General features: G+C 41.8%; 1 protein-coding gene across 9 annotated transcripts; it reads right to left on the bottom strand.

Moving 5' to 3' along the window:
* Nucleotides 1-30,664: 30,664 nt before the first annotated feature.
* Nucleotides 30,665-96,784, bottom strand: Smad1 (SMAD family member 1). Of its 9 annotated transcripts, XM_074041218.1 has the most exons (8): nt 92,472-95,457; nt 90,434-90,521; nt 69,041-69,615; nt 45,318-45,575; nt 42,867-42,983; nt 39,493-39,714; nt 34,466-34,722; nt 30,665-32,023 (listed from the first exon to the last, which is right to left on the bottom strand). In XM_074041218.1, exons 3-8 carry the CDS (start codon nt 69,438-69,440, stop codon nt 31,880-31,882), a joined length of 1,398 nt encoding a protein of 465 aa, XP_073897319.1. In that variant the 5' UTR covers nt 69,441-69,615; nt 90,434-90,521; nt 92,472-95,457; the 3' UTR covers nt 30,665-31,879. The 9 variants fall into 9 exon arrangements, with proteins under 9 accessions (XP_073897319.1, XP_073897320.1, XP_073897318.1 ...); XM_074041219.1 differs by lacking the exons at nt 90,434-90,521; nt 92,472-95,457 and adding an exon at nt 96,657-96,784; XM_074041217.1 differs by lacking the exons at nt 90,434-90,521; nt 92,472-95,457 and adding an exon at nt 96,625-96,700.
* Between the last annotated feature and the right edge of the window lie 5,225 nt (nt 96,785-102,009).

The following is a 102,009-nucleotide window of genomic DNA, read 5'->3' as shown; positions in this document are numbered from 1 at the left end:
GCCTCTGGTATATATTGCATTGTCTGCTGTGAAACTTTGTTAAAGAATGGCAAGAAGCCACTGAAGCTTTTGCATTGCTTTAAAGTACCCTGACCTTTCTGATAAACCAATTGAGTTTTTCCTGAACAAGCACAAAATAATGCTTTCAGATATGAAATTGATAAATTGTGTCATTTAAAGGTGGAGAAGAGACCAAAACTAAAGCAAGATTATTCAAAGTTATACACACACACACACACACACACACACACACACAAACCATATAGACCCATATAGAAGTCACACTATCACTAAGTTTATAAAAAACAACTCTAAGACTAATGATAATTACTATGCTCAGAAAGAAACTTTAATTAGATGCTGGGCATTTCTTAATCCAAATGGGCGGTAATACATTATATAATATTGATGGTGTACAGATAGGAAGGCAATGTTCAGAGGAGTGTGTGCTGGTGGATAGTTGCCTCCATTTGGGAAGAGTCCTAAGTGTGTAGATCAGTACACACTGATCAACACAATCAGTACTTGGCAGAATATGGAGAAACATGACCCCAGCCAATGCCAAGGATGCAGCCAAAGTCTCCAGACATCCCCCCACCTCTTTATTCTTTAAGTTCAGTTTCCCGATCTGTGTGAGGATGTTGGCCAAGGGAAACACTTTCTCCTTTCTTTGTGGCATTTCTTGTCCAGTTTTTCTTAGAAAAACTGATTTCTCCCACTCCCCCCTTCCAATAAAAAAAAAGAACAGCAAAGGAAAAGACATACATGAAAGAGAAGTGCCCAATGACTTATTGGCTACTATTGCTCCAACCCTATACACGAGAGGATTTTTCATGCCATTACAATTATTTTGTGAGCCATGATGGAGGCTGGGAGGAAAGACAGCAGTAATGTGTTAGACAAGGAAGTGTTTACTATGTGGATAAAAATGGCTGTCCCTTTATTTGTTACTTCACTCCCAGAAAACAGTGGTGGACATAGTTCATACATTTAAACTGTGGTCATCAAGTATCTACCTTTTAAATAGGCTTTGTGAAGAAATTGGAAACCGGGTATAGGCTGCTTTTCCCACGCAGAAGTAAAAGTGTTTACACATGTTTTTTAAACCAGGGGTGTGTTAGAAGCCTTTCTTTGTGACACCAGTAATGTGATTTGTTTTGAAAGGTAGTTTTTTAAGTGGCACATCTCAGTGACATAAACTGCTTTTCAAAGCTTTGGTCTATCATATCAGTATAAATTTTGTCATTTTAAATATTGTGACTTAGGATTTCTTCAGAAGACTAACCTGTGGTAGAAATATTTTAATCAACAAGTTTGATTTTTTTCCTTCATAAGGAAAAATCAATGACATTATGGAACATATGTATACCCAAAATAAACAAAAAGAAACCAAAATCAAACTTTTCAGTCAAACAAAATCAGAGTGGCATAGACTCTTATTTACTACCATCTCCAAGATAAAAACAGAGAAAATTCCAGGTATTAATTGTGATGTTTTAGTCCTGGTGTCTGACATTACGGAGAAAGAATCGCTGCATAATTTCCAGATACTTTTGAACGACATACTTAGAACTGTTGGACAGAGGCTCTGGACAATTTTGCCAATCCTGATGACTGATAATTGTGAGCAGAACTTTCTATTTTAGTTGAAATGGAATCAGAAAAGAAATGGACCACACCTAGGCTCCAACTCATACCTCAAGTTCATCTTCTGGAGTGTTATAGAAATCTGAGTGAAAGATTACAGACAATATCATGCATTCACTGGTATGAAATATTTGTAATTTATAGTTATGATTATAGTCATAAGTGTTATGAATGATTATTAATTGACAAATGTTATTATGCTAAGTGAAATAAAGACAGATACTGTATAATCCTATTGATCTGAGATTCATATAATAAAGAGTAAATTCATAGAGACAGAAAGTAAAATAGGCTATGAGGGACTGGTGGGATGCCAGACTGAGGAGTAAATGTATAATAAGTATACAATTTCTGCTTGGAGTGACTCAAGTTATAGAAGTGATGCTGGTGATGATAATATGAATCTGTGTTTTGTGGAGGTTTTGTTTTGCTTTTTGTTTTGTTTTGTCTGGTGGTACTGGAGATTGAACTCAGGGCCTACCAGTTGAGCTATGCCCTCAGTCATTTTTGCTTCAGTTTATTTTCTAAATAGGGTCTTGCACTTTTGCCTGGGTGGGCCTTGGGCCTTAATCTCCTACCTCTGCCTTCCATATAGCTGGGATTCAGGCATGTGCTATCATGCTTGGCCCTGGTGAAGACCATTTGAATCTTAATATCACTCAAGTGTTTACTTAAAAATGGTTAAAATGGTAAATTTTGTTATGTGTATTTTACCATAGCAAAAAAGTTGTCTTATTTTTCAAAATTGTAATAAAATGCATTTAAATATACCTCATATTGTTAGTAGTGGGTGTGCCACACACCCAGTGGCTAGTCTCTGGATGCTGAAAGCCAGCTCTGCCAAGGCATTTTGGAGCATTGTTTCTGGAAAGCAGATTGGAAAGGCTCAAGAGGAGGACTAACCTTGAGGTGAAAGTTGAAACTCCTTGCTCCCTGGGGCTGTTATTTTGGTTATGCTAGGAGATTTACCCAATGACGGGTTCCAGAGCCCTGCTTTTGTGCCAAGGTAAAACATCTGAAAGGAGCATTTGTCTTCGCTGAATAGAAGGGTATCTGAGGCTTGGTATGCTGCCTGTGATGACCTATTCCAGGCCTAGTATAGGGACCTCATACTCTTCTTCCTGCACCACCTGAAGAATCAGATGAAATCACTGACCAATTCTTTAAGTTGTTGAAAGTTGGTCATAATTATTATGTAATTACTATATATTCATGTAGTAATGTGGAGAAACATGGTTATTGTAAATATAAAAAGTTAAGATTTTAGGAGACAGGGCAAGATGGCAGATTAGAAGCATCCACCATTTAGATCCATGAATGAGAAGAGTCAGATTACACAGGAGAGACTAAGTTCTGAAGAGAGATAAAGAAGAGCATTGGGAGTCATGAAAGAGGTGGCAGGACAGCAGAAAAGCACAAAGAAACAGAGCCAATAGAGAAAAGCAGCCAAGTTCCAACACTGGGTTCCAAGAGGGAGATGGGATGCTGAAGCTGCCATCACAAGATAAGCCAGTCTGTTGACATACTGGCAATTTTAGCTAGAAGATAAGTACACAGCTCCTGAAAGTCTTAAACCCAGTGTGGGGATTTATGAGACAGTGACGGCTGCAGTATGAAAGGCTAGCCTCGGTGAAGAAAAACATTCTGTTGCTCCACTTATCTCAGAGGGCACCATCTTGAGAGAGGTCCTATTGTTTGAGACTGAGATATGCTACGGGCCTGAAAACAGAAATAATCATGGCTCAGGGAGTCTTGGAACACCTTGAGTATCACAAGTCTCTGAGTGGGAGACAGCCACAAGAGGTGGTTGAGAAGAGGAAGAGTGTCCACATGGTCCTGCAGAGATGTTCAAGCAGCAGGCAGCTTCACCTAGCAGCAAAGGATAAGATGGTGGAGGCTCCATCCTCCCTGGTGAGAAGCAAGTCTCATTGGCTGAGGCTCAGCCAGAAACAAAAACACTGAGCCTGTGACTGGATTAGTATTTGGCCTCCACAGCCTACCTTCCTAGATGCATATGCTGACTGCTAGCTGGGTCACAGTCCTGCATTCATACCCTCTGAGTCACATGATATCCACAGCACATTCCCCCCTTCACACAGAGAGAGGTGAATTGCTGGGCAGGGCCAAAAAACTCTGAGACCCACCCTGGCATCCAGCAGGTGTTTTCTGTCAGTCAGGACTGAGGTCCCAGATACCAGATCCTCTAAATCATGAAACTTCCACAGCATCCTCTTTCCCACAAGGAAGTGAATTGCTGTATGGAGTCTGTGAGCACCAAGACTGGAAGGCAGAATGATGTGGTCTCTCAGTTCTCCCCCAGCCAGTGCATAACTTAGAGCTATGTTTTCTGCCCCAACTCTGATCCAATTGAGGGTTACTCTAAGGCTTGAGTGCTTATTACCCTTGAGGACACAAACTGGGGTATGTGTGGAGCATGTGGGAACCTGTCCATCCCATAGGCTATAAAGCTCCCTGCAGTCGACAGCAGTTCCCAGTATACAAAGAAGGGACACTTATATAGTGAAAGCAGCCCAGAAATGGACATCAGCTAGGTCACCTCAACCTGAGCAGATTAGGTATGGTGCCCAAGCACATGATAAAATGCTTGGCTATTGAGCCATACCCTCTAGTCTGATGGTGAGGAATAACACCTCAACAGGGCCACTACTACTGTCCTGCCTGAACATTAAGACTATTTCAACTGAAAGACTACAGGTGATGAACTTGAACTTGGATCTAAAAATCCCAATGTAGAAACACAAGTAACATGAAAAAACAAGACAACATGTCTCCTACAAAAATCAACAATTCCACAATGAAGGACTTGAATGACAATCAAGAGAATGAAATTTCAAATAATGAACTCAAAACAGCAATCATAAGAATGGGCAATAAAATTGAAGAGGATATGTATACGCACCTGAATATATTCAAAGAGGATACAAATAAACAGCTGAATGAATCAAAGACAATTCAAATAAACAGTGGAATGAACACAAAGAGAATCAAATAAACAGTCAGATGAAATAAGGAAGACAATGCAGGATATGAAAGCAGCATTCAATGAAGATACACAACTCCTGGAAAAAATCAAATTGAAATCCTGAAAATGAAAAGCTCAGTATCCCAAATTTAAAAACTCATTTGAAAGCCTTGTTAGTAGAAAGGAACAAGTTGAGAGCAGAGGGTTGGGAATCAAAGTTAAAGTAGAGGAATTAGATCAACCAGACAAATACAGAATGCTAAATAAGTATGACTGGAACAAGATTTCTGGTACACCATCAAAAGACCAAATGAGGAGGATCCAAGATGGCAACTATGGTACGGAAGCAGATAGCCTGAGCTCTGATTCCAAAACCTTGTTGAGACACTGGAGCCACACTTTGTGTAAATAAAGCACTAACCAGAATCTAACCTTTGATACCCTGAACCCCTAGCCCTGCAAATCTTCCCCATAACATGTTATGCTGAGAAAACTTGAGGGCTGCCACTGCTGCCACCACTGGCTCCAAACCTGCCTGTGAAACATTCTACAGACCAAACAGGTGTGCACCACACATCACACAGAATTCCCCCCGCCACCCCCGGGATAAACCAGCACAGCCCCTGGCAGACTGACACACCCCCAAAAGAAAACTGAACAATAAACAGCAAACTGTAATCTAGTACAACAGCAGAGGGGGCAGGAAAGCTGAAAGTGTACTGGAGAAGTGGGGAGGGGTAAGGAGCTAACCTCGGCCCAAACTATCAGTGAACAAATGCTGGAAAGGCAGGAAGGCCAAGAACAGGTGGGCGATAAGCCGCTCCCTGAAGCTGGGCAAGTAGCAGATCACAGAGATCATCTCCTGAGCCAGTGAGCAGCACCCAAAGTCAAACTGCCCCACAAAATTGAAAAACAAACAGTGAACTGTCATAACACACTGACAGTGGTGGTGGTGGGGAGTGCTGATGGAACACTGACCCTGGCCCAGAGAAAGGGGGTGGGGCAAAGAAATAAGCCCCCAGCCCAGAAATCCCAGTAAACAAGCACAGTGAAAAGCCAGCTCCAAAGCAGGACAACTAGTGGACTACAGAGATGATCTCCTGAGCCTGAGGGAAGATTTCAAACTTAATCAGCTACACCCTGCTGGGGGGAGGAGCTGACTAAGCAGCTGCAGCTGAAAGGTAACACAGCTATCAGCTGAGGAAATCAATATCCTGGACCATCCTGCATGAACTGGCAAAGCTACCTCACCTCACAATTTCAATTCAACTGGTGTACAGAAGAGCAAAACACTACTCACCAATCACCTGGTGAGACCACATCAGAGCTTCTGCTTATATGCCAATACCAGGACTGGATGCTGAAGGACTAACTCCAGAACTTAAACTAAGACTGAAATTCTATTGTTCCTGAACCTGGTGTTTTTCCTTTTTATTTATTTATTTTTGTTTGTTTGTTTGTTCATTTTTGCCCATTGTTTTCTTTGGTTTATGTTTGTTTGTTTTGTTATTGTGGGTTTTCTATTTTTATTTTTACTACTATTATCTTTTTTCTTTCTCTTTCTATACTATCAACTTTACCATCATCATATTCTTATCCCTACTCTCATCCCCTTCACCCTTCCTCCTTCTCCTGTGCTAAAATCCATTGCTCCCCTCCCCAACAACTCGTTCTGCCCCTTCTCACTCACTCTCTTCCCTAGCCCTCACCTTCCCTTCCCATTCTCCCCCAACTTATCACCAGACCACTCCTCCCTCCTGCACACTCATCACCCACTGACCAACCTACTATACCAACTTTACACAACCCCAAACCCCTGCAATCCTACACAACAACCCCAAACCCCTGCAACCCCTAACACAACAACCCCAAACCCCTGCAACCCCTAACACAACAACCCCAAACCCCTGCAATCCTACACAACAACCCCAAACCCCTGCAATCCCTAACACAACAACCCCAAACCCCTGCAACCCTACACAACAACCCCAAACCCCTGCAACCCCTAACACAACAACCCCAAACCCCTGCAACCCCTAACACAACAACCCCAAACCCCTGCAACCCCTAACACAACAACCCCAAACCCCTGCAACCCCTAACATAACAACCCCAAACCGCTGCAACCCTCTACTACAACAACAGAAATACACCCAAACACACACAAGGACCACAAAAACCAGCAGCCCATACACTGCTTCCCCGACTCACCCACCCCACTTCCCACTTCCCCCCTTAGTGCCACCCTATCCAACTCCCCAAATTTCTATAGCTAGCCTTACAAACATTAACCCCCCAAATCCCACAGCTTACAGGTAGTACCACCAAGGGGTCTCCTATATAACATATAAACTACTGGTCACGTATTAAACCTGTGAATTAATTAATACTAAATTATACCCAGACCGGGGTCAGAAATAGCACACCAACCTAGCCAAAAACCCAAGACAGCCACAAAACAAAAATTAAATCAAGGGAAAGAAAACAGGTGACTGGAAAAACCAACCAGCTTATCAAAAACATAGTTGCACAGAAACAAGTGGAGTGATGGGAAGAAGAAAAAGGGATGAAAACCATTCTCCACCCCACCCCAAATAATTTAATACAGGATTCAGAGGGAAATAAAGAAAACAGATACCCAGCTCTGGACTCCAACAAAACAAAGATAAATGAACCCAACAGTGTCCACAAAAACATCCTCAAAGAAGAAATCCTACAAGTGATCACTCAGAATTTCACGGAGATGATACTAGACCTGGTTAATCAAAACATAAAAGATGCACTCAAGAAATTTCAAGACACCAAAAATAAAGAATATGAAAAGACACAGAAACAAATAAATGAACTCATAGGAGCCCTAAATAAATACCAAAGTGAAACAGAGAACACCAAAAATAGATAAATGAATTAAAGATGAAAGTAGACAATATTAAAGAGGAAGTGACCCATGACATGGAAAACCTCAGAAAGAAGAATGAAACAGAAAAACAAACACAGTGGAAGACCACTCCAGCAGAATAGAACACGCAAAAGACAGAATATCAGAACTCAAAGATAAACTCAAAGAAATTAAAGGAAAAACTGAAGAACTATTAGTCAAACAACTCAAGACCTACAAAAGGAATATGCAGGAACTCACCGACCCCATCAAAAGACTAAACCTGAGAATAATGGCATTGAAGAAGGAAAAGAGGTCCAAGCAAAAAGGATTTGTAACATATTCAATGAAATAATAACAGAAAATTTCCCAAATCTAGAGAAAGTTATGCCCATTCAGGAACAGAAAGCTTCCAGGACACCAAACAGACTTGACCAAAATAAAACTTGCACACAACATATTATCATTAAAACAACAAGCACAGCGAACAGAGAAAGAATATTGAAGACAGTAGGAGAGAAAAAACAAGTAACATATACAGGTAAACCCATAAAAATCACAGCAAATTTCTCAATAGAAACCTTAAAACCAAGAAGGGCATGGAGTGAGATATTCCAGACACTGAATGACAATAACTTCAACCCTAAGATACTCTACCCAGCAAAGCTATCATTCAAAATACATGGAGCAATAAAAGTATTCCTCGATAAGCAGAAACTAAAACAATATATGACCACCAAACCACCACTATAAAAGATTCTCCAAGGAATTCTGCACATGGAAAATGAAAGCAAACAAAACCATGAGAGGACAGGCAATATCAAAGCATGGGAGAAGAAAAGACAAGGGATCAGATAGTAATAATGATTCAGCTGCACACACTCAAACCCTTAAACAACAAAAACATCTAAATGACAGGAATCATCACATACCTATCAATATTAACACTGAATGTCAATGGACTCAAATCGTCCATCAAAAGACACCATTTGGCAAAATGCATTAAAAAGGAAAATCCAACAATCTGTTGTTTACAGGTGATCCACCTCATTGACAGAAACAAACAGTGGCTTAGCGTGAAAGGCTGGAAGAAGGTTTACCAAGCAAATGGACCCCCAAAACAGGCAGGAGTAGCAATACTTATCTCAGACAAAGTAGACTTCAAATTTACATTAATCAAATGAGATAAAGAAGGACACTCCATACTAATAAAAGAAGAAACACACCAAAAGTAAATAACAATTATCAACCTATATGCACCCAATCTCAGTGCACCCAATTTCATAAAACATACTTTAAAGGACTTAAAAGCACATATAGATTCCAATACAGTGGTAGTGGGAGACTTTAATACCTCCACATCACCAATAGATAGGTCATCCAAACAAAAAAATCAATAAAGAAATTCTAGAACTAAATCATGCCATAGATCAAATGGACCCAGCTGATGTCTATAGAATATTTCATCCAACATCTGCACAATATATTCTTCTCAGCAGCCCATGGAACTTTCTCCAAAATAGATCCATCTTAGGGAACAAAGCAAGCCTCAGCAAATAAAAATATAAGAAAATAGAAATAATTCCATGCATTCTATATGATCACAATGCATTAAAACTAGAATTCAACAACAAAAACAACATCGGAAAATATGCAAACAATGAGAAGCTGAACAACACATTGCTTAATGATCAATGGATCATCAATGAAATAAAAGAGGAAATTAAAAGCTTCCTGGAAGTTAATGAAAACAAAAACACAAACCAGAACCTATGGGACACAGCAAAGGCAGACCTAAGAGGAAAGTTTAAAGCCATGAGTGCATATATTAAAAGGACAGAAAGATCTCAAATCAATAACCTAACGCTACATCTCAAACTCCTAGAAAAACAAGGACAAGCAAAATCCAAAACAAACAGAAGGGGAGAAATAATAAAAATAAGGACCACCATTAATGAAATAGAGACCAAAAAAAAAAAAAAAACATACAAAGAATCAACAAAAAGCTGGTTCTTTGAAAAAATAAACAAGATTGACAGACCCCTGGCAAATATGACTAAAATAAGGGGAGTAAAAACCCAAATCAATAAAATCAGAAATGCAAAAGGTGAGATTGTAACAACAAACACCACGGAAATCCAGGGAACCATCAGAGACTACTTTGAGAACCTAAATTCCAATAAATTTGAAAATCTTGAAGAAATGGACAAATTTCTAGATACTTATGACCATCAAAAATTCAACCAAGAGGATATTAACCACCTAAATAGATCTATAACACAAAATGAAATTGAAGCAGCAATGAAGAGTCTCCCAAAAAAGAAAAGTCCAGGACCTGATGGATTCTCTGCTGAATTCTATCAGACCTTTAAAGAAGAACTGATACCAACCCTCCTTAAACTGTTCCACAAAATAGAAAGGGAAGGAAAACTGCCAAACACATTTTACGAGGCCAATATTACACTTATCCCAAAACCAGGGAAAGACACCTCCAAAAAGGAGAACTATAGGCCAATCTCCTTAATGAACATTGATGCAAAAATCCTCAACAAAATAATGGCAAACCGAATTCAGCAACACATCAAAAAGATTATTCACCATGACCAAGTAGGCTTCATCCCAGGGATGCAGGGGTGGTTCAACATATGAAAATCAATAAATGTAATAAACCACATTAACAGAAGCAAAGACAAAAACCACTTGATCATCTCAATAGATGCAGAAAAAGCCTTTGATAAGATCCAACACCATTTCATGATAAAAGCTCTAAGAAAACTAGGAATAGAAGGAAAGTTCCTCAACATTATAAAAGCTGTATATGACAAACCTACAGCCAGCATTATACTTAACGGAGAAAAACTGAAACCATTCCCTCTAAAATCAGGAACCAGACAAGGATGCCCACTATCTCCACTCCTATTCAACATAGTACTGGAATACCTAGCCAGAGCAATTAGGCAAGAAGAAGGAATAAAAGGAATACAAATAGGTAAAGAAACTGCAAATATCCCTATTTGCAGACGACATGATCCTATACCTTAAAAACCCAAAAAACTCTACTCAGAAGCTTCTAGACATCATCAATAGCTACAGCAAGGTAGCAGGATATAAAATCAACAAAGAAAAATCATTAGCATTTCTATACACTAACAATGAGCAAACTGAAAAAGAATGTATGAAAACAATTCCATTTACAATAGCCTCAAAAAAATCAAATACCTAGGTGAAAACCTAACAAAAGATGTGAACGACCTCTACAAGGAAAACTATACACTTCTGAAGAAAGAGATTGAGGAAGACTATAGAAAGTGGAGAGATCTCCCATGCTCATGGATTGGTAGAATCAACATAGTAAAAATGTCGATACTCCCAAAAGTAATCTACATGTTTAATGCAATTCCCATCAAAATTCCAATGACATTCATTAAAGAGATTGAAAAATCTACTGTTAAATTTATATGGAAACACAAGAGGCCACGAATAGCCAAGGCAATTCTCAGTCAAAAGAACAATGCTGGAGGTATCACGATACTTGACTTCAAACTATATTACAAAGCAATAACAATAAAAACAGCATGGTACTGGCACAAAAACAGACATGAAGACCAGTGGAACAGAACAGAGGACCCAGATATGAAGCCACACAACTATAACCAACTTGTCTTTGACAAAGGCGCTAAAAATATATGATGGAGAAAAGACAGCCTCTTCAACAAAAACTGCTGGGAAAACTGGTTAGCAGTCTGCAAAAAACTGAAACTAGATCCATGTATATCACCCTACACCAAGATTAACTCAAAATGGATCAAGGATCTTAATATCAGACTACAAACTCTAAAGTTGATACAGGAAAGAGTAGAAAATACTCTGGAGTTAGTAGGTATAGGTAAGAACTTTCTCAATGAAACCCCAGCAGCACAGCAACTAAGAGATAGCATAGATAAATGGGACCTCATAAAGCTAAAAAGCTTCTGTTCATCAAAAGAAATGATCTCTAAACTAAAGAGAACACCCACAGAGTGGGAGAAAATATTTGCCAGCTACACATCAGACAAAGGACTGATAACCAGAATATATAGGGAACTTAAAAAACTAAATTCTCCCAAAATTAATGAACCAATAAAGAAATGGGCAAGTGAACTAAACAGAACTTTCTCAAAACAAGAAATTCAAATGGCCAGAAAACACATGAAAAAATGCTCACCATCTCTAGCAATAAAGGAAATGCAAATTAAAACTACACTAAGATTCCACCTCACCCCTGTTAGAATAGCCATCATCAGCAACACCACCAACAACAGGTGTTGGCGAGGATGCGGGGAAAAAGGAACCCTCTTACACTGTTGGTGGGACTGTAAACTAGTACAACTACTCTGGAAAAAAATTTGGAGGCTACTTAAAAAGCTGGACATCGATCTACCATTTGATCCAGCAATACCACTCTTGGGGATATACCCAAAAGACTGTGACACAGGTTACTCCAGAGGCACCTGCACACCCATGTTTATTGCAGCACTATTCACAATAGCCAAGTTATGGAAACAGCCAAGATGCCCCACCACTGACGAATGGATTAAGAAAATGTGGTATCTATACACGATGGAATTTTATGCAGCTATGAAGAAGAACGAAATGTTATCCACTGGTAAATGGATGGAATTGGAGAACATCATCCTGAGTGAGGTTAGCCTCGCCCAAAAGACCAAAAATCGTATGTTCTCCCTCATATGTGGACATTAGATCAAGGGCAAACACACACAACAAGGGGATTGAACTTTTATCACAAGATAAAAGCGAGAGCACACAAGGGAGATATGAGGATAGGTAAGACATCTAAAAAACTAGATAGCATTTGTTGCCCTCAACACAGAGAAACTAAAGCAGATACCTTAAAAGCAACTGAGGCCAATAGGAGAAGGGGACCAGGAACTAGAAAAAAGGTTAGATCAAAAAGAATTAACCTAGAAGGTAACACCCACACACAGGAAATTAATGTGAGTCAACTCCCTGTATAGCTATCCTTATCTCAACCAGCAAAACCCCTTGTTCCTTCCTATTATTGCTTATACTCTCTCTTCAACAAAATTAGAAATAAGGGCAAATAGTTTCTGCTGGGTATTGAGGGGGGTAGACGGAGGGGGTGGGAGTGGGTGGTAAGGGAGGGGGTGGGCGCATGGGGGAGAAATGAACCAAGCCTTGTATGCACATATGAATAATAAAAGAAAAATGAAAAAAAAAAAGAGAGGATTAAAAAAAATAAATAAATAAATTAACATTTTAGAAATTTTTAGTTTGTAATGAAGCCAGGAACAAAAGTTCCAATGGAATATCTAATGCTCAAAAAATACTTGTTTGAAATTCTCTTCACAACTCCTAGAAATAAGAAAATGTGTATTTGTTAATATGAGATCATTTTAAGTTGAAAGAGAAACATATTTCTATATGTTTTTTGGAGGAGGGGGTGCAAGGGTTTGAACTTAGGGCCTTATGCTTGCTCGGCAGGCACTGTACCACTTCAGCTACTCTGCCAGCCCTTGTTTTGTGACTTTTTTTTTCAAGATAGGGTCTCCCAAACTATTTGCCCTGGGCTGGCTTTGAACTGATTCTCATGATCTTTGCCTCCTGAGTAGCTCCTGAGTAGCTAGGATTACAGGCATGAGTCACTGCTTGTGGCTATTTCTGTATCCTATGTACACATGCCTAGTTGTTTTCTTTTCTCTCTCTCCAAATGTGTATGTACACACAAATGTGTACATACACACACACAAATGGTCAATAATAATTAGTGAAAAATATTTCTCAAATTCCTAATCCTTTTTAGAATTGGAAAGTATACACACCTGATCTGAGCAGAATTCTTTCTTAGGGGAAGGCATTTAATACACACTTGACTTTTATTTTGAACATACATATTTTGAGAGATATTTTTATATCTAGGTATGGCCTCCTCATTTGACAGATGGGAAAAATCCCATCCAGGAAGTTAACTTGAGTGGCTGAAATTAAAAGTCTCCAGGTCTCCTGATACCTCAAATGAACTCCACCTTCTCTTATGTAGTATACATTTGATCAAACCTATCTATACAATAATAATATAGATGTGTGCTTATAAAATACAAAATGGCATTTATTAAAAATCATTCTATTATTAAGTCAATTCCCACAGAAGCCTTCTCTACCCTTTAGTCTTGGTCAGCAACCCCTACTGGCCCTCAGAGACTGATGGGTTGTTCCTGCAAAGCACTGACCACAGATACAACTGTGGCCCTGACAAGACTGTGAACTCCACAAAAGCAGGAATTACATCTGGTTTTCCTCATCATTCCATCTCAAGCACCCAGCACAGTATCTGACACAAATCAGACTATGTATTAAATAAATGGTGATCATTGGTGTCACTGATGGTATTTGTTTCTTTTGGAAAATAACTTTTAGCTTATCACTAACAAAATGAGAAAGTAAACCAATGAAGAGGGTGACATGGAGTCCAGGAAATGTAGGACCACCCCAAAAGAACAATAAAGGGAAGTCCTGGGAAGGCAGCTGTTCAGGCTTACAGAGCAATTTATGTGGGGAGGAGGAGGAGGAAAGAGACAGTGCTTAGAGAGAGGGCTCCAGAGCAAATGGGGTCTGGAAGCCTTGATAGTGTTTTGGACATATTGACAAAACTCCTATATGTACTAAAGGAACAGAGGGGAAAATTATCAGTCAAGGTTCATGGAGAACAGAACCACTAGGAGGCTAGGGAAGACTGACGATGGCAAGACAGATAGATAAAACATAGAAAGATGATGATAGATAGATAGATAGATAGATAGATAGATAGATAGATAGATAGATGATAGATAGATAGATAGATATAGATAGATTTAATACAAGGAATTGGCTACCAAGTCTGAAATCCTTAGACCAATTTGTCAAGAAGGGCAGATCATGTCAGTGTGAAATCACTGGCACAGGCTAAGCCATTGTTCACAGGTGGAATTTCTTTTTCTCTGTCAGACAAACATCAGACCTATTTGTAAAGCTTTGCAAAAGATTAAGTCAGGCTTACTCCTTTTAATTTCTTTAACTTAGAACCAGCTGACTTTACATCTTCAAAATCCTGTCCCCAGCAACACCTAAATTGCGTGGATAACTAAGATTCTAGGTTTGCCAAGTTGACATATCAAAGGAGGCACTGAATGAGGGAATAGAAAAGGAATCAGGATATGGGACAAGGTAGTATATACCTGTGGTGGTGCACATCTGTAATCCCAGCACTTGGGAGGCTGAGGCAGGAGACTGTGAGCTTGAGGCCAGACTGGGCTACATCGTGAGAGCCTATCTCAAAATAACAACAAAACAAACTGGCCAGAAACCATAAGAAAAAAACCTCATTATCTGAAAGTCTACAAAACAAACTGAAATGAAGTATCATTTTAATTACATGGTAGAATATGCAAAGAAAAATGCATTTCAACTTGACTATCAAGATATTTTCTGTTGAGGGGCTGAGCTGTTAGGATATTGAAACAACAGAAGAGGAACGATCACCAGAGCGCACCACCAGACTCTAGATGAACCCTTTACACCACCATGATGGTGTGAAGGCTGTTTATTCACTTGGAACACTTAGACTCAACCTGTGTGGGCAAATCATAGGAGACTCAGACTCAGTTAAGTTAAAGGAACCTGGCGTAAATCCCATCAGCCTTGCCATGATACACAGATGGGGTGAAGAGGTTGGGAGGAGAAGTTGAGGCAAGGTAGAAACCTTGTATCTCAGAGAGTAGACAGTTATGAGGAACTGTGTACAACTGATGGAACAAGAAATGGAGCAGTATTGTTCAAAAACATGAAGAAGGTCAAGGAAGGAATTGAGAATCATAAAATTATTCTCCTGGGAGTAAGCAGGAAGGGGATGTGGGAGCCTTGTAAGTTAGCTAAATCCTTTATCACAGGAGGAAATCAATACGTAAGGTCTAGAGTTAATAAACCAGAAATAGAAACAGAAACTTATTATTTAGAGCCCTGATGATGGAAACCAAAAGAAAAACAAAGCAAATGTTAGTGATGATTTGCCTGAGGGCAACAAAATTAAAGACAAGGGGGAAAGAGCTCATGATTGTTATTTTGTTTCTATACTATCTGATTATTAATGAATCAAATGCATGTTATTTTTGCAAAAATTTAAACAATTGTATTTGTACAAAAAAGAAAGAAAGAAAAAAACTCCCAAACAAAAACAGAGAGTGATATGGAATATGGAAAGGATAAAAGGCCAGAGAACTCTGTAGTGAGCATGTTGCTTATGACTGGAATTCAGGATTACCCCTCAGTAAACTATTGCCCAACTATGTCTGCAATTACCTACATCTACAATTAAACTCCAACACTCATATTTGGGGGCCAATGTGGCAATTCAGCATAGTACTGCACAGCCAGCCTGGACACTGGGAAAGAATACTAGAAGCAATAGTCAATACCAGAGTGTCTGTCTCCAGAGTGCCTTCTCAGGCTGGCTACCTTTGCCCACCATCTCACAGTTGGCACAAAGGAAATGTCACCTGATGGCCATGTGATGGAACTTGAGGGGAAAGGGACCATTTTGCCAGCAGTCCCAGTACTGTTTGAACATAACCACATATTGTAGGTGATTAAGGCTCTCGTTGGAAGCTTCCCAGGCTTTACTTCCTCATTGCGATTTCCTGGCAGCCCTGCTGCAAGGCTAGATGAAATCTGGACTCTTGCCAGAGCAGTCTCAATAACATGCTGAAGAAATGCTTGCATACCTGAGTGAATGACTGGAAATTGAAGGAGTGCTTCTCCTTTTTCCCCCTTTCCCTCATCCTATACCTCTCTTTCTTCCTCTCCTCCTCTTCTTCCTTCTCCCCTCCCTCCTGTCCTCCCCCCCTCCTTTTTCTTCTCCTCTTCCTTCTTTCTCCTCTCTGTCCCTGGCTGGGGTTTTCATTCAGAGCCAGTCCTCCTGCTCTGGTTCTCTGCTCTCTTCTACTCTTACAATTTACATGCATTTATCCCTTCTACGTGCATAAAGCTAATGCTTTATTTTACTATATTTGCATAATGCCCCCGTCTCTTTCCTTCCTCCCTTCTTCCTTCAGAGATATATTATTCTTTTGGTAAGGAGTTCCTAAGGGAGCAAGGACAGATTCCTAGCGTTTTCATAATAGTGAGGTATCTCCTTGAGCTCCTCAGCAGATGGCATTTTTTTTGCTCCCTCACTTACTCCATTGGAACATGGGAGTGAGTGAGATGTTTCAGCAATAAAACCAAGCTTTAAGTGGCATTGGCTGCACAACTGATGCAAAAACAGAGCTACATTACAATCAGACATGTGACCACTCAAGCAGTGAAAAACAAGACCACCCACACTGGTGGGACCAACATGACCCACCAAGTGCTCTTTGTTTCATTTTAATGGCATCTCCATATCACTAGCCTTACTGAATTAGCTGTTCCCATCATGCATCTGACCCAGGACACACCCCAAAACCTCATGTAAAAGACAGAAAAGGGGGGGGAAACTGTGTTCTAGAAAAACCCTGACCCATTTCAAAAGTTCCCTGCATTTTTCCCTAACTTAGCCCCCCTTTCCAAAGTTTACCCATAAGACGAGCTGACTCACCCCTGTGAGTGTAAGTCTCCTGTGAGAATGTCCTCACTCATCCCTATTACCCCTGGTTGTCCTCAGGTCTTGGGTACAATACCTAAGATTAGGAGGATGCCCCAGGTATGGCAAAGGACCCACAAGGAATAGAAAGATAGCAAAGTGATTAGAAAGGCAAACAAAATGGAAGCTGTTGTGGCTGTGGCTTTATCCAACAGGGAGGTGCAACTAAAGAGAAGAAATGGACACCCTCTCTTGTAGCTCCTCCCCAAATAGTCTGACACCACCCAGCAGTTTCCCAGTATGCAAGTTATTCGCCTGCTCATTTGATCCTCTTTGCCCTTCCCATTGCAGTGCTGCCAGTGGAAGGTTCTATCAGTCACTACCCTCTCCAGGGGCAAGCCCGACCTCAAAACGGGTCTGAGCTCCATAAGAAGGAGCTAGGGCTATTATGTCAATCACTGGTCCAGGGTGTGGGCCATCTGGGGTTTTATGGTTCTGCCTCCTGGAAGGGAAACGGAACTCGTACCTGCTCATGTCTACCTATCTGCCTAAGCTAACCTCCCTCAGGTGTGTACTTTCACTCTGTAATAAAACTTTCTCCCAATTCCTTACTTATCTGTCTCTGAATTCTTTCTCTGGTTGGTGACGAGAATCTGATAATGGATAGATGTCTCTATCTGGGCTGTCTCTTCTTTTGAGACCTCCCCAGCTTTCACCGCTGGTAACAAAATTACTGTAGGCAGGATTGCAACCTGGGAAAAACTTCCTGTTCTCCTTCAGTATTCTTTAAAAGCCAAGAAAACAGATATGAGACTGTTCTTCTCACTACTATCAGCAGTTGCACCAAGGCAGTAGCTCTGAAGATGGCCGTATTCCTTGAGCAACAAAAATTCTCAACCTCCTTTTTTTTATGTCAAGCCAAGAAGCAGAGATGCTTTGCTTTCCAAAAGCATAAAAGTGGAATTGGAACAAGAATTTCCCAGAGAATTTCTGATTGTAATTTGCTACAGAGAAAACCAAATAACAAAACAGTTAAATGCTTTGTCTCATATATAAACAAAGCAAGTTATCACTATTTTAGAAACCAAGAGCCTATGAAATTACACTTTTAAAAGCTCAAACACAGCTAGTAATTTTATTATAAAATTTACATTCTGACCTGTGGTGCAAATTTAAAAGGAATTTAGGAGTGTGTCCAAAGTGTTGTGGGGAAAAAATGGAAGTATTGTAGTACAGTTATGTAATCTGATGTAAAACAGAGATCAAATGTAATTAGAATATTATTTACCCCTGGTTTTGAAGTGGTAGCCTTGCCTTTGATATTATATTTAACTTAGGATAAATAAAATGCTACCTTCAATTTATGACGCTTTAGCCACTCAGGCTTAGGTTTTCTGTTTTTTTGGTGGCACTGGTGCGGCCTCACACTTGCTAGGCAGGTGCCTCTTACCACTTGAGCCACTCCACGAGCCCTTTTTTTTGTGATAGATTTTTTTTTCCAGATAGAATCATGCTAACTATTTGCCTGGGGCTGGCTTTGAACTGCGATCCTCCTGAGCAGCTAGGATTACAGATGTGGGCCACCCGGCGTCCAGCTTGGGTTTTCTTTATGGGGGGAGGATATTGGGCTTGCTCTTAGGTTTTAATAGTTACAGATGGGTTTAAGAATTTAATGAGAGCTATTGACCCATCTTCCCCACCCTTTCAGAGAAAGTACACCTTGGTACATACATATTTTATATGCAACGTCAGGGTCTCAACCTCTGACCCTAATACGGACCCAAGGGCCCGTGGGCTTTGAGATCTTCCTGGTCCCTCGAGCTCTCCGATATGCCTGCATGCTGGGCCACCTCGACTTCATCATGAGCCAGGCTGGGCCTTATCTTCTTCCACTCTTTTGGAAACCCCATTACAATGTTATGGCCACAAATAACCTCAGAAAAATCATGTTGCATTTAACGTGCAACCTGCCTTCACATATCATCTGTGTTTTTTTACTAACCAGTACTCTGAAGAGGTAGAACCTAAGAATCTCAATGAAAGAAAGTTCAGAGGGCACATTCAAGCTGCGTGGGCCGTCCCTATGGGAAATAAAGGAGTCATGTTCAACTCTAAATGGATAAAAAGCAGATTTAAAAGAGTGGTTTCTGGGATATCAGCTTACCCCTGCAGAAAAAGTGGCCAAGCATTGGGTGAGTTTATTTGTTCAATCAGACAACATTGTTGAGTGTCTCTGAGTTCTGCTATGGCACTGGGGACCCTAAGAGGAATGAGATACAGTCCTGGAATCAAACAGCAGCTAGAGAGGGAGGGAGTCTGACTAGGACATCACACAAGGAATATATATTGCCAGAGAAGGTGTTATGGCTTGAGTATAAAATGATTCTCACTGGCTCATGTGTGGAAGCCTTGGTCCCCAGCTGGTGGTGCTATTTTGAAAGGTGCTGGAAAGTTTAGGAGGTGGGAGCTAACTGGAGGAAGTAGGTCACTGGGGCACATCATCGGGGGCTATATCTTGCCCAGGCCCCTTCCCATTACTCTTCTCTGCTTCCTGGCTTCTATGAGGTGAGCTGCCTCTGTCACACACTCCCACCGCCATGCTGTTCTGCCTCCCCTCAGGCCTAAAGCAATGACTCCAGCTGACCTCAGACTGTAAACCTCTGAAACTGTGAGCCAAAGTAAAGCTTCCCTCCTTTTAAATTGTTTCTCTTGGGTATTTGTCACAGTGATGAAAAACTGACATAAAAACTGCTGGTGTAATATGCTGTGGGACCAGAGTAGAGCAGCTGCCAACACTGCCCCATATAGGTGGCAGGGAGGTCACAGGAAAGGTCATGCAAAAATAAGCTTTTTGTTGTGTTTTGTGGTGCTGTGGATTGAACCCAGGGCCTTACCCATGCTAAATACATGCTCTACCATTGAGCCACACCCCTACCCCCACACCCTTACCAGTACTTCTTAAGAATGAACTGGAATTTTCTAGGGAGCAGGAGAAAGACCTCTTAGGCTGGTTGTTGGAAAGCCAGTGAGGAAGACAGGTTTTCCAGTGTGTCTGGAGTTTAGTCCTGTGTGGGGATGTGGGGAGAAGACAGGAGGAGCCACACTCTGGGGAAAATGGCCAATGGATTAGAGATGGAGAGGCTGGGGGCCTGTTCATGAACATGGTTTACCCAGCTAGCTTTGTTTGTGTACTCTTTTTTGTTTATTGTCGGTACTGGGGCTTGAACTAAGGGCTTCACCCTTGCTTGGCAGACGTTCTGATGCTTGAGCCACACCTCTAGCCCTTTGGATGCTCTTGATATGTGTCCACTTGCTGAAGCTTTATGTTCTCACATCTTTTTTTTTCTCTGGTGCTGGGGATGGAATCCAGGGGCTCACACATGTGAAGCATGTGTATCACCAAAAAGCTGCACCCACAGGGCTATGACATTGCTGTTCATGGGTAATGGGGTTTTCTGACCTCATGCTGATCCATTATGCCCTTGTTTTTAACCCCCTTGTGAACAAGATTATCACTTATATAAACATCTAGACTCCATAGCCATGTCTGGAATGTTTTAATCTAAGAAATGCCACACCTCACAGTGAGAAAAGAGCTTGCAACCACATTGTGAAGGTTACTTGCAGTGAGCACTAATTTGCCATCTCTGAAACAGTGAAAATGGTGCCAAATATGTCACAAAGTGGCTTCAGATGTCTTAACTTTTTATTTTATAATGCAAAACTTTACAAGCCAGATGCACTGAAATGAGCCCCAGCTGCTTGGGAGGCTGAGACAGGAAGATTGCTTGAGCCTAGGAGTTCAGAGCCAGGCTGAGCAAAAACAAGCAAACAACTCCATCCAAATTCTAAAGTTCTATATTTTATAGAATTGGGAATGTCATTTATATATTACCAGTCAGATGCTTTTCTTGGCCTTACTTTATGCATTCTACAACCAGGCAATGTTGGAGGCACTGAGCACACACTGCTGTGTGAGACAAAAGGTCTTGGATGAGGTGACAAATGCTAGAGAGAGTTCTAGGTGACCTCAGGGTCATGAGAATGCCACAGGGCCACTACTGTTAGGTGGTCAGCTAAGTAGGTGATGCTCAGGAAATCACCAGCTGAGCCCCCAATAGGGAGGAGTATCTTGGGAAGAGAGAATAAGCAGCTGGTTCAAAAGCCTCCAAGTGGGAGCCACAGAGGGAGTTTGTGGGTTTGAGTTGGGGTGGGGTGAAGCAAGGCAAAAGATGTAAGCAGAAAAAACCAGAGCACGCAGCACAGTGGTTCTCAACCCCAGGGGACCCAGTGCCTTTGTAAAACAGTATTTTGTGGTATCTTCCTTCTGCTTTAAAATAAATCCCCACAATTGTTTTTAAATTAGAAAAACATTAAGAAGGTAAAAGCCAATTAATTCGCCTTACAAAACAAGAAGGTGATATTAAAACTGAAATTCTAGCTCCCTATGATAGATTGATGTGCAGTTTTTCTTGTGAAGACCTAAGAGTGGGACTTTTCCTGTGTGACCCACATTACTATTTATTTTGTCCTAAAAATGTTATGACAACTATACTCTTTGCTTTGGGAAATAAGCTGTGTCTTCGTCTCTCAAAGAATGGATATGATTAGTCTAAAATTTATGCTTAAAACCCACCTGAACTGGTATTATGAATCAACAATTTATTCTTGTTAAAGGGGTAATTTTAAAAAGCAGATTACAATAAAGTACCTTGCATTGCCACTTGGAAAGGCTCAGGGGTCAGCAGTTAGGGAGGACCAGCGCACCTGTGAAGGTATATTGTGATAGTGACTTGATGGCTGGTGGCTTCTCTAATGATGAGGTGGTTTCCTGAAATGGTGAACATTTCTAGGTAAAGTCTGGACAAAACAAACTATCTCGCTTTCCATACTGACACAACAGTTACATTCCTGGATGGAGATTCCATGTGAGTTGCCATTTTATATAAAATATTGATCTCAGACAATGATTAACAGACGGGATGAAGAACCATCCCCTAAGTCTGGGACATCCAACTGCCAGAAGCAATCACCCTTCCAAATTATTATGACAATAAAAAACGCCCATAAAATTCCAAGCACCACCCCCCCCCCCCCCCCCCCCCCCCGCCCAGGAAAGAGGACCACTGAGACAGGACTTAGTCACCAGAAAGACCCTAGATTTTAAGTGCCTTGGAAAACCATGGGCAGATTTTATTCTGAGAAGTAACATCGACTGATCTGTATTTCTAAGATTGCCCTAGATGCTGTGTGGAGGATCACCTGGAGCAAGGGCAAGAGTGGTGAATGGAGGTAGCTGGAAGTTGTGGTGGTTCTCTAGGCAAGAGATGGGTGTGCCTTCGGCTAGGGTAGGACAAGAAGAGATGAAAAGAAATGGATAAATCAAAAATGGCTTGAGGGCAGAGGAAATGGGATTTGCTGATGTCACTGATGTGAGATGAGAAAAGATTTTCTACTTTAGCAACTGGTTGAATGGCAACTGGTGGTCACTCGTGATGAAGAAGGGAACGAGCACATGGTGGGTGTGGGAGTCATGAGTTGTTTTTGTTTTGGGCAGTACTAGAGTTTGAACTGAGAGCTTCATGCTTGCTAGTCACACCTTGAGCCACACCTCCAAACCTTTTTGCTCTGGTTATTTTGGAGATAGGATCTTGCTTTTGCCCCAGGCCAGCCTGGACCTATCCTTCTGTTATGCCTTTCGTGGTAGCTGGGAGGACAGGCGTGAGCCACTATGGGGATCTCTTGAACTTTTTTTGCCTGGGCTGGCCTGGAACCATGGTCCTCCTGTTCTTAGCCTGCTGTTTAGCTTGGGATGGCAGGAGTATAACACTGTGTGTTTTCAGGTTGATTTAGATGGGGTTCTCATGAAATATTTTCCCTGGCTGGCCTCGAACCACCATCTTCCCCATCTCAGCCACCAAGTCGCTAGGATTACAGGTGTGAGCCACCAGCATCCAGCATGAGCCTTAACACTCTTAAATGAGGCACTCTTCTCTATTAATTATTTCATTAGGAGAAACACTGAAGTTTTAACCTAAAATTTAATAAGAATATTTAATGATGATGCATAAGTAAAATTTTTGAAACTAATTATACTTATTTATCAAAGCACGAGGAGGACATACTTCTTTATGTATTTCAAATTATTTCCCAATGTAGAGTATGAATATAAAGATAATCTTATGAGACAAAAGTAGCAATTAATGTTTGGATTAAGGGCAGACTACATAAGGGAGGTCTTGAGCTCATGACCTCATGAAAAATGGTGGATGAGGTTCTTTAATCATTATTTCTTGGTTACCTATAGCACAGACACTGAGATTTTTTTAGTTTAAAAGTCATCTTCCTATTATTTGTGGGAACTTGATTCCATTTTCTAAGTCAAATTTTTTTTTGGCAAATTTATTGAAGGATAACTTTCATACCATACAACTTTAAGGCTTTTGAACTTGAAGGTGGTTACAGTGACTTTTCAAGTAGAGATTAAAAAAAATAAACCACTACACTAGCATACCTGGACATGTTAGTAGGAACTGTTCATTAGGGTTCAGCTGAGGTGGCAGCTATGGTGAGTAGCACTTGAGGGCCTGATGTGTCTCATTTTGCAGAGAGAAAATCTGGCCTCTGAGGATCTGGAGAACTTTCCAGAAGCGACCTAGGGAAGATGTTCAGGAGCCAGGATTTGAATGTAGGTCTCTCTACTCAAAAAAAATTTCCTGTCTCTTACTTCATCCTGCTCAGTCTCCTGCATGCTAGAAGCTAGAGTCAGAGATAAAGTCCCACCACAGCCGCCCTCATTTAAAGATGGATTAATGTCACAACTCATTAAAATTGGAAGTGTTGCTAGTTTTAACTAGTTTTAAAGTGTTTCATTGCCCTGTGAGGTTTAGTTTCAAAGAAATGTCTTATTGGTGTTACCTCTAATGTCTTATGCTTAAGTAGAATTACACATCCTAGAAATGTTAAACTGGCTAATCTTGTCTCCTTCCTCTGTAAAGGACCTATGCTAACTTAAGTTTCTAAATATATTTAGGCAAGTGCAGGGGTGGGGTAGGAAAATTGGTAGGGATATGAGTTAATCTTACTAACTACAAGTGAGTTATTAATATACAGTGACCGGGGACAGTAGAATGTGCTGTGTATTTAGGCAGAGGCCCAGGGCACAGTGGCTGCCAGTTCACCCAGTTACCAATCATACGCTTCCAGAAGTAGAACAGAAGACTTCCATGTCCTGACCGGAGGAGATAAAATTACGCTACCAAAATAAATCCTTGCCTACAAAAGGATAAAGAAGAATTTGGGATGTGGAACTCCACAGATAGAGAAATGGCCTGGGGCATGGAGAAGGCTATCCTGGCTGCCAGTTCCTGATGGTATGAAGGATTATTGGGGGGTCCTTCTGGAAAGTGACATCCAATTGAAGAGGAGCCTTAGTGTACAGTCGGAGGCAGACGGTGGGAGTCATGGCTCTGAGATCAGATGTGGCATCTATTCAAGGTGGAATAACCCAGGATCAAAGCAGAAATGAAATTATTTTTGGATTTCCTTGTTTCCCTCCCCTCTCCTCCTTCCTCTCTTCTTTCCCTCCCTTCCTTTCCCCTTACTCCTTCAATTTCTGTCTCCCTCCCACTCTCCCTCCCTCTCTCCCTTCCTTCCTTCCATCCTGTCTGCCTGCTTTTCCTTCCCTGCCTTCCTTCTTCCCTCCCTCCCTTTACGTCCTCCTCCCCTCCTCTCTTCTTTCTTTCCTTGCTCAGAATGGAATCCAGGATCTTGCATATGCTAGGCTGGCACTCTGCCACTGATCTATGCCCATGGCCCAAGAAATTATTCTATCATTGGAAATCACAAGGGTAAGAGATGTCCTAACAAGCAGCTACTCCAAATTAGAGGAGGTTAGGAAATAATGTAAACAAAGCTTAGTAGTTTTAAATACTCCGAAAGCACAATTGTTTAGCAAAGCACTGCCTTTTCTTCCCCTCCCCTCCCCTCTCTATGTAATGCTTAGGACTGATCTTGAAAGAATTAAAGAATTTCTTAAGGACGGGTTTCCAAATCATGTACCATATCCCAAGCGCACTGAGACCCTACCACCTGTGAGTGCTTGCCTGGCCTGTGTTTATGAATCTCTATGTCACTCGCGTTGGCACTTACTTTGGGGTTCTGGGCCAAGTATTGAATGTATCACACCAGCAAAAGGCTTGAGACCTCTGCGCGTGTGACTCGTGCTCTTCCGTTTCATAGGCAACGAAACTGAAGCCCAGGATTCACCTGCCTGGGATGGTGCAGCTAGAAGTGATGGAGCTTCATTAAACAGCAAGTTGCTGTCACTTTAGTGCCTGCTTGTCACCAAAACATGGGCATAATTATAAACTTCCAGGGTGGAAGCCAGGCACCAGCGGCTGTTCAAGACTGAGGGAAAGATGAAAATGTTCTCTCATGCCCTCCCATGTGACAAGCAGTTTCAGTACATTTTCCTTTTTTTTCTTTTTCTTTTTCAAACTCAAGTCTATTTTTAGGGATAAAGAGAGCCGTGTTACTTTGTTTTTTTGGATCAAGGAAGAAAGTTTACAAATTCTCAGCTTTTCACAAACTATTCCTCAGAGAAGTGACTGCCAAGCTTTTAAATAGAACAGTGCCCTGCCTTCTAATGACCATGCTGAGTTGGACTGAGTGGGCTCTGGCTTTCTTTTCTGTTGATACCTTCAAGCTTCCAGATCTCCAAAGAGATTGTTTTTTTCAGTTCCAGTGCTTGGAAACTGAAGGCTGGAGGTTTCCCTACAGTGTCCCCATGGAACCCCATGAGGACTGCTGCCTTTAAAACTGCTTAAGAGGCTGGGATGTGGTGGTATATATCCCAAAGGCCTGTGGGTGTGGCTCAAGTGGTAAAGCCCCTGCCTCTAAAGTGTGAGGTCCTGAGCTCAAACCCCAGTACCACAACACAAAACAAAGTTAAAAAAACCAAACACGTAAGAATTATAAAACTATCTGCTATACAATTATCAGGTTTAGTAAAAAGTAATCTTTTCAATAAACTGCCTTTTTAAAAAAATATAATTCATCAAACCCAATTCTTTTCAAAAGAATAAGAAACGTATATGCAAGAAAGAACCTGATTGACCTTGTGGTCAACAACCTATCTTCTGTGTTGGCTAAAACCTCGTAGTAATGCAGTCTGGATCTGGTACATGTGCAAGGTACTCACAAATGACTTCTTTTTAATAAGTTCTGCTAGTAAAAGAAAATGCAGGCAATAAATAAAACACAGCCTCTTAAGAAATGTACGCTGTTCTAAATGCTATGGTATTCTATCAGCCCAGGAAGTTCCAAATATTCCAAGCCTGTGGTCCCTAGAGCTGGAGATGGGCAATTAGCTTCCCAGAGATTTGCTGTTCCTTGTCTTTCCCCTAGACACCCAGTGAGCTATGGGAAGAAGGGTCTGCCCCATGCCCTGGAGCTGGAGGTGAGGATCTTGACTCTTGCCACCACATTCTTCTCTGTGACCTTGCTGCTTTGCATCCATTCTTCACGCTGGCTGTGTTCTTATTCTGGATATCATTAGGACTGTCATATATAGGGAAGCAATGATTCCCCACCCTGAAAAAGAGAGAGAAAAGGGACTCCAAAGGTCTGGTGATTCTTAATCAGTGAGCTTCACCTGCCTTGTTTCCTCCTCCTCAAGCCTCTTTCCTCTTTCTTGAGTTTCTACTTTATAAAATGTCACAACCTCTGTGAACTGAGCAAGAAGTTCTTCAGAAATCCTTCAGGAACTCAGGTATAGAGAAAGTTACTAAAGGATGCAGTAGGAAAGCAGCGTCCATGAAAATCACTGAGCTCTGGGGAGAACAAAGCTCTTTGTCCTTCACATTGCCCTCTTTTTGATCCTGATGAACTCATGATTGTGGCTCATTCTTCCTGGTTTTCTCCCCCATTTGTCTTCCTTTTCAGATTCACGTTTTTTTTTTTTGAGACACGGGTCTAATGTAGTTCAGGCTGGCCTTGAGCTCGAGATTCTACTGCATCACTCTTCTGAGTGTTAGGATTACAGGTGTGCACCACCATGTCCGGCTATGGATTCATGATTTTTTTTTGTTTTTTTGGCGGTTCTGGGGTTTGAACTCAGGGCCTCACACTTGTTAGGGAAGGCACGCTACCACTTGAGCCACTCCACCAGCTAGTTTTTGTTTCGTCACTACTATGGCTCTGTCCTTCCCTTGCCCTAATTTTACTCTAGCCTTGGCAGCATCCTCTATACTTCCCTAGATGGCTTCAGTGTCAATGGCTCCGCCATGTTACTCATGCATGCATCCGTGGCTTACTGAGTGCCTGCTCTGGGTTAGGCTCTGTCTGGTGATGCAATGATGGACGAAGATGCTTTACTCCTCTCACTCTCCTTCTTGGAGACTTTATAGGAGGAGTTATTGCTCCTCCAGTGAGTTTCCTAAGTCTGCTTCCCGTCAGCAGCCCTCACAAAGGTTTAGTGTTGGATTTACTATCTGTGATTTTGAGATGTAGACGTTCTCAAATGTCTGTGAGAGGAATGGCGGTTGAAGGCTGTGGTCCTTCGCACTGACTGTGCTCTTTGCTTTCGTCTCAGCTTCCCAGCAACGGCCTTTTGCCTTCAAGTCCCTAGATTCTTTTCCTGGCTGCGTAGACCATCACTCTCATCACGGTAATTGGTCTCACAGCATTTCCTTGGACAGCTTTGTCATTACTCAGCTCTCAGAACTTTATCACATTTTTGTTCTCTGATTCCAAACGCCAGGGTCTTTATGCAACCAAGAGGTGGGAGCCCATTTGGGTCTATCACCCAAGCTCAGCTGTGCACGTGGAAGCTTCCTGATGATGCTGGGGACTCCTCGCTTCCCATGGCCACTCTGATCTGCTCACTCTTCGGCAGTCCAGCCTCATCCCCTCTCAGTGGATGACCTTACCATGGAGGCCGACATCATCTTGCAGGTGTGTTTGCAGGTGTGTTCACAGCCCCTTGCTCTAACATAGCCCTTCATATCTACTCATCTCTCCAGCCACCATATTTTATCGTCTTTGTTTCCTTATCCTCACTAGTACTTTTCTAGAACCAAAAGACTCTTTGCTCCCATTCCTTTCAATCTGGACTTTCACATCCTTGCAACTTAGCTTTATGCACCAATCCTCTGAAAACCCTGTCAGGGCCTCAAAGTCTTCCTAATCACTAAGTATAAACCTTTTCCACATTTTTTTTGTTTTCTGTCCTGTACAGTCACATGTACCTGGCCATGATGTGAGTTCTGCACTGCACTCTTGACGTGATGTGCCACCGCTCCCAGTACAGAGGCTCAGTTATGGACTGGAGTCTCCAATACCATAAGGCAAAATAACCGTTTTCTTTTTATAAGTTGATTAGCTCAGGCACTTGTTACAGTGAAGGAGAAGTAACAAAGGATTAAGGATGGAGAAGTATTTCACATGGTGTTTGTGAAGATAAAGACAATGGCAGAAACCCCTGGCACAGTGCCTAGAACACAGAGGACTAGGCACTCGTGAATTGCTAGATTTTTTTTTCCTTCACGGAAAGCTCTGCGAGGACAGGATTTCCCACTGTGTTTAGTACTTTAAAGGCAAGTAGGTCTTCTGCAAATACCGAACAAACCCTTTTCCTTTGTCTTCTCAGCCAGATTTGATTGCATATTAAGGGATTCTAAGCGCTCTGTATGTGTTGAATAAATCTTTGTAATCATCCCACGAGACAGGGTTTATTGCTTCAAGCTTTACAGATGAGGGAGCAGATGCAGCAAAATTAAGAAATTTGCTGGAGGTCAAATTCTGTTAACTGATGGCATGAGGCAGTAGCTCTGGAGCTCTCCACTTCTACTGATTCTTAGTAAAAAAACCCGTTTGCTCTGAAACATTTCATGTTGCTTTTTGCTGTTTTATTTGTAACCCAAACAAATCTTTGCTTTTACTTTCTCAATCGTTTAATTGAAAATTTCCAAAAGATTTAACAGCTTCCTATGGCAGATGACGATGGTCTTCACAAGATTTTACCAAAATTACAAATTGTCTTTATGCACCATGCTGCAAACTCTGGGAGTCCTAAACTGGTAGGTTTCAGTCTTCTGGACAATCTTGTTGTTTCATTTGACAGAATTTGAAGCTGGCTTCCAGCACTGCTACACCCAACCAACAACTCAACTAACTACCCCAGTGGGCAATCACAGAAACTCAAAGCAAAAATCGGCTTTCCACTAGGTAAAAGGTGAGCAATCCTGCCTGAGCTCCTGATTTGTAGACAAATTCTATTATACTCCATCAAGGTCAATAAGATTTAGTACAGTTTTTGTTTACATCTTGCCAAGCCCTATCATCAATTCAGATCACCTGAATGATTTGGGTAACGGGAAAATACACACCATAGGAAAGATTCCAAAAAAATTTTGACCCCTGTACTTGCACAGCAGTTGCATTTCTAAGGTATTTTCATACATATTTTTATTGACATGATTCACAATTTAGTTTTGTGATGAGGACACAAATACACTCTCTGTTCTTAACAAGTAACCAACAGAGGTCCATCCTTGCCCAGCAAAGATGAGCATGAATTTGTGTTATAACACACATCTTCTGGCCTGGGCTTTCTCCACTGGTACCATGATGCTTTTGGAGACAACAGTATATTCTACATTTGCAGAAAGTTTTGCTTGGCCATAGTTTGGGTAATAAACGCATTTTCAGGGGAAAAAAAATTAAGGCATTCTTCTTTAAACTGGGCTAAAGTTGGTGTTAAATTTTAGAGCTTACACACACTTTGGGAAAGACACATGAAATGTGAAGGAGGAAGACATCTATGTGGCCAGGAAAGAAGGGTCCTCAAAATCTGTGCTCCTTATGGGCAGAGTGTTTCTTTCCTTTTTTTTCCCTTTGGGAGGGGGTGGGAGCTCCTAATCCCAAGAAAGATTGCAAAAAGTCATCATTTTCTCTTGTGGCAGTCCTAGTTCTCAGTCCTCTCCCATTCCATCTCCCACAGTCACCTTTGCATCCTCATCTGAAGTTCAGAAATTGGTTCTTTTGTTTGACTGAGTGGTACCCACCGATAATTGTGGCTGCTGTATTCTTCATATGAAAAACTTTAGCTTTTACTGTTTTTTTCCTTAATTTTTCAAGTTGTTCATGTCCTCCCTTTTTCTTCTAGTTTAAGTCACCGTGCTCTTTTCACCATTAGGCTTCACTGTCTCCATGAGTAATTTAGCTTGATAGGCAGCATCTGGGTTTGAACTCAGGCTCTTACACTTGCTAGGCAGGAGCTCTTACCACTTGAGCCAGTCCACCAGCCCTGTCTTGTGTTGGGTATTTTTGAGATAGGATCTTGTGATCTATTTGACTACCTGGCTTGGAACTGTGATCCTGATCTCTGCCTCCTGAGTAGCTAGGATTACGGGCATGAGCCACTGGCGCCCGGCTAGATTGTTATATTTGTCACAGAGTGTTTGAGAAAAAATTCCTGAAAGAGTAACAAATCTTAAAGTCTAATATGTAAAGAAAGGAAATGACAAATTTTTAATCAAAGTAAGCAATAATGACAGGTTTATTTAAAATTTCCAGTAGAGAAAACCCACTAGTTTTGGAATAAAAGTACTCAATGTACGAGAGCATAGGTGAATATAAAAGATTAACAGAAGAAAAATAAAACCAAACATAGTACAAAAAAATTAAAAAAGTCTGAAATGGATTTAAACAGGGATGTTCTTTAAATGCTCCAAATATTGAACAGAGTTATTAAGTTTGGCAAACAATTCACTTGAAAATTAAGCCTATTTATTTCTGTACTGTAAACTCCATAAAAACTGCTTATTAAATTGAAGCGCTCCTTTACACTTGGTATTGAAACATATAGGCAGTCAATTTGAGAACAGCAGGAATTATTCATTTGCTCTCACAGTTATATGAATTAACCAGCTGCAGAACTGCTTTTTGGAGAGGATGGGACAGAAGAATGCCAAGAAAAATAAGTACGATAAAATCTCTAAAAAACTGAAACACAGCAAAATTCAGACACCAGTTTGTTTAAGGCAACAAACTGAATTTTACAGTATATTCTACATTTGCAGTTGTCACTTCCCTTTCCCTCACCCCCTGAATACTTCTAGATTCACTAGTCTATTCAATTTTTAACTTCCAAATATTCTGTACATACATATTTAGCAAAGAGCATATGTCTACCATTATTCTGACAGCAGTATGGTCAGGATACAGTTTTAGAAAGATTACTATGTATCATAAAGATTAACCTTTACTCAAAAAAACAAACAAACAAAAACCATTACTAAACAAATAGTTTTAAAATATTATGAAAACCCATGAAAAAGAAGATTCGACATGGGCTCTAAACCTGATAAAAACACACCTCAGAAAGACTGACTGTTAATGCTAACCTTCTGTAAACGATGGCCTTAAAGTGCCGACACCAAAAGAATCTCTTAGGACTGCTCCTCTAATGGATGAGTTGTCCCTGGCTTGACCATCTTCTTTAGCTATACACAAAGTCCTGCTAAACGTCTGCATTTTAGGTGATTTTACAATACAATGTCACAATGTAAACTAAACAGGTTCTTGATATCAACAGCATGTTACCAAGGCTTTTTAAACTTCTGAATCCAACAGTTGGTCACAGAGGTCAAGTATGATCACGGCTCCGTTGTCAGCGCTCCTTGGGTCTGACTCATCTATCCTTCAAGTACATGCAAGGCTCAATAGTTTTCAAGAGGCAGAAGCCGGGGGCCCTTTAAGACACGGATGAAATAGGATTATGAGGTGAACCCATCTGGGTAAGAACCTTATCCAGCCACTGGAGGGGGCCGTGCAGGTGTATCTCAATCCAGCAGGGAGTACTAGTAACATCCTGGCGGTGGTATTCGGCTCCCCAACCCTAGGAGAAAAAAAAAAAACACAGGAGAGGTCATCTCACTTGTTGAACTCAGTGGTTCAACTTCCTAAGTAAAAAGAGTTCACATGATCAGAGATTCTGCTTAAAGCTCTGGACTTCTCCTATAAGACAAACGCACACATACACAAAGACACACAAAGTGGTGGGGAACTTTCAGGGGATAGCTATTGGCCACCAAAGTCCACCCATGGATTCGGGACTTAAAGTTTTGAAACACGTCGTGGAGTATTTTGATAAAGACACTTTTAAACTTCATACTCATCTCCCATTACATGTTACAGCTATTATTAAATTCCTGCCTATCATCAATGACAGTCTGCATCAGACAAGTTGACATTTTGTTTCTTTCTGAGTCAGCTACTGAAGGGCCTCCTATCAACACAGACCTCTTGAGCCTTCAGCCTTTAAGTGGAACTGGCAGGACTGTGTATGTATCCCCAGAGCTTGAGCCACTGCCTTGAAGAAACAGATTCCATCATTTATCTGGACAACAAAGTAGCTTGCCAGATGGTTTTGGAATTTCTGAATTAGGAAAATAAGGTTTTGAAGTCATCATAAAATTTTGCTACTATGGATCATAAACTTGCTGGCACAAGTGGACAACCAAACATGGAGTTCTGGTCAATTCTTGCTGCATGAGGAATATCAGAGGCTGTGCTCTAGAGGAGCCATAAGCATCTGAACCCAGGGACCGTAGGTCTCTTTTCACCTCTGAATTACTTCTCTGGAACAGTACTAAAATACTTGCTGCAACAATGAAATCTAATACATTTTGAACGCATACCTTTGCATCACAAATACCTTCTGTTAAAGGTTTTTATTTGTGTAAAAGTAAATAACTGAAATTGCACAGAAGTGAAATAGTTAAAATTGACTGAATAATCAATAGGAAATGAACTGAGAAGAAAGTTAACTGGAGCATTAGAGCCATAAATCCTCTCAAAGTGGTTCTTCTTAGAGAGACCACAGGAAACTGCAGCTCCTCCTCATCCACTCCCAGTTTACAGATGATGAGCATGAGGTCTAGAGCAGAGTGCCTGTGTCTAACCACACAGGTAAAAGGGCAGCTGGAACTGGAACCTGCATCTCTTGACTTTCAACAGCTCTTCTTTGCTCCAAACCCCAAACACCAGAAAAGAAGCAAGCAAGCAAACAAACAAAAACTCCAAAAAACCCCAGAATATACTCTGGCAAGTCACTGGCTTCATTTAAAAAAGTCATTGGAGCCAAAATGCTGAGTTGAAAATTAAACAGTGAAAGTTAATAATGACTAAGAAAAGTCTTTTGTAGCCTCATATGTACACAGCATATAGGTCAACCTTTTTAAGGGGTAAAAAAAAAAAAAATCTCCTTTCCTACCAGTTACCAGACTCATCTGCATAGACCTGTTCAATTATATTTCAAAAACAGCAGCAACAAAAGAATATAGTGAAAATTTACTAAGATGATTCAAAGAAGTAGGAAAAAACAGTTAATGTTATTCAGGAAAAGGTATCTTTGATCTAGAAGTTATTAACAAGAGTAAGTTCCAAAATTATCCTCAGTAATAAATACACTGCAAACAGGTTTAACAACAAGCGAGGTGAGCTTCTGAAGAGAGCACATGAAAGGTGACTGCCTTCCCAAGTATATAATTAGTTTTGTTTCTCAAAGTAACACGGGATGAAAAGTTATCTTTGAGAATTCAGAAACAAGTTAGTTAGTAGAGCAAGTCACTGACTCATGAAATCTAATCAGATATTTAATTTCTTAAATGTTTCAATGTCGTCTTTATTAAAAACTTATTTCTCAGAGGTAGAAGAGGAGACAGCTAAGAGCAACTGTTATGAGCATGTCTTTAACCTCCTCGATCTTCACCCCTTACAGTACACTGTAAGAACTAAGGCATCTATTTACTGTCAGGCCAGGGCCTAACTTCTGAATTATAAGAAAAAACATGAAATTTACTAGATACACTAAAAAGCAAACACACACACACACACAATTGTGATCAATCAAAAATAACTTCCAGTGTGATAGAATTCTATTTTTACAAAAAGATCAGCTGCTTATTGTTGACCCCAAAGCAACAAACATTAACATCACAAAAGTACTAGGAACAAAGAACAAGAAGGAAAGGCAACGATGTATATAAATGGAATGTTATATACACAACGTTTCCTAGTAGTCTACAGCAGCTGAGACAGTGGCTCCTAAAGAAGGAGAAGGTTAATAAAGGCTTCTGCTACTGACATGCTACTGACATTTAACACAAGTGCTCCTGTGCTCCAATGATGTTCTCTTAGTAAATGCTAAGTCTTAAAAATCCACAGATGATAAGTATGCTAATATGGACATATATCAAGAGAATACAGACTTACATATTGAGAGAAAGCATAGCAAAATGTGTCAAAACCTGATCTAGAGGACTCAGAGCCCACTCACCTTTACAAAACTCATGCGTATAGTACACATTTTTGTGAGCTCATAGACCGTCTCGAAACCATGGTTCACAGACTGTGCCAATAACTGAGCAAATTCTTGGTTGTTAAAAATTTTCAAACTACATCCACTAGGAATCTTGCAAACAGTAGTGGGATGAAATCCGTGATGATAGTTGCAGTTCCGACTTTGCACAAAGATGCTACTGTCACTGAGGCATTCGGCATATACCTCCCCTCCAACGTAATAAAGATGAACTCCTGTAGGAAGATAACCCATATCATTTAGTCATTACAGCTGAAGGGCAACTGCATCTTCAACATATAAACAGACAGTCACATGGTCTAAACTTAGGCTGATTCCAGACATCCTCCCAGTCCTGCACAACTGATCAAATCTCAGTTAACACAACATCCACTGTTCACTTATCAACAAACACATTCAGGGAGGTTTCTAGGAAATAATAGAACAAGTTTCTTCACAACAGTAACAGAGTACAACAATTTCATCTTGGTAAGCATTTAACACCTTATATGGCCATAGTTGAAAGTATACTCTTATTAAAAATAGAGTACAGTAAAACCTGGACTTAATTGTGGGATCCCTACATGTACCCATCATCTAAGATCTCTTGCCTTTATTCTGGAGCTAAATCATTTGGAAAATTTTAGAGAGAAGAGAGAATCAAGAAAGGTAGAGAAACTAGAAAAACAGAGCTGTAAGAAGTATTTCTGAGAGCTGTAAGATATAAGGTCTAGTTTAAAAAAATAAAAATTAAGCTAGGAAAAACGTCATACTGTGTGAACAACAACAAAAAGAGTTCACCAAAATACTACCTGCTGCGAACTTCTTCTTGGAGACCCTCACCAGCCTTTAGAAGAGGGAGGGGACAAGACCTCTGACACATTAATGCAATTGGTAAGGGGCACCCGGCAAGCAGTCACAAGCCACCTGCTTTTCAAACCCACCTGGCAAGTAACTCTGGCATGGCTCAGTCGATGCTCCGACTGTCTCATAGGGACTATCTTGTGGTGTTTTTATGCACACACTTCTGTAACAGCTACAAGCCAGAAATAGACCACCCCCCCCCCCGCCCTATTGTAGAGAAAACCACTTATGAGAAAGACTTTTTTCCCCTAATTATAAGAATGATGAGTTTTCATTTAGAAAATGAATTTAGGAAATAAATCAAAATATCAAGATATAGAAAATATTATCATGCCTTTAGTGATGTACAGGAAATAAATGTTAATAGTTTGAACACTATATTCAGTTTTATTAAAATTTCTTTGGAAACTTGAAAAATTTCTGTATGACTGGCTAAATAAAATTTATTAAACAGTTCTCCCACTGGTAGACACTGTGCTGGTGCTAATTTCTCCTGTTGTAAGAATGTCATCATAGAATGCCTCTGGACAGTTTTTAATAATATCCTTAGGAGAGATTCCTGGAAGTTAGATCATTGGATCGAAGGCTTCTGATTCACTTTGTCAAACCACTTTCCAGAATGCTCGGATCAATTTACACCCTTATCAGCAGGGCATGAGGGCCTTTCCCATTTGACCTATGCCAATATTGAATCAGAGCTTAAACAAAAGCAAAATTTCCCCAGTTCACAGCTGACAAATATTACTTTCAGCTTGCATGTGAGACTGGATGATAGCTTATTAGCCCCCCATTCTCCTCTTGTGAATTCACTATTCCTATTTCTTAACCTACTTATCCCACTAGGCTTCTAGTATTTTACTCATTTTTTATGAGCTGTGACTACAGGCTAAACATAAGTAAGTTTTGTTGTATTTCCTGGTTACTCTTTGAATTTTATTATATACCTAACCTAGAGAACTTTGAATTCCTTTAGTCAAACATCTTGTGATCTTTTTTGTTGCTTTTTTATGCTTTGAAAATTTCTACCTCAAGTCAAATATATTTTTGTCTAGCCTTTTTGTTTACTTGTTGAAAAATATTAATTTATTCACATATCTGGTATGGGCTTATGGTTTCCCCTGTCACCCTCCCAAAACCTAGCTTTCTTATTGCATTAGAAGACCCTACTGATTTGTTATACCTCACTTACCATTAAATTTTTTACGTAGTACAGTTATTCTCCTGTTTTGTCTACACAGTGATTTGCTTGTAGTGTCACAATGTTTTTATTAACCCTAGTGTCAAAATTTATTTCTTTACTCTTCCATTTAAAAAGTTAGTGTTCTCATTTGTTTGTACTTCCAGATAATATTCAGAATACGTTATCCAACTTTCACAAAACATTATACTGTAGTTTAATTTGTTTTAAAGTACAAATTAAGTCAAAAGGGTTAATATCCATTTAAAATGCTTTCATGATAAGAAGTTACCCCTTTAAGGAATAAAGACTGCCTATTTTTATTCAAATTTTCTTTCTTAGTAAAATTTGATTTTCTTTCTATAATTCTCACATCTTGCAGTTTTCATTGTTTCCAAGAAATTTATGTTTTCTGTTGTTATTGGGAATGGGATTTCACCCTCTATATTTTCTAAGTAGTTATTGCCAGATTAGGAAGAATGATGGAATTAAAAAAAAAAACAAAACTGGAGACTTCTGGATAAACAAAACCTCTTGAGTAAGACCCATGTTCACCGTTATATTGGGATGATAAAGAAGAGGCACATACTTACTTCTGGTACAAGTGTAAATTAATAATATTTTTCTTGAAAAAAAAAGTTTTGGGGAAAGTAATTTGGCAAAATAAATCAAGAGATTTTGGCTTATCAACAATTGTTTCATCTGCAAATAATGACAACCATGGCTTCCTTCCATTGTTTGTAATCTGCACTGGACTCCGCTACTTAGTCATCTGGAACAATTTTAAGTAATAGCATTTCCAGAATTCTTATTGCCCTCCTAATTTTTAAAGAGGAAATTGTACTAATGGCTTTTTATTACTTTGGGGGGGATAGTCACCTTCACAATTTTATGAAAAATATGTTATTCCATCCCAAATGCAAAACTGTGTTTACATATAATTTCATGGGTTTAGAGACCAGAAGACCATAAACACACATCTTTGTGTACTATGAACCTAAGTTCATTTCATGACTGTGTCATTTTTTTCCTTTAATCGTATTAAGGAAATATCTATCAACTCCTTTTTAAGAGGAGCATTAAATGTTAAAACTTTATCTCAAATGCCTTTTAAAAGCCTAATAAAAGAACCTCTTTAGTCTGGTCCACTGCTGTAAACTTTAAACTAGGCCATTTAAAAAAAAACAAAAACCTTTACTCGGGAAAAAAAGTTCAAACTTATTGAACAGTTTGAAACAGAACAAAAAACAAAGAAAAAGAACAAACAATACCTATATAAACCATCAGCCAGATTCTTCTGCTGTGACAACTGACTCCATTTGTTTTATCATCTGCGCCTCCCTCCCGCCCCTACACACACACACACACACACACACACTGTATGATACAGGATTTTAGATAAGAGACAGATGACAATAGACAAGTATCTTTATACATACATAATTTCTTTCTCAACTACTTCATCATAGCCCTTGCCCCAGATACTGAAAGTCTGCAAGTGTGTATTTCCAACGAAATATGCAAGGCGGCTTCGTACACAGCCACAATACAGTTAGCAATGCCAGCAAATTTTACATTGCTAAAACACTTTTATCTCATCTACCACTCACATTCCACTTTGGCCTGCTATCCCCAAAAATGTCTTACATCGTATTTTCCCTGTCCGCTACAGGACATGTCTAGGTCACGTATTGTAGCTAGCTGTCATATTCTTTAACTTCTTTGGATCTGGAATCTTTCTACACCTTTTTTTGTCTTGTGACCGATATTTTGGAAGAACACCGTCACCTCACCGTCACTTCTCATTCTCTCCTCATCTTCGGTTTGTTTGATGTTTCGTCAGGACTGGGCTCAGACTTGCACTCTCTTTGTGTAGGTGAGATTATGGCCTTCTCCATCTGGAAGGCTACATCCTCCTGTCTCTCACTGACGATGACAATTCTGACGCCCCAGTGACAATCACTCACTTATAAATTATACCGTTCCTCCAGTTTGTGAGTACTGCTTCTTATTCTTCCTTCCAGTAATAGTTTGTAGGGGAACACTGTAAGACCATGCAAATACCCTGATTCTCATAAAAATTTCTTCTCATACTAGGCACTCGTCAGTGACTCTTGCTTGATTCTTACCACAACAGTGGCAAAATGATTTTCCATTCTAACACTCTTGCTCTACGTCTACCAATCAGCCTTCCTGATTCATTTCAATCTGTTTATTATTGGTATGGACGTATAAATGAGTTTTTTTTTTTTTTTGAGCTCATGATCCATTGCCTCAGTCACCTGAATGCTGGGATCCCAGGCACGCGTCACCAGACCCAGCAGTATTGTATTACAACGGTTTAAAATTCATTCCTGCAGTTAAGTACAGGTGCCTCTTAGTACCTGTGGGCTCTGAGTCCAGAGTCAGCCACGCACAGATCAACACTATTTTTTTAAAAAGCTGCGTCAGTACTGAACATGTACAGACTTTTTTCCTTGTCAGTGTTCCCTAAACAATGCAGTACAACAACTGTTTACAACAGCATTTGCAATGTATTAGTTACGAGTCATCTAGAAAGGATTTAAAGAACGCTCAAGAACATGCATAGGTTATGTGAAATAGTCCACACTTTTACACAAAGGACCTGAGCATCGATGGATTTTAGTCTCCTCAGGGTTGTGGAACAAAATCCCCCATGTACACCATGGTGAGGCAGGAAGATAGTGAGTTCAAAGCCAGCCTGGGATACATGGTGAGACCCTGTCTCAAAAAGGCCAATGGCTCAGTGGAAATGCGCTTGCCTAGCACCTCACAAAAATAAAATTAAATAAATTAATTAATTTGTAAACTATTTCAAACTCTAGTACCTGACCATTACCTGGTGTTTGCTACATTTGTTTGCCACAGGAATGGACTGAGTCACCTCTGGGGGACAAGGAACACATCAGATAAACATTTGAGAGGGGTTAAAGAGAAGTCATACCTTTTCCAATATGTCGCCTGGTGTTTTCGATAGTGGAATTCCGGTTAACGTTGGAAAGCAGCCCAAGGCAGAAACGGTTCTTATTGTTGGAAGGGTCAGTGAAACCATCCACCAACACGCTTGTGGAGGAGGCATGGAATGCCTCACCCACGCGATTGTTGAGCTCATAGTAGACAATAGAGCACCAGTGTTTTGGTTCCTCATAAGCGACTGCCTGAACATCTGCAAGGAAGAAAAGGAATATTCTGTCAGCCAAGGCTTGCTGTGCCTCCAGCTCTCAAAAACTGAAACTGCACTGTAAGATTGTCTCAGTATCATGGAATGAAGACATGGAAAGGCAACTGTGACGATAAGCTATAAAGCTTTTCCATGACGTCTAAAGCCAGTACTTCTTAGCATGCAAGACATTCTTCTTTAATTGGGAAGCAATTTTCTCCAGTTACTATCGGAAAACCAAAACACTAGTTACCTAAGCCTAGGGAACAGCATTTGGCAAATACTAACAATATGCTCCTCGCTCCTTAATATGCAGAAATGCCAATCACTCCTGCCACAGACCCTGGCTCACCTTCTAAAGAAGTGCGACAAGTGACAAGTGAAAAGCCAAGTTCCCAGGAAGAGGACAGCAAAGACTGGGAGATGCCAAGGGGGCTGTCATAAAAAGGAATTGCTTTTGGCAAAGCCTTGTTATACCTCTGCTTTTTCTAAGCAATGAAAAGCAACTTTAATTATTGATAAGAAGTTATTTTGCTTCATATTAAGTTGCCAGTAATGATCACAGCTCCAATTTTGCTCTGGTTCTCAAACTCAGGAAGAAATGGCAAGCCAGCTGGCCATTCTCACAGAATGAATCATATCTCTCTCATCCAGATTTCATGCTAACTTCCTTATATTTGCTTTAAGTCATGCAGAGCAGGTGTGTTTTGTCTCTCCATTCCCAGAATGGGCCAACAATGGAAATTACCCAACTTTACCGACAGGATGCAGCTTGTTAAGTCAAATCTCTGAAGGCTAACAAATCGCCAAAGAGAATATGCTTCTAAGCACTTGCAACTCAAAGGTTTTAAGATAAGTTCCTTCTGTAGTAAAACTTCTTGTACCACGCTTTAGAGATTCCAGGAATACAAACCACAACATTTCCAACACAGTAGTGTACAGTGATCGGAGGTTTATGAAGTCTTGGGTGTACGATCATAAAAATTTTGAAAGAAAAATCCACATTGGAGGTTCTGTTAAGGGAGAAGTACCTCTGTGTTCTTAACATTAACCTTGGCAGATAATAAAATTAACTTTACTTTAGAATTTGGTGAAGAAAACAAGGAAAATATGATGATTTAAAACTCTACAGGTTAGCTGCTTTACATATTTAAGTAGGTCAGCTTTTTGAAAACACAGTTTTCCCTGTTTGCTAAGCAACTATTGGTCTGCCAATTTTGCCACACTTCAAAGAGCAAACTTTTTGGTAATTTACAAGTGCCAAATCTCAGGGATAGCTTTTCATCAGCTATCAGGATTGTTCAAAATACCACTCATCTATGTCAGAAGCTGAGAAATTGTTTCTACAAAAGGCCAGAAGGATTTTGTGGGCTATATGGTCCTTATCACAACTATTCCACTCTGCCCTTGCAGCACAAAAGCAGTCACAGATAATATGTAATGAATGAACACAGCTGTGCTCCAATAAAGCTTTATTTAAAAACAAAACAAAACAGAACAGCAGCAGGTTGAATTGGCTGTGACTATAGTTTGCTGACTCCTCTGCAAAGGCAACAATAAGACAAAGGCCAGTGTTCTTTCTTTACAAAAACATTAACAGGTTGCAAACTTACTAGAATATAGGAAGAAAATTCTAAAGCTATAAAAAAGGGAAAAATCTTAAAACAATGGCTATTTCCCCAAATAGGCATTTTAAACTTAACAACACTGTTACAGGGTCCACATGCTCCAAACATGGTGTGGCACCAGAGCTGTTCTTTCCTGCTAGCCTGTTCTCCAAACACAAATTCCCCAAACAGGGGAGGTAAAATTATCTTCCCAATCAGATCCTATATGTTTGGGAGCCATAAAATACAGAGCCTAGTAAAAATAGAATTTTAAAATGTTAAAAATTTCACTGATTAAAAAGCTGTACATTCCAGTTTATTACAATGCACATTTATGAAAGGGTCTTTGAGTTCATCAATATTTTTACATAAAAATTTTACAGCAGTTTTAGGTTCAGGGGAAAATTGAGTATAAGTTAGAGACTTCCCACATGCCCCTCTCCCCTATACATGCACAGCTCCCCACATCAGAGTGGTATGTTTGGCACATCAGTATCACCCAAAGTCCATAGTTGGTATTAGGGTTCATTCTTGGCAGTGTATATTCTATGGGTCTGGATGAGTGTGTGATGACATGTAGCTATCATTATAGTATCATTCAGACATCATCAAATTTCAAGTACTTAAAAAATGTAAGTATCACTGAGTTCATAAAGTTTGAGGCATCCCCTATATTAATTAAAGTGCTAAACATGAAATAAGACCTATCAAGCACTCCAATTGCAGTCTAATTTCAATTTGCATAAACCTTACAGCAACTGAACAGCTCACACTGCATGGTGAGCACAGGTGCAGCACCTTGCTCCAGGAGCTTCTCCACCAGGGTGACCATGGCGATTCTATCACCTGAGCTCTGTGCCCCCTTCACTCTCCTCAACTGGATACTGCCAGCCTGGAAGAAGGATGGTATCCTCCACTCAGTCACTGGCAAGGATAAAACAGAGCTGGAAATAAAGACCTATTCTTCACTAGAGAGGGAAAGAAATGCTCAGTTCTGCTGGTAAGTTCTTAAGGGTAAAAAAGGAAAAAACTGCCTTCCTTTGGTAACAAAGTTAGAAACAAACACAGCAAGAAAGAACACATGCTATTAGTTTGTTTCAGTGGCAGGGATACATAGATGAGGGCTAGAAAATAGTGGGGTTTATGAGTATCTATTCTAACCATAAAAGAAACCTCCTGGAAAACCCAGTTTTATGAACTTCTAGTTCTGAAAATCACCTGTGAAAAAACTCCACTTTAGTTTTGCCTATGCTGATAGTCTAAGCTATTTCTCAATTCCTCTTTGTCCATTTAAAAACATCCCTTTCATCACCAATTCTAAATTAAGTATTGATGATCTATACAGATGACTGCACAATTATACTCAAGTCAGTGTATTTGCTCTTTAAGTAAAAGATGTATTTCCACTGGGCTTCTCTTATTGTGCTCTACTTTTCTCAAAGATTATTTATTAGTCTTTTTAAAGACTAATAAAAATTTGTGGAAGAAAGTTAATATTTGGGTATATAGTCTTTAGACTCTAAAACAGGAATAAGCAGCAACTGATGTTACCTCCTCTGTTGATCTCTGAGGGCAGTGAAGGTGCCATCATGTTTGTGTCCATTGGCTGAGAGCCGTCCTGGGTCATGGGGTCTTCAGGAGGCAGGTAAGCAGGTGGGGGCGTATCAGCTGCAGAGTTTCAAAAAAAAAAAAATAAATTAAATGCTTAAAACAAGATTCTCTTCTGTGCCAAAATTCTTATAGATCAAGTTGCCATTTCAACTTCTACATCAAAAGATATGATGCTACATACACCAGAGTTGGCGCACAATTTCTGAAAGTGGTTACCACCCCCAAACCTTGAATGTTGTCAGTGATAATTCAATGGGGAGAAGAGCATCACATGCCAGTTTCAGGAGCTGACTGCCCATCCAGGGTGGTGCTAAAACCAGTGGGAAGGGTGTTTCACACTCTCAGTGTGCTCTGAGAGATCTCTGCATTTCAGTTTCACTGGTGGAAGGAAAACATCTGACTTATTGAGGAGCTTTCATGGTCTCTTACGTTAAATTTATGGGCTTTTAGGAATTTAAAGCCAAATTTCATTATAGCCTACTGATTTAAAATTTTTATTTTCCATGTTAGGAACACCTTCTTCCTAATCATTTAAATAATCACTAGTTCTACAATCCCTAGTAACAGAATGATAGAAACCCAATCAGTTTACTTTAGCGGCCTTCTGTCTCAGAATTTACATGTTTCTTCTGAATTGCATACCGCCAGGTGGTGAAAAAGGGCAAACAATACGATTTCTGAAACATCACACATGAATGTAAGTCTGAGGTGTTCACACTATAAAATAAAGGGCACTGGTTTCCCACAAACAGCCCTTCGAAGTCTAAAACCTAGCTCCTCATTGGCTCTCGGGAGCCCATCCAGCATGTATGACATAGCCTTGGGGACACAGGTTTTACCTCGAGGATTCCTGAGTGCTTGGATGAGTACTTAAGGCATCTATCAAACACAAACGACTAGCACAACTCCTGCAGGACTTCCCAGTGACTTCCACTGATTCCAGGTGAATCCCAACCGCATGCTTCACTGCCCAGCTGCTAACAGTGACTCAAAGCCCCGAAGGGACTCCAGGGACCGCATCTGGATGACTTTTCACCCTTCCTCCCGGCAGCTGTAAGGCTGATTCTGCTTTACCTAAGCCAGCAGTAAAGACAAAGCTTCTTCTGAGTCCAGATCTGATGAATTTCCACCAACCAGATGGTGAAAATTTCCCTGGCAACCTGCAGCCTCAGTACCACTCAGAGAGGCCAGGTAACTACTGGTGGTGGGGTCTACTATTTCCCGGGGCCCCTCTTTTCTCTTCCGTATTTTCTCTACTTGTGTAAATTTAAGGAATGACCCACAGCTTTTTCACTTGGGCTCACCTGGGTTGCCCCTACTGAGAAGTGCTCTGACACCTCTCCTCATCACTAACCTGCCCGTGTCATACAACAGCTCTACAAGACTGGGGTGGACATGAACTCAGCACATTCATGAATTTCATTCTTAAACTAATCTATGTCCCACCTAATCCCAAACAGTGTTAGACTCAAAAACAAACAACACAATACAAAACAAACAGGCTTAAAATAAAAGGGAATAACTACATTAAAAAAGGAAGCAATATAAAGTATGGATCATTTTTCAATTTTCTGAAGGCCCAACACTGATGTTGAATTCAAACTTAATTAAAAACACTTCATGTCACTCAATAAATGTTTGCCCAGTCATTTTCCCTTTCAAAAATATGAATGGATTTCAAGTATATATATTTTTTTCTTAAAAGTATCCATTTTGAGGTCTCATTGGCAAGAAACTGGTAAGCCATTTTTTTTTCTGAGACGCTTGTTTACTAACCCGTAATTTGAAAAACATAATGTCCTAATTAATCATTTATTTTGCTAACTCTTACACCATCAGTTATGTCTAAAAAAGGAAAATAACTGTTTTTTGTCTTTGCTAAGTTAAACAAGCAGATGGTTCCCAGTACTTCTGCTGCAATTCCTTTGTTGTTAAAGTATATGTTTCTTGGGATTACATCATTTAAACGAATTTAATTAAATGGGGGGTGTGATCCCTCAGGAAACATCTTCTCTGAGGTTGCACTTACAGCAGGGTTTTTTCCTGAGCCTGAACTGATGCTTTTGTTTCTCATAAAAGCAATGTGTAACACACAATTTTTCTCTTTCTTTTATGAAGAGCAAAGTCTGTAACAATTATGCCACTCCCAGAAGGACACAGCTGTTTCAAAACTTTTTAAAAACAAGGAAAAATATAGCTTATTCAACAGCATGTCAGGCACAGATGTGCCTGACAAATAAAGCAAGACATTTGCTTCCCTGGCTCCGAGTCTCCTTCCTCCACATGTCCATAGAGCACAGAGCCATGGCTCCAGGGCTGAGACCTCCCTCCGTGCCAGGCTGGCCACTGCCATTTGATGCGGAATGTCCCTCAACATCTCCTCCTACCTACCTGGCATCTGGAAAGGGCTGCCCGGGTCCGAGCTGGTGGGGGAGTGAGGGTAGGTGCTGCTGCTGCTTCCAGGAGAGTTTGGGTAACTGCTGCTGGGGGAGTGAGGAAATGGGTGGCTGTTGGGTTGCTGGAAAGAATCTGGAAAGGTGGCGTTGAGCGGCATGTGAGGCTCGTTTTGTCCCAAGTTACGGAACTGAGCGAGGAGGCTGTGCTGGGGATTATACTCGCTGTGTCTTGGAACCAGCACAGGAGGAAGAACTGGAAATTGCAACACAAAAGAGAGAGTCACAAATGAGAATGATGAAACATTCACGATAACACTTAAACATCACCTGTAAACAGCAAGAAATCTGAACTCTGCCTTGCTGCCCATTCAAATGAAAAGCCACTTCACACTGAGGAACAAGACCAGTCTCTTTAGAATCACAGACGTGTGTCTGAGAGCTACAGCACTGACCAAGGAAAGTCTGCAAAATATATTCTCTTAGACTAAAAATGTAAGGTTTTACCATCCTTAATTTTTCCATTTAGTAAAGCCCAAAGTGTGATTAAGAATATTTATCACTAAGCTGGTCACTGTGGTGCATGTGTACAATCCCAACACCGGAGAGACTGAGGCAGAAGGATCTTGAGTTCAAGGCCAGCCTGGGCTATGTAGTAAGCCTGGGCTATATAGTAAGACCCTGTCTCAAAAAAAAAAAAAAAAAAAATAGAAGAGTGGCAATCCCATTTTATTGTCCTGCTGGTAAGATTTTACAACCAATGTTGTAAATTGACACACCAACTTGCTTGAGCACAGAAAGCAATTGAGGAGGTAAATACACCGAGCAATGTGACACTCAAAGGCCAGGCAGGACAGTTAACTGCACACAAACTTGTCCTGTCTTGGGAGCCATACTTTATGAACACCTTTTTTCTCTAAGAATCTCAATGAATTTACCTTCTTGTCAACAATTCTTAACAACACCTGTTAAGCCAAAGAGGACCTGGAATACAAACACACTCTGCTAATTGAAAACTCAAGGTGTGATAGTCCAAAAAGGTAGGCACTGGAGAGAAGCAAAAACACCTACTGTCTCTCCCAAAAGCTCTACATGTTAGGAACCTAAGGAACTAGGAATCTTACGGTCAGCAGACTGTGAAATCCCCGGATAGAGCCACTGTCAACAGCATGATACCAGAAGGGCTGGCTCACCGTCAGTTACAGAGCCCTACTAGATTAGTTTCTAAGTCCCTCCAGGGTCACCAGATGGCTTCTCCTAAAGACAAGGCCTTTGGAATTTCTCCTGCTCTTGTGGCCTCAGATGAGTACAGAAAAACAACCCGTGGGAGAAGAAAGGAGATTTTGAACCTACTACTGTGTTGGTAAGTAGGACTAGAATGTATCTTCTTGAAAAAAAAAAAAGTATTTAATGGTATTAGGAATTAAGTTGACTTTGAGGGCTTTCCAGGGACACTATCCAGGATTTATAGCACTTCCATTGCAAAATATGCTCTTAACACTTGGATTATCACTTGTTTAGTAAAGGACTGGGAACTGTGTTTCTTTTAAACAAAAACAGGTTTTTGAAAGTATTAAAATTTCTCATGCTTTATGTCAAATTCCTAAATAATCCTGTGACAAGAAGGTCCAGTGATTTCCCTAGTATTTGATCCTTCAGGAACAAATCTTGTGAGTACAACAAATGCCTTTTCTTTTTAGCATAGTGATGCAATCTACCTAAAGCAAACCACTGAAAGCATGATTATTTTCTCCTGCCTTTCAACAGCCACCTGAGGTGCACACTATTGTGTTTTGTCAAAGTAGCTGGCTTCCCCAGTGCTGACAGAAATCTATCTTACAAAATAAATATGTGCTGTGGAATAAATAGTCTTAACGCCTTCCCATTACCTGTGCGGCCACAGCACTCCTTTTCTTTAGCTGCTGCAGCCTGAGTTACCACTTCCTCACTTGCCGTTCATGGTCCTTTAGCTAAACTGCAATTAAACACTCCCCACGAATGCAGCACAGACAGCAACGTGAATCAATTCTCCACCCCTCTACCTTTCAGAGCACGTGCACTTGCGCGCACACGATCCCTCTCCCTTCTTCTCTCTCTCTCTCCCGGGTGTGGATTTCAGCAGCTCTTTTGCCTAACAGATCTAGAACTGAAGACTTACCTGCAGGTTGGGCAGCCAGGGGGAAAAATCAAAGCTTTGCAAAAGCCACAGCAAAGTGCATGCTGATACTCTGTTTGGGGGCTCCTGCAGTGACCCTGCTATGGTAGTGACTCGCTGGCACCGTGCTGGCTCTAGTGCACATCACAGGTGAGAACAATCAGACTTTGTGAACCACCACCAAGTACAGCAGAGCAGGACCATGTAGATGAACGTGTCAAGAAAAGTCACTTTTTTCCTCACATCTGTTTTACTTTTTACATGCTAGGGATCAAACCAGGGGCCTGTGAAGCATGTCACTGAGCTACAACCATCACCCGTCAAATGACTTTGACGTTGTTCCAGGTACTTTTAAACAAACTTTAATAATGTACTCAAGTATCACATGTCTGGAGTAAAATGCAAAATGCATAAATCTTCATATAAATTGATTCTTATACTTTATTTTTTGCAGTACTGGGGTTTGAACTCAGGGCCTTTTGTTTGCAAGGCAGGCATGCTACCATTTGAGCCACGCTCCCAGCCCTTTTTACTTTGGCTGTTTTTTGAGGTGGAGTCTTTTGTTCATGCTTCCCACCATAGCTGGGATGACAGGTGCTTTTTTTTAAAATTGATTGAGATGGGTCTCCAGAACTTTTTGCCCAGGCTGGCCTTGAACTGTAGTCCAACATATCTGCCTCCCAGGTATCGAGGATTATAGGCATAAATTACTGCATCCAGCTGAATTTTATACATTCTTGCATTTATCTGGCTTTTTTTTGGCTCAACATCATGTCTGTGAAAGTCATCCAATGTTTTGTGTAGCTAAGGGTATCTGCAAATTATTTGATGACACTGGTAAGTTCGATTGTTTCCAGTTTGGAATAATTGTACTAAAGCTTCCAGGAACATTCATTTATTTGACCTAATTTAAAATAATTTCAAACTTAGAGGAAAACTGTAAGAAAAGAACTTTTCTATATCCTTAACTCAGATTTGCCAATTTTTAGCTTTGCCACATTTATTTAATCCTTCACTTCTTCTTCCCTTCTTCTGCCACCAAACACATACTTTCTGAATCATGTGAGAGCAGGTAACACATACTGTGTGTCCCTTTACCCTGTGTTTCAGAGTAATTCTAAATAGAGTATTAACTTGTACGTGTACATTAGGTATTGGTGTAATAACTCTTTTCAGTTTCATGCTACAGACATTTTAGTAAGTTATTTTACAGACTGTTTAATAATTTCTCATGATTAAACTCAGAGGTTTTCAGCCAAACTACTACGCGATGCTTTGCTCTTCTCAAAGAACACATTCAGAAGCCCAGCTTCTGTCTGCCTGCTACTGATGTTAACCTCAGTCACTCTATTAGGATGTCATCCAATTCAGTCACTAGCTATGATTTCTATTTGCCCTTTTATAACTAGTAATTAGTGGGGAGATACCTTGAGACTATATGTAAATACCCTGTTTCTCATCAAACTGTAACTCCAAATGCACTATGCATTTTTTTTTTTGCGATAATGGTTGAAAAACGGTGCCTTTCTTTAATTCCATTTATTCCTTATTAGTCAGAATTCTAGTATCAGGAGGAGTTTCCCTTCTTCTCCAACCATCCACCTGCCTATCTATAGTGATCAGTCATCAGTATGGATTCTTAGTTGATGGGGAAGACGATCTTACTGTCCTCATCTATTTTAATGGTCCACATTGTCTTTGAATTGGCCCTGGAAGTCCATTCAAGCTAGTGTCTGTGCTTTTTAAACATGCTACCATGCTTTGAGCATTTAATTTCTGAAACAAGATCCGGACTTATCTCTTACCTTTCCCTCTGTAAAGATGGAAACCCTGTCTCCTTTTAGTAAAGAATGGTATTTGGAAACAAATTCTGGGCTTTAATTATCTTCTGTATGTCTACTGGAGTTGTACTGATTATAGGTTGTGTGTGTTAGAAATCCTGAATTTATACTGTTATCTCTACATCCAATCCAGCTGCATGTTTTTTATTTGCCTCCCTTTATTTCATATCAGGGTCCCCATACTTCAACAGTGAGAACCATGGCCACCAATATAAATGTATTTATAAACTTCCTTAATCTTAAAATACATGGAAAAAGTTTTCACAACTGCCATATTCATACCCTCTTATTAATTAATAAACAAAAGACAAACTTGGGGTTTGTTTGCTTTGAAATATTCTTCCGGTGTACACAATACTAGGATTCATTCCAATTCATTCAAAATTTACTGAGGCTCATTTCTCTCCTCCCATATTGTTTTATTAATTTGACATTTTACTCAGCTTTTCCTTTCAGTGAGCTAACTTACATGGATGTGTTGCTGTTTGCATTTAGTGTTAGGAGTTTTGCTCCTCAATCTTATTGATTTTACTTCTTTAATACAGAGAACATTAACATGGTCAGTCTGAACAATACTTCCCTACCGTGTCCCTTCTACTCAGTCCCCAATTCTAACCAGTCATAAAGTGACTGGTTCATTTTTTTTCTGGTTTATTATTCTTTGTTTCCTCTTGAAAAAAAAAAAAGCAAACAGATGTATGCTTTCTTGTTTCCTCTTTACTACCAAAAAGAAAGGCCACCTGTTTAATCTGCTGTTTTGCACTTTGCTTTTTCCTATACCCTGGAACTAACTTCGTATTAATGCACAGACATCCTCATTTGCTTTTACAGCTCGTTTATTCAACCAGTGTCTGTGTCTGGACATTGAGGTAGCTTATAATGTTTTACCATCACACATAATACTGAATTGACTGCGCATATAGTACTGTTAAATTCCGACCTGTGGAAGTGCTGGGTGAATGGGTAAATACAAGCATAATTTTATTACTCTTAAATACTCCTAAACAGGGGGGCGGTTCTATTTTGCACTGCTTACCAGTAACCTATCAGTGCCTTTTCCCCACAGCCTTCCAGAGCAGACATTGTCAAGCTTTTGAGGTTTTTTTTGACAATGTGGTGAAGGTGAAAAAATGGTATGTTGGTGCAATTTTAATTTAATCTGCTCATCTTTTCATGTATTTCAGAGGCTATTTTATATCTGTTGTCATTTGCCCAACATATGTCTTTTTGTCCATTTTTAGCTCATCCTTTATTTTAAAAATACCAGTTGTATTAATATTAGCCTGTGATATATATTAGCCTGATATATACGTATGTTTTTTATATATATATATATATATAGCCCCAATCTGCCATTTGTCTCTTGACCTTGCTGATGTGCCCAAATTTAGTTTTGGTAGTCAAATTTATTAATATTTTATTGTATGTGGATTTTGAGTCACAGCAAGTCTACACCCATATTATAAGGAAGAATTCATCCATGCTTTCTTCTGGCATATCATAAAGCTTCGTAATTTAGATTTTGACCCCTTTGGAGTTCAGTTTTATTTATGGTAGGAGGAGTGAAATTTAATTCTGCCTTTTTCTAATGGTTTGCCAGTCACCCCAAACATCACTTAGTAAAAAGCCCAGGCTTGTCCTGTGACTGGAGACAACGCTTTTCTCGTAATGTTCAATGTATGTTTGGGTGTATTTTCGACATGTCCTTCCATTCTAGTCTGTGCCCTGTACCAGGGTTGAGTTTCAGGGTTGTGAAATCAGACAGTAAGCCCCGCTCACAGTTCTTCCTCTGCAGTGTCTTATTTGCCTGCTTCTTATCCCACGTGGCTTTACTGATCACCTTGTGTGCCTCCTGAAAGAAAGCTCTTGGTACTTTTATGGGGTCACACTGGACTCATGAATTAACAGCAAAGACTGGTACCCCGATGACGGTGAACTCCTCATTTAAGAGCTGGGAAGGCCTGTTCAAGCCTACTGTCGTGTCTCTTATGTTCTGTAGGTACTGTTTGTCTTACTTTGCTAAAGCTGCCATTAACAAAGTACCACAGATTGGTGCCAAAAACAGCACAAGTTTATTTTTTCACTGAGTGAAACTGTTACTCCAGGAGATGTGCATGCTGCTTACAACTGAGGGCCCCGTACGGCTGGGGGTTTCCTTTACTCAGTGTCACATACACTTCTTTCCAAGTTAACGGGGAAGACAGACAGAAGATAGAAAACTCATCTTAGAACACAGACAACTTATGTAAATGCAAGGAGGCACTCAGCAAACTGATGTTTAGGTGATGGCTACATTCCACAAAATTCACTTTAACATCACCAATACCACAAATGTTAACTACGAGCCTGAAACACGCTGAACACATGTACCACTCTGCAGATTAACAGCTTCGCGGGGTAACTGTGTTCAAATGAAGTCAGTGCGAACTTCCAACCATGGTGCCCACCTTCTCAACACCCAAAGTCTCCAAGAGTCAGAGGAGACTGAACGAAACAGAACACCAGGGCCACAACCCTTTTCTTGGGGACCTCGGGTTAAGTTATGCTCCGTCTGGTCTGTTTGAAGAATGGATGAGTACAAGCCCAGAGTGTTTCTGGTCTAGTTTAGTAAGTTTCATGATGAGAAGTACCTGCCTTCCTATTGATGCATGATGAATGAATCCTTATGGAAATCTGATTTGTGCTTGAAGCCTGGTAAGTAACGTGTCTAACAGGGAAAATCCCAGTTGTCTGTGTAATTAGTGATCTGTGACCCTTGTCAACTCCTAAGTGTCCTGGTTTGGACAATAAATAATCTGGCTATTCCTAATTATAAGCAATAACTAATTAAATTCAAAGAAGAAAAGAGATGGGTCTAGAACAGCTGCCAGCCCTAAAATGAAGTGCTAGGGTAGAAGAGAAAAGGTAATGGGAGGTGTGAGGCTAGGTTAAGTAGGCCCAGGAGCCTCCTTCCGGTGTGGAGTCTCAAAGGTCAATGCCACGCTTCTCTCCTGCCTGGGTGCCTCCCTGCCCCTTGTAAGAATGAAGATATCTGCTTTCTGTTGGAGAAAAGGGAAAAAGATTCATTCAGACTAATTAACCTTGTTTAAGCACACTTTCTATGCCTAGTTCTCATTTCATGGGTGATGATTAACCAGCCTAAAGAATTAGGGTTTACAAACTGTAGGCCTGACTCAGGTCAGAAACAGAAGGAAGAGAGTGGAGGACAGTCTTCCTCCTCCTCCTCCTTCCTTCTGGATCTGGCTATTTCTATTTTATGGGGACCAGTCTTGCGGGAACACTGTTATCTTGGGGCACTAAGGTCACTCCCACGGAGAACTCCCAAGGATAGGTCACTCCCGCTGGTTTATCTGAATGATGAGAATCTCCTTTGAAGAAGGAGGCAGCACCATGACTTCTTCGCACACAGATTGCTTCTTGACTCGAGTCACGTACAATCAGATGGTGTGTCTCACTCCTGTTTCTGAAGCCCGATTCTAGTAAACCCCCAACAGCTTTCACTGCTGTCCCCTCGAGGGGACAGCGATGGTGCCAATCCACCCTCCCCCGCCCCCTCAGGTCTTTGAAAGGAAGACCTCATTCCTCTTCTTTTTCTGGCCTTGCAGGAGGAAAATTTTGTCACATTACTGTAACTGGGCTCTCTCTTGACTAAATTGTGCATCTCTCTTGACTAAAAAATAAATTGCCTTTTCTAGTCACTAGGAAAACTAAAGAGAGACCCGAGTTTCAGGAGATGCTTGTGATTCTGCTCCCGGACTCCACTTCCCTGCGTTGCCAGGGCACAGAGGCAGGAATGAACAAAAACAGCTGACAGTCTGAGGCAAGCCGAGCCCTGGACAGCGCGTCAAGGTTTCAAAGTGTGACTTGAAATTCTGTCATCAAGTGGGCAGTGGGTAGCGTGGTCTGGTCTGCATCTGAAAAATCCCCACCTGAGTGTGACCCACCAAATGGTCATGAAAAAGCAGTTGTTTTGTTTTTTCAAACACTGAGCATCCTGGTTCTGAGGCCGCCAGACCTTTGTCTGTGTGTCCACCCGGCCATAATGTCTGTGTGTGTACACGGCTGTAATGGCAAACGATCTACTGGTGCCACTGAAAACTTCTGGTTGTGCACGGGTGGGCAGGGCACCTGGCTGAGAGTCCAGGCACTCGAGTCCTTGTCTTGACCAGGATAATAACCTCCGTGCTGACTTGGGCAAATCATCTAACTTCTTAGGGTCTCATCTTCTCACACGAAAGAGCAGGGTCTTGCTTGGGGCCTTCCCACCCTAATGTCACCATCTTCTGACTGATGAGGACACTGCTTTGTAGACCCAGGGCTAAGGGAGAGGGCCTGACAGGCAGCCCAGCCCAGCAGCTCTCCCTGAAAGGGGACGGTCAGCAGGCTGCCAAGCCAGCTGTGCACAAAATGCTGCCTACATCATCCAGGCAGGTGTCCCCAGAACGGCTGTGTCCAGTGACCCTGGAGATAGACACACTTTGAATAGAGTGGTGGAGAGTCTGTTACCACTTACAGTTAATAGTATGCTCATTTATGAAATAAAATTCCTCAAGATTCAGCAGGGAACTGAAGAACTGATTCTGAGGACCTAATCAAGGGTGATTTTTTTGGGTGGGGGAGAGGGTAATACCAGGCTATGAACTCAGGATGTCATGTAGCTAGAGGCCATGCTAGCTCGTTAGCCTTTTTTTTTTTTTTTTTTGCTGTTAGGTAGTTTCAGGTAGGGTCTTGTGTTTTTGCCTAGAAATAGCTTGGACCACGATCCTCCTACCCAGAGCTTTCTGCATAGCTGGGATTACAGGCACACACCACACTCAGCTTATTTGTTGAGATAGGGTCTTGTTAACTTTTTGCCCTGGCTGGCCTGTAACCAGGATCCTCCCAATCCCTACCTCCTGAGTAGCTGGGATTACAGGCATGAGCCACCTCACCTAGCCTTGAATCAAGGTTAATTAAGTCTTAATGAAAGTAGATAAAATTCTTTATAGTGGCACTTTTTTCTTGCTTATTGGTGGTGAGGTGGATGGTAGACAGGGTCTGAAATATTGGATAAGGTTCCCTAGCACTGCAGTTACAAAAATCAACGGGATGACAACGTCCCTGTTTCCAGGAGGTTTCTATTATCGCTATCTCACAGATGAGGAGGCAGGCTCAGTCTAGCTGTGTAACACACCCTAGATCACATGAGCTAAATGGAGGGCCAAGAACCAAATCCAGATCTGTCATAACCACAAGACTACACCGCTCAGTACTATAAAACCAAAAAGACATTGTGAAGGCCACTTTAAAATTCTTCCTGTTCTTCTGATTAGTTTTTTGTGGAAACCTTTTCTTTAAATGCTGGGGATTGAACCCAGGGTCTAACACTCTACCTGTTGTGCTACACCCTTCGCTCTTTGGTCTGTATTTTGATTTTGAGATAAGGTCTTACTAAGTTTGCCCAGCCTTGCCTGGAGCTCAAGATCCTCCTGCCTCCTGAGTAGCTGGGATTACAGGCACACACTACCATGCCAGGCCCCAAACATGTTTTTAAAACATAAGACCACCTTGCCTAAAGATGGTCCTAAAATTAACATTGTAATACTTACTTTCTAGGACTATATTAACTTCTCTGAAGTAGAAATATATTAACAGAAGACAAATCTACAAACACAATTTGAACATAAGTAGAGAACATAAGTATATTCAGTATCAAATACGACCTTCAAGATTTAAAAAACAAACATTAAATTTACCTTAAAAAGAGTCTAAATCTAACATCTGAGAATTCAACTTCCTAAATAACGCCAGGCCAGCAATTCTCTCCTGTATACCACAGATGATTTCCTAGACACCCATCTATCTGTGAGACTGCGCACCCCTCACATCAGCTGTGACTTGGGGACCTTTCTGAGATTCCTGCTGTGGCCAGGCTATTGGCGACATCCTCATCCTCCCCAGGCTTCCCGAGGCGTTTGCAGTTTAACCTCTAGTTTCACTTTTCTGCATCTTTTCTCACCTGCAGTCTCAGTGCTGACGTCATGTCTTTTATGGAAACTTCCCTGGTCTTTCTCTCCTCTCTGTGTCCCACAGTGGCTGCACAGACTTTCATCATGGGATGTGCAACATTTTACTACTGATTTGACTTTCCCTTCCCTGGCAGACCACAGTGCCCTTGAGGGCGAGGCTGGGTTTCTTTCTTTTGCCTCATCTGGTATCTGACACACCGATGTCCTTAGCACATGTTTCTAATTAGTATGTACCTGTGAGTGCTGTCATTCCTGACTTGACCAATATGGACCTTGCAACTGACTTAGCAAGACCTTTGTTTAAAAAGGCAGATCCTTGTACGCCATCCCAAATAGGATGAACCAGAATTTCTGTAGGTTTGAGTGGATATGGCCCGGTGAAGGAAAGATGAGGGGCTACGTATGCATGTGCATCAAGCACCAGGTTCCCTGTCCTGTGTCTTCCACTAGCTGTGCATCTTGAACTTTGATTCTCTCACCTTCAAATTTGTAGAGATGAATCTTTTGCCTTTAAGATTATACAATGTGGGTCCTCATTCTTAGAATGCACTGGTGTAGCCCTATGTGGTGCTGACAGGAAGATGCAGTGTCGAGTTTCTTTGGTCAAGCAGCATGGTGTCACGGAAGATGCAGGGCTTAGGATCAGAAAGCCCCAGCAGGGTGCTTGCTGTGTAAGAGCACAAGCTCTTGCCTGAGTTTCTGTGGCAGGCCAAACAAGCCTCTGCTCACCCCGCACACATGGGAGGATCACCATCCATTAGACACAGCTCCCTCCAGGCTCTGTCTCTTCCTACCCATGTCCCAACTTCCTGTCCTTTGCCAGACGTTTCTCTGCTCGGCTTTCACAGAGCAAAGGTGCTATGTTGTTAGAGACTGCAAAAGCTGGTAGAAGTAGAAAAATGCCTCTGATATAAGCTCAAGACATTGAGAGAACGAGAAATTCTTTGTTGGGCCACGAGAAGAAAACCAGAGGTAGGTTTTAGTTTTAGATGTCTGAACTTGGAATCACTTTTATCATCACAGAGGGAATGGAATACTTTTCTCTTTCTCTGTAATTAACATTTCTATCGTGCTTACACAGGCCGACTGCTATTCCAAGCTGAAGCAAATATTAACTCACTTCATCTTCATTACCACTCTGATCCTAGGCACCTCCACTTTATAAAAATGGAAAGAGAGTAAGAAACTCGCCTAAAGATACATTATCAGCAGCCAGTGGGACTAGGACTCGGCCCTGGGCAGCCTGGTCCACAAGGAAGCTCTGGACCACCGCACTAAGGCCTCTCTGCAGGTGTCACACAGTTTGTTTTAATGAAGCTCCCAGGCACTCGGGGAGGAAGCCGTCAGCTCTACCACAGGGAGGGCAGCTGCCTAGTGATCTGTTGCTCCATGCGTGACTATCCAGGCATCACCAGGAAGCTGGATTTGTAATTGCAGCTGAATTAATTACATTCAGCTTACTGAGTTCAAATTTGATTCTGTTAAGTGTCCCACAAACCTGAGGCACTGGTTACCTAAAGACAATTCCTGACCAATGGGAAATAAGCCCAAATAAAACTCCATAAACAGTTGACACACAAGTGTGGACATGCTGAGCCTGCTACTGGCAACCCACAGTTCATTCCCAAGGCTGGGGCACACATGTACTTCAGGTCACACGCTCCTACTGCTGAAGCCTCTAGCTGCCTGTCCCCTTTGTTCAAGACAGAAAGCTGGCTAAAGGGTGAAGTCCACTTCTTTTGGGAGGCGGTGAGTTCCACACAGTGTTATCCTGACTCTCCAGTTTCAAGATGTGCGACAACTTTACTCAGGCTGCATCTCGGTGGCCTTATTGGCCTTATCTCTTACAGCTGTGGTCGGGATTACATGAGACTGCACGTGAAGGGAACACAGTGCCTACCATGAGGCAAGCACAGAAAGTAGCTACTTAAATTTATTATTGCTATTTTTATGTGGGTGATCACCACTGGTTTTTTTGGATATCTGTTTAGTGAAGACTAAACTAAACGAAAAGTTTCACTTTTATTCTAAGGAAAACGTAGAGAAGTCGTGTTCGTTGTTCAACTTCTGTCACAGTGTATTTTAAGAATGTGTTAGTGCTCGAGGTATTTTCACACGAAGTATTTCATTTACCCCCCAGCATGACCTGGGAATCGAGACAATCACTCCTCTATTTCATGTGCTAGCAAACACAAGCTCACAGAGGACAAGCCAGTAGCTCACGGTCAAAGCACCAAAATCAGTCGAGGCTGTCTAAGCCCTCAATTCTGCCCTGCTGTATCTTGGTCCTTCTTCCTGGAGTGGCCTTTTCTGGCCTGAATGTCCTGAAGAATTCCACTCCACATATCAGCTGGCACTCTACTGCATGCTGGAGTCTTTTAACCTTCTTCCCTATTCATTTATCATCAACGGGACTCCTGGATTCCTGTGCTCCCTGCCACCAGTGGTTATAACCCATTTCTGTCCTTAAATACTTTGATGATCAAACAGTCTCAGGCTTGGCCTGGGGTGGCCCCAGGGTCCTTATGACATGTTCCCATCAGTTGTCTCTTAAATACCTCATTTTAGAATTAGCTCTTCTTTTTCCTATTTAAAAATCTGGAGATTTTATGTTTCAACAGCATTTATATGCAACTGATTCCTAACTTGACCTTCTGTGTTAAGTATGTGCCCAGTTACACCACCTGATAATGGATAAACTTTTCAGGCACTCAAATACGGTCACGGGAAAAAATATTGCTGATCACTATACAGCTAGTTAACTAACTGTAGCTGATAGGGAAACAAAGGGAAAAATACAAGGCAATTTTGCTGTGTTGGGAAATGCACATTTAGTCTTGGTTTACAAGAAGCTGCCCAAACTCTCCTTATAAAATCACTCTCTTCTTTTGCATTACTCTGACTAAAGATTCCAGACAGGTAGTGGAGTGAAGGTTGGGTGTGAGCACATGTGCCATACCCTGACATCCTTAAGAAACGGGTCCCTCCTGTGACAATGATGATCAAGACCAGTGACATCTCTCATAGAGCCACTCCTGACCTGAGCAGTGACACCGCTGATCACAGACCGGGCTTTCATCCCTAAGACCTGCTAAGATCCCAAAGCATAAAAGTACACTTACAGAACTGGGCAGAATTTTGTCAAATGGTTCTTCATCGATCTAAATCTTTTATTTAAACCACAGAATGTGTTTCCAGACTCTAGATCATTTACCAAGGAAGTTCGAGTCACTCCCAATTACACAAGCCAGGGGCTCAGAGCAGTTCATGAGGAGCTGACCTGTAACAAAGCACTGTGGTCAGGCTTCAGGGTTGAAGAATGAGAAGAAAGAGAGCTGGGGAGGGCAGAGCTAGATAGGGCAGAGGCCCAGGTAGGGGGTGAGGGAAGTGCTTCTCTTCCCAGCTCCCCACAGAGGGAAGAGCTGTGGAGACAAGGGATACCCAGGAGGAGGTCTGCAGCCTCAAACTGGCCCTGACCTCAGTCTAACAACTACACAGACCCTTAAAAAGTCCTAGCAAAATCAGGAGTTCCTCCAGCTGGCTTAGATTCTTAACACAGTCTTAACACAGTGCTGGAGGCATCTAGCTACAGCTGCTCCTAGTGCCTGCCTTTTTTTTTTTTTTTTAAATGAATGTCCCCATCTCCTCCCCAAACCCATCTCATTTTTTCCAGACATCACAGCAGAGGTTTGATGGTCTGGCTAACTCGTGATTATTAGTCATGACACTGAATCTTTCAAGAGCACATTCATACTGCCAAGTGGAAAATGGCAAGGGGGTAGGACTTGCACTGGGGGAAAGAGGTCTCCAGGCTTTTCTCTGAGCTGTTTGATACCCAGTTCCAAAGAGGCTGAAAGTAAAGCTGGGCCAGTAGCCCAGCCCTCCCATCTACTTCTCTCCCTTCTGCAAGGGTTTCTCAAGGCCACAGGGTACCCCACACATGGGGCAAATCACCTGTGCCTCCCCTGTCCCCAGCCACACTAACCCCCCTAAACCTGCCAGAGATCACTGAGGATAAGCCATGTGTGTGAGGAAAAGCCAAAACCCATCACTCACCAAGTATCTATTATTATTTCACCCAAACCTAGTCTTGGAAGCATTAGCCAATCTATTATCTCTAGTTTAAATATTTTCACATACTTGCACTCAGTGTTCACAATATTCTCACTCACTATAACCAGTGTTTCTCTATGGTTTCAAGACTGCTGTTTTCTCCAGTTGTATTTTTTGTTTTTAAACAGCTGGCTGGGGTCCTTTCTGCCCAATGAATTAACAGTGGTAGATGGGCCAGAGCTGCATTTTAAGTAAGTCAAGAACGTATGAAAAATTCTGCTCTTGCCCACCTACTATTGCAGTGGCAGAAAAGCAATGACGTAGAGGACTGAGATAAGGAGGATTGAGTAATGAGAAAGACACTTTGTACATTCTCAAAACTAAAATTTTCAATTGGAGATATGGCAGTAGAAAATTTCACCTGCAAATTAATTGTTGGTGTTTAGTTTCTTTTTTTTCTTTTTTTGATAGCACTGGGTTTGAACTGGGGTCCCGCACTTGCTAGGCAGGAGCTCTACCCCTTAAGTCACTCCACCACCCCAGGCATCTGTTTTAATTTTTGTAACTGTGATACATATGGTAACAGCTGAAACTTTCTGTGTGTTCATCAATAAATAACCCAAAATAAATACCTCAAATAATGCACTTAAAAACACTCAGGGCTTGGCGCCCATGGCTCATACCTGTAATCCTAGCTACTCAGGAGACAGAGATCAGGAGGGTTGTGGTTCAAAGCCAGCCTGAGCAAATATAGTTTGTGAGACCCTATCTCAAAAAACCCCAACATAAAAATGGGCTGGAAGAGTGGCTTAAGTGGAAGAATACCTGCTTAGCAAGTGTGAGGCCCTAAATTTAAGCTTCAGTACTAAAAACAAAAATAAGAGAACATTTAGGGGAAAAAAATCAAAATAACAAACTTTACATTTTGCCTTCACATTTTGAATTTGTGATTAGGGAATCCATTAAAAGATCTGGATATAATTAACATCTGAGTCGTGATTATCGATTACTTCATTTCTAGTAACATTATGAATGACAATGATAAAATCTACCTCAAAGTTTTCTGCCTAGGGCTTGGGCGTGGCTCAAATGCTAGAGTGTTTGCTTAGCCTGTGTGTGGGGGGGCCCTGGGCTTAATCCCCATTTCTTTTCTTTCTCAAGGCCACAGGGAGAAAGGAAAGAAAACAAAAAAGAAAAAAAAAGTTATTCACCAAGAACACCTACCAAGACCAGCAGCATGTCATCACCTCCAGCAACAGGCCTCTGCAAATCACCTGCTATCGTTTGGATGCTCAATGTCCCCCAAAGGTCCCTGTGTGAAAGGCTCAGCCAAGGGTGCTGCTACTGGAAAGCAGTAGAACCTTTCAGAGGTGGGGCCTCATAGGAGGTCTCTGGATCACTAAACTTTGCCTTAGTCAGCTTCTTTACCAATACATTGCACTTGAGAAAATCCACTTAAAAAGAGAAAAGGTTTATATAATCAGTTTCAGATTACGGTTAGTGGCTTGCTGCTCTGGGCCTGTGACACCACAGCAGGTCATGATGGAGCACCAGGCAGGGCAAAGCTGCTCCCCTCATGGAGGCCAGGAACCAGGAAGACAGATGATGGGGATAAGTCCCAATCCCCCTTCAAGAGCACATCCCCCAATGACCTGTCTGCCACTAGGCCCCAGCCTTTACAGGTTCCTGTACCTCCCACTAGTGCCACAGGCCACTAACCAGGCCTTTAGCATATGGGCCTTTGAGGGACATTTACTATCTAAACCCTAAAAAGAGCATGTCCTGGAAAGGGATCCTGGGGCCTCAGCCCCCTCCTTGCTTGCTTTTTGTTCCCTGGCAAGTGAGGTGAATGGCTTTGCTCCACCACCAACTCCCACCATGATGTGCTGTGTCAACACAGGCCCAAATGTAATCAGACAAACCAATCATGGATGAGAACTGCCAAAACTACCAACCAAAACGAACTGTTTCTTTTACAAGTTAATTATCTCCAGTATTTTGTTAGAGTAAAGGAAAGCTGGCGAACACAGTGCTTCAGTGGCTCTTCCCTGCCACACCCCCTCCAGGCACAAATACTGTAACAGGTAGCCATTAATTTCTAAAGCTTTCTTCCTTCATCTCAAAGTTATACACATCTCTCCTGACACCTGACAAATTAGAGGAACATCCAGACTGGGACTATAAACCTACAGTGACTGTAGTCTTCCCTGGGTACACACAGAGGATTGGTCTCAGGACCCCACCCCTTACCAGCATCCCCAAACCCAGATACTCAAGCACCTTATATAAAATGGTGTAGCATTTACATATAACCTACACAGTCCTCCCCCAATCGTCTCTAGATTATCTATAATACTTAATACACGTAAAAGCTGTGCAAATAGTTGTTCTTCTCCATTGTTTAAGGAACAGTGGCCAGCTTTCCATTACTGACAAAATCCCTATGATACTTAACTTGCAAAAGGAAAGGCTTATTTTGGCACATAGTTTTGGAGGTTCCAGTCTATGTGTGACTGGCTCCATTGCTTTGGGCCTGTGCTGAGGCAGCCTATCAGGGTGGGAGAGTATGCTGGGGCAAAGCTGCTCACCTCACTAGCCAGGGAGCCAAGAGTGAGGAAGAAGGTGATGGGAGCGATGTGCCAGTGGCTCACACCTGTAATCCTAACTACTTGGGAGGCTGAGATTGGGAGGATCCTGGTTTGAGGCCAGCTCCATTTCAACCAACAGCTAGGTGTGGTGGTATGCACCTGTAATCTGCACTATGCAGTAGGCTGAGATGGGAAGGACCATGGTTCCAAGGCCAGCCTCAACAAAACATTCATGAGACCCCCATCTCCTCAGGAAAAAGCCAGGTGTGGTGGTACACCCCTGTCATCCTAGCTATGGTAAGAAGTACAAAATAGGAGGATCAAGGTCCACAGGGCCTGGGCGAGACACCATCTCCAAAATAACCAGAACAAAAGGGGCTGGAGGCATGGCTCTACCAAGGCTCAAAAGGTAGAGTGCCTGCCTACCAAGTGGAAAGCCCTGAGTTCAAACCCCAGTACCACAAAGAACTAAAGAAAAGGCGGCTGGGGTCCCATGATCCCATTCCAGCACATCTGACCAAAAGACCCCCCACTAGGCCCTGGCTATTATAGCTTCCAACATCTCTGGGGACCAAGCCTCTAACACATGGGCCTCTGGGGGACCTTCAGCATCCAAACTGTGGCACACATCCAGTATTGCGGCAATTCTTTTTCAAGTACTTTCAATCTGCCACTCACACAGAGACAGCAGCGAGTTTGTACCACGGTCACTCCTGTGGAGCTCACACTTGCTCCTTTTCCTTAGTCTTAACCTTTCATTGTTTTCCTTGGTCTACTTTACTAGTAATACTTGTCTACTTTATTCCATCTGTCTACAAACTGACTTTAATCCTTGATAGCAAAATCTGTATCAACGGACATCTCTATACCACCACATAGCCTGAAACGCCATGTCGGGATGGTTGGAATGAGAGGTTTATTGTCAGGTGCATCCTGTCTGTCTACACCTCTATATTCAATTGGGCACACAGTGCTATTATGACAATGCCAGGCTTTCTTAGCAGGCACGGTTCCTGTGGAGTAATATATGTGCTAGAAATATCTGAATGAGGAGAGATATAGAAGCACATGATGCTTCATTTTAAATTTTATAGTTCAGATTATGGCTAATTAATCCCAAATCTTCAAAGCTCTTGAAATGAATGGATCTCATATCTGGGTTACAACCTCAAGTTCAGATCCCTGGCTATCACCACCAAGACGAGCTTCAAGGAAAAGCCATTTCTTTTTCCTTATCTTCCAAATGGATACACAGATGCTCAACATGACATCCTGGTAACCTCTTGTGAGTTGAAGACACTGTTAAGTTGAAAATGTGTTTCCTGCCTAACCCTAATTAAAGCTCAGCCACATGGTACCCTGTGGAGTGGTCACGTGGCTGACTGGGAGCCCAGGCTGGATGCCTGGCCCAAGGTCACAAGAGAGTGGGGTGCTAGGTATCACTAGCCCAGGAAAATATCAAAATTCAAAACTCGTAAAGGCACAACGGCTGTCTTAAGGAGAAGAGCTAGGTGACCGAACTGGGAGCTGAACTAGTTGAGTTTTCATGGTACATCATCTTTTGTATTGAGATATTATAGATCCACACACAGTTGTGTGAATAAGAGAGAAATTCAGCTAATCTATACTTCACAGCCAGAGTACTAACGCTGATACAGGCAAAGGGCAGAAACTCTCCACCCCCCCACACCCGCCCCAGTTGGCTCTTTCCAGCCACACTGTTTGCTTCCCTCCTGCCACCATCCCTCCTGCCCTCACCTCAGGCCACAATGAATCTGTTCTCCATTTCTGTAATTTTAAGATTTCCTCTTCAAGGTAAAATTTACAAGCCATAAATTACAGGGTGACTGAAGCAGCCAGAGTAAGAGCCACATTCAGGCAACAGGTAAGAGGATTTTTAGGTGCATTTTAAATAGCTGGCAGCCATTACGCTGAGAATAACAGAACCTGGAAGGGTGTCACTTTAAAGATAAAACTGAAATCTCAATCTCTTTTTTTAGTTTTGGGAGACAGGTTCTCACTCTGTGGCACAGGCTGGCCTTGAACTCTTGATCCTCCTTTCTCAACTTCCCAAGTGCTGGTATTACAGGTGTGAACCGCCATGCCCCGCAAAAATCTCAGAATTTCAACTTCAAGTTTTAATATGACCTTTCAAGTTGATTAAGTTCAAAATGAAGAGGATAATTTTCAAGAACCATGTGAAAAACATAAGGAAAGAAAATGACCAGACAGCAGGAAATCTTCATTAAGGCATTTTAATAGCAGCAGATAGCAACTGGATGGTCTTGTCAATACCACAATTAGATGACTTACTTAACCACTGTCAGCATTTACTCTGCTAAAGGAAAAGGAAGCCTACACTTAATTCAACCACTAATAAGCAGCCTTGAATCCGAAGGCTGGACTCGTAAAAGTCCCAGCAAAGAGCCAGCCTGCTACATCAGCAGCAGGGCGAGCCTTCAGAAGCTCCTGACTTGCTCGATCCTGAAGTGTCCACACTGATGCAGAGACACAAATTCTTCACGTTTCCTACTTTCTCAAAGATGTTTTTCAATAATGGTCAACGTGGAACCTTTCAACCCAAGGTTCCTTCCTCCTCCATCATCCAATATGAGTTACAATGAATCTAGCTGCAACACTGTGTTTCTGTATGTTTCAGTTCCCCCACAATTATATTTAGACTATAAGTTTATAATAAAATGAATGGCATAGGTTAAGGAAAATTCAATTACTTAAATCCATAAAATTATTTTTTGGTCAAAGGAACAGAGTGAAAGATACCCAAAAGAACAATGCCAACCTCGCACGGAGCTAAGTGAAAACAGCCACTCCCCACCCACTTGAAGACATCTCTCACACAGCACGGTGACAACCTTAATGAGAATCAACAGAAGGAAAAAAATCTGGGGAAAGTAAGCCAACTTTGTATCTCTACCAGAACACACAAAAACCAAAATGTTGGGGCGGCGGGGACCCAGCCACAGGGGACAGGAGGAAGGAGAGTGAGGGGAGGTGTGTGTGATCAAAGTCAACGCGTTATGTATGTGTTTGAAATGCCAGAATGAAACCCATTAAAATCTTACAAAGTTGGGGGAGAAGAGAGGAGGGCAAGAAAGTACTGTAGATCAGGTATCTGATCAAAGTGCATGTATGTAAGTGTCACAATGAAACCCCTCTGCACAACTTATGCTAGTAAGTTTTGAAATAAAAAATCCAAAATGCTGAATGATTTAGAACACAAACTCACCAGGATCTTTTCAGTAAGAGATCAGTGCCCCCAGACAGCAGAGGTAAACTTGCTTGCCAGGCGTTCTGAGATGTCACCAGGCAGAGTCACAGCAATGCACAGTTACCACTGCGCTCTACACGTGGGACTCAAAGGCACAGCATGGATGGCGGCTCCCAGAGGCTGGGGGCCGGGGGAGGGCACGGGGAGAAAGGGACATGGGTCAAGGTTACAACACCTCGTTAGACGGGAGGAATGGCTTTGCTGACGGACTGCACAGCACTGTGACCATGGTTAACAGCATGTTAATATACTTCAAAATTGCTAAGAGTGGATTTTAAATGTTCTTACCACAAAGAAGCAAGTGTGGGAGGTGACGGATATGTTAAGGGAAGAGCACAAACTGAAAACTCATCTCTCAAAAGATGGACAAGTGGCCGTCCGGACAGATTAGAACCAGATCCTTCATTTAATGACAAAAATTTGCTGAGCTAAGCTAGCTGCTGGGAACAGAAGTGCCGATGAGACACATGGCCCCTGCCCGCGTGGGGGAGAAGACTTCCACTAACCACAGCTGTGAGGAAGAAACTCAGGCGTCTGTGGGAAAGGCATACCCTACCCAGAGGGGAAGAAGGAATCAATCAGAGAAGGCTTCCTGGGGAGGTGAGCCTGGCCTCTCAGAAAAGAGGGAGCTGTCGAAAGAGAGAGGAGGACAGTCACAGGTAGAGGGAAGCACATGGTGCTTCCACAGAACATGCTGTGTGGCAGGGAAGGTGGCAGGGGAACCACAGAGAGGGCGGGAGGGTGACAGCGTCACATCTGCCTCAAAGATCATGGCTGAATGCAGGTGGCTGAGTGGGCAGGACAGGGGGAGAAGACAAGCCGAGTCTTGGCTTCAGAATGCTCCCCATCTGCATGTGTGACACACGGACCACTCAGCTGGCAGAGGTCCCTCTCAACACTTGTGCACTGCGCGCCCCTAAAGTCACAACAGGATCAGACACTTGCGCCTACGTAACCTCATCTGCACACATCACACTCACACGGCTGCTTACTCTCCAAAACTAACTCCATTTTTGGTTAAAAGAGGACTGCGCGACTCTATGTTGAGCTTTTTCTATAAAAAAATTACTTCACATAGCAGCAAAGAACATCTAGGCTGTCAGTTCTAATAAGGAGAATTCAGCAAGGCTGTGGACAAAAGCTGCATTTCTAGTCAAGAATAACTACAACAACGGAACTTTTAAAAGGACACAGTAAAAATAGTTACCTAGAAATAAATCTAAGATGTGCACAGAGAATACTTACAGGGTATTAAATACTACTGTGCTCAAGAGTTTAATTATATCAGTCCTGCCCAAATAAAATCAATGAAATTTTGACAAATACTCAGAGGGCTCTCTCTCTCTTTTTGGAGGCACTGGTGCTTGAACTCAGGGCCTCACACTGGAGGTTCTCTATAGCTTGAGCTATGCCTCCAGTCCTTTTTGCTATAGTTATATTTATAGGTAGGGTCTCCAGTTTTTGCTGGCGGCTGGCCTTGCCCTGCAATTCTCCCTCGGAGCTGGGATTATCTAGTGAGACACTATATCTGACTTGTTTCTCGAGATGGGGTCTTTCTCTTTTTGCCCAGGCTGGCCTCAAACTGCAATTCTAATGCTCTCCACCACCTGAGTAGTTGAGATTACAGGGCTGTACCACCCCATCCAGCCCCAAAGAACTCTCCATTGAACTAGACACAGTAATCTTTAAGTGTTTAATCTAGAACCACAAAATCATAATGTTGAAAGAAAACAATTTGTTCAAGGAAACTCTAAGATCACTAAGTGGCATTTTCAAATGCACAAAATACTATTATGTATTCTCCTAACGTTCATGCATGTGATAACAGAATAAAATACCCATGGGTATGACAAACACCAAACTCAGAATGGCGGTAACTGCAGAGAGTGTGACCAGACACACCAATGGTTTCAGTCGCTGTGTTATCTTTTATTTCTTAAACTAGGTGGTGGATACAAAGGTGTTTGTAAATTATTCCCTAGCAGTCAAATTCTTTTTGTATGTCTCAAATATTCCACAAAACACAGAATGCTTTAGTTCTTTGACAGCCATGTTATCACACAATCTAGCTCGGTAGTTTCCGAACTCCAACCCAAGAGCTCTGACAGCAATGCCTGAAGTCCTTGCTAAAAACAACAGAGGACCAGCTGGCCGGGATCAGAACCAGGAAGGGCAGCCATGTGATTCCTATCCATGTCTGTGTTTGAAGCCCTTAGTGACCACGGCTATTAACGGCCAAGCCATCAACAAGACTGATCCCACTGCCTCCCTTTCCAAATGATCCACCTGTTACAATGTGGATTCTAACTTGAAGGCAAAACTCTACAAATTTAAGATAGAGTACTGTCTGTATCCTGAGAAGCTAAGGTTCTAGGGCTCCCCTCAATTACCATGATCTGTGGATCCTCAAGTCCCTTATATAAAATGGTGGAGTAGCTGTCAGGCACCAGTGGCTCACGCCTGTAATCCTAGCTACTTGGAAGGCTAAAATCAGAAGGTTTATGGTTTGAGAGACCCTCCGCCAGGGGCAAACACTTTGCAAGACCCTATCACTAAAATGACCAGAGCAAAATGGACTGGAGGTGTTGCTCAAGGGATAGAGCACTGACTTTGCAAGTTCAAAGCCCTAAGTTCAAACTTCAGTCCTATAAGAGAAAAAAATTCCGGTATTTGCATCAACCTACATACCCCCTCCAGTATTCTTGAAATCATCTCTGAACTGCTGAAAATACCTAAAGCAAAGCAAATGCTATGTAAATAAGTGTTACACTCTACTGTTTGGAGAAGAAGTCTGTCCATGTTCAGTGCAGAGGACATTTTCTTTTTCTGAATCCCCAGTGGGTTCTATCCTGGATGCAGAATGTGCAAATGTGGAAACCATCTATATATCCTTTCTCATTACACCTCCTTAAAAGGTCCTATCTGAAAAGTGAGGGCTATCTTAGTAAATCGTAGTACCAAATGATTCTGCAGCAGAACACAGTTTCTTTGTATCCCCCACAGGGAAAATGCCACAGCAAAATTCCACGAGAGACCATAAAAGTGCTGTCCTTCAGCACAGAGTGGCGGACATCACGACTGCCCTCACAGTGTACATCCCTCAAGTAAGTACATGGCAAGCAACACCACACTTCCCTTGTGACACATTTCACAGCTAAATTTGTCCAGAACTGCATTAAAACTCAGAGGTATCAGTACTGCGGTGACAATGTTCACAGCCTGCCCTGAGAAGTAAAGCTAGCGAGAGAACCAAGCCCTCAATGTGTATGAAGCAGTCAAAGCTGCTGTGGTCTGTGCCTCAATGTCCCCCAAGTGCAGGAGGCTTGTTCTCCACAGTAGCACTACTGGGAGGTGGTAAAAAGTAAGAGGTGGCCTGGTGCGAGGTCTCCCCTTCATTGGTGGGGCATCCCTTTAAAAAAGACACTGGGACCCCAGCTCTTTCTTCTTCCTCTTTGGAGGTGAGCTTTGCTCTGCCAGGTGTTCTACACCACGATGTTTTGCCTCATCATAGGACCAAAAGCAATGGGGCAAAGAGACCATGGACTGAAACCTCCAACACTGTGAGCAAAATGAACATTTTCTCTTTGCAAGTTGACTAACTCAGACACTTACCACTGATGGATCGAGCACTGCATTCTCTCCCTCTTTCTCACCCACCCACACACACACATTCCTCCCCAAGTATCTTATCTTGCAATTACAGCTAAAACCAGAGCAGGATTCGTTGTGTCTTAACAACACAAGCCTGCTGTTGTCGCAGAAGTCCCTGGATGGGGGACGCACTCACCGGGGCTCTCTACTCGCTTGTAGTGGTAGGGGTTGATGCAGACCTCCTTCTGCTTGGAACCGAAAGGAAACTCACAGCACTCCAGTGGCTTCAGTTCATGGTGGCTCTGAAGGTCGGGCCAGCGCCACACCCGGCAGTAAATGACATGGGGCAATCCCTTCCTGTGGGACACCTGCAGCCGGCCGTCCAGAGAGCGGGGAATGGTGACACAGTTACTCGGCTGCCCCGGGCAGCTCAGCGCCTTCTCCAGCTCCTCCATAGCCCCTTTCTTTTTCTTCAGTTTTTTCACCAAAGCATCAACAGCTTTCTCTGCCCATTTTTCTTCTTCGTCACCCTGCTTCCACCCAAGAAGTCTCTTCACTGCTGGACTTGTGAAGGAAAACAAGCTTGTCACATTCATAGTGATGACAGTAGTTTACAGTCCTCCAGTGGTGTAGCTCAGGAGGCTCCAGACACAAAGGGACAGAAGAGGTCTCAGCTATTTACATAGGATTCTCCTCAGCTTCTCGGTTTGCAGTCCTGGAAAGTAGAAATGACCATTCCTAGTGCTCTGAGAAGTAAGCCAAAGTCAGCACCTAGAAAAGCAAACCGGGAAGAAAGTTCAGAATCACCTCCACCACCATAACACAGCAAATTAACTGCTCTGTGTTGGTACTGTTCTAAGTACTTTCTGTAGAGATGGTTCTGGGCTATGACCATTTGGCTTTACAATTTATGACTTCACGAAGGGTTTACTGGGAGTCAACCCCATCCTAAGCGAAGGAGCATCTGTGTTACACTATGGTGTAGACTGAGTTGTGTCCCCCTAAAATTCATAGATTGAAGCCCTTGCTCTCCAACCCACCCCACAACAGTGTGGCTATATTTGGACATGGAGCCCTAAGGAGGAGATAAGGGTTAAATGAGGTCATGAAGGTGGGGCGCTAATCCAATAGGTGGTCTTTTAAGAGGAGAGATTACCCACACCAGCACCCATGCACTGATGAAAGGTTGCATGACTATAGCGAAAAGCCAGCACAGCTACCACTGAGACAGTAAGACTTCAAAGCAAGAAGCATCTTCAGGGGCTAAGACGTGATCCGCCATGCAGGCATCACAATCTCAAATCTTTATACCAGTGATAACTGTCTCAACACATAAAGCAGACTAGAAGAACTGAAATGACAGCCAAATCCACAATCCTAGTGGGAGATTAACATACTAACTGACAAACACAAATTGACAGAAAAAGAAGAGTAACATGTTTAAAAACCACATTTATGCACATCATAGTGCACCCAACAATTACAGAATATATTCTTTCAAATACACATGGAATACTTACCCAATAAAAATGATATATCAAAAACTGTAAGATATGGCTTAAATGCATACATTACAAAAGAAAAAAAAGCTGAAAATTAATGCTCTTTGTATCCACCACAGGGGGCAGGATGGGGTGGGGGGAAGAACAGCAAATTAAACCCAAAGAAGGGAGAAAAATTTTTTGAAAACTATTCTAGAGAAAACCTATAGAAAGCTGGTTCTTTGAAAATACTGGTAAAATTGGACAAACCCTTAGCAAGACTGATCAATAAAAAAGAGAAGGCGTAAGTCACCAATAACAGGAATAAAATAAGGGAAATCATTACTGATCCTCAAACTTAAAAAAGAGAATGAGTGGCTGTCCAAATGCACAGGTGCACTGTGCTAATCTGTGGGTCTGTCTTCCTCAGCAGAGGGAAATGACTGAGAGTTCCATCTCGTTCTAGTCCTACCTTTGGAGCCTCGAATGGCACCTGGTACAGCACGTTATCAGTGAGTGTTTTATGAATGACCTGGCTCCCTGAAGAACTTGACAGGCAGAGTAGAAGCCCATCTTTATGCAGGAGGCTATAGGGAGTCAGTTGTTTAATTTTTTAAAAAAGCTTCACCCAAATTTACTAGTTATTTTGAAGTTATTTTCATTTATCAGAAAAAAACAAAACTATGCTATTATCAAAAGTCATACTTGGTCACGGTGTACCTGATTGATATGATAATTTATTTTTCGCTAAACATTAGTTATGCAAAAGAACAGGAAATACAACTTCTTTCTAGGCCTCAGTAACATTTTACAGAGGGACCATATCTCTTCCAGGTCTAGAAGTCATTTCCTTCTACTCCAAAAACAGCCTCTTAGCATTTTAACCAATGATTTTCAAATAGGAGCACATTTAGACCCAAATCACTTGGGGCTGTTGCAAGCTGATGGGAGTTTGCCACAGTGAGGGAGTGTGTTGTGGGTCACGTGTAAGAACCACCATTTCAGATCGTTCAGATGCCACCCAGTCACCACGCTGCATGTGGCGCCCAGGACTGCGCTAGACCCGGCATCCTGAGGGAGCTCATGATTTAACTGGGAACCGGAGTGTACATAAATCCTCACAGAGCCAATCGCTAACATGCACGTGATCCCTAAGTGACGGTGCTGAGACATCTTGTGAGGCCATGTCTAGAACCCTGGCCAGAAGGAACGCAGTGATTGTACCAAGGTTGACCCTGGGCCCAGGGCACGGGGACAGAAGGGACTCATGTGCTATGCATTTGAACACCACTAAGACCAACTGTAATACAACGTGAGAAGAGCCACAGAACACACAGAACAACAGTATGTCTGCATGTTTATGGACCCCAACTCCCACCATGAAATCCTAGCTCCCACATGACAGCACCGGGAGGTGGGGCCTTTGGGAGGTGATTAGGTCATGAGGGCACAGGCCTCAGGCGTGGGGTCATGGGGCAACTGCCTTTACACCAGGTTGAATATAATACGGTATATAAATGTAGAAAAGGAGGGAACAATTAATTCTGGGAATTTCAGGGAGTTTTTCCGGAGAGGAAAATCAGACAGGCCTTAAAAGATGAGTACAACTTTGCAAAAACAACAGAGCTCTGAGCACTTGACATCTATTAGCCAGATTAATCTTACCAACAAACTCTCTGAAGACTATTATTTCTCTCATTTACCAGGTAAAGAAAGTGAAATATTGATAAGCATCATGTTCAAAGCTATGTAAACATCTTGTTCTAAGTTACATACACGTGTGTAAGTGGCAGAGCCAAGATTTGAACCCATTCTCTACGAGTCTCTGTAGTCCCTACGAGTCTAGAGACTGGGTTCTTAAACCACTTTTCTAAACTGCTAGTTGTGACAGACGCGACAGACATGATCGGGTTTAGTAAGAGTGGGACAGACAGAGGCTGCCGTGAAGGGCCGTGACGTCCTTATCCCGTGGACAGAAGGTGGTAAATCGGAGCACGGACGTGACAGGACCTGTTCCGTGAAGGCGGCTTAGGCAGGAGCTTCATGGAGGAGGACTTCTCCACTCAGGGAGGAAAAACAACATGCAGAGAGCTGCTGACTCCAAACCCGCAAGGGCCATGTGGACAGTCAACGTCCTGACTCTCCAACATCAAAGGGAAAGGATCACAAGCCCCAAACAGGCACGGACAGAACAAAATGCAGGCTGATGACTAATCCTTGCTTACCTGAGTTAAGTGTATTATATATCCAAGTCAAACATGTAACCTACCTCACGTAAGGGGAACCCAGAAGAGTCCATGACGCTATGGCCTTGGCAAGACAGCTGGATTTTTTTCCTGCCCCTTTCTGTACTTCCTGCCTTAGTTTATGTCAAAAGCTAAGTGGCCTTATCAGTTTAAAGTGCAAAATAAAAACACGAGTCAGCAAACAGAGACTTCCTTCCCGCTTGTCTAAATACAAACACCTAGCACTGACAAAAAAAAAAAACAAAAAACAACCAAACAAAAAACCACATCTAATAATGACCTCCCCACACCCCAAAAGCAGCCTTAGGGGATAGCAGGATCTGTTCTAGCCACTTCACTTTTAGGAATGAATTTTGAGAAAGAAAAAGTTTTACACAAAGATCTTCATCAGAGAATTATTTATAAAAGAAAAAGGAAAAGCATCTAACAATGGGAAAATAGTTAAGCAAATGATATACCTCACTCAAATACAAAGCAGCCCTTAAATTATGGGAAAATCCTAAGCAGAATGTAAAAATGGCACATATACAGAATGAACAGATATAAATACACCAAAACATTAAAAGTGACTGGGCTTGGAAGATTCCTAATATCTGATGTACTTTCCAAACACTGTAAAAGAAGTTTTAAAAAGCCCTTCTAAATGTGTATGGGAACTGGTGGGGAGGAGGCCAGCGGGAGGGGAGAGGGAAAGAAAAAGATCCTGAGGGGCGAAGAGGATGGAAGTACCCTGTACATGCACACAGGGGACGGCATGATGAAACCACCAAACTGGGAAGGGTGGAGGGAGCATAATGGGGGGGTGAACTTGTCCAAGGTACACTGTGCACATGCATGGAAGGAATTACCACAATGAAACCCCTTGTATTATTATCAATATATGATAATTCAAAACAAATTTAAAAGCCTTCCTATACAAATATTTGCTAATTACAAAAAAAAAAAAAAAAAAAAAAAAACCAAACAAACAAAAAAACACTTCACCAAACACCAACTCAATTCCTGGGCTGGAGGACTTGAGCCACACACATACTCCACACTGAAGTCACACTGGATTTATGGTGTGATCGAGTCCTGGAAGTGACAAAAGTGTGCTTAAAACAGAACTCTACATCCAGATGCTTTTCCTATGGCGTCCCACCCACGGGAAGGATGTCTACTAATACTGCCAGAAGTCAAATAAGACACTATAATACTCTACTTTAAATGGCTATTTAATTTCGAAAGCTACATGGTATTGTTAAAAGGAAAAAGAGCAGAAATTTAAAAAATACTGTTGTGTAACTTACTTTATATTTAAAAGATCACAATGGACATTTTCTTCATCTCGTAAAGAAACACATAATTATCTAACGGGGTGAATATCAATAAATCTGCTCTCTGCCACTTACTACGTTACAGATCCCAGATTCCCACAGGAAACTTGAAGAGAAAATTATTCTAACTTGTATCCGAAAATACAGCTGGTCTTCCTCCACATCCACAGGTTCTGTGTCTATGGATTCAACCAACAACTGATGGAAAATATTAAAAACAAAAAACAAACAAAAAAACCCACCTGTACTGAACACTTATACATTCTCTAAACAATACAGAATAACTATGTGCGCAGCATTTGCGTTGAGTTAGCTATTATAAATAATCTAGAGATGGTTTAAAGTGTACAAGATGTGCACAGCTTGTATGAACATTCTGTGCCATTTTACATGAGGGGCTTAAGCACCTGAAGATTTTGGTAACCTCGGGGTTTTGGATCAATCCCTAAAGGACAAAGCAAAAGGAGACAAGTAATGACCGACCACTCTCTGCTTCAGCCTCAGACTGGAGGCTGTTTATCATCTTTACCTTGCCATGGAAACCAGTGGACTGGACAGAATGAACAATCCCATCAACCATGGAGGAAATAAACTATCCAATATGTGCAGCCCCAAAAGTGAGTGGAGGAAAACAAATCAAAGCCTCATAGGACCTTGAAAAAGTAACTGACAGAGATAAATGGTCTATTGTCAATGAGACAAGGGACTCTCCCTGCCCCCACACACCTATGCCTTGGTTCATTATTCTGTCTTAACTAGTGGTAAAATACCATAGCACAGAGATGAAAAGAACTGAGGAACTAAAAGTACAGGGTACTGATTAACTTTACTCTGAAACTGTTTAACAGCTGGATAGGTTATTTGAGAAAAAAGGAGAACTTTGTAAAATTTTGTTTGATCCATTTTTTTCTTTTTTTTTAAGGAAACAAGTATTTTCAAGTAAGCCAATGAACCAACTACATGTCTGTTTTCACACTGACACCACCAGTTGCCTTCTTAAAGAGAGGGCCTGAACTGGTAGATATTTAGAAAAATCAAGACTGGAGCTGTCAACAAACATCTGCAGCGGGGCTTCAGAGTGAGCATGAGCAAACTTGAATTTCATAATCATGTTTAATATGGAAAACCATTTTGCCGTGAAGATGTGAATGAAACACAGCAGTATGTTGTATGAAGGAATCTGGCAGTATTAACTAGTGTACAATTTACCCCAGGTTGGATTTAAAGCCCAGTGAGGCTAATTCTTGGCTCATCTTGAATGCTTAAATTAAAACATCACAAAGGGTCAAAGGGGAATTTGCCAAGGGACCTGCAATATAACTTTTATTACCTCAAAATAGATGACTGTTTCTTAACCTGCTTGATTTCACTTAAGTGTTAAAGTCAATTGTGTCCTTCTGACAAAGCCAGAATTGTCAAAACAGATCAGGATTCCCTACAAGGTTTTATCCAGAAACACCCCAAAACTTTACATTCACAGGAACCATAAACTAACATAAGACTAGACATTGCAGAATAAGGCTCAAAGTGCTTTAAAACACAAAGTCTGCAAGAAAATTCTTTTTCAGAGACTTAATAATAAATTAGTATCTATATCTATTTACTGTCATATACATACACACATAGTATGGTACTGAGGTTTGAACTCAGGGCTTTGCAAGCCCTACCTTTAGCCATACCTTCAGCTTTTTTCTTGCTTTAGGTTATTGGACAGAGATTCTCCTACCTATGTTTCCCTCATAGCTGGGATTACAAATATGATCTACTACATCCACTTTACTTATTGAGATGGAGTCTTGCTAGTATTTTTTTTTTCCTTACACAGGCTGGCCTGGAACTGTGATTCTACTGATCGCTACCTCTACAGATGTGCACCACTGTGCCCAGCCTGCCAGTAAATATTTCAAAACATAAAAAGCAATCTATTATTAAGCTGAGAATTCACAATGAATTTTGTCTATAAAGATGGAAAATTCACCAAATGGGGGGATCATAATCATAACCATTACTCCCACATAACATTAGATCACTGAATTAAGCAGACGCTCTGAAGAACTGCACCCTGAAACATTGTACCTATTATTAAAAGTGGAACAGCAGACACCCAGATGAGACTGGCCCAGCAGCAGTGCCGTATGGAAACTGGTCTACACGCACATCTCCACAATGAGAACCAACTGTGGTAGTCAATCTTGATGATCAACTTAAAAGGACTGAGAAGCTGAGGAGAAGATTACAGAGCGATTCTGGGAGTGCGTTTGCAGGAAAGATTTAAGGGGGAAGACTGGCCGAGCTTCACTGCTCTGGACTGAAACCTCTGAAACTGCGAGCCAAAATAAATCTTTGTCTGTTCAACTGTTCTGCTTGGGTATTTTGTTACTGCAAAGAAAAACCAATGAACATAGCAAGCCATGGACAGTACCTGAAAAAGTGGTCACAAAGTCAGACAAAGAATACTCTACTATAAATGGGCCGAGGTTCCTGAGAAGGGGAAGGTGAGACTGTACAGCTTCTTAAGGAAAGTTGTAATTAAGACTCATGGTCGAAAGGAAAGACAAATCAAAATTTGCTATACAAGTTCAATGCCATTACACAAATGCAGAAAGGGATGGGTCTAGCTGTTTCAGCCTTAGAAAATACCCAAAAAGTAGAAATGCTCTATGATTTGGTTTCAACAAATAATCTGTTCAAATATTTCTTTCCCCAGTTACTCCAGTTAGAAAGTAACTTGGTGTGAGACAGTTATGTGATAGGAGGAGACAGGTGAAGTGCCTCTGTATTCCTCTTTTCTGTTATACAGACACAGTCAACTTTCAATATTTCTTTGCCTCAACCCATGTCAAACACATCTAAGTAAGACTCACCACTAACAAAAATGCTACAACAAAAAGAAAACTGAGGATGGATAAACCGCTCTTATTTCTTCTGCAGATTCAAATGCACTTTTTAAAGTACTTAGCTCACTGCTAAGTTAGGCTAAAAAGAACTCTTCAATCAAGTCCTCAAACAAGAAAATGTACTTAAAGAAAATTCCTCTACCATACAAAGCCATACCAAGATCCAGAGAGGTCACAGGACTCTGTCAGTCTTAAGTCATGGCGGGGGAAAAAAGTCCTACTGTTGCAAATACCCCAAAGTCAGTGTCACCTTACTGGATTTCTTTACTTGGTTACTTCTGAATTGTCCAACCTTCCAATCATGGGACCAATGATGCAGAGTATCTAGCTGGCCATGTTTTCTAGAGACTGACTTTTCAAATCTGGAGCAATGGGGCAGAGAGGATGAGATGGGAGAGGTTAAGCTCCTGAAAGCCAATTTGGAGCAATAATGTCATCTTGCTGCCTTTAAGACACAGCACTAATGCCCAGTCTTCCAGTGTCAGGTGTGACTTAGTGACATGCCACTGAGAGCTGAAAGGTGGTCTCAGCAGTGCTGAGTGAGTGGGAGTCTTCACAATCAAAAAGAAAAGGAATAACTTTGACTTCCAGTTCATCACTTGCAAGTGTATTGCAAGCTGTGACATTTCAGCCAAATGATGTCAAAAAAGTAGCACCCCTTGATGAAAAAGAAGCAGAGCATTCGTGAATGTCACATATACATGAATTTCTCAGGACATAACCATAATTCATTTATTTAGGTGTGCAAAGTATGCATCTCCGTATAGCTTCACCATATTAGAAAACTCTCTGGGGAAATCTTACTTCTGGTTATTCTGCCTACACACATCCTTCCATCCAGACAAATCTAGACTGCTTACAAATAACCTGGCTAATTTTTCTTAGTCAAAGAGATTCCCTATAGAATAGCAGGTTTCAGTTGCTTTGCATCATTAGATAATTACTTGTCCAGTTAAGGATATTAATGGCACTTAAAAGTTTTTCTTTCCTTTTTTTCAGCAAATGTGGTTTTTTTTCTTTTCTGAGTACAGGGTTTGAATTTAGGCCTTCACACTTGCTAGGCAGATTTTGCTCTGGTTATTATAGAGTCTCCCTTTTTGTCCAGGCCAGCCTGGACTGCAATTCCCACTGTCATGGATGACAGGTATGAGCCACCATGCCGAACCTTTTTCTGCTGAGATGGAGTCTGGGGAAATTTTTGCCAGGGCTGACCTGGAACCACCACCTTCCCAATCTCAGCCTTTGATGCAGCTTGAGATGACAGGTACACTCCACTGTGCCCAACTGCTGGCTGTGATGGGATCTGGTAAAAAATTTTTGCCTGGGCTAACCTCGAACTGGGATCCTCCAGATCTCAGCCTCTTAAGTAGCTAGGCTTACCAGCACCCAGTACAACCCTGGCTTTACTACATCTCCTCGCCATTCCCTCTAAAAGTCATAGCATTCCTTCATCCTACTGAATCCTATTCTTGAACCATACTTGTAATGGAAAGTATGTCCTGTCCTGTAGGACCTGCTTACCTACCAAGAAATCCAGGTTGTGCAAGTCAACTCAAACTACTTACAGACTCATCTGCTGTATGGGCTCACTCCTCAAACAGAGGAGACACAAAAGACCTGAGCAGGCTACCACAAAAACTATTCTCCTTGAGTCATGGTCAGTCTAGAATAGCAATTTTACACACTGCAAAGAAGGCTGAATATGGCAAGTTTCCTTAAGTGGCCAATAACAAATGATTCATCACTAACAAATAAATGACACTGTGTCACTGAGCTACTGCCTTAGGTTGCAGGTTACTCACTGACTCCTCACAACTGTCCTTTGGTGTATGCGACACTGTCTCAATTTTACTAAGAAACCTGAGGTTCAGAGATGAAGTAACTTTCTCAAGACCACATTCCAGTAAGTAGCTACATTTTAAACCATTAGCGATACTAAAGTCCATTAATCAGGGTAAGGAAAAAAAAAACACCCCAGTAATTCAAATACCAGCATCACAGATGTTAAGTGGAATGCATTCAGAGGGAGGGTTATCCTCTCCCCCATCTTTTTTTTTTTTTTCTCTAAAACTCTACTGTATTTCATCATTTGGAACATATTTCTCTTTCTCCACTGATCTCACAGGTGCTGTTTACGACCACAAGCCTGCACATCTGTGGGGTGGGGAGCGGACATTCTCGGAGTAGGACAGCCTGAACCCACTCCCTATATTTAGTTCCTTCAGCTCAGCTCTTAATTGCATAATCTAATCAGGACCCTGGAGAAGGGAAACACATCCATATTCATCACAGGCATCAAAGGAAACATCTTTACAAGTTATATCCTTTTCCAAACCCACATATGGTCTCACGCTACTCTCCCAATTGTTCAGCTCCTCCTCTGGGAAGAGCGTGGAATTTTATTTCTTTTTATCACTTGAAAAAATCACTTCCCTCCTAATTCAGTAACACCGGGTGGAGGTCACTTCCTCCACAGGTGAGAGAAATAAAACTTGTTGCTCTATCATCGTCAGGAACCTTAACGTTAACCATTTAGTTCACCTATTTTCAAGTGGAAACAAAAGGCAGACTAAACCCAGGACAGGAAATCAGAACTTGTTTTCCAGGCTTTCAAATATATTCCTAATTTTTTTTTTTTGGACATTTTAAGATGTTTTCTAAATTAGAAAATCAGAGTCCTTATCTTGAAAGAGTTCGAAAGGCAACTCTCAACTACAACTCAGTACTTGTACTTGAAGCAAAACACCCTCGCTGAAGCTGCTTCAATTTGCTTTTCCACAAAATTCAGAGGCTGCTACCAACCCCAGTGGGTAGTTACAAGGGTTAAACAGGAATGTGAAAGACAGATTTGGAAATTATAACACGCTGAAAAACTTCAAAAGTATTTTATTAACAGAGCAGTATCTAAAATAACGCTAATTTTAATACTTTGTATATACAGAAAATCAAACTTACATTCAATGTTTTGTTTTTTAATAAAGTTCTAACTTGGACTGGCTGAGTGACTAAGTGGCAGAGTGCCTCCTAGCAACCGTGAGGCCCTGAGTTCAAACCGCAGCACCATAAAAAACTACTTTAGCTCCTGCCTAAAGTCCTAACTTTATTCAAAAGAAAAATAAGAAAAGATAGCCACCAGTTATTCAATTCATTCAGCAAACACCAACTATGTGCTAGGACGTATTCTAAACACTGGACCGCTGCTCTGAAAGAGACAAGCAGGTTTTTTAAACAAGTCCACGGGGCCTGCATTCTGGCATCAAAGAAAGCCTGCCTCACTGAGAATGCAACAGCTAACAGCACTGTACAAAGGGACATGGGGGCAGAGCACTGGAAGCAGAGAGGAAAGCAAGTGTGAAGGCCAGTGAGCAAGAATGTGCCTCAAGTGTTCAAAGAGCAAGGAGTTCCATGGGGCTGGAATAGAGGGGGAAGAACAGGGGATACGAGGTCAGAGGTGACAGGGGCGGACCTGAGACATATATAGGACTGGGAATCCCTGGGAGATTTGAGCAGAGAAGAGTCACAATCTGACTTACCATCTCACCCATTACTAATGCTAGCTGAAAGGATGCAGGGATGGAAGCAGTGTGTGGGAGAGCAGGTAGAAGGCTTTGGCAATTATGAAGGCACAAGGTGTTTAGGTTTTGGACCAGTGTGGATGGCAGAAATGGTCAGATTCTGTATACATCCTGAAGGTACAGCCATGAATAAATAATACCACTTATGCAAATAAAATAATTAGCCATCAAGCTGAAGAAATCTGTTTTAATTTTTAGAGGTATGAAATCCTGTATCATGGGGACTGAGATTATTAGAAGACCAGTTCAAGAATTTGGACAGGAGCAGTATGGAGGGAGGGACTAGGAGCTAAAATCTTACAGGAAGTAGGTGGCTAATAAGGAAGGCAGGAAGTGGTAACAACTCCCCTGATACTCAAAGGAGGGGGTCTTTATGGAGCAGGGTGGAGGAATGGTCTGAGGGTGACAATGACGGGATGTGAAGGTTATGGGAGAACCAGGCAAGGCTTCAGAGAGCCACAGGGGAGGCGGCATCCTTACTTGAGCACATGCAAAGATCCCTATTCAAGGTTATTCCTGCTCTAAATAACCCAGGTATCTAAACAAGAACAGAATGGTTAAAGAAGTTATGGCACATTCATAACTTCTTCATGAACGTTGGACACACCCGTGTCCACTGTCCAACGTGCAAAACTCGTGTCATAACTTTTCAGTGGAAAGAAACTGCAGATCAATGTCTATATTATGAGTCCTTTTTAAAAATTACAAAGAGAAACAAAAACTGTCTTCGCAGAGATACGTGCACTTTTACAAGACTGGAAGAAACAAAACTGAAAGCATGTGGCTACCTTTAGGATGGAGCTGGGAGCAGGGGAGTGTGTAACAGCCACCATTTTTTCTTCTAACCAATGACTGTTTTTGAATTTAAAAATAAAAGTAGGTTAAAAAAAGTTATTCTACCTAGCTCCAGAAGATAGCAGTACGAGCAAGATTTATCTTTTTATAAAGGAAAAAATAACCGAAAGCGTATCTGTCCTGGGATTTTCAGAGAAATGTATTCCTGAACAAAAGGCTGGAATATGCCATCTATTTCTGGGTGAACAGGATATGGTTAAAAATGTCCTCTTTTATGAAATGTTATCATTCGCTGGTAAATGGATGGAAATGGAGAACATCATTCTGAGTGAGGTTAGCCTGGCCCAAAAGACCAAAAATCGTATGTTCTCCCTCATATGTGGACATTAGATCAAGGGCAAACACAACAATGGGATTGGACTTTGAGCACATGATAAAAGCGAGAGCACACAAGGGAGGGGTGAGGATAGGTAAGACACCTAAAAACTTAGCTAGCATTTGTTGCCCTTAACACAGAGAAACTAAAGCAGATACCTTAAAAGCAACTGAGGCCAATAGGAAAAGGGGACCAGGAACTAGAGAAAAGGTTAGATCAAAAAGAATTAACCTAGAAGGTAACACACACGCACAGGAAATCAATGTGAGTCAATGCCCTGTATAGCTATCCTTATCTCAACCAGCAAAAACCCTTGTTTCTTCCTATTATTGCTTATACTCTCTCTTCAACAAAATTAGAAATAAGGGCAAAATAGTTTCTGGTGGGTATTGAGGGGGTGGGGGAGAGAGGGAGGGGGCGGAGTGGGTGGTAAGGGAGGGGGTGGGGGCAGGGGGGAGAAATGACCCAAGCCTTGTATGCACATATGAATATAAAATTTAAAAAAAAAAAAAAGAATGTTCTCTTTTACTGAACAATTCAGTTTCACAGTCAAAAATTTCAATTTACAAGATAGTATACCATAAACAAACAAAAAATGCCTCCTTCCTATTCAAATCTCCTGTCCATCAACAACTCAAATATCCATCAAGATTTTCAATACATACATTTCTTACAAAAAAAAAAAATGTTCTGGCTTACTCAAATATCTCCCAGAGCAATTTGGTCCTGTCCCTTTTCAAGTATAAACCTATTATTTGGAAGAATAAATGACTTTTAAAACTCAAGTTTACATAAGCACTAGAGCAGATACTGCGGTCAGCCACATTTTACTTTCTTGCACAGGACAATCAATGACAGCCTGTTTTCAACCTGCCAAACACTGAGTGGACCCACAGTTATGCACTTGGCCACCTCAGAGGAGAAAACAAACAGCAGTGGCCCTCTTCCAAGAGGAAGAGCTCTTCCGCCTCAGGGCTAACAGCAAATTCTTCCATTGGTCTTAAAGAAATAATGATTTAGATATAAGTAAGCGTGGCCTAGGGAATCAGGTGAGACCTGTGCCATCAACTTGGGCCTTTTCTGCTTCCGATCATGGGTTCAGTCCAGTCCTATCTGGCGGACTTCTTCACCAGCCATAACTGAAAAACCCAGAAGGCTTGAGAATCCAAGTCCTCCTCCTGTATGTGTTCAACTACCAAAAGAGCTCTGGTATGCACTAATTCATTATGAACAAATTCTTCAAGGCTTACCCCTTAAAGACTCAGAAGGCAGTATGATACAGTTCCCACCACTACCAAGCTTACAGGAATAAAGTGTGGGGGCGGAGGGGAGGGAGCATGGGAACCATACGAGGAAGGCTGTCTAAGAGTCACAGGACTGGGTTCAGGCTGTTTAAAAGAACCAACTTACTGCAGGTAGAGTGGCCAACAACCAGTGCCTCTTTCTTCACTACGACTTCATCTCCTACACAACCTGGGCTTTGTGTTCCCTTGCAATGGGAATTCAAACGAGTTCAATGAACTATCAACCAGTCACATGGGTGAGTATGAAAAATGGGATGGATAATCCAAAGCAGTCTTAATAAAAATCAAGCCCTGCTCGAGAATGTATTATGATTTAACAAAGACATCTTTTAATTCCTTACATTTTTCTTAGAACAATGATAACGCTATTAAATACCCTGAGAACATGTCAACTTGAAAGTAATGTTTACCAAGGTTCAAAAACTGCTGTGGAAAATCTAAGTGGAAAACAGCTAACTATAACAGTTTCCTTATAAAAACTCCACAAATACTATTTGGTCATATAAATCACTCTATCTCCCCTTTCTGAATTTACAGTACAGACAAGAAAGAGCCTTTTACAGAACATCTGAAACACCATAGTTTGAGGACTCACTCTTTGATCACTCTCACCACCAATTTCAAAGGAAGAGGGTTGTGTTGGTGGTTCTATGGGAAATACTACACAAAGGTACACTGATGGTCCCCAACAATTTCAACACCGTTTATAAATATTCAGAGAGAATCCAGAATCACCTTCATGTGACCATCACCACTGCACTGAAGCACCAAGCCTGTGCTGAGTACTCCACACATCCCAAATCCCTTAATCTCTATGAGAATCCTATGTCAGTACTTTTTTAGAGGATGAAACTAAACAACAGAAAGGCTAGAGAGCGTGCCAAGGCCACCTCTGAACGGCCCCCCACTGTCTGATACTTAAAGCAGAGCCCATGGGTAAGAACTGCTTCTAATTTGGTTCTAATCCCTCCAACTCCTTCCCTCACCACTCATTTTTGGTTTTGTTTTCCTTCTTGAGATCTTCCCATCTTCCTAGAACAGGAAGAAATCAGTTACAATGACAAATAGGATTCATTTTCACCTGAAGAGCTTTAAATAAACTTAAGTAGTTCTAAGCTAAAATTCAAAAAGACAAGAAAATTGGCACAATTACTTCACACCAAGAGCCCATGTATGTGTTCAACTCTTAATCTCTTTTTGAGTCCGTGGAATAAAATTAAGCTCCTTTTAAGAAATTCATTTTCTTTACATTCCCATTCTTTTTAAGGTCCTTTACTGAAAACATAAGCAAAATGGTCCAAAACATCTATAGGATCGCTTTCTTCATGAGAAATAATACCTCCAATCAGGCAACTAGAGCGCTGGGGAAAATGTAAAGGATTCTTTCAGCACCCTATTTTAATAAGGTAAAATACCACAATATTTGCTGGAATGCCTAATCTACAGCTTTAAGTCCCAATGCTATCTGTGCTCTGAGAAGTGGAAGGAAAGATGTGTACTGGTGACTGGTGCGGCCGGGACAATGGTCAGCGACGCTCCTCCCACACTGTCCTCTGCCTCCTGCTCCCCTTTTCCATCCTCTGTTCCGGGGTGTCTACATAACCTTGACTCCACCTACTAGAGACCCACTGCCACTCCTCTGCTCCCCAGCCTCCCACTTGTGACAACAAAAAACCCTTGCAGAGATTAGGAAACGACCCACTGCTTTATTCTGCCACACTTCCCCTCTCTACCCATAACCTAAGTGCTGGATCCTCAGTAGATTTATTGAGCAGCACTTCTGTCAGACTCAGGATTTGCTGGTTCCTTCCAGGGAAAAGGAAAAGATGTCAAACAATCATATCCTTTGTTTCTATCTCTTTTCTTCTCAGAGGGAGGGAGAGAGAGAGGCAGTGAGGGGGACAGGGAGAAAGAGGAGAGAGAGAGAGAATGCACAAAATGGTGGTTAGCCTTTAACATGAGTGCTTACAACAGGCACCATGCTCTGCAAGTGTCACCCAGAATGACAGACAAGCATGGGTCACACCCACAGGACACTTCTAGCATGTCATGGTGGATTTCCTAAATCCAGGAGGTTTTAAAAACATCGAAATGGAGAAACGCACTAAGCAAGTATGTGCTGCGTGTCTGGCTAACAGTTCTTAATCTTGGTGTGCATCCCTGTAGCTCCTTCTAAACGCTCCCACTGTAACTCTGGTATAACTAGGTCCAGGTATTTTTGTGGAGCTGGATGTTCACGTAATTCTGATGTGCAGACAAGGTGGGAACCACTGTGCGGGCACAGTGCTAACACAAAGATCATAAAGACACTGTCCATACCCTCGAGGAACCCAGTCTCAAGAGTTATAATACGATAACTGAAATAAAAGTATCACAACAGAGGCCAGACTAGACAAGCAGGTTTGTACGGCTCCTCAATGTTACAAGATCTGAGTCCAAATCCAACATTTATGATCTTTTATCATACTTTATCAAACTGTGTAGGAGACACACTACGAATACAGTATACAGATTTCAGGAAACTTGTTGAGATAAAGAACACAGGTAGAAAGTAAACTGTTAATTGCAAACTTATTTCCCAATTCCTTGATTCTGAGATTATCCCAAATGGAAGTAAAATGCCTTCAAATTAAGGCTGTGAGACATTTATTATTGTTATGGCTTGTTGTCTAACTTTTCACATTACTGTCATCTCTTCTTACTGGAGAGACTGCTTCTTCAAGGTAGATTACCTTTATGTATTTTTCTTTCCCTCTCAAAATAAAGCTGGATGCACAGTACAAATGCATGGAATATTTGCTGAGTTGGTTAATGCTGGCTCGCACATTTAAGATATCCATGGTTTGGTTTTTTGTTTTGCAGTATGCAAATGCCATGCCCCCAGCGCTTTTTGCTTTAGTTACTTTTTGAACAGGGTCTCACGTTTATGCCTAGGCAGGCCTGGGTCACGATCCTATTTACTCTTCCCATACAGCTGGCATGACAGGCACAAACCACCCAGATTTTATTGGTTGAGATGCAATGTTGTGAACTTTTTGCCTGGGATGAAATCCTCCCCATCTCAGCCTCCTGAGTAGCTAAGAGCTGGGATATACTGTTTTTTAAAAGAGACTTTCCCCAAACACAGACCATCTCAGTCCACACAATTTGTCAACTCTCCACTGTTTAAATACAAATAAATGCTATAAAGTTTTTGGGCCAATCCATTTAAATGATGATGAAGTTAATTTTTTTTTTCACAGTTAACAGAAAAACATTTAAAACCAAACATTCCCTCAAGCTTGAGCAAACTAATCAGAAGCACTGAGAACATAAACACAAATCCAGGGAAAATTAAGACATTGCTGTTAATTGTGCCAAACTGCAAAGCCAGCAATGGGCAAAGAGCAAAACGGGAAGCTATGGTAGAGCATGGCTAGCTACATACTACATACTACATACTACATGCTGTCCTGAGTTTCAGGAAGGGCTAAGTGTATACTTTCTACAGCAAAGTTCACGACTCATTATTCCCCTTTTACTAAAATTAACATACCAACACTCACCCTCTCTCCCCAAGTTAGCTTCAAGAGTTTGAGTGAGTCTTGACAAGGGCATACCAGTTCAGGGCCCCTACTCCCAGGCACTTGTCACTCAGAAAGGACCTAAGGATGGGGAGAGGACAGCAGGACAAGTGATGAGCCTGTAGATGAGATTTATAAGCTCCCTCCCCCCCCCATTCTGAAATGACTGCCAATCACTTATAAGAAAGGAGATGGTGTGGCAGAAGATGCAGATTCTGACTCAATCTATATTAGTGAGGGAAGAGGCCACTTGTGCTCACCTAAGACTACTTTTTATTTTTTTTTGGTAGCACTGGGGTTTGAAATCAGGACCTCATGCTTGCTAGGCTCTATCACTTGAGCCATGCCTCCCTCCCCTCACTTAAAAAAAAAAAGAAAAAAACCTTATGAGGTTTTACTATGTGGAGGGACTTTTCTCACTTTTTTGTTGCCTCTTAAACCAATTTATCTCAATAATCAAAACCATATTCCAAGACATCACTGTATCTCACACAAATGAGTAAATGCCACTATAAAATCTAATACTGCAACACAGGTAGTAGAGAAAGATGTTCTAGAGAGGACTGGTATCTTAAGGCTCATGAATCATGCCAGCTGACTGAGAAATGTGAATAACTGGTAGCTCCAGGGCCAGGTGTGTGCCAGCAATCAGAGAATGGAGGATCTGTTGAAGACTAGATGGGGAGAAAGAACTCTGGAGTGTCTATCAAAAACAAACAAAAACAAAAGGGGTTGGGGGGGGGGGCGTGCCTAGCAAGCTTGAGGCCCTGAGTCCAATTCCCAGGACTGCCGATAAACAAGAAGAAAAACAAAACACTGGGAGCTGTGAAAGGACTAGAAACACCTCTCATTCTAATAAGATTCTTGTCCCAAATCATGTATGTCACAGAGTACAGGACTATCGAGGAGATGGGACAGAAAAGAACTCCAGCATGCATACATGTATATGCATACACATATGTATATAGCAAGCTACATATGTATGTATATATACAGTGATGTGTGTATCTTGTACCTCCCTGTAACTTCCGATTGTCTTAGGCTGCTCAGAACCATTGGCTTCCTTTCCTTCAATGAGAAAAGCCCAGTGTTCCCAGACTGACACTTTCTAGTCCAAAAAGGGAAACACAGTAAGAGAAGACATAACCTGTTCCAATGAGTTGTCATCTGATCCAGAGCACAGCAGAACATTTTACGTTTATCAGTTTGCATTTCATTTGTTTGTGAATCACTTGTTCAAATTTTTTTCGATTTTTTTTGTTTCCTATTGATTTTAAGATTTTTTTTTTTTTAAAAGAATAATAACTTGTTGAAATCTGTTGTCTTTCAGGTTGTGTTTGCCTAATTTAGTCACATAAAAAGTTGTCAGAACTAAATAATTTTCTTTATGGTTTCTGCCCATGGAGTCACATGCAGAAAGGCTCTGTAGTAGCTATAAATAAATAAATACACCTATCTTCCTCACCTAACAATGATAAGACTCCATGCCAGATCTTTCTGCACTGAGCATGTATTGCTACAATGGGCAAAAAAAAAAAAAAAAAAAAAAAAAAAATAACACTAATGAATGCTTTAACAAAAGCCATAGATAAATCCAAAACACTTACTTTTAAAAGCCTGGGGCAATTTAAATAACTTCCCTAAATCATTAAAAGGATTTATCCCTTAGCTCAATTACTATGCTTTTCTTAAAAACCTTTCTCTAGAACTGTCAGGGAAACGCACGATGTACAAATTACTAAAGTTGATATTTCACAATGTCATTACCAGGGTTCCTATAGCTTAACTCCCCCAGTCATTTAGTCCATTAGTCTCCTATCCCTGGACTCCCTTATCCAGATTGGCCTGGATACTGCCCTCATTAACATGCTAAGACTGTTAAAAAAAAATTTAAAAAAAACACTGATTTTTTAAATTGTTAACACAGCTGAATGTTTATTATGTGGCAAGTCCTATGCTAAGTCTTTTATGTATTCTGTCCTTCAGATTAAGATATACCTCTTACATTTTAATACTCCTCTGCTCATGATTCACGGAAAGTCTCACTCAATTGACAGCATTTTTCTTCCTCAGTGGTACATGAAATAGTTAAGATTTGATAAAATATGGAAATATTCCTCATTTCTTCTTCAAAGCTATCTGAAACTGTTCTACTTTTTCAAATGAGGGACAACCAAAAAAGTTAACGTAGCTTTCCAAGTCATAAACCAGGTGAGTGCTGACTTATACCCAGGTGGTCTGATTCTATGCCTTTACTTACCTGTGAACCCATTTGCTACCCGTGGGGCAACCAGGTCAAGTTGTGCCACCTCATCCAACTTCACACCTACTGCTTAGAATTTGAATTCTTCATAGTTTCCCTGGTATACTATCCACAAAGGTTCTTCTGAAACTCCAGTATTCTTAGAAGTTCCCTACCTCACCGTCTGCTGATTCCCCTACCTTACCATCACACAGAAGGGGCATACCTCTTTCAATACTGGGAAGCTGAGCACAGGCTGACCCAGCTCTGCCACGTGTGTTCCTCTCCTACACAGACTCCATTCTGCTGCTTCCTTAGACAATTTTTCCTCCTTACATTACAGGTGTAACATCTTGTCATCTGCATTCCAGATCACTAACTCCATTGTCTTTAATCGCTCTCTATTAACTTTTTTCCCTCAACCTCCAAATATGAAAAGGTTGCATCTATTTTGAAAAATAAGTCACTCAAGGAACTCAGTTTTTCTCACAACTGCATTCACTTGATTATCTGGTTTTTTCCCTTCTTTATCCTGATCCATACATTTACTCTTCCAAACCTACTTTTGGACTTCTCCCCAGGATGCCCTGGTTTCTCTACTCCTCTGAGCCTACACCTTCCTTCCAGGTCCATCGTCTGCTTCAGATATGCCTCTTCCTTGTACTAATTCCTGATTGTGGACCCCATGGAAACCGCCTTGGCTAGCTGCTTCCTTTTCTCTGAATATGTGGTAGATGACTGCTGAGTCCATACCAGAGCTCTGTATAACACTTCTGCTTCAATTCAACACACCAATTTGAAGTTCTCATCTGCAGTCCTTACTCCTTCTCCAACCAGTTCTCTCCTATTAAGTCACTCATTTTTCACCTGTTGAGGTTGGAAACAAGGACCATCTTAGACACCTGCCTCAGTTACTCTGTAGCCATATCATCACCAATTCTTCATGATTTTGCTTTTGCCCACAAATCTTCTTCTACTTCTACCTCTGTCAGAGATTTGTCATCTCAAATAGCTTTCTTAATAATCTGGCATCCAGGCTCTACCCCCTTCAAAGAAAACGGCATGTTCAAACCCTTTCAGTGACTTCCCAGTGCTTCCCTATTCTGGCACACGAAGGCCCTTGAATTCTCATCCCCACTTAACTTCTGAGTATTTCCACCCCACCGTTCTGGACTCCCTCAGGCAGAGCTACTCACTAGTTGATATGATAGCCACACACGCTACTGAAACATGAGCTAATTAAGACCAAAAAAATGCACTCTTTTAGTTGCACCAGCCACATGTAAGCACTCCACAGTCACCTATGACCACTACAGTAGCCAATATGGAGCATTTTCATCAATGCAAACAGTGCTGCCAGAGCTACCCAACACTCCTGCTCATGTCCCAAGCTCTGTATGCCATTCCTCTGCCTGGGTCTCTCTCTCTCTCTCCCTTCTATCTATGCAAGTCCACGTCCTTCCAGACCACAGCTGTCCTCACGTGAGCTGTCAGGAAGACTACTCCTGTATTACCTTGTTTGGTTTTTCATTCTTATGTGCTTCTCACTAGTTAGTAACAGCATAGTTTGATCAAGAAGGTCCCTTCATCCAGTTGTTCTCAACAGGGTCCATTCTGCCCCTCAGAGGACCTGGGCAATATCTGGAGATGCTTTTGGTGGCCAAAGTTGGGGGCTATTATTTGTAGTTATCATGTTGAAGTCACAGACTGCACTCCACAGTGCATGGGACACCCCATAACAGGGATCCAGACCCTGAGAACAAACCACAAACCACGGCCAGGCTGAGCACCTACCTTCAAACTTTCTGTGTCCCTCTGCATTTTTGGTGGTGCCGGGGATGGAACTCAGGACCCCATATTCATGGAATGAAGCATGCATTTACTGTAATAATACACCAAACCACCAAATAAGAACTTATTTAATATCCCTCATCCATTAAAAAAGATGTTTTCTTTCAATGTAAACAAAAAATCTTGCATCTAGCTAAATGAATGACTTTATTTAATGCCTAATTATAGGACTTGAAGATAATTGGTTCACTTTTTTTTTTTTCCTTGTGGCATTTGAAACTGAAAGGAAAAAAACCTACACAGGTCTGAAATACTTCCACTTTACATAAGCACACCACAAAGAAACCGCAAAAGACAGACAAGGAGAGGAAAATGAGTGAATGGTTTGAGCAACTATACCCCAACAATGTGAGACTGTAGGGGGGCAAAAATATCTACAGTATAGCAGCCCTAGAATTAAGGGGAACTAAAAATAAAGCATTAAAAAATTATATACGAAAATATAGCTTCCAATCCTCTTCTCAAACCTGACAGTGAATACTCATTTACATCCTGAGCTCAAAAGCATCTCAGTGCATAATTAATGGTTGTGTGAGTACATGTTCTTTCTTTGACTTCAGGAATGTTGTCTCAAAAAAAAAAAAAAAAAGTTAAGAAATCAATCCACCACACCACAGATCTAGGTTCTTGAAAGAGAAACATAAGGCTCCTTTTTTTTCAACACTCAGAAACAAACTGAGAAGAGATTTCAGAGAATAACCAGGTAAGGCCTCTGCAAACCTTAGAGGGGCAGATACTTTATTCTCAAGAGGGAATCTTCTGGTTTTAATTATAACAAAAATTACAGAGATGCTACACTGTTCAAATATTGCAGCTCCCAGTGCCTTTCTAGAACTCTGATGTAGACACTGAAGTTGACTGTTCACAAAAGTTTTTCTCTTCCTCTCTGAAAGATGGTGTTTGGTATGCAAATGAATGCTCTAGAGCGCCTGCTCAGTTCTGCAAGTCAGCCAGCAACAGCTGTAAATGTTGTTTTGCCTACAGGACTAGCTGTGTTAGAACACTGACCTCATCTTAATGCACACCTAAGAGAATAATTTGATTTAGACTTTAAGTAGTTACATCCATGCAACTTAGCTTTATCTCTTTAAAAGAGGCAATTGCAGAGGAAGTACTGAAAATACTGCAAGCAGATCACCATATTACACTGAATACTTGTACTGCCAGGTAACAAAAGAAAAGGCATATAAACTAAGAGATTTCAGTTCGGTGCAAAGAGGCACCCCCATTTGTTTTTGAGGCATACTCTGTAATCTTGGTAGGAAGAAAAAAAAACCCACATACAGAAGTACCAAAGCATTTCATCAACCTCAAAGTCACCTTATGACTTAATTTTCTCTATCTTTTTATATTTTTTCTTTTCAGGCTTCCAACTCAGTCTAGTATTCACCTGGTCTCTTCCCTACAGACCCCAAACTTTAGCTGTTGGTGAGGAATGCGATCTGAAAGTAAAAAAAGGAGCTTCACCTATTTCTCTGTATGTCAGAACTATCTGATTTACTATGGACTTGGTACAATCTTGGATCTCCTATTTTCTAATAAAGTACCATTGATTAAATTAGACATAGGGCTTTTGTTTTCCACCTCTAGAGTGAAAAAAAATCAACTTTATTCTGTAGAACACAAGCACTTTTCTATGGTTATCACACTTGATTCCTACTTAGCTCAAACAATGTTAGGTAGAAAATGTCAATTATCATGCCAAAAAAATTCTTCTTCCCTCCCTTCCCCAAATGATCCTGGAACACAGCCCAGCAACACAGTGAGCATGGCGAGAAAAAACAAGAAACACTCAACAGCAGTGAGATCCAAGTCTGGCATTCTGGCTTCCAGTCACCACTAGGACTGGAAGCTTTAGACAAGGCAGGTAATGTCTTTGAGCCTCTGACAGCTAGTTCGTCTTGATACGAACCAACAGGGTTAGGAAATCCTTAAAGCAACTGTAACACTAACTAACTCTATTCTCTGAACAGGAACTTACAAATCACTGTTTATGAAAGCCCTTGACTCAAGTTCCGTGGATGTACTTCCCCTGGAAGATCTTGCATCACGGCTACTTCAGTGTGCACAAACTTGCCAGGGCATCTGAACAGCTCTGGATAGGTGGACAGAAGCAAAGAAAAGACACAGAAACCATAGGTCCGTTACATTCTTAAAAAGCTCTGACTGCCCTCCCCGCAAAAAGGCACGAACAAGTGAACTGTGAGACATTACACAAAAGCAGACGTCGAATTAAAAAAAAATCCTCAAGGAATTTGTGAATTAAGTACCCTTATCTCAAGATGCAGAGCTAACTGCTGAAGGAAAACAGTAATTTTGACTAGACAGATAAACTGCTAGTAGAACCATGAGCTTGCGATTACGTACAAAAACAAGAAGCAGGAATTATGCAGAAAAGCAGAGAAAAAATTGGGCTCTGAAAGGCATTGCTTTCCTGTCAGATTTATTCTTCAAGTTATGTCCTGCGTGGGTAACTATTAACACTATTTTTCTCTTTTTAAACAGGGACAACAGGCACAAGTCCCCCCAAAGTACAATACAGGGGGAGTAACACACAATGGCACCATGCCTAGTCGGTATTCTAGGTGAGAACCAAAAAATATAGTTAAGAAAGAGGCTCTGGGTGGAGTCAGATTGCCTAGTCCTTATCCCAGCTAAGAATTTATAGTCACTCACTTGTTACACAGCCTGAGGCAAGACACTCAAGTTACTCTGGCCTCAGTTTCTTCACCTATAAAATGTGGTAACAGTCCTTAGGAAAGTTTGGAGGCTTAAATGAGGTGAGTATTCTAAATAATGCCTGGCAGAGTAAATACTCAAAAAAAGATTACTATAAATAATCTAAATCAAACTATGACACTAGTGAGAAATAAGATCTGCAGAAAAGTCAACCTCATTTATTTTATTCATTCAGTAAGCTTCAACTTCCAAGCTGCCTGGTTTAAGAACAGCTAGTTAGTAGTAAATTTAACTGGTTTAAGAACAGTAGTAAACTTAACTGATATACGTATGCTTGCCTCTCTGTGACCTTATAAGCCCCTTAGTGGAGGTAATAAGTGAGAAGAGAGGTGAAGTAGGTTCTGGGGCAGCACTGTCTGTACCTTTCCGTGATAATGGAACTTGTCTATGTACTCACTGTCCAATATGGCAGTCACTCACCACATGTGACTATGGAGCACTTGAAATTTTGTAGTGCCAAGAAAATGATTTTTTATGTAATTCTGATTAATGTAAACAAACAGCCAGATGTGGCTGTGGGTACCTGACTGGATAGCATGGCCTTGGATGACCCATAAACTGAATAAAGATTATACAAAATTTAAGCAAAATCAAGGGTCTTCTTTTCCTGAACTGATACAGTCAATTCCAACAGTTTTGTTTTCAATGGAAACATGGTAACTATGGTTAGTTAAAGAAATAAACATGTCAGCTCAGACAGCAATATAGTGCAAATTCAGTGCTAATAAAAGCAATGCAGATGAAGAAGTGTGTGGTCCTCTGGTATTTTAGAAGGCCAAGTTAAATTCAAGTTCATATGAAGCATGAATTAACACACAGATCAGAACTGCAAAGGTCCCAAGCAGTCCCCCAAAGCATCTGTTTCTATGCCACCAAATGGAAAGCTACTTTTCCAATGCAAACTCAACATCTCTGCATTTATCTCCCATCTTTCTTCCCCTCTTTCAGAAACACCAATGATCCTGGCTGACTGGGCCTTTCCACTCTGAACAAAACCCATGTACCACTTGTAACTGAAGGATAACGCCAGACTCCTGCTTAGCTGCCCCTGTAATACGGTTTAATTATGATGACTGAACTAATAGGCTGACATCATAGACTTTTACAGGCTGACCCCATGTCATCCTGATGTATCATTTTGCACCAGTTCAGTGCTGTAAATCAATTTAAGATCTCAAGCAGGTTGAAAAGGCTGGTAATGGTGCTCTCTCTGCCGTCTCTGGAGACCTGGCATTATACACAACTTACATTATTTATAAAGCCTCGGCGAAGCCTCCATTAGCCTTGTAAGACTACACAAATGAGATCTGTTACACACACAACTTGGCCTTGATTACGTAAGCTGCTGCAGCTTAAATATGCTCGCCTAATTACACTCAAGTTTATTCTCCCCCAATCTACCAAGCTATTACAATTCTACCTTGAACAGAGAATTGCTGGAACACTTAATGTTTTAATGAAGTTAGCAAGAATAAATAAATAATAAAAATTAAAAATTTACTTAAATGCCAAGAGGTGTAAGAGGCTAGCAATTTTAATTGCCTAAAAACTGTCATTTTCTAAAATGCAAAGGTCAATAGCTCTTCAAGGGTATAAAACCAAGGGATACTACTGCAAAAAGAAAAAATGGATTTGATTGCATACCTATGATGGCAGGGGTCAAAACTAAATCAAGGACAAATCCCTACCCCAGAAGAAACCGGATCCTGCCTGGACCCTAGGGCATCAAGCACCTCCAGAAAACCATCTCTGGTCAGTATTACACAAATGGCACGCCACCTGCACAGAGATGTCAAGTAACTATCTGCACATGGGAGAAAGGGGGAGGACAAACGCTTTAATCCGTACAGCATTTTTAGGCCTGCCACCTCCATCAGAGTATCACTGATTTAGTTACACCAACCAAAAATGCCTCCAATATAATTTAAACTAGCGATCATAAAAACTCAGATGAAAAACGAGGGTGGCCAGAGAACAGTTTTCTCACTGTGCTACTGAGGTGGGGGGCACATTTCCATGGCAGGCGAGAAAGGTTTGGGGGGGGAAGAGAGACAGAGAGAGAGACAGAGAGAAAGAGAAAGAGAGAGAGAGAGAGCGCAGAGAGAGATTGATTCTGTGATTTAGCGCAGGACTGAGAGCTCCAGCCACAGGAAGACATGACCACAGAAACCAGACAACTTTGGTTTCATTCCACACTTTGGAACTTCAGATGCAATGGAAAGAACCCAAGAGAGGGTTCGAAAAAAGCCGGTGGTCCCAGCACTCACGCAAACGATGCTTTCTAGGGAGAAGGTGGCGAGACGGGCCTCGATTTGCACAAGCGAAGCGCCTGGACTTCCTGGGGTTCTTGCACGGTGTGTTTAAAAAATCGCAAGCGCCTCAAAATAAACAAAAGCCGCAGCTCCTGCAGTCGTGAGATCTGGCAGGCGTTTGTCCCTCCTGCCTTCCCAAGTCACATCAACGAAACGCTTCGCAGACAACAAGCCCGCGTCTGTCCCTCACTCCCCGGGCCACCTTCCTACAGAAACCACCCCTGCAAACACCAACAAAGGCCGGGGAGGCCGGCAAAGGCGCAGTTGTTCAGGGCGAGCACTGGAAAACGCATGCGGTGAGGCAATCGGATCCGGGAAGGGGAAAGGAATGAGACGACGCTCGGCGACGCGGGGGGTGTAGGCGGAAGGGGAAAAAAACTCCGCGCCGCCGCCAAGCCTCCGAATAAATGAGGGAATTTCGGTGCGAACTTTCCTTGACCTCGACCCCAAAGCGGCCGGTGGAGGTGGACGGTGGGGGGACACCGAGGGAAGCCCGTGTGGGGGAAACCGAGGGGCCCGGGTGTCCCCGCTCCGCTACACACGGGAAGGGCAGCGCCGCGTCGTCCTCGGACGCCCCGCAAGGGTGGCGGGCGGCGCGGGACACAATGGGGCCGCGCGCACGGCCTGGGCCCGGGACAGGGAGCGGGGCGCAGGCCCGGGGCGAGGCTTCCCCGCCTCCGTCCCAACAAAGCCGCCAGGGGAGCGCAGCCGCGGGCGGCAGCACGACGAGGTGCAGGTTCGTTCCCCCCCCCCCATACACACCCCGAGCGGCCCCCAGGGCGCCATCATGGGAGGTTGGGGGTCCGCACGGCCCTGGCCCGAGCTCCGGCGCGGGGCGGGGACCGGGGGACTCGGTCGGTGTCCTTTACCGGCTTGCCGGGCGGCGCGCCCATCCGCGCGGACACACGAGTGCCGGGCAGCGGGGTCCCTCCCCGCGCCCCAGGCCGGCCGGGCTCCGCGCGGCCTCTCCGTCCTCGCTCGCTCGCTCCCCGAGCCTGGATTGATCTGGTCGCGCTGGCGTCAGGGAGTCGGAGCCGCCCAGCCTCCACTCCGCGGCTGCCAATACCCGGCGCACTCGCTCACCCGCTCGCTCGCCCGCCCGCTCGCTCACTCACTCTCACGGCCGCTCGTTCGTTCGCTCGCTCGCTCGCTCACACGCGCACACGCGCGCCGCCGCGCCAACCAGGGATCCTCTCCAAATTCCCGGCCCGCGCGCCGCGCGCAGCGCAGCTCAGCCACCGCCTCCCCCACCCCGCCCCCACTTATTCCAGGGAGGAAAAGCTGCGCGTCGTCCTCCTGCCTCTCAGTCCTGTGAAGCGCCGTGGTGCATTATTATCTGCAAGTCAATTTCGAGGTGCCATATGTTTATTTTCTCAAAATGTTCACGAACACGTCCACCGCGCCCACGAGCCGTCCTATAAACGTGGAGTGCATTTTTGACTCGACTTTTGCCGTCTGGTTTTTAATTGCCCTTCATTCACCCTCCCCCAACGATTTGCAGATCCTAGAAGCTGCAAGTGCTCCAAGTTGGATACCTATTAACTATTGCATATGCTTATACCAAGCCCTGAGTCATTGATTATTTTGTGTCAACTCGGGATACAATGATTCCAGTGGGTAACGCTGCTCCAAGTAATGACAGAGGCCACAAGGAGGTATCTCTGGAATAATGTAAATTTTTGGTCTACTTTTTACAATCTTTTAGATGACGTAACCCTCCCCAAGCAAAAACAAACTTGTATCTACCTGATCTGTACAGACATTGATCTGTATAGATATTGCTGGTAGAGTGGCTTAAGTGGTAAGCGTGTCTGCCTAGCAAGTGTGAGGCTTGGAGTTCAAACCCCAGTGCCCCCAGAAAAACAGCAAACAAAAAAAGTCAGGGATGAAAAAACCTTCTTGCAAGAGTCGACTTTCTCTTGGCCAGAGTCTGGAAGCTGGCATGAAGTCTTGAACAATTACCATAATGTTGAGTTATGTTTACAGAAGAGTTATTCTGAGGAATAAATGTCCCATGAACCAAAAAAGTCTTTACAAGCAATATAAAGAAAGTATCAAAGGCCATAGTAAATTAATGGTACTTTCCAATTATTCCTCTACTTTTACATGTCTGGCATTCCATTTAAATTTTTTACTTATTAATTATTTAAGTATTATATCTGTATTCCATATTTAATTATTCAAAGGAAATGCAATTAATCCCATAAACCCATAAAATGCCACTTATAAATTATATATAAGAATATTTCTGCTAATTAAATTCCTTTCTTCATTAAACTAATTGATTGCTTACTGGTCAATTCTTAGAGCTCATCTTATTTTTCCTAAAAGCTGCATTTGACACAGTTGGTCCTTTCCTATCCCTTGGAGCAGCAGCTGAAGTGAGGCTACTTAAATGCCACACATCCAGTCTGTCCCCTCCCTCTTCAGAACCCTCCTTTAATAAATAGAATGAGGTATATCCATACAAGTGAACATTATTCAGCCATAAAAAGGAAGGAAGTACTGACAAATGCTGCTGGGACGAAGCTTGAAAACTAATGCCAAGTGAAAGAAGGTAGACACAAAAAACCCCACATTTTGCTTGTTTCATTTACCTGAAATGTCCAGAGTAGACAAAGCTATAGAAAAAGAAAGACATTGGGGTGGTTGGCTAGGATTGACTGGAAAGAGGGGTCTGGAAAGAGGTTATGGGATGGAAAATTTGTTCTAAAATTACTTTGTGGTGATGGTCGTACAACTCTGTGGATATACTAAAAGTCATTGAATTGTATACTTTAAATGAGTGAATTATATAGTATGTGAATTTTGTCTCAATGAAGCTATTAAACTAAAAGACATGATGACTAAATATGGTGTATGACCCTTAACTGGGCTTTGAGGTAGGAGAGACTACAAGAAGACATTATAAAGTTCTTAATTTTTTAAACCTGTAGATGGTCTTTCTTAGTTCAGTCCTGGTATCCTCAGTGATAATTATTGATATTACACACTCTATGAAATTTTATTTTATCCCTTCTGTAAGTTATTTATTTAAGTGGTGATTCAAATTTGGATAGTCTTTTTTGATTGGCATTTGAGACGGTTGTAAAAACCTGAATATGAACTGTTAATATCCTGTATTCAAATTTTTAAGTCCTTCCTTTGTTCCCCCGTTTCGCTCAGAATAAAAACTCTCACAACGTGGAGAGACCCTACATGATCTTCCCTGTCCACCCTATCTCCTGCTGCCCCTCTTACTCCCTTGCTCAAGTCACCCGGGCCTCCTCACTCTTCTGGAACAATCTGGAGACACTCCCACCTCAGTTCTCTTCCCTGAAAGCTCTTCTCCCCCTGCCCCATGTCTTCCTTCAAATCCACATGCGGCTCAATGAAGCCTATCCTAACTAACCACCACCTACAATTTTTTTTGCCCTTCTCAACTCCTCACACACACATTTTATATCTTCTTTGCCTATTTGGCTTGGCTGTTTCACTTGTCACCACCTGTGTAGATCCGTTTTCCATTACTGTAAAAATGCCTGAGAGAGTCAGATTAAAAAGAGAAAAGGGTTACACATGGTTTCCAAGATTTCAGTCCATGGTCAATTGGACCAAGAGGCCCCTGTTGCTTTGGGGCCTCTTGGTGAAGCAGCACATAGTTGTCAGGGAATGTGAGGTGGAGCAAACTGCTTACCTCATGGTGGTTGGGGAGTAGACAAGTGGCAGGGAGAGTAGGAAGAGAGAGATAGAAACAGAGAAAGAATAAGAGAGGAGAGGAGGGAAGGAAGGGATAAGAGGGGAGAGGGAGAGAGCAGGGAGGGAGGTGGAGACCAGTGTCCCACAATCACCTTCAAGGTCACACTCCCAATGACCTAAGAGCTCCCACTAGGCCCCACCTCTTAAAAGTTTACACCACCTCCCAATAGGATCAAGTCTTTAACACATGGGCCTATGGAGAACATTCCATAATCAAAGTATAGCACAGCCCAACTATTTATCTAAGCAGAATTGTTGTTCTACAGTGTTCATTGCTACAGACAGTGTCTGAAGCAGTGCCTTGCACCCACCAGGAGCTCATTAAACACCCGTGCAATGAATGAATGAATCAAGCACTGGTCTAGTCTCAAGGGATACAATGACAAAACAGATGAAAATTCCTGCCTACCTTCATCAAGGGAGACAGGTAAACACACAAGTGTGCTAGGTAGTAGTATACCTGATGGGCATAGCAAGGTAAGAGGAGGTGGGAAGGGGAGATGGCTATTTCTCTGGGGCAGGGCATACCTCACTGACAAAAGGTCCTGAAGGAAGAGGAGGAGGCTAGCACTTGATCCGTGGATAGATTTCCAATCTCCCAAGCAGAGGAAAGAGCAAGAACAATGCAGAAACTGAGTCTACGTGGTCAGTTCATGGAGGATCCAGATGTCTGTGCAGGTTTCAGGGAGAAGGGAGTGACTGGAGGGAAGGCCAGGTGAGGTCCCAGATGCACACAGGTTGGTGGCTGCAGAGGTGGGAACCCAGGGAGGTTTCTTCTTACTGATCTCATATCTGTGAAATAGCCACAGGTCTTGCTTCCTGGGAATAGTGGGGGATGGATGGGATGTTGGTGCTGGAAAGTGAGAGGAGCAGTACAAAACAGTCATGTTCTGAGGGTCTGAAAGCAAGTATGGAGTGCCAGGTAGAACTGTTAAGTGCCCATATGAGGTTAGCAGTCATGAATTTAAGCATAGACAGACTGACTGAGGAATGTTGTCAGTCAGTTGATGGGGGCACAGCTCTGTTTAATTAGGGCTGGAGTTCTGCTGGTGCTGTGATGGAGGGAAGTGTAGGTGTAGATAGGGAGTGATCATGGGGGACTGTGTGACAAGCAGGGAGGTGAAGACATAAAGGAATGTGAAATGTTGGAAAGACAATAGGATCAATGGATTGAAGGTCTCGGTGGGATCCACAAATTGCTATGATTGAGAGCCATTCCCCAAATCTGGGGGGCAGTTTGAGAATGGGACACATGAAACTCACAGTGGGTGGAGTTCACTAAGCATTTACTGAGCACACTTGGGAGGTGTCGTGTCCTTACAATATCAGAACCTTCCTATGAGGTAGATGCTATCATTTGGGGAATGATGATGGTGATGGTGACAGCTCACCCTTGGGCTACTGTTCACCAGCCATGTTTTGAGCCCCTTACGTAAGTTATTAATCCCTTTTCCTTCAAAACAACCCAGTGAGATAGACACTATGTTTTCTTTATTTTATAGATGAGGAAACTGAAACACCAACATGGCAAGTGACTTGCCCAAGGTCATACTGCAAGTATTTTGATGCTTCTTAGAGTACCTAACATAGTATCTGGCCTGCTGTATGTATCTACTACAGGTAGCCTGTGCTCTTTTCACTGAATGTTCACAGTGCTGTGCTGAGAACACAATTTCTGCTTCCACCCCAAGTATTTTAGGCAAACTCACACTAACAGAATAATTAGTCAGTAGTCTGTGAAAGTTACTATGTGATTTCTGAAAGAGTTTCTTCAACAGTTTTGCTTTTGATAGCAATTTCTCTTCATTCACTGGCAAACTTTCACACATTGGAGGATTGCCTTTGTCTGCATTTAACATAAAACCTATATAAGCAATGGCTTAACTAAGATGGGAGTTTGAATCACCTCTTGCAAGAAAAAACAGAAATAAGAATTTCTTATTAACACCTTTGAGACGACTCAAAGGTGTTAGGGCCAAGTTCTCTACCATTCTCTTTTCTTCTTCTTGTTGTTGATTACATATTGGCTGCTGTGACTTCAATCATCATATGTGCATTGCAGACAGGAAAAAGAATGGGCGAGGACAAAAGAAGTGAACTGAGTCAGAAGCCCCTTTAAGGAAGACTACCCTTACCACCACCATCTGTGATAGGCTGTCCTCACTACCATAACATCTCTCTACACGTCATTGGTGAGAACTATCTTATAACCTTTCCTGTTTGCAAAGAGGATTGAGGAATGCCATTTTTAATTTTTTAAATCTGAGCAAATTTTTGGCGGATGGTCAATAAATAACACCAGCCTCCTCTCCTAAGAAGCCAAATAAGAACCCAAAACAGAAGTCAGAGATCGAAGTCTAAATGTGATCTTTGTTAGCTACACAGTGTATTAGAAGATTTGGCCTTAGATCTGTGGCCACATTGGCTTGCTAACATTGTACCTCCAGATACAATATGAATTAGCAGCTTCCAGAAGCTCTCTGGTACTAGCGGAGAGGAAGAGCCAGAGGCTAAAATCTACTTGTGTAACTGTGATCAAACACTCACAGGAGAATGTATCCTTCTGGCTTCTGGAGCATTCTTCCACTCTGCGTCAGCGTATACCCTAAGTTGTTTCATCTTCCAAAAGCAAGGCTAACATTGCACTTTTCCATTTGAGACAAGATGATCAGGTTTTTTCCAGTTAACTCAAGGATGCTCCACTTTGCCGAAATAAAACTCCTCTGAAGT

This window comes from Castor canadensis, chromosome 9 (assembly GCF_047511655.1).
Source record: "Castor canadensis chromosome 9, mCasCan1.hap1v2, whole genome shotgun sequence".
In the NCBI taxonomy this organism is placed as follows: Eukaryota; Metazoa; Chordata; class Mammalia; order Rodentia; family Castoridae; genus Castor; species Castor canadensis.
The sequence above is the reverse complement of the archived record's forward strand: the minus strand, read 5'-3'. Positions and strand labels throughout refer to the sequence as shown.

What these genes read in the sequence shown, in the direction of transcription:
- Smad1 (XM_074041219.1), bottom strand. Translation starts at nt 69,440, where the DNA reads ATGAATGTGACAAGCTTGTTTTCCTTCACAAGTCCAGCAGTGAAGAGA. An exon ending in CAGCCCTTTCCAGATGCCAG is followed by an intron (nt 42,984 to 45,317) that starts GTAGGTAGGAGG and finishes GAAACTCTGCAG; the next exon opens with CTGATACGCCCCCACCTGCT. An exon ending in CTCAGAGATCAACAGAGGAG is followed by an intron (nt 39,715 to 42,866) that starts GTAACATCAGTT and finishes TCTTCCTTGCAG; the next exon opens with ATGTTCAGGCAGTCGCTTAT.